Raw genomic sequence first — 131,779 nt, 5'->3', positions numbered from 1 at the left:
TCCGCCAGCTAAATATGGGGGTAGCCACTAAAAACAAATCCTGCTCTCAATTTCACCGCTGAAATCGAGGGTGTTTTGTCGGGTTTCTAATGGAAGCCATAGCTGCCAGCATCGGTTCTGAATAATTTCACTCTAACAATAGGCGAAGATGTGTGATAGTCCGAGGTTTGAGATCATGAGAGTTAGCCCAAGGCTTTTTCTCAGTTTTGCTTTGAGGTAAGCCAGCGATTCAAAGCGAAACCTGGCTAAAACCATGATGGTTACTTACTTTTAAATTTTACCCTACCCAGAAACGTTTGAGGCATGTAAATGAGAGCCCTCCGCCCTCAAAGAGGCTGAGGCCTGAACTTCAGACATGGGTGAAAGCATCCAGCAAAGAAGACGGAGGAAGCTCTGGAAGAAAGATAATTGCCTGACTGTGGGTATTTCCCTCAGGCAAGTTTAACACCTCTCTTGCTTAAATGTCTTCAATTTGTACACACGAAGAAGCAAAGATTTTAAAGCAAAGATTTTGGTGCAGCGGCCCCCGTAAAGCCCAACCATGGCCAAGACCTCATTTCTGCACTCATCCTTGCTGTTGGGTGAAGGTAAGAAAATGTGAAGTTGCACTTGATGGAGGTGCCAGTGTGGGAGACAATTGGCACTGGAGCTTTTGGAAAAAAAAACAGCTCCCAAGAGCTGTGGCAGGGAAGGTTTTGCATAGGATGCTGTGGAAGGTGTCCTTCAAAAGCTGCCTTGAGTTTCAGAAGCTCCAAAAAAAAAAAAAAAAAAAAAAAGGCATTTTCCATCGGAATGCTTTTACATTGTCTAAGTAAGTAGAATTAGATTTTATTAAAATATTTAATTATTATACTAGTGACTAGTAGTAGTATATCAAGTGTAGCAAAGCAAGCCAAGAAGTCCTCGCTCTCAAAGCACAAACCTTTGATTTTTTTTTTCCCCCTCCTTCCTTCTTCCTTTGTATTAATAAGCTGTTTTAACTTCATCCCCTTCAGCACACCTTTCCAGGAGTGCTTGCAAAGGCTGGACTTAGGTAAACACCAGCTAAAACCAGTGTCCGTAGGGGAGCACGTGTACCCGGTGCCGGTACCACTGGTAGCCCCGATGCCCCCGATGCCCCCGGTGCCCCCGGTGCCCCCGGTGCCCCGGGGCCGGTACCTCGTTGAGACGGTGACCTCTAGTGGCACCGCGGAGCTGGCTCTCCCCGCCGGGCTGCTCCATTTCCCGGCACGAACCCCAAAACCTCGCCGAAGGCAGCTGCCGTTCACCTCTGCGAGGTAAGAAAACGAGTGTCCGAGCAGGGTGGACTCTGCATCTCAACTTCGGGGCGTCCAGGTGCACGGGCATGAGTTACCTGTAATTTGTGGTAAGTGCTTTGTGCATGTGTATTTCTCCCTGTTTTCCATATTAAAAAATTGAATTCTTTCCGGAAGTGGCAATGAATGCAGTACTTAATCACTGCCAGCTCGTAATCCCAAGCCGACACCTCTGGTGTATGTGGGAAGGCACGCCTGCTTCCAAGGGATGGTGGGGAGCAGCAGATCTCGCCTCTAGGTATCCTAAAAATAGCACCTGAGGATTAAAATCTATTTTTGCCATCTCTCCCTTTTCCCAATTTGTTGCTGTAAATCAACATTTCTTTGGCATCCCTGACTATGGAGAGGATGTGGGTTGGGGCCACAGCACCCTTGTGCCCCTCCGTGCCCCCTCCCTGCTCCGAATGAGCTCAGAAAGAAAAGGAAATCATCTCCTTCTCCTTCACTTCTACCCGCTTCCTTCCAGCACTCCTCTGGCTCTCTCACACAAGACCAGACCCAGGGCAAAACCAAGTCCTTTGGCCAACGTGGGCTGAGGTACTTGGCTTCATCAGCCCGTCTCCTGTCTGGGCATCCTGGGGTGTGGAGCAAGCCCCAGAGTGTACCAGCCCCACGTGCCCCTGTCCCATCAACATCCTCCCCCCAGAGCAAGGAGGCCCCCCACAGCCCAGGGCAGCTCCCCGCCACCTCGGCAGCCCCTCTGGTCCCAGGGCCAATGGCTGCCATGTGGAGAAGTGCCTGAGCTGGCCTTCACCATGCTCGAGCCACACTGAGCAGGGCCGTGCCAGCGTGTCGCAAACAAGGGATGTGGGATGGCTTTTTTTCCCCCCTTACAGAAATTGCTTTTCTTCCCTTAAATGTTTTCTGTTTTTTTTTTTTTTTTTTTTTTTCTTTTTTTGTTTTTTTCCACTAACTCCCCATCCCTCCTTGCCTACGCAAGGCAAGCTCTACCGTGGGCCTCGTGCAAGGCTTTGCGATTGGTGTGCAGCAGCAGATCATCCGGAGATGACAGCAACCACTTCCTCCCTCCACCACCTCTGCGAATCTGCACCAGGACCTGTTGACTGCTCTGCGCCACCCTCCTCAGCTCAAGCCTAGAGAAATGCCCGCCATCAGACACTCAAAAGTCACTCAACACTTCTTCCTTGCTGCACGTTGCAAACACCGGTGTGTAGCCTCAAGGTGCCTTTCCCCTCATAGACACTGGAACATCTCATAATGGGACCAGCATCACCGTGGCTCTCGTGGGTCCACAGTCCCTTTCTGCTCCTCCCGAAAGCCCCGGAGGTGTTAACAGGCCACCCTCACTGTGCCAGGGCTTGTCCCTGGCATCGCCCTGCTCAGGGCTGAGCACCAAGGCCCCGCAAACACCCTGCACCCTCAGGAGGGCAGAGAAAGTTCAACACCACCTGTGAAAGGAGAGTTTTCCCCTTGGCACGTTCCCTTCCTCCAGTGGGGCCGTCCCACCCCGCTGTGGCATTGCCCCGTACCGCCCGGCTCCTCGCTGGCGGGCAGCACATCGCACCTGGCAGCATGGAGACACGTTAGCAAACGTTTCCTTGGATGAAATGATCTTCAAGCAAACTTTTAGATTGGTCCAAGGATGTGGTTTGCCACCTCTGGGGCTGGGTGGCTTGGGAGATGCACATTTAGCCCCCCTGCAGACCTGGCCTCCACTTGCCCTGCAGAGAGCATGGTGACTCTGCTCAAGGGTATGTCTTTCCACAAAAGCCCACACCCATCCATGAATTTGAATCTAATCAGAATTTGCTCAGTGGGCCTTACCAAGGGCCCCAGCACAGTACCTTCCTTCTACCTCAGACTGGTTTCTGATGAAAAAATGGGTCATCCAAGCAGTAAGTACCTTTTCCCTGTCAAGCTTGGCATGATTTACAAGACCTTCTCCTTTCACAAGAGCCCCATGTGACCGTGCACAAGTCCTTGGACCCAGCCACCCATGGGGAGTCCACCCAGAGATATGCTCTACCTCGGAGAATAGAATTAAGATGTTTGCATCTCAAGAAGAAAACATGCTTCTGAGCATAAAACCATCTTCACCCCCATCCTCACCCCAGTCTGCATCCAATTACAAAGATTAACATCTCAGCATTAACATCATCGACACACATTGCACCCGAAAAAGTGTTTATGCTTTTTAAGTCACAGATCAGCCACGCAAAACAAATATTGGGAATGACTGCCCGCGAAATAAGAACCACGCAAGCATTGAAATTAAGAATTATTTGGGTGCAGGAGCCTGACCCAGCGGCACAAAGCCAGTGGCTGAATGCAGACCTGTGTCAGGGGGCCCGGCGTTGGGTCTGGCTGCCGAGGGTTTGCCGGGTCACCCGCGTGTACAGAGCCTGGGAGTGAAACGCTGCCCCGAGCAGCGGCACGTAGCGAGGCGGCAGGAGCCGGCTGGCGGGAAGCGGCGGGAGGCTCCTGCCCCGAGCCCTGGGCACCCTCGGGAGGGTGGTGGGACCGGCCACCCGTGGGCATCCCACTGGCAGCGGTGGCACGGGTGGCACGGTTGTGACCGGACCTTTTGTTCCCTGTTACGAAAAAGAGCTGAAGGCAGAAACTGCTTTTTCATGGCGAGAAGCATTTGGTCTGGCAGCCATAGCCAGGCTACTAATTTGTGAACCAAGTGTGGGTGGGGAGACGGTGCGTATCCTTATCTACACCTTCCGAGGTGTATCGAAGTCTAGCTATTGAAACTACCCTGTCTTCATTTCTAGTAAATACTAATTTTACCCTTCTTAGGAGCTAACATTTACATCAGATTAGGATGATGACTTTACTGTCCCAGACTACATGAAAGCATTTAAAAAAAGAAAAAAAATAAAAAATAAGACCACAGCAAATAGGTCGTCTAGTGTGAAATTGTGTGTTTAGTAATCAATGGTCAAGGACAACTGAAATCATCAGATGACTACAGCGCTGGAGAGATGGGAAATTACTGGCCACCCTCAAATTTCCCTCAGCTCTTGAAAAAAAATACCCTCTGTTTCTTGTCCTTTGAAAAATATTCTCAGTTATTCCCATTTTCTATCAGCCAAGCTTTGACTCATTCTGACACCAGCCACTTGCAACCCGAGCGGTCACATCCCCTCGTAAGCAGGGACATTCACACACTTGTAGGGAGCGGGTGATTAAAGACCCGTTTAGCAAGAAAGATAAATTCCTGCTCACTTGAGGGTCACCAGTGGTAGATGATGCGATACACGTGTGTGCTATATATGATGGTACTAAAGAACCAGCAGCATGCTGTAATAGCTGTGTAAGGATGGAGACCTGTGCCTGCATTTGAAAATGATTTCAATGTAATCAGGATTTTAGACAACTTTGAGGTCAGACTTTGATCAGGGGGTATGAAGAACAAAACACTTCTCTCTGACTGCACATTTCGAGATTACATATTTTAACAGCTCTGAACTGCATGGGTTGCTGCAGACAATTAACACTGGCAGAAAGCCAAACCAAAAAAAAAAAAAAAAAAAATCAGAAACTTGCTTCCTCAACATGCTAAGCTGCATGGTATTTTGTCACAAATGAACCACGCACTGAATAACAAATTCCTAATTTTAACAGCCTCTAAAAATTTCCAGAATGGCTCACTGGCAAAGTCCCGCTTTAAGATTTCTGGCTCCATGCTGCTAAACCATACAGCTGGGATTTGTAAAGAAAGCAATCTAGAACGCCTCATTCCCTGCCTCTGATCCCTATCGGTGAGATGCGAATCGTTCCTCCGTGACTCATGGCAGAGGTAAGATCTGTGCCGATGCCAGGGCGGGGAGCAGCGGGCAGGCTCGGCGGCAGGCGGAGGGGAGCAATCCCTGCCTCCCCGAGCCACCGCACTGGAAGTGCCGGCGGGCCCCACTTGTGCAAAGCCTTCCCGGGAAGAAGGGGCTTGGGGCAAGCCATGGCCAGTGCTCTCACTCGGGGGGTTAAAAGCTGATTTTTTTCTCCCCCTGCTGAAGCTGGGCAGGGGCATCTGTTGGCCTGGTTAAGCTGTGGCTCCTGGATTTTTTGGGGGGGCTGAACGTGATGCTGAGCGGTTCTATTTTTACGTGTATGGAAGGGGTTTGTTGGTTCTCGGAAGGGTCTTCCCTTACACTAACATCTGATTTTGCTTTTTCCAAAAAATGCTTCATTTTGAGGTCAATTTTCTCTATCTACCATGTACATAGAAAAGTCCCCCAGAGGTGCAAAAGCCTGTACCATTTTTTTTCTAGTTTTTATGGAGTGCTCAGAAGTCTCTCCACTCGCAATTATGCTGTCAGAGCAAACTCTTCATGATCACAAATCACTCAAAGCATTAAGCATCAAACATAGCTACATTAGAGCCCTGAGACTCAAGTGTTTTCAATAAGCCTTAGCAGATAACATGTTGCAGTCTCCATGAATATATTAAAAGTGACCAAAACCCCGGGAAGCAAAATTTCCACTATGAAGAAATAATTTGGTAACTATATTCCCGAGCGTGTAAGGGAGGAGACCAACCACAACTTGGACTCAGGAGACAAGAGTGGAGAAACAAAGGCATGTAATAAACAAATTAAAACAATATTTAGCCAACAGATACTGAAAACTATGAACATTTAAGATGGTTTGGTTTGAGACGTACGTCTGGTCTTACTTGTAAGCCCTAAAAGGTAAAATTTGCTGACTGCAGAATAAATCCTTCAATATAATCCAGGCATTTAAAACATCACCAAAAGTCAATCTGATTAAATGTTTGAGATTTAACTCAATCTGTCATAAGCAGCACATTTGTAGATACACAGGACTGCTGCATAGCCCTCACTGAGAGAAGGAGCAGAAGTTGTGGAGGGGGTTTGGTGAAGCAACCACCACGTGCCGCAAGTGGACTTCAGGGGAAGAGCTCTGGCAGGGAAGGGAGCTGCAGAGAAACACGGAGCTGGGCCCTGCGTAAGACCTGCACAGGGGGGTTGGTACCATTTTGTTGGGGAGGGACGCTGAATTGCGCTCACCAGAATTGCACCATGGAACGGAATGTTGCAAGGAAGTCTCCCTCACCTGCCCCAGTGGCTTCCAACATTTTCAGGGGGTTTATTATCTAACAGCCATTTTATCTCGCAGCCTTGAACAAAATCCTCTTTGCATGAACATTGTCCTTTTTATGGGGAAACCGCAAAGCAAAATGGAGGATTCACCTTGAGATACTGCTCTCTACTTATCATGCAGCACCAAAAATGCCTGGTCGCTATTCCCAGTTTCCCAGCTCCTGGTGAAATCCTCTGGTTCATGGAGATATGTGTTGATGTACATGGACATACACACGCCTTTGCGCCCTGGGCTCTCCGTTCTGTTTTTAAATGGCAAATTCCCTTATGGTTGCAGTACACACGGATGCCCTACATCCATCCCGTGGGCTGCCCTGCTGCATCCCGTGGATGGGAGAGCCCCCAGGTGCTGCCAGCGGGGGCTGAGCCTGGGCTGGCTCCGGGGTGGGAGCAGGCATCGCTTGGGAACTGTGCGGGAGGCTGGGCTGGCAGCGCTCGCTGTGCTCACGCATCCCCAGCACTTGCTATTGTGAAACATCTTTCGGGTCTGTACAGCTTTAGCCAGACAGGTATGGTTTGGGTTTGGGGCTGGTTTTGCTGGAAGACTGCCTTGGGGTGAGCGCCGCTGGAAAATTCCACCTAAAAATGGCTTAACGATTTCTGAAAGTAAAATTCAAGAGAGATATTCCCTTTCATATGTGAAAAAGTAAGGCTGTGGTTTTGCAGAGAGGTGCTCGCCTCCCATGGGAGCCAACCATTACAGAGGGATGTGCTTACAAGGATGTGGCCATCAGCTTCTTTCTCACTGCATGAAATACCCACATCCTCTGGCCCAGCTGCAGGTACCCCCAAAATATCAGCTCAGTCAAAATGTCAGGCTTTGCCCCCACTTCCCCAAGAGTCTTATCCATGTGCTGTTGCACGACACTTGCAAGCAGGACCAGTGGGGTCCCTGGGAGGACCCGGCACTGGCCGGACCCGCGGAGGGAGCGAGATGCTGGCAGCTCCAGGAGGGCAGCCTGCAATCCGTCAAACACGTAACCCGGCAGGAACCGATGTGCACCCACACCTCTGCTTTCCCTGGCTGTCTAAGGGGCGGCTGTGAAGCATCCAGCCCGTGGTGCTCCTCGTCTCCCCAGAGAGACGGTGAGCAGAGGTCTGCGCCGTGGCCGTGCCGGTGGCCAGCACCAGCTCTCTGAGGTGCTGCGACTACCTTCTCCTGCCTGCTCTCAGCATAAAAAGAAGAGGGGAGTAACGAAAGCAACCCCAAAAAGCAACATTTAAGTTGCATTCCCAGTCTTATAAATTAGGAGATGCCAGCGCTAGGACTGTCTGGACCAAGTCAGCCCGGGTCCCGTGCGCACACGCGCCATGCGCAGGGGTGTGCGACAGCTTGTCGCGGGGTGATCGCCGACTGCTTTCTCCCCGAGACCGTGCCGTGCTCGGCACCGCGTGGGCAACGCTCTGCGGGTGAATCACTGTTGTGGTGTGAACGGGTTGCTCTCTTTGTTCTGCCCACACCAAGTCTAGGCAGCGACAGGCACAAAAGCTGGAGCTCGCTCTGACCACCGCTGGGAAGGGAGGCTTTTGTTAAGGAGGGTTTTCATTAAGGAAGGTGTTTATTCCACAGCAAAATGGACACACCTTCTCCCAAAAGCCATCGGACTCTGCAGGATTTGGGGCCAGGCACGTGGAAATGCACAGAAGTGCTGAGCGCTCCGGGCTGACGCTACAGCTGGCTACAGCCATGCTTTGAGCAAGCAGCAATGAACTGCTCTGAAAAAAAAAAACAAAACAATCAGGTGTCAAGGTCTCCAGCTATTCACTGTTCACTGTGACTTCTCTGAGGTTTCCTTTCCCACAATAAAGCAGAGAGCACCCCCACTTGCTTGCACGCAAGTGCTGGGTAGATAAATCATCAGAGGACGCTGAGGTGTTGAGGTGGGTTGAAATCTGGATGAATTGCCAGGCCCAGAGGGTGGTGATCAGCAGCACAAAGCCTAGTTGGAGACCAGTAACAAGTGGTGTACCCCAGGGGTCAATACTGGGTCCAATCCTGTTCATCATCTGCATCTGGGTGGTGGGGCAGAGTGCACCCTCAGCAAGTTTGCAGATGACACCAAACTGGGAGGAGCCGGAGGGTCACGCTGCCAGCTAGAGCAACCTCGACAGTCTGAAGACACGGGCTGGTAGGAACCTCATCAAATTCAACAAGGGAAAGCGCAAAATCCTGCACCTGGAGAAGAACAACCCCAGGCACCGGTACATGTTGGGGGCTGACCAGTTGGAAAGCAGCTTGGCAGGAAAGGACCTGGAGGTCCTGGGGGACACCAGGTTGAATGTGAGCCAGCAACGTGCCCTTGGGGCAAAGAAGGCTGATGGTGTGCTGGGATGCACTGGGAAGAGTGTTGCCAGCAGGCTGAAGGAGGTGATCCTTCCTCCCTGCTCAGCACTGGTGAGGTCACACCTGGAGTGCTGGGTCCAGTTCTGGGCTCCCTGGTGCAGCAGAGCCATGGACATACTACAGAGAGTCCAGGCTGCAGAAATGATGAAGGGGCTGGAGCATCTCTCCTATGAGGAGAGGCTGAGAGAGCTGGGACTGTTCAGCCTCGAGAAGGGAAGGCTCAGGGGGATCTCATCAGTGTATATAAAAACCTGCAGGGAGGGTGCAGAGAGGACGGAGCCAGGCTCTGCTCAGTGGTGCCCAGCGACAGGACCAGAGGTGATGGGCACAACCTGAAACACAGGAGGGTCCCTCTGAACATCAGGAAACACTTTTTTGCTGGGAGGGTGACCGAGCACTGGCACAGGTTGCCCAGGGAGGTGGTAGAGTCTCCATCCTTGCAGCTATTCCAAAGCTGTTGGGCACAGTCCCAGGCAACCAGCCCTAAGTGGTCCTGCTTGAGCAGGGGGGTTGGACTAGATGACCCCCAGAGGTCCCTTCCAACCCCAGCCACCCCGTGTACCTGTGAGGCATTGCTGCACCGCGCTGAGCGCCCCATGGAAATGCTCAAGAGGATGCTAGCTTTTCCACTTGTCGTAGGATTTACCCAATACGTGTTTAACATGGTCAAAACCTGGTTGTAACATGGCCTAAACACTGAATGCAAAGAATAAATGGAAATTAAGATAAAAAAGACTAACAGGTCACAAAATAAGAAGGTGTCCTGCCAAAAGAAATTGTTGCATAAGATCATGGAGATCCAGACCGAATTAAGATGCATTTTTGGCACTTTCTCTATCATGTACACTCATTTCTGCATTTTGTGATCATCCTCTACACCAGTTGCTTTTGTTTGTGTCGGAGCTGCACGTTACAAATGTGTGTGTGTGCGTATAGCATATGTGACCCTGGCATAAGAAAAAACAGATAAAAATAGGACCTCAGTTCTCCAAACTTACCTTATGATTGTGTTTTTTTTTTTTTTAACAAGCGTTTAAACATTGTTTTTAACCACAGAAATCAGATACCCAGAAAACTTTCATCTTATTCCTGCAAAATCAAAATGGAGCTTCTAAGTCACAGCGCAGCGTGGGAACAACTGCCTTTCATGCTCACTGGAGGAAGCAATTTCATAATGTGAATTTAATCGGTATTTCTCCTCCCGAGGTGCCCAGACCTACATGACTAAGAGTTGCCCCCATGAGCATGCCTCCCTCCTCCCTGCAGCCTAGAGAAACCCGGGGCACAGGGAAGCCGTGGCGGTTACGTGGCCCACAGGGGAGGCTTCGTGCCCCCTTTTTGGGACCGAAGGTGAGGGGACGTGGAAGGAAGCAGCTCCCGGAGCCGCCGCGCTGTGTCCCGCCGCGCAGGACGCCGGAGCGAGGTGTGACGCTTCTCTGACTGTGTCATGACTTGGTGCTGTGACCTCATTGCCAGAGCTGGTGCTGCACATGCAGAATAAATCAGGTCATGTCACGCAGAAGCAGATTTCAGCTGCTTCATTATTCAGTGCTCCCCACTTAGATTTAGGGCCAGATAAGATTTCGAAGTGCACTCAAACCCCAGTAATTATTTTATTGGGATTTTTGTCACATATTGGTAAGAATCTCAGTACAGATTTTGCCTTCTCTACAATTCCCATCATCTTGAGTTAAATCCTCTCAAACGTTGTCCTCTCCACACAGCTGTTGCTACTGAGTGGTCAGGTAGATGTTCAAATCAGATGTTCTCCTCCTTTCTGCTCGACCAGATGACTAGTGGTGGCCTGAGATCCAGGGGCTGAGCTGTGGAAAATCCCTGCCTCTTGCATCAAAACTGAAAGCACTTGGATTTGAGCTTTTTGTGTCTAAACCCAAAGCTTCCTGAAAGTGTTTTGCACTAGAAGAGAGAAAACGTAACCGAAGTCAAGGGGAAAGGAAAGAGGGAGAGGTGATGATACAATGGAAAGAGGAGGCGCAAACTTCCTGCCATCTCTCTGTGAAAGGGCTGTTACCTCATTTGTTTTGCCGCCTTGCCTTCAGAAAGTCCAGCTCCAAATCATGTCTCAACTCTGGGAAACTCCACCAGGTGTAAACAACAGCCTCAGCACCCCCGAGCGTGGCTTTGCACCCGAAGACGAAGCTCTGGAGCAAGCCCGGTGCCAGCTCTCCCAGCACGTGCTCTCCCCAGCTCTTTGCAAGCCTTCCTCGCCGGTCGCACTCACCGCCCCGGCCAGGCTCCCGGCCGATGGCCTGAAGGACCTCACCCCGGAGGAGCTGCTGGCTGGTTTTCCTGCTGGGCCACGATGGAAACGTCCCTGTAAAGGCCTCCAGGAGGGAGAGGGGTGCTGTAGGGAGCCTTCACGGGTTGGCACGGAGAGATGCCCTCTGCGATGCTGCTGCTGCTGCTGCTGATGTGAGAGACAGCTGCACTGACTCGGAGGCGCACGTCTACCCCGAAATACCCAACGGCTCTGGGAAGGGCGGCACCGACCCCCAGGCAAGCAGCGTGGGGCGGCCGCCCGGCAGGGCGCATCGTGGATAATGGCCACGGTGCTCGTGTCAGGAAAGAGACCCTCCACGCTGAGAGTTTACACTCCCCAGGGAAGTGTCCTCTGTGCCCTGGCCGGGTCCCGGGCAGCAGGGACACCCCGGGTCAGCAGGGACACCCCGGGTCAGCAGCTCCCGCTCGCCCTGGAATGGGTACCTGGGCTGCAGGACCCTTCCCAAGGAAAAACAGCTTTGTGCAAACCTGGGCACAGCAGGAAAAAACCTGGACCCAGCTTTGAAGTTGAACTTCACGCTCCAAAGCCCACACCACGTTTCACCCAACTGCTGGGTTCGGTAAAAGGCAGTATCTCTTAAATGAGATGTCTGCCCGCTGGGGTCAACGTGGCTTCTGTACACCGCCCTGGGGGGTGCGTGTCCCTGTTCAGCTAACCCAGCGTGGCAGAGACAGGGATCAGGGGCCCACCATCCGGGAAGGGGGTCCCCCCCAGCCCTGTGCCCCCATCCGAAAGGGGCTGTTGCCTGGGGTGCGGTGCGGTGCAGCCGCCCTGGGCTTGGTGGGGCCGCCGGGGCCGTGCAAACGGGTGGAGCTGGGTTGCACTCCTGTAGCACGGCACCTGCTGCACGCAGGGCAGGAGCATGTTTTGCACAAAAGAAGAACCCACTTCCTTTCTTCTGTGTTGCAAAAAGAAAAATAAAATCAGGCAGAGAGCATTGTTGTCCCGCCTCCTTATTCCCAAGTCCCTGGATGTGAATGCCCCCTGGTCCTATGGGGTCCTCCGTCTGTTTTTGAGGCTGGTGATGGCACTTGTGGCATCTCCCTCCTCCAGCTCCCCAGGACCCGCTCTGTGCCTGTCCCCCGGGAAGGACCTCACCCTCCGCTCAGCGGCTGCACCCCCCTAGACCCCCCCTTTATCCAGGCCCCCCGCTTTGGCACAGCGATTCCCTCCTGCTCCCATGGGTTCCCAGGAGAACCCTCCCATCCCCAGGGTTCGTGTTAGCGGCGGGGCTGGCGCTGCTGGGTTATCCACACGTAATTCCCCTTCTGGGATCCGCAGCTCTGCTTCTAGTGCCTGCGTGAGCGCAGAGCCCGGGGGACAGGAGGGATTGTACGGCGAGGCGGGGTGGAGGAGGGCATTTGACTGCACGGAAAAAGTCCCGGGTGTGAATTTGCACGGCGAAACAGCCCATCCGTCATCGCCGAGCGCTGGGGACGGCGACTGGCCCAAGGTGTTGCGGGCGCCTGGCTGGAAGGCGATGGCACTTTGCCCACCTTCATCCCAGATTTATTTCCTTTATGGTGTTAATCTGTGGAGATAAAACTCTCATGTGAGAGAGTGTAACAAGGGCGGGCGGGAGCCTTTTCTGGGCAAAGCATCAGCTCTTGCACCATCAGTGCCCGAGTGACCGCTGCCTGCAGGGTGACCAGTCTTTCTCTCAGCCGCGGCTGTATTTCGTGCAGTGCATTAGGTAGATGAAAGGATAGTCCTGGATCTGCTCACTGATGTGGGTTTGGGATTTCTGCAGGGCTAGCACTTCCGTGATGTTATAGCCATCGGGTATTTTCATGGTCATGATGAAACAGCTCCAGAACATTTGAGCCCCACACAAGTTTGATGAGGTTAACTCCTGACAGATGAGCACATAGAAAATCCCCGTGTCACTAAGGAATATTTCGAGTAATTTACTCAGCAGTTATTTTCACATTAGCAGACCTTTCCCTTTGTGTGATATAAACCCCCGAGTGACAAAATTATCTCCATTAACAGAAGGTTGTTATCAAATTTTCAATATTATTCTTGCTAGGTACCTTCAACTTGTAGTAATTCATGGCAATATCATTCACTGTGCAATTTCTATACAAATGACTCACTGTATATGAGTACATAGATTAGTACCGAGTTTAATGCCACTATGTTATAAAACATTATAAATATTATGCAATTAAAGACTTGGTTGAGCTTTACTGCCTCGGAGGCAAATTTAAGCTTAGCTTTACTGTGATCTTAACCTTGACATCTCTTGGCCTGAGTATTTGTCAGTAGCACCCCGAATGCCCAGTGATGGGAATTTCCTCATTTATTAGGAGTTTTTGGGAGGGGGAAGAAAGAAAACAAGCGTGATCATCACCACCACCACTAAAAAAAAAAAACAACCCAAAAAACCTAAAACCACTAAAAAGAGCATAAAGTCCTCTTGGGATTTGAAAACCCCAGTGGTTTCCAGCAAAGAGCCGCTGTGGGGAAGGCCATCCCTCCGGCTGCAGGGCAGGCTGTGCTTCTGCAAACATTTTGGGAAGTGCTGGGGAGGAAAGTGCTCTCTCCCCGCTGCAAGACACGCTGGTTGCCCACACCCCTTGCCCCATCTCCCACATCACCGTGGCTCCCCGGCCACGTCACGGCCCGGCCAGCCACCCGCACGTGGGACCATGGGGGTAAATCAGAGCTCATGGTATCTCCGTGCGTGTACAAAAGGCAAATCTGGGCTTAACCACAGCGTGGGGAGCCGTGCCCGGCGTGGCTTGTGCTGGCCACGGGCACAATGAGCTCCATGGGAGATTCGTCCTGACTTCATCGGGAAAGGTGCCGTGGTCCGAGCGCGCTGCCACGGCCCCTATGTCTGTGCCCAGGGGTGAACTCTCTGGACTGCACGTGAACCAGAGCTGAGGCTGGTTTTGCTGTTTGGTTGCATTTTGCATCCCTGTAGAAATTTTCAGAGTAAAACCTAAAGTCGGCTCAGATGTCAGGAGCGATCGCTGCACAGGTACAGTCATTTATCTTCTCCAGTGCAGCTGCTGCTGAGAATAAACCCTGCTGCAGCAAAATGCCTCTCACACACCGAAAAAGAAAAAAAAAAAAAAAAAAAAAAGAAAAAAGAAAAACCACCCAGAAAGAACACACGTTTTTACTAAGAGAGAAAAAGAAAAAAACCAACAAAACAAAACCAAAAACCCCAAACCTCACGGTGCTTTTATAATGTGAGCAAACCCCGAGAGGCTCTCAGACGGCCGGGCAGCCGGAGAGCCGAGCGCGGGCAGGGAGGCTCCGCGCCCTCCGCCCCCCCAGCGCCGGGCGGGAGGAGGAGGAGGAGGAGGAGGAGGAGGAGGAGGAGGAGGAGGAGGAGGAGGAGGAGGAGGAGGAGGAGGAGGAGGCACCGCCGCTCCCAGGTTGGAGCCTCTGATTTCTCTCCCGTGCCTCTCAGCGTGCGTGTGAGCATCTCAGCCCCGCGGGGGTCCCCGCCGTCGACGCCCCGTCCCGTCCCGTCCCGTCCCGCCCGGTCCCGCGGCTGCTGCGCGCCCGCGGAGCGGCGGGGGGGCGGCCCCGGGCTGGGGGGGGCGCAGCGTGCGGTGAGCGGCGGGGCCGGGGGGGCCGGGGCGGGCGGGCGGGGGGGGCGCAGCCCGGGAGGTGCCGCAGCCCCGGGGGCGGAGGGGACCCCCCTGTTCCCTGCCCGGAGCGGGGCGCGGACCCGTGGGACGAAGCAGGGGTGAGCGGGGGGGGGGTGGGGGGAGCGTGTTTGGTCCCGGAGTGTTGCCCGCTCCCCGCTTCGGATGCGCACGGGGCGCGGGATTTTGGGAGCGGGAGGGGTGCTGGGATTTTTTCCCCCTCTCTTTGAATTCCTTTGGTTTTGTTTCTGCTCTGGTCGCGGCCCGAGGGTTGCAGAGGTGCTCCTTGTCACCTCCGCCCGCCGGCCCCTTGTCCTGGGGACCGGGACACCCCTCCAGCCCCAGCCCCCCACCCCCCTCCCCAGCCCCACCGCATTTTCTCAATGAAGCTCCCCATTCCCCGCGCGGTGATGAATGACATCGCCGCCACCGGATGAGTTTGGGACCTTGTTTGTGTGACAGGTGATTCCCCCTCCCAGCCCCTCCAACCTTCCTGGTATTGATTGGACTTGCAAAAAAAAAAAAAAAAAAAAAACCAAACAAAAATAAGAGGAGCTGGTGACAAGAAAAAGACAATGAGTCACAGCCTTTGTTGAGATGCTCGCACCGAAATCACAAGAGATGCGTTTTTCCAAATGACTCGAGCAGTGTGCTGCCAGGGGGGTGGCAGGGAGCAGGGGACGGGCTTTTTGCTTCGTGACAGGGGCCGGCCCTACGGGTGCCGCTCCTGTTATCGATCAGCTGCGAGTTTCATGTCTGTTCTTATTCCAAGGGTGAGGGCAGGAGCTCGCGAGGCACCGCGGAAATGGCTGTTGCGGAGGCCGTGTTCCCGCCCGCCAACCTCACCTCCAGCAACCAGAGCAGCTGCAACGTGCACAACCACCACTTCTCCGCCAAAGTCACCTTCTCCCTCTTCTACACCGCCCTGCTGGTGTTCGGCGCCTGCGGGAACATCCTGGCCCTCTGCATCACCTTCCAGCGCAGGAAGAAGAAACTCAACTCCACCGACCTCTACCTGGTGAACCTGGCCCTCTCCGATGCCCTCTTCACCCTGGCATTGCCAGGCAGGATCGCCTACTACATCCTGGAGTTTAACTGGCCCTTCGGGGACTGGTTCTGCCGGGCCACAGCCTTCATTTTCTACATGAACACCTACGTGGGCATCTACTTCATGACCTGTGTCAGCGTGGACCGCTACATCGCCGTGGTGCGCACCAGGCACCCCAGCAGGATCCGGAAAATGAGCCGCGCCAGGGGCATCTGCGTCCTCATCTGGTCCTTGGTGTTCCTGCAGACAGCGCCGCTGCTTCTGTGGCCCATGACGCGGAGGATGGGGGACAAGCTGACGTGCATGGAGTACTTCAACTTCGAGGACATTCCCAAGATGCCTTACTTGCTCCTGGGGGCCTGCGTTCTCGGCTTCTTCCTGCCCGTGGGCATCATCTTGGTGTGCTACGTGAGGATCAACCTCAAGCTCTGCCAGACGGCCAAGGAGAATCCGCTGACGGTGAAGAACGGGCACCACCGCCGGGCCTTCACCGTCATACTGGTGGTGCTGCTGGCCGTCCTGCTCTGCTTCAGTCCCTACCACCTCAACATCGTCCAGTTCATGGTCAGGAAGATCCTCTACCAGCCGTCCTGCCGCGAGCAGCAAGCCTTCAAGATGTCCCTGCAAGTCACCGTGGCGTTCATGAACCTCAACTGCTGCATCGACCCCATCATCTACTTCTTCGCCTTTCGGGGCTACAAACGGAGGCTGCTCCGCATCTTCAGGAACAGCGGCTCGATGGCCACCTCCTCCACTGCCAAGACCCCCTCTGACAGCAACAGCAACAGCCAGCCGCCCGGCTCCGTCTCTGTCTAGCGGCACAACCCCCCTCCCTTTTGCCCTGGCCTGGAGTTTACGGACCATCCCCGACGGCAGGAGCCAGGGCCGGGCTGCGGAGCCGGACCAGCACCTCAGCAGCCTTCCTCGCCCCCCTGCCTGGCGCCGGGGGCTCTCGTGGAGCCAACCCGGCCGGGACACAGCCCTGCCTGCCTCCGCGCGCCCGGCCCCGCGCTCAGCGCTGCCGGCCCCGCCACCCCGGAGCACGGAGAGGCAAGTTTTCATCCCAACCCCAGAGGAGGGCAGCTCGTGTAACCGCCCTGGCTGGAAAACACAGCCGGGGGTTTCCCAGCACTGCACCGCGCCGCCCTCCCACGCCTGTCCCGCATCCCCCGTGGGGCTGCTGGTAACCACCACGGCTGTCCCTGCCTCTCTGCCCCCTTCCCCTGCGCTGCCCCCGGGGCGCTGGGGTGGCATCCCCCCAGGACTCGGGACAGCCGGCCTGGAGCACGGGGACTCAGGGCAGTTCAGGAAAAAGCTGGGATGTTCCTTCCATGCCAAAAGTCTTCCCCGCACCGACAAAACAGCGGCTCCGCTCTCTCCCCCTGCCCGGCGTCCCGCTCTTGCACCCGGGCGCTGCACGGGGCGAGCAGTGAGCGCGGGGCACATGGGAGCTGCTGGAAAAAGCCCTTCCTCAAGGGAGAGGGGTGAGGACGTGAATTCGCAGAGCTCCTGGGAGCGCTGCTGCCTGCGCCCGCCGCTCGGGCGGCTGCTCCTTCCCTCGCGGCCGCCCCGGGACCCGCTGCCGGGGAGGGGGATGCCGGGGCCGCCCCGGCTCGTGGCTCGGCTGTAAGGCTGCAAAGCCACCCCAGGGGTGCTCGCCTGGGAAACCCGCCCACCCCTCTGGAACTCGAAGGGAGCGGAGGAAAGGGGACAAGGGGACGAGGACTGAGGGTGGCCTTACGTGACCTTGGCTGACCTTTGCTTGAACCCGGCGCCCTGACAAGTCGGAGAGCCTGGCTGAGGGCAGGCGAGGTGCGACTATTGGCAGAGCGAGAGGAGGAGCCCCGAGACATGGGGTTCCCATCGACGTTTGAGCCCGTGTCACGAGGAGAAAGGCAGGGGGAGCAGGGACCTCCTCGGCTCTTTGCTGAAGTCACTAGACTACAATAAAAAAACCCACACGTGGGATTTCACAGTTCCTGGGATGGCTGGTCTTCTGTTTGAGGCTGGAAGGGACAGAGGCACGCACAGAGAAATGAAGAGGAAAAAAGAGCAGCTTTATTTTGCTGAAAAGTAAACCGGAAAAAAAAAACCCCAGCCCTCATGAACAGACACTTTTGACTAATGCAAATCATTCTTTAAGGTAATAACCTTTCTTTATGGCTAGAAAGTTAATAATCAAAACTTTATTGTTTCAAATGTGCCCTTTATTGTTTTAAATGTTCATGAATGAGCTTTTGTATGATGGTGGTTTTACTTACGGTAGGGATAACTGTAGCACCCTGAAGGCTGACCAAGATGGATGCCTAAAATAATTCAGGTGGGAAAGGGACTCCAGTAGGTCCTTTCAGGAGGCTGAGTCCTCCTCAAAGCAGGTTTAACCTCAGTGCTGGCCTGCAGAGAGCCTGTGTCCTAAAAAGCATGTTACAACAGACAAGAAAGAGCTGGTATGCAACAATATAAGGATTTCAGTGGTCTGAACACCCCAAAGGAGCTGGCTGGCTAGGCTGATCGTTGCTGTACAGTTATGCTGCCCTATTAACTTGTCAAAGAAGTGTTGGCTGGAAGGGACCTCTCTGCATCTCCTCATCCAACAGCCTACTCAGAGCAAGACCATGGCTGGCACGATGTCAGGCTGGCCACGGCTGCATCTCCCTGAGCCTTGGAAACTCCAGGCGAGGAGGCTCCTCCCGCCGAGGTGACGGTTCCCGTGCTGCATCGCCCTGCAGATGAAAACATCTTCCCCGCTGTCCAGTCCGAACCTCCCCATCCGCAGCTGGTGGCTGTTGCCCTAACATCACCTCCTCGTGCGAAGAAGAGCTTGGCTCTGTCATCTTTGTAGCTCAAATGCCCAGATGACTGTGGCGGGGGCTGCCGGGAGCGTAGTGGTTCGCAGCTCTCGGTCTCAGCGAGCCTCCACATGAACACCGGGGCGCAGGACAGCAGCGGTGGCCAACCTTCCTTCTCGAGACCAAGGCGTTGAGATGTCTTGCCAGGCTGGAGCCTACAGCTGAGGCAAAGGCAAATCTGTGATGAAGCCTTCTCAGGAAAAGGCGGAGTACAAACATTGCCTCGTTTCCTCCTTATCGGGCTCTGTTTTTCTCCTAAGTATTTTATTAGGAAAGGTATCCCCAGCTTTCATCTTCTTGCCACCTGTAAGAGCCTTTGGAGAAGGACACAGGTGCGCAGTTGCATGCAGTGCTGCAGAAAGGCAGCGTGCAGGGGGGGTCCTGCCTCCCTCCCCTGGGCTGACCCCAGCTGGGGCCCTTTGCTTTCGAAAATACCCCCCTGGGGTCAGCGGGCCGTGAGCTGGAGCTGAGGGGACACCCGAGGGGTGGGGAGGGAAGGGACTTGGGCAGAACGGCTCCGAAGGAGCCCGGGGAAAGGAGAACTGCCTAAGGAGTCCCATACTGCCCGAAACCAGCTCGCCCACCTGGGGGAGCTCCCTGGCTGCGTGGAAACGGCGCATTTCACGAACATGGGAAGAGAAGCCAGGCAGCGCGTTTTGTCCACAGGCACCGTAACACTTTTTTCCCCCCCGCTTCGTCCATCCGCCGGATCCGAGCTCCCCGCTCGCTTTAACCAGCCTGCCCGCCAGCCCAGCAGCTCCTGCCCGGCCCCACGCGTGTTCCCCGCTCCCCGCTTTGCCCCGCGGGCGAACCCCCACCCCCCCCTTCCCGAGAACCATCACCCCCCCTTTCGCTCCCGGCTCCGCTCGGCCGCCCCACGGCTCCTGCTCTGCCCCCGGCACACCCCGCCGTCCAAAACCCTCCTGAACCTTCCCCCCCCCCCTCCCCCCCGCGTGCTGCCCGTGGCGGGGAGACACCCGTGGCGTGGGGGAGTGGGAAGCTCCACGCAGCCTCCGCGGTGCTGCTCTGCAGCGAGGAGAGGGGCAACGCCGGTTCCCGCCAAAAGAGGGAGTTGGAACCTTTACTCGAGGTTAAAAATACGCTCACGAATCTTTTTTTTTTTTTTTTTTAAAAAAAAAGGCAACTGGTGTTTTCCCCCCCCCGCGTCTACTGCCAAGTAGGGGGACACGGTATATTTAATAAGCAGGATGGCTGTGAAGTGTGTGGTAAAAACACTGGGATCCCCGATGGAGTTCCACGTAGAGTTACTACTGCCCAGCCTGCAGGGACTTCTTGTTTCTGCAGGGACTTTTTGCTTCTGCAGGGATTTCTTGTTTCTGCAGGGATTTATTGCTTCTGCAGGGATTTCTTGCTTCACCCGACTCCGCAGCCTATCACCAGGCTGTCTTCTAAGAAAGGAAAATTGCATTTTTACCTCAGGGCAGCGAGTACGCTTTCTGCGGTCACACAACACTACCGTGCCTGCGTACAGTTGTACAGATTATACACACCCCATGGTGCAAACGGAGAAATTTTTTGCCGGACTCGGGCTGTGACCCTCGTAGCTGAAAACCCCTGGTGAGCCAAAGCCCTCTAAGACAGCGTACTTCAGGTTTCTCCCGAACTTCTGCGGAAGGGCGGTCAGCTCACGCAGTCGCATGGAGTGCAGAGAGCAGGTAGGGCGGCCGCTGCGACCTGCCTGCCTGCCGAGCCGTCACATCTTGATGGCAAATGAGCAGACGGAGCTGGTCCAGCACCGCCTTCTTCGCTCAGCGGTGGTTCCCAACTTCACGCTTTCAGCTAAAAGCATCGATTTCCAGGAGAGCGCTGGGGGCCAACAGCTCCTGGTTGCAGTTACGCATCACCCGCTGGTAAACTCCCCGCGCCGTAAGACGCGGCTCTTCAGCCCGTGCTTTAACTTGTCCTGAATTGAAGCTATTGCATGGCGACATCCATCCTTGTAAGTCATGTAAAAACACACGTATCTACTTAAAATAAAAACTTCTGCTGGCCAACTAGCAGGCCCCAGTGTGATTTTTCAGGCCAGGTGACATGGGCAGCTGTTTTCCTCTCTGAGGTGCACGCGTGCCTCTCCCCCCGGCAAGCAAAGCAAACGCTCCGAAACGGCAAGGGACAGGCACAAGCTCTCGATCTGCCTCCTTCACGCAGGACACTTGTTCCCCCAGGAAGGTGGTGTGCTTTCATGGCTCAGGGCTTTACAGAAAACCTTCGGTGGGAGGAGCGGGGGGACCTGCGAGGAGCGGTGTCCTCCCCGGAGCAGGTCTCTGCGCAGCAGGGACGGGGTGCCGGGAGAGCTCAGGCTGGCAGGATGAACCGTGCTTTGAAAACCAGAAACGTGGGCTCCCTCCCACCCCGCGGTGGCTCCGGGGGCGTTGCTGGGACCACACCGTTTTCTCTCTTACTACAGGTACCACCTCATGCAAAACCGACCCAATAAAACGGAAGGATTCCCCTGTTGGACGCCCCTGAAGAATGAGTGGATTTTCAGTACAAGATTAGGCCACAGTTTTGTGTGTTTGCATTTTCCACACCGAATCTCTGTGAATTCCTTCAAAAATACACTAAGTGCAACGTGATGTCGTGCCCCCTTTCTCTCAGCGGGTCTTTTCTTTCTGTCCTCTGCAGTCTACCTTCTACTTTGCTCCTTCTCTAAACTGTTTTTGCTCAGTTCCACCTCCCTCATCTCCCTCAAGTCCTCTCCTTTGCTAATCTTAAATGACATCTATGGTCCCTACTTATCTCCGGTCAAAAGGCTAACTCCTGCTTTCAGTTCAGCCACAGTCCCGGAATTTTTCACCCATTTTTAAAGTAGGTATATTCCTGCTTTCTCCAGTGCTACCATTCAGGTTTAGGAACAGTCCCCTGCAAACGCGCAGGAGCCAGATAACTTCTTGTCTCCTCTTAAAACTGTCCTTTGACAAAAATCAAATGACAACGGCTGAACTACCCATTTCTTTAGAGTCTCACCAGTCGCACCCATTCATCAGGCTGTAGCGTGTCTCTGCTCCCACCATCTGTTTCTTGTCTTGTATTTGGACTGAAAACTATTGGTAGCACTCTGAGTTTCAGCTGAGTGGACTGTCTATGGTCAAAGCACCCCTTTATATATGGAAACAGAAGGAATGTAATCCTATTCAAAATTATACCAAACCTGCTATGTTTTAAGTAAACACACACATATATATATATGAATGCATATATATAAACACCTATAGTGTTTCTGTGTTCACGTGACTCTCCTAACAAAATAGCATTTATTGTCATTTATACAAAATACCTATTACTATGGCTACTGAGTTAAAGAAAACTAACCTCATTTAGGTCTTTCTTGTGGAAGAACACACACAAGAAATTAATTGCACTTATGTACCTAAAATCTCTGGTAGTTCAAATGAATACTGTGCATTTATTTATCCTCAAACAGACGCAGCTCCTCTAAAACACGAGAGCTGTAGTTCTGGGTGTTTTCATATTTGGGTGCCTTTGCAAGCGCACATGTACTCCAAATACACACCTGTTTGAGAGATGGGGGGCCTTTCAATACAGACTTTTAATTTTCTTCAACAAACTCTTCACTCCAGTTAATTTCATCAAACCAATACATAAATATTCTCACTCACTCTCTGTGTATATACATATGCATACACACATATATATGCATATACACACAGACACACAAACAGGAGAGCCAAAAATGTTGCCCATTGCCCAGTACCTTGCAGTATGTTCTGCTTGCTTGTTCTTCTGTGTCAGACAGAAATAACGAGCCCTTTTCTCCATCCCATGTCCACAAAGGCACCGAGAAGTGCTAGACAGCACAGGCCGGTACACGAACCAACTGTGACAGTCCATGTGCTCACCTAAGTAGCAGGCAACCTTTAACGCTTGTTTTGAGAGAAGAAAACGGTTTTGGTAGGTATGGAGCCCAATCATTCTGCATCTTAGCAAAAAGTTAAGGCCTGAAAACCTGGTGGCTTATCAGCCAGATTTCCACAAACACCAACCTCACTGTGGGTGTATTTCAAAGTATCACATAACCGTCTAGGAAAGTCCCCAATAAATTACCCTGATGTTGTTTCAAAAGACAACATTCCCAGTCTAGCAGAGAAATTTTAACACCAGCAACTATTTTTATTTCAAAATATCAAATCTTGGCTTTACTAAAACCACCATGAATTTCCTCAGGACTTAAAATCCTCTCTGTAGAAAAGTATGCTGCTTTCTCTCGCTGCCTAAAAAATATTGTTAGGTCACATGCGAAATAGAAACTATGCAATGAGATATTCAGATTGGTATTGGACAAACACTTGTGGAGGCTGTGAAGAACATGCTCCTCACATTCCCAGAAATGGTCCATGAAAGTTTCACCATCAAGACGAAACTGAATTGTTTTCCAGCTCTAACATGTGAATCTTCTATGGTTCTTGCACAAAACAGGAACTGTGTTCAACAGCATCCAAGACCCCTCCTTTTACCACTTCTTTTTTTTTTTTTTTTAATTGGAAATCACAACCCTGGAAGCATTTTGAGCACAAACTGTTCCCACAAACTCAAGGGGAGTTTTCAAGTGACATCACCAAGACCTGAACTTTCCCCCTTATGTTTGACCACGTTTTGTGAAATGCCCAGAAAAATGGGGTTTTCCACACAACTGTGACATCTGGATAACCCTTGTACAGATAATAGTAAGAAAGGATTTAGACTTTGAGAATATCCACTTACATGTCCCAGATGCCACTCAACATGTTTGAAAATTCCAAGGAATAAATGCTCTTTGTGTTTGTCCCTAGGGCAGGGCAATGTCTGGAAAGGCACAGGTCATATTTAATTTATCCTTGGCTAGCTGGACCTTTACTTCCTACAGACAAAATTAGATTTCTGAAGTGATTCACTAGTCTTTATTGCTACTTTTGATAAAAGTATTTGTGAAGGAAGAATCTATATGTTTCAAAATTAAAACCTGTACTTGTTTCAAAACGTTTAACTAGTTTGCATATGCAAACTATTGTAGGGCTTTTTTTCTTACATATGCCCTTTGCTTTCTAAGACAGCAGGTTTCCAGAGTTCTCTGGGTACAGAAATGTCCCTAGCCTACACACACAGAGAACATCTCAGCTCCGCACAAACAAAATCTTTCGATTATAAAGCAGATCCTGCCTAAATAATGTGATCATAGCAGCAAGTGAAACCCTGAAGGAGGTTGATCAAAGCCCAGGAAAAAACACGGTCATTCCAAAGAACCCTTATTTCACCTCCTGGAAAATACTAAAAAATACATACAGGACACTGACTTTATTAAAAATTATGTCATGCGGTGAAAGGTGCACAAATTTGATGTAATTTCTGGCTAAGTACTTGTATGCCCGACAGACTTTTTTCGGTTTTATCAGTCAATTAAAAGAGAAAAAGAAAGGTATCTCTTCCTAAATCTTGTCCTGTAATTTCCCAGTATATTTTTCAGGCCAAGTGAGACTGTGCAGATCTGTACTTCAGTACACATATGTTCATTTGGATTGCCAAAACATCCTTCTCTCTCCTGTATTCTTTCACCTCTTCCCCTTTGCACCTGCTATTGCCTTTGTTATGCTTCTGATGACCTGTATCTTATTCTAAATGTATGTACGTATTAAATATGCCTGTGTGTATATAAACAGACACATAAACACATGATATACAAAGACAAGTACATACAGAAACATACATTAAATGCTTGAGATACATGTGTAGATTGGTTTTACGGAGTCGCAGTTTGGAATCTTGTATTACTTCAGCTTGGTTTTATTGAGATGTTCACCTCTCTCTACCCCACCTTCTGAAACTCCTAAGGTGATAATACTGAGCACTTCTGAGAGTCAAGCCAAGCAAGCTTCTTTATCCATCTAAACTTAATCAATCTAAACACACCCAATGTTGTACTCCCTTGGCATTACCATCCTGTTACCTCCTATGACAGCCTGAATCTCCCTTAAGGTTAATATTCCAGTCTGTGGTCAACAGTAAGCTGCTTCAGACTGTGAGGATTCAGCAAATGCAGGGTCATCCACATCTTTGACAGTAGAAAACTAGAACTATATATAGAAAAGTTAGCTTTTTATCATTTAAGACAATATGTAGCCAGCTCGAAAAATGAAACCAGCACATAGGACACTGAGCATACATCCACCGTTACAGAAGTCTGTCTGAATTAGACGTGGAAGTCATTCAAATCATTTCAGTTCTAATCTTACTGTATCATTTGATTCACCTTTATTGCTTCCAGTGAGTACCTTCATGACCTATACTGGAATAGCAGTTCACTCAGTTTGTAAAAATTTAAATTTACAGTGGTCTCTTTCCATAGCTTGCAATATGCATGTGAATTTTCTCTCATCCTGTCTGTGTATTATGTGCTGAATGGCAACTTTTATTTAAAAAGGAATTCCAGAAATAAAATATTACAGGCATTAATAAAACTTTTGAAAGAATGACGTAATAGTCCCATAACCCTTTACTGAATTGAAAATGAAGTGAACTTCAAACCTCTTATTACTGTAATCAAAAATCAAGTACTGTAAAATAACATGTAAGCTAGAGAAATTAGGCTGGCAAATGAAGAAAATATGATTTTTCTTGATAGGCAAATCTAGTTGTTGCAGTTGTTGGAGCTTCTTTTCCTAGTCATTAGGTCTGATAACATGTCTAACAAGGAATTACAAGAAAAAAATCACCTACTTTATTTTAAAAATAAATTTAGGTGATATCCAGTAATAAGTAGAAACTAAAGTTACTTTGGAAAGAATAACCAGACTAGAAACCACCAAGTATTCTGAGGGTTTGGGAACAGCGCACGTCATTTGTTAACATCGCCTTGAATCACCAGTCACGCGGAGCCAGTTTCTCTTTTCTGATGCTCTTGCGGGGACGACCTTCGAGAGTCTGTCCAGCAGGTGGCTTTGATCCTCTTTCAGACGTGTACAAACCCATCGAGTGAAGTTCCTTCACACAGAAAACCATCAGTGCTGCAGTAGAAAATTAGTGGCTACATTTAAGTCATTATTTGAAGCCCTCAGAGCTTCTAGAGCATCTCCCCTGGAAAATCCCATTTCCATCAGTCGTGCAACCTAGAAGAGAAATAACGTAACACAGCTTTAAAAACAGAGTTTTATTCACACTGTGTGTGCATTAGTCCTGTTAACAGTGTCAGAGATCGCTTTTCCACTGATCAAGCTGCTCAAAAGCTTACCTTTCCAGAGAGCGAGCAAGCATGGCTATGCACCGTCACAAAGGCATATCTGGGACAGGGCGCCTGAAAACACTGCCACCGAGCTGACTGCCTTCTGATACTTCATTCAAAACCAACTGTTTGTTGAAAATGCCACACCTGTGTTTTCCTAGCTGGTCCAGTTTTGAAAGAGGAGTAAAATACAAAGTATGGCACTGCACATGACAGCTACAGTCTGACCTTGGGGCTTGCTGCCCCAACAAGAACAGGACCTCAAGAAGCCAACGCTGACCAAATTACAGGATTTTACAGCGGAAGCAAAAACCTGTCCCGATATCCTTAACTTTACTTTCCCTGAAAAGACCTACTTCTCCAGAGGGGATTAAAAAACTCAAAACTATTCATTCTAGGCGTTTTTCAAAAGAAATCTGAAAGTTAGCCCTAAAACAGAGGCAGTACAATAGATAAATGGGTTCAGTAAAATTCTTGGAAGGTTTCTACATATTCTCAAAACAGCGTACGTCAATGACATTTTCTGGAAGAATTACCTGGAAAAGGGCACATTAAGACAGTGATTTTGATAATCAATAACCACTTGACCATCTCTCTTTGTAATATCATGTACTCGACACCTAATCTTTTTGCTCTGTGCTAAGAAATATTCAAATTCCCACATGTAAAAAGCAGTGTAGGTATAACCAAATTTAACTTACGGTTAAATTCCAATCTAAAGTACATTTAAAATCTACAGTTCTCAATTAGGTATGACTGAAAGTCACGATGTAACTTACTCATTTTTATAATTAATCTTCCAGAGAGGGAAAAAACAAAGTGTGGGGGGGGGGGGGGGCAGGTGGGGAGAAGGGCAGAAAGCGGCACTTAAATTTAACTGTGGCTCCTGGCAGCATAAAGCATTCCCCATCCTGCTCCGAGCAGCCTTGTGACCAGCCACCGCGGCTCCCGCCCCTGGAAGCCCTGGGCTACAGGAGCTGTGTGAGAGCTACTGCTGCTCCTCCTCCGCTTGCCCGGCGCCTGCAGCCCCCGAGGGAAGCTGAGGACGTTTCCATCTCGGAGGAATCTTCCCAGGGTGCAAGAGCAACGTGCACTAGTACTGAAATTACTTTAAATGCCTTTTAAAAGAAAGGTGCCATTAAAAGCAACCTCTCTGCCCTCTAAGACACCTCCAGAACTTTCAGTATTTTTCAACTTCTCTGCCTTGGCAGCTTACTGAGAAATACACACCTGCCAAGTAAGCCCAGAGGTGGGGGTCCTCCTTTTCTTAATCTAAATACACCGTTACAAAACATTTGAAAACGGCTATTTTGGTTGTCAGAATATCAAATACGATAGCGAAAATGTTTGTGCCTTTCCCCTTTTTTCCCCCCCCTTACAACCCAATGTCGGTTTCTCACCTTCTTGTAGAAGAGAAATGAATTGCTACTTTCGACACCTCTGCGACAACAGTGTAACTTCAAACTGCATTTCATAACCTGTAACTTTCTAAAGTTTCCTCCGTCTGATTTTTCATCTAAGATTGTGTTTTTATGAGAAAAGGGGCAGGCAGTAGAATAAAAGCTAACTACAGAAATACATTTCAGAAGAAAGGTTTTTACTGCAGTTGCCATGAAATCTAACCTGAAGAAGTGGGGGATGGAATTGCAACGTTCCCATTTACAGAAATATCCAGAGAACATCATGGGGAATAGATTGCAACAACAAAAAGCTCTTTCATCTGAGTATATTTTAACCACAGAAACTGAATCCAGCTCCAGGAAACAGAGATGTATACTGGTAACGGTAATTTAAGGTGCTAAAGGACCCACAAGAAATGCAGAGATTTTTGTACCAAAAACATTGCAAATGCTTGCAAATTTTATTCTGAAGAACAGAAGAAAACCTTTCACTTCTACCATTCTAAGACAACTTGTGCTGTTATTAGTACAGTCCTGAGAAATCAAAAGGTGCTGAGATTACTTGTTTCTTTGCAGGCTAACTAGACAGCATTGCAAATGACAGCAATCCGGTGAGCTCTACAACTTCAGTGCATGAGAAAATGTAAGTGCATATTGCTTTCATAAATCTGGGCCTAAAGGCTTTGGGAAAGAATCCAGCATAAGTCAGACTAATCACTATTTCATTAGTTCCAGCCCAACAATAAAAGTTCTCATAAGCAGAATTTGTCAATAAAACAAATAAACAAACCAACCCAGCAGGGAACTGTTTTGGTCTACCCCATACCTGGCACTGAGTAGGCTTTCAGGCTGGCCAAAACTAAGTTCCTGGGTTTTGTCTCAGGAGGTATTGTTTGGTGTGGGGTTTTTATTTTTTGCATTTTTGGATATAGCTCAGCAGATTTACAGTTAAAATCACCAGTACAGTTAAAGTTGTGAACATTCTGAACATAATCTAACACTGAAACAAAACTAGAAATCAGATCATAGCAAAGATTTCTGTTTGGGACAAGCTCATTTGAAGCTAACTATAAATGACAGCATAGTGCTAGCAAGTGTTGACTTATCTCCCTAAAAAAAAAGGAAAAAGAGAAAGAAAAACTCACCGTTGAAACCTGCTCTTGTCCAAGGGTGGTAGAGATGCTAGACTATAAAATGGCCAATATAGCTAACTGCAGATAGGCTACACCCTGGAGAACTTGACTGCATGCAGTAAATCCGCAATACAGAAATAAGACTAATCTTAAATTCTTAAATTTCCTAGTGAATCATCCTCTCTTTTGAGAAAAAAACTATCAACAAAAGTCTAAAATTCTAAATCTATACATGACAGAAAAGATACAAACTTTTCTGTGGCATCTGAATGTGAAATCAGTCAGCCATATTATTGAAGGAAACATCCAACTTTTAGACCAAGTGTGTGTTGCAGTCCACAGCAGGCATAACATTTCCAAAAAACTGTGTGACCGAATCAGAAACTTAAGCTGGAGACCTCAGTGAAGGAAAACCTGCATGTCTACAAGACAAATAATGAAATCTATTTCCCATTCTTCCTTCTCTGAAACATTTATTTTATCAGATTTGAATAGCCTCCACTAGTGAAACTGTCTCATCTTTAAATACAAAAGAAAAGCCGTTACACATAAAAGCAGAAGCTCCTGAGCTGATCTGTAAGTCTGGTTTGGATGGTAATGACAATTTGCTGTCTCTGTATTGAGAGCATTATCTGGTATTCTACTTTGTGCTGCTATAGAGAACATTTAAGAAACCGTGTGAACAGATGATAAAAAACTAGTAGAGGTAATTCCTAACCAGTTTTTAAATGCTATTTTAAAACAGAAAAATGTTTACCTGCTCTTCAGAAACCTCCGTAGGTGGAGGTGTGTCTTGTTCAGACGGGTGATGATCTTGATAATTCGCATTATGTCTATGACGTAAAGGAGGAAACAGTCTATTCCAGTTAATCATCCCACCCTGAAACCAGACAGTGCTGTTAGTCTTTGCAAAAAGAACTACAGATATTTTTAAACAAAAAGATCACCCATCCCACATAATATAAAAGGCAAACATTTGAGTAAAATACTTTATTTTAAACAACAAAAACTGCTGCTTACTCTTATGAAGTAAAAATTGGGACTGTTTACCGCTTTACTAGTTATTAGAAGTAATCACTGTAAGTTAAGGAAAAGTTCTAAGAGAAGGAGGAAAGGATGTTTTACATCCATTGTGAAAGATCTGGCTTACTACAGTGCTGGATTTCTGAGGCTGAAGGACTGCTCCTTTTACTGATAGGGATTTGCCTGGCAAGAGATGCAACAGCAGGTCCTGCAAGTGCTTTGCAAGGCTGCTGCTGGAGTTAACCAGGCAAAAAGAGTGCAAGAAGTAAGTGGGGGGAAAAAGCAAAAATGGATTCTCAGTGCATCTGCAAAACCACATCAGGAAACTCAGAACAAGCCCAACCTTCAGGATATCTGTGATTTCCATGCAGGTGATTACTTCTGTGACACCAGCGCAGCTGTTACAGATACACAACCCACCTCACCTAACTTCTGTGCATTTAATACCATTGGAGAATCTGGACATATTCCATTGCCAAAACAGTTTGTAATTACATAGTAATAATACAAATACACAGCAATAATGTACGTACAGTGTAAATCACAGAACTGAAACTTTCTTTTAACATGCAGGCTTCAAGTCGTGTAATAATAAGACGATTAGAATATGAAGTACAAATACTAAAGTACAAACTTTATAATTGTCCAGAAATAATTAATCCTCATTTTGTTATCTTAAACAAACATTTTGAAAGGGATTTTGTATCACACCAAAACCACGGGCCCTGCAAGCAGGGAGTAAGAGCAAACCTCAAATCTCTCTTTTCTATACAATTTGTTAAAACATCTTTTGCAGTTTGTGTTGTTCTTTTCCTCCTCCCCTGCTCCCTCCGTTACTATGGAGAAGATCCTCCTCCCCTTCTGCATATATAGGACATGGACTTCCTTCCTCTAGTTGCTCTATTTTAGTTCCAGAATGTTATTTCTCAGAAGACCTTCTTCTTAAGGGAGTTTTTTCTTTTCTCTCTCTGTGAGGGCACTTCCTGCCTTTATGTACTCCTACAGCATTAAATGCTCTCTGCTCAACCAGATTACCATCAGCTAAACCTGCTCCTAGACCAAAAACCCCACATGTTTCTTTAATTTTTCTGCCCTTTCCTTTGTTTTCTTCCTTTCTCTCCAGAGACCCAGCCAGCCCAGACACCACAGGGGGCAGTGCAATAGCACACTTAAAAGCATTTGGAGAGTCATGAGATTTGAAACTCTAACTTGAAGTGTTCCAGTCCCTTATATACTAGAGCGCATTTTTCCCTGTGAAGATGGGTGATAGCTAGGAGTCATCACGAATTTTCAAGACATAGTTTCCACTGTTAGTGATTCTGAATTTAAAAAATTATTACTTACCTACATTTTTATTTTGCATACTTTATAAAACATTTGCTTAAAAGTAATGAGAGTTTAACCAAATGATTCTGTACAAACCTGGTGTTAGCCAGACAGTGTAGTGTAGTAAAAAGGAGAACTGGTTTGTAGTTTAAACCCAGAGAGGGATCTCAGACCTTCTACTGACACCACTGCACTACTCTGTCGTCTTGGAAAATCACGTCCTGTACTTCCTCATCTATAATTTCACCTAACTGAGAATCCTGTTAAGTTTTAATTGATTAACTTTGAATTTCTGAATGCCTACCAAGCTCTGCAGTTCAGCAAGAACACTGCACTAATGTTGCTGTTCCTGTTTCATATTATTTTGAAAAGACCTCAGGAGAAGAAAACAATGCTTCAATGGGTCATTCACATTAAACTGGTGGATTGATAAATGCCAGCAGGACTATGACACGTTTCTTTGAAGCACCAGAAATCATACAGAACAATGCATATGAAATATAAAATCTACAATAAATGTATTTAGTAGTTTTCCAGTGTATCTGAAGACTGAAATAAACATACTTTTCCAGCTGTGCCCTCAGCTTCAATACTGAGCTGCCTATTCCAGTTCAGTTTTAAATCCTCCCTGTCCTGTGCGCTGCCACCTAAGACTACAGTCTTGTCTCTTTCTTTACCCTAAACTTACAATAGATTTTAAATTAATGTACCCAGAATTCACTACTTCCAATTTAAAAATGCAGATTCCTTACAAAGGTAACTATTTAGTTTTGAAGGTTTACAGAAGATATCGTGATAAACTACAGATGTGGACTGAAGTATTCAGAAGAGTTCCATGCGAAGACTGATAACTCTTTCCCAGAAATAACAGACTAGAAAAATTAGATCAAAATAGTTGTGAAAAATTCTTTTTAAGTTGCTCTCAGAATATTGCAATTACTTTTGGAAATTGTGACAAGCATAACCCATCATTCTCAACTATACTAACAAAGTAAGAATATCCAACATACAACAACAATAAGTAGTAAAGGCTGAAACTCTTGATGGTATGTGAACACTGATGTTCAGGATTAATCCCAACATTATGGTCCACTTCTCATCTGTGTATTACTTTACAAACTGTACCAAAACCAGGCACATTAGGCTGCTTTATCTTAACTGCAAGAAAATTGTTTCTGCTTACAGATTTGCCTCTCATTACATGATGGACGTGCACAGTCAGGCTCAAAAGAGCAGAGATTCAGGGAACTGCAGCAGGAACTACGGGACTGGTACTATGGCAAATCCCATAGAGTAAAGGTAATGAAAAGTTAGGAAGTGCAGCTAATATCTTAGACTCACAGAAGATGGAGATCAAGGTTATGGATTTCCAGTGTAGATGGTGACTGTATAAAGACTTTCACACAACCTTAACTATCACAGCAGAAATACGTGAAGATGTTTTAATTTGACCCAAAGCAAACAGCAAAAAATGTCTTAAGTGAATATTGCAAACTCCAGTTAAAAAATGAACAGATTTCCAGACCAATACTCCACCTTGCCTCATATAAATTCTTTTGCAGACCTCCCCTACACAATTTTATGATGATTTCTGTATTACAGTGACTTCTGACGGTGCTAACACACTCTGTGAGAAGTCAGGAAGATTTCACATGAAGCTATGCAGTCCGATGAATTTATTTATGTGATGCTTCTAAACCATCTGAGAGTAGCCACTGGGGAATTATCAAACAATATTTATGAATTTCACAATATACTTGAATCCTGGCACCAGCACTCAGCAGCACAGATGGGCTCACACCCATCTCCTTACCCTCCACAGAAGCCTTGTCTCAGGGCTCTCTGGAGTGGTCCAAAACAGAAGCAGGAAAGGAGCTAATAATTCAGCAGTGAGGATGATCAACTGTCCAGTATATAAGCTCCTTTCCTGAGCAGCACCTTCAGTGACAAGTGTCTGCCAGTCTAATCCGTTTAATGAAACCCAGGCAGTTCTTCTGTGATTATGGTTTGTCAGTTTGTTATAAAAAGAATTAAGTTTAACACTAAATGGTTTGGGGGCAGGGACTTAACATGACTCACGACTAAGTAAGGAGGATGCATTAAACCTCATACATCCCAAGTCAGTTTCCACAATTGACAGACTCAAGCTATTTCGCACTGAGATTATCTCAGGTGACATCTTTCTTTGTCGTGAATCTTAGGTGTTGGGGAGCAGCAAGTGCAGGTGCTGCTCCAAGAAGAAAGGCAAGCGGAGAGCCAAGGGTGACAATGAGGCAAGCAGAGGCGGTGGCTGAAAAGTGCCATGTTCCCACAGGATCCAAGCCAGAAGAGCAAAGCAGGTCCAGTAACAGTAACTGTGGTCAACCAAAAGTCCAGATTGCCAGGCGGATGTAAGAGCAAGCCTAGAATTCAAGTCAGTGGTTCAGGAGCAGGGAGGGAGATACGCTGATTGGCACATGCTTACACACAAAGCTCAGCAAGGACCAAGGGCAAGGACCTGAACTTAAAAGCAACTCCCAGTCAAAGTGGGTGAGGCCCCAACAAGGCTTCTCACAGGTATTTCTAACCACAGCTCTTGCTCACATAAGCCTGTTCCAAGGCTGAAAAGCATTACTGTACCAGAGCTGGCCACCAGCACAGCTAGCCAAATCCCCTGAGAGCCTGTTGGTACGCTCGGGGACATGACATAAACCAATGCCTTCCCCCACTCAGTGCTCTGGACAGTAGCCACTTGTCATGTTATCTACACAAAGGTAAGATTTCTTGTTCACGTCTGCTTCCTTAGTCCAATTTTCCCATGTCCAACTGTGTGAATGCTGTAAGATTTAATATAGCAACAGCAGGTTGTTTGGTTGTTTTTTTTTTTCATATTTAATTCCTCCATTGCATTGTTTGTGCTGCAGGATGACAGGCTTGAGAAGGTATTCTCGGCTTATGGTGTGAAAACAGCACCAAGCTCACCGTAGTCAAGAGGCTGAAGATTCCCATCAACTTGCATACACTGGTCCCAGTCTCTTCAGTGGGATGCTATGAAGAATTTCTAGTCTCCATTGCCAGCTGTCATACTTGTTTTCATGGTGTTAATCAGAAGCTCTGTTTTGGAAGTCCTGACTGCTGTGCTACTAGAGTAAGACAAGGACTGAAAAATTCAGTCTACAGACTATCATTCATAAAAATACTTTGTACAAACTGGTGACCGGGCCCTTAGTTCTGTCTGCAACATAGTCGTCTTTCATGTGTCATCAGGAAAAACACCTGACAAAAAGACTGCTTCATTAATTATTTGACTAGAGGGGTGGTGGACACACCTAAGAAAAGCCTGTAAGCCTTTCCCCCTTCCTTACTCCTAGGCTGTAATTTTTTAACTAAAGAAAAATTCCATTTCCTTTGGTCTAGCAGTGCAAAGACTGGGTTGAAACAGTTGATTGTGAATTCTTTGTTACTGCCTGATGGGAGACAAATATACTAGGAAGACCATTTTATTGGTCTCTGATAAATCAATCCTAGAAGTGGATTAGGAAAACACCGGTGGTGTTGGAACTTCTGTTACAGGAAGACAACAAACCAGTCACAAGTTTAGATGACCAAAGAATGAGGTTTAAGAACGGACTGGATTGAGAATGGGAAAATAGCAACTCTTCATCACTGAAAAGGTTTTAAGGAAATTCCATATTGATGACTTATTCTTGGATAGCTGCCAGGGCTTTACATACTGAAGTTGTGCCTTATGAGGTCACATCCTTGATGTGTCTCTTTTTTTTTTTTTTTTTTTAAATTTTATTTTTTATGGTGTCTGGGACAATACTGTTTACAAGGAAAGGAGTATCCTCCTTCCCTAAGGATAAGGAAGAGATATCTAGAGCTAGCAAACATGTCTGATTGTACAGCTTGCCAAAAGCCCAGCTATGCTATTTCTTTTCATGTAATCTCTTTCCTCTCTTTTTGAAAAGCTGCTCTACCTGTTTCCCATATACATACCTGTCATGGTGTATTTTGTAAAAGCACTTCTTATCCAAAGCTTGACAATTAAAAATTCTGTATTATGGACAATTAACAAATATCCAGTTAAGTAGCTGTCACATCTGCATGTATTTTAATGAGATTAATTTCAAAGCAAATTAAAGAAATTTTTTTATAAAACTACTCTTGAAAGTGATGCATGTGGTTAAGATATTTTGATAATGTTATCTCATGTATATGGTTAATGCCAACTCGCCATCTGTTTGCACAAACAGGAAGCACCTCCTGATATCTGTCCTGTTCACCTTTTCTTAACATAACAACCGCAGTAAAAAAAAAAAAAAAGGAAATTGCTTTGCATTTCATCCTTTAAAGTAACATTTTTAATGTTTGCTACTCCACATAGGAGACATAAATATTGTCTTACTTTTTTCATATAAATCTTCATTTAAAAAAAGGTACTGAAAGCGAGGAACATTTACTTTGCTTTTCGACAAATTATCATGTCCAAAGCACACATACTGATAACATAAACAAAGAAAAAGCATAGCCATGAATGACACAACGATACCTGCTGCACTGAACACGTCATAAGAAAGATCAATGGCAACGGTGAAATTTCAAGTAGACTTATTCAAATGTCTAGCCTGCCTCTTTTTGTGAGGCTAGAACTCTTCTGTTTTTTTGGCTGGGGTTTTTTGTTTGTTTGTTTGCTTGTTTGTTTTTTACTTTAATAACTTCCTTCTTTTGAAAGGGAGCAGAAATGCAACAGTGTTGGTGTTCTGAGAATCAGTCTTAGTGATAGAAAAAAATTTTCACCAAGGAAAGCGCTCCAACAATTTCTAATGATATTCCAATTTCCTCTGGAAATTCATCCTACAGACAAGTCTCCTTAGCCAAGAGGCCCTGTCTCCAACTCTTAGTTGCTGCATCCTGAACTTTGATGCCTGCATTGTCCCAGAGGAGCTCATGTGTCACAGACATTCAGAAATCCACATGTGGTCTTTTCTGAAGCCTGATCAGCTATTTCCTTTGAAATCTAGGAGGAACACCTTAATCTGGCCTCTGAAGCTGCCTGAGAGACAATGGAAGGGATTTCAGCATAGACATGATGCTTTCATAGTAGCAGAAGCCAGAAATGCCAATGGGCAGGCACATCTGCTCCTTGGAGGCGAGGGGGGAACGGCTGCTTCTGCGACTACATTCAAGGGATGTGCAGAGAGTTGTGAACGCTTCCTCGCATACTCCTGCATGCCCAAGCACTTGGCCTTGCAGACCACTGCTTGTCACATGTGACGGGAGGGGGTGTCGCTATTTGACACACAACTGGCTGGCAGTAAGTGAAGAGCTGCATAGGTACTCCCAAAAACTGGTGGTTAGCTCAGAACACTGAAACAGTCAGACTACTCTGTGCTTAACTTGTTACAGGAAGGGTAAATACCTGTTCTGTACCAAACCACGCGTCACACTAACTTTTCATTACGGCTGTGATGCAGTAATGCAGCCAGAAAGTGATGGAACACTTTGCCAAGAAGAAAGAAAGATATTTCATATCAAGCAGAAGTTGAAAGATGGCATTTTTGAGAACTGGTGTTATTCATTCATCCAACATTAGGCAAGTGTTGAGCAGGACTCTCAGGCTTTGTTTGCAATAATAAATGGGGATTTGGATCTTCTCTAAACAGTAGAGACAGGTCTTCAACCACCTTTTCAAAGCACTTCCTTTTCCAAACTTCCCAGCTTTTCTTGTTTGTGTCAGGTGTTCTTCATCCAAACTGGGTTCTTGCTGGTGCTGTGACATCACAGATATGGTCACCGCTACATCAGTTGAAAACATGCACCCATGTCATACTATTGGCAGTGGGGCTTGTCACTTTTCCCCCCCGAAATCTCAGGTATATACTGAAAAGTAAGTTCCCATTATTAAAAATTAATCTTTGTAAGTGAGTGTCTTGTAAGAGGTGAAGCTGTCAATTATAATCACCAGCTGAATTTTAAAGGAATTACATGATTTTGAGCTGTTGTTATGTTTGGCATTCAACACTTGCTCAGTGAGATAATCGGGTGCGGGGTGGGGGGAAGAGTCCAGTGCGCCAAACGCTGAAAGCAGGTCCACCAACATGAACACAGAGTCTCTACTTGAGGAAATAATGTTAGCTCTGTTTTAGACATTTTACACAAAACAGAGGTACTTCTACTCCTTACTACATGGCTCTCTGGATGTTGACTGGTGACTCTGGACGGTTATTACAGCATGATGATTAGACAGATAATCCTTCATTCAGCTCCTGTGCACAAACCTTTTCAAAGAGTAATATGGAATAAATAGAGGCCAAAACAAAAGTGACAAATCAGAGTTTGAAAATTGTTTTGATTTGACAAGCTGAGATAACAAACACTGGGCAGAAAGAAAACTCAAAAACAAATTCTCCGACATACTAGCAGAAACACATACTTGACTATATAAAGGGCTAGTCTATGATGATGTAGAGAAAAAAACAGATTAGCATCCCATTTCGGGATGCAAATATTCAAGTTCTGTCTTAGGTTGCAACTAGGAAGGGCTTTCATTTGTTGACATCCCAAAGTCAACATACAAGGTGTCATACTTGCAACACTGTTTGGTGAAACTTATGTATCTGTTGTGCCTCTTAAGGTTATTTCCTCATTAAGGAAAAACTGGTGAAATCGCTCTGCAGTCATTATGTGCTAATATCAGAGTTCTAATCAGGAAACCTGAATACTAAGACGGACCACTTACTACCTGAACTACATGCTTCTTGTTTACTATATGCTATGGAAGACGACACTCGGAAGAAGAAATGGCCCATCAAGAGTCTCTCAGTGCTGACTGGAAGAACAACAGAAGCAGCCCTGGAATCCAGTAATCGACTGCCCCTCTAACTGGATGCCTTATTTGTCCCATGTTCAAAGCTAGCAATGAAGGGACAGGTACCTATAAAAAGAAACTTGTCTTCTGTAAATAGGAATTGATCAGACAGCAGAGAATTAAATACTCTGGAAATGCTTGGGGAGGTCTGTATGCCAGGAGCTTTTTTATGGGGAACTGCCTCAAGTTAACTTGTCAGAGGAAGAGAATACAGCATTCACACAGGAAAATAAACATACTGTGTTTCTCAAAAAATTACTTGCTTTGAAATAAGACAGTGTTTTGCTTTAGGAAGTTGTCCAACCACTGTATCAGCAACTACTTGTCTAGGGTAAAGGATTACAAATATTAAACCAAATTCAAAGGCTACAGCTCAAAACCCGTCAAGATAGAATGAGAATTTAATAATTCCAGTCCAAGAAGAAAATGATAGTTCAATGTGTGAGAAAAGGACACTACCTTTTAGGAGTAGGAGTCTGAGACAATTAGCCTTGTGACTGTGACAGCTGGCTGTTAATGAGACACATTCAGCTCACTCTAGTAGTACTACTAGTGTTTGTCAGCTTGTTGAATTGCCAACTTCCATGAAAAAGAAAAGATAAAGTGGTAGTCTGTAGAGGAGATAGTCATAAGCTGTTCATTACCTGGATCAGCACCTTGGAAATTCTACATTTTTAATTTCACACCTAGAACCCATGAAAAACAGTTATTCAGAAAAAGAAAACAGAAATATTTAAATAGCAGTGGGTTATCAACTGCTGCAAATGTGTTATTGAAATGAAACAGTAGAAACCCAAAGAGTCCACACATGCCAACGTCAGCAGTACATGCAGTTTTTATACTCAACAACCTCTAAGAGTTAAGCTCCCCTTTTGAAATAAAAACAGGCATATTCTCAACACAAAGAAAACACTATTAAACAATTACAGAGAATAACCAAAATCTGAAAATGCCAGAAGAGTGCCAAAATGCAAAGGATGAGTTAAAGGTTCACTGAGGTCTGACAAGATACTCTTTTCTCTACAAAAATGGAAGCTGACTGTGATTACAAAAAAGGCTTGGGGTGTGTCCACACATGTACATTGGCATGCAGAGGAAGAGGAGAATGAAGGAATACCAAGTCTAAATTTAGTCACAATGATTATTGCTGCAGCATACGTGCTTCATCGATGGGCTGAAATAAACCCATAATCCACTTATTAGTTAAGAGAATTCTTTAAAAATATGATGTCAAACCTTGTACACACACATCTTAGGAGTCTGAGTTCAAATAACTTTTTTATCCTATTGGCACCCTATGTATAGCTGTCTCTGAAGCTTATGGCAAGGTTGCTAACAGCTGTTTGTATTCAATTATGTCACAAAATCTTAAAGTAGCCTTAGGTAATGCAGACTAGTTGGAATGGAAATCTAATTAGAAGAAAAGACTTTGGGTAACACACAGTTGAAAATCCCACCCATTTATTCAGGTAAAGCAGTTTGGTAGATTCCTTCCTGACAAAGACAACACAAACAAGCTGCTTCCATCCCAAGTCCTGTCTGTGAGAGCAAGAGTTTATATGGACCTGGCAATGTATAAAGGTTGCAGAAGGTCTTCAGGGTTCAAAATGTCTGCAGGACTTGGTGGTGGTACTCAAACTTGTGAAGTTCCTCAAGAAGGCTTTGTCAAAGTGGTATCTCTCAGTGCCAGTGAGAGAGCTAAAAAATATGCTCAGGTCTGGTTCTTACACTTTTTTGAGAAAGCAGAAATACACTGGAAGTATATTCACTGAGGAACTCTTTTCTGTCACCGTGACTGAGGATAACATTCCCGAGGAGGTATTCTTGTGCCAGGAAAGTCTTCGCTCCAATTATCTATTCTTCCCAAGGACAGGAGTTTACTGCTTAGATATAACCAGAAGGTAAATCAGCAAACTAGCCTCACAGTCCTTAGTTGACAAAATGTGAAACTTGCACGTTTCTAAGGATATGAGACTCCCCATAACAATAAAGACACTCAATGTGGCTACCCACAGAACATCTCTCCAGTGTCCCAGGAGAAAGACATCTAACAAGCGAACAATTAGAGGAAGCCACATTGTTATAGAAGAAGTCTGGTCTTTGCAAGTAGTAGAATCTCATAGAAAGATGCCATGGGATATGAATCAGAGTCTGGCCTCACTGAAAAGCAATGGCAGCTGGAATAGAACAAAAAGATGGGAGGGAAAAGAGAAAATAAGCTTAAAATGGAGGATAGGGTGGAAAAGAGGTAGTGAAATGAAGATTTTCATATATGGCTGTAGGCTTATTGCACAGTCTGGAGCAACCTGGTGAAACCCTTTTCTGAGCCAAGAAACTTAAGAGAAACTAAGCAGCAGGCAATACAGTGTCTTTAACATGCTCAGCATGAATGAAGGAATAAATGCTCTGTGGATACAGAAAGCATTTGTTCAGGATGAAGGGACCAGGGTTCATCCAGAGCCCCTCTGGAATGGGCACAGGGATGAGCGCTCAAAGGAGAAGTGGCATTTAGTTGCCAAAAGAAGGCGCTGACCACCCTTCCTGCAACTTTCCACCACCTTCCACATATCTGTCTTTAGTGACAACAGTGCTGTCAATAATAACAAGGCACGGACTCCTTCCTTATCTATCTGCAATTGGGTTATCTGCCAGGCTCCCTCCAAGTTTCTCAATAGGAAGTGAAAGTCAAATTGACTCACTGCTACCACACTAGTGCACAGATGCAGCAAGTTGCTTCCCTTTTCCCACCAGGGCTTTCAATTGGGCTGTAGAAAGATAAACTTTAGAAAAATGCTGGGAAATGAAAGAGAACAAGAAACAAAAAAGTCAGGAGAGGAAAGGCAAAATGTTCATCGATATTACAGTATCAAAAGGATAAAATAGTGCCCAAAGACCTCAACTACATCTTGTCTGACTGAGAGAAAGGCAAGAGGCATCAATCCCTAAAATCCACGATGCATCAGCAAATGATTACTGGTGGTGAGACATAATGGGAGTGAACTTCCCCCAAAGCGAAGAAGGATTTTGTACAGGAGCAAACACAAAGTATGGGAAACAATGGAGATGAAGGGGAAGAGATGATGATGATGTGTGAGGACAATGGCATAGTGGGGAATGAAAATGTAAAAGCGGTATGAAGGGGAGAAAGAGATCAGATAATGCCAGACAATGGGAAAGAAAAATAGGATAAATTATTTAAATTAGAAAAGAGAACACATATAGGAGTGGGAAAGAAAAGAGCTAAGAAACTCAAGTTTTTAAAGCAGTAACAAAATAGGAAGCTGGTATTTTTTGAGGGAATGAATACATATGGCACACATTTTATTCTACTGCCTCAGAAGGTACATGGAGGTGATGCTCAGTAAGTCTCCATTTGTGACAAGTTCAAAATTTCTCAGGACTATCCGTGGAAGAAAAAAAAAAGAACAGAAAGTTTTCAATAAGCACACTACCTACCATCTGTTTAAGGGCTGTATCCACAGCAACTAGAAACCAAGACAAAAATCAGTCACCATGTAACCACACCACCCTGAGAAACTAGCAACGTAAGGTAATCTTTTCAGTTTCTAACAACATATTCAGACACAGTACCACAGAACATTTAAGGGCTAAAATCAGGTAGATCAAATAACGAAGTTGGTGGTTTATGTTCAAATTCTACCACATACTCAACCTACTCCTCAAGGTTATGGGTGTCTGACAACCCAGCACTCTCACACGCACAGCTCTGTGCTTCAGGCTTCTCCAGACCAGAATATTTCAGCTAGAGAAAGACGAGGAAAGGTAAAGCTCAAAGAGTTGCCAGTAAAGAAATTCTGGTGTGGTGGTTTGTTTTGTTTTGTCTTTTTTTTTTTTTTTTTTTTTTTCAAAAAGCATCCAAAGTGAATTCTGCTTTGGATAAAAGAACTCTGAACAGCAGGAAAAAAAAAAAAATTATTTACATCCCAGTATCTTGGAGGTACAGTAAAAACAACTTATGAGAAACTTTTTCCCCCCAGTTTCTTTTCCTGTTTTTTTTGTTTGTTTGTTTTTTTGTTTTCTTTTTAAATTTTTTTAAAACTTTTACTCTTCTTGTGTTGTCTTGTACAACTTATCAAACTCTCATTCTTCAGAATTTCTTGCGAAGGCTTGAAGAATAAGTTTACAACAAAGAGCATCTATTTAAGAAAGGGGTCTCCGTATGGCCAGAACAGTTTGCCACACTGCACAGTCAGTGGAGGACAAGGAAAACCACCTACCAAGTTCTTGTGTTTGCCTTCAATAATGCTAGCAATATACAGGGAAACTGCATTGTCTCTTTTCTGAAACAGATGAACTGAAGAGTAAAGGAGTAGGAGGAATGAGCACAGCACCTTCTCAAGGGGCAACTAAACAAAATTCTTGCACCGTGGTGTACAGAGAAATGTTAACGTTCACTTCCCTCGCCAAACAAAATGAAAAGCAGGAGAGAAAATGTTCATTTATCTCTCACAGATAGCACATTACCTACAGCATATTGGGACTCCAGAAATCTGCACAACATTCTCTTAGAATATAATTCAAAGCCATATTTGATGACTGATACGTATTTTGCAGCTTTTATTATTTTGTTTCGCAAAAAAAAAGGTTCCTATGAAAGGAATCTGCATTCTTTATCAGCTTCACCCCCAAAGGTAAAACTGTCATCTAAATCCCATCTGTAACGTGATCTGCTCAATTCCACTGTCTTCAAATTACACCTTTCCAAGCCTCTAAACGCAAAAGAATTGCCCAAGTACAGCAATCCAGAAAATGGTTTTCAATTTTTAAAATATTATTGAGATTGAAATTAGCCTGCTTTTCATTTTTACCATTACATCTAGACATTTGTGAATGATGCGTTTTGTGATTTAGTTGATGGCCAGTCAATTCCGTGAGTGAGTCATTAAAAGAAAAGCTGGTCAAAAGCTTTCATGACACATCTTTTCTGAAGAGCCTCTCTGAAACATTCATACATTGATCCCATTACCTTCTGATCACTGGTTTCACAGATTAGCACTATCCGTTAACTAAATGCGGTGCTCAAGTTAAAGGCCAAACATGAAGGTAACTTGAAAGTGTTTCGGCAACTTGTAAAGGGAAGTATCTTACTGATGTTCAAACAATGTTCGTTTACTTTACTTAAACCCCTTCACCTTTTTAAAAAACACTATTTGAAGTCAAACATGAAAAGACATTTTTCTACTTTCATTGTTCATAGCCTAAGGAAAAGAGAAGATGAGAAGAAAATGTTATCAACTCTTCTTTTAGAATTTACTGTTCTGAACTTATTTACCACTTTTTGCATTTTAAGACATATTAATAAAGATTGTCCTTCATAAATGGGAATGGCTTCTTCCTCCTATCCAAAGAAACTTGGCTGCATTCTTCCCAGCAGCTTGTAGCCCAACAGACACTTTCATTTTCTATTACAGTGGCAATGTTCAAGAATTGAGTACTTTCTAGTTCAGTTCTTATGTTAAAACTGACGAATGTTCTAATGGGAACAGAGGAAAGTAAATTACAGTCTTTCCACCTGAGGAACAATTTCATCATATCAAAATGTTAAGAAATCAAAGAAAACAGAATTACGTTATCAGGGACTAGAAACAAAGATTCATACTCCAGTTGTTGACCAAAGCTTTATGCCATCATCACACCTCTAATTCTGGCAATATATTAATGGTAACATAGCTATACCTACTTGCGCTACGCTACCTCGAACAAAATGAGAACTTGTGTATCAGTACAGAGCTGTGTTTCAGGCAGAGGAAACTCAGTAAAGACCTCAAATTACTAGGTTGTAATTAAATTATGAAAAATATATGTTTACATAGAGCAATGCAAGGCCTATGTTGTCCACTAGGTTTGATAGAGCAGTAACACATATATCTAAGGTACAGGAAAAAGTTAATTGAGACACCATCTGCCTTATTTTACTGCCCTACAACACAAAGTATGTGAATAGCTGCACTTGCTGGTTTGAGTAAAACAGAGGAAAGAAAAAAGGCTCTGCTATTCTATTCAATAAGGAAATAAATCAAGAGCATTAAATGCAGCAAACATAAAGTCTGTGTGGTTGATCTCTGTAAGAAAGTTAGAGAATTTAATTTCTGCATTTTCTTGAAAGAAATAAGCCTTATTCAAAGTACATCTGCAAACAAAGGAGTTACACAGACAATTTTCAACATCTCTGAAAAGGATGCTAACAATACTCAGAAGAGCCAGGAGCATTTTGACTTCCTAACTTTCCACAATGGCTCTTACTAAAGACCACTGAGAGGCAATCACTTTACCTTTCAGCCGCATTTTTGGTGAAAGAATGCCAGAAGTGCTGATATCCTTACAAGTTTGTCTGACATTCTGCTTACATCTTGTGAAGTAGTTTTAACTTATAAAGGTATATAAAACACTTAAATGGCTATTAGGAGTACAACAGCGTATGAAAGACTGATGGAGAAAAACAAATACATTATTTTTAAGAAAGAGGAATCACAAAAGATATATGACCCAAAATTATACTTTTCCCATAACTTGATATAATCCATACAGAACATGTATCAGTACCTGCTGCTGCCTTTGTCGCCTCATTTGAGCAACCTGAGACATCATGATTTGACGATCCAGTAACTCCATTCTCTGCTGTCTCTGGATATCAACTGTTGCTCCCATTCCCACTCGAACTTCATTCGGTGGTTCCGCAGATGAGAAGATTGGTTCAAGAGTCCAAGAAAATATCTTTGCCACCCAGCTGGGTACACAAAGAATTCGATGAACTTTTAATATATTGCTATTGTAGCAAATCCCAGAAACCTAAAACCAGAAATTAAATGTTAAAAAAACAAACAAAAAAACTTAACTGCACCAAATTTACTTTGTATTTAGCTGCAGACAGCAGTTGGTCTTTCTGTTTTTTAAAGCACTTAATATTATATTTACCCAGAGTTTTCAGGCAAGAATCAAAGAAAGAATAGGGGATTTCTTTACCTCCAACTTCCCCACAACTACAGACTATCACTTTTTAAAATCTGTGTACTGCATTGTCTGTGACTCAGAAAGCTGCTTGGGGTTTTTTGTTCGTTTCAGAATTTGAGCCCAAAACTAGCAACTCTTTCTCAAATAGGTCAAAATTCAAATCAAATTTTAATTTCTAGTAAAGGAACTGGTCGGGGACTGCTGCATGCTGACCTGAAAAGACTAAGGCTGCCCTTGAGGATGCTGAAGCATTGTAAACATTCCTTAAAAAAACCAATCCCCTTAAGGCCTCTGCTCCTACTACCCAAGTCTCTTCTTCTAGTAAAACCAAAAGCAAAGCAGCTGATTTTAAGTTAAATCTAAGAGTATGCACAGACTTATTCCAAAAGCTTCCCATCTACCTTCTAGGAGAAAGAAAAAAAAAAAAAAAAAAAAAAAAAAGATTCAGAACCAGCTCATTAAAACTTGTGATACTGAAAAAGCTGGGTTTTGTGATGCCCTTCTCCCATCTATATGAAAAAATCCCCATTTCCTGCATTCGCACTCATGCTTGCCTTGGGGCTTGATTTAATTTCAGATTCAGGAGAAGCAATAGAAACCCATATGCCCCATAAATGATCTACAGTCACCACTCAGCCATCATTTTAAATCCCACTACGAAGCCCTAGCACTTGAGCCCAAAGCCGTCTAGCAGGAAGGCCAAAGATCTTGCAGAAACTGAGTCTGCATTCTGCTCTATACCACATTTCAATATTTGTGACTATTTATTGTCTGTTGTGCAACAAGAAAGAATTATGCTATGACAACAGAGTGAAATGAACAGAAAGAGCTATGAACCCCCCCCAAAATCCATAAACATACCCAAATAATGCAATTATGCTAGAAGCAATGTGGAAACTCCATATTTGGGCTATTTATTTTATCTGACACTTGTATAAACACATCAAATGCATTGCTGCATATACAAAGGGAGATAGTATAGGAAAATGCAACATTCTTTGGGAAGGGGATCGTTTTCAGATTAGTACAAGGTTATTGTTAATTATCCAGTGAGATAATGAGATTTTAGCAAAAATACATTCTGATTTGGCAAACACTGATTTTTATTTTATTCTACTTTCTTTTTGTGACTGCTCTCAGGGTTGAACGTAATACTAAACACAGGCTACCAATCTAAAACAAGAAAGAACAGTTTTAAACTACCCTTAACCCTTAAATCTTTTTGTGCTATGAGAAAGGAGGTAAATGGGATGGGATACGAGGAAGGCCAAAATGTCAGGCATCATAGTGAAAGCTGTCTTTAACAAAAATATTCTGTATTCAAAAAAGGTCCTCACTGGACTCTAGGTATGACAGGGCATTGGAAAAGAAGCTTCGTTATGACCTCAGAAATTCCTTCTTCAGCTCTAGTGAAACTGTTCCAGGCAACTGTGAGCCCACAACCAAAACTTGTGCACATCAGCTGGAAACTAAGAACTATGATCACCAAAGAGTAAGTGGAGGAAAATTCATATCACTTCTGCAGTTCATCTACTTTTGGTATGCAGCACTTGAGTATGTACCTAGCAAGAAGGTCTCTCAGAAGCTAATCATGTGGTCCCCAAAGAGTTACATAGATAGGCACCTAATTCAAGAAAACCTAGATTGTAGGGCTACCAGGAAGGTCACTTCTTTGGGAGTATGAATTATCAAACCAGGCTGCAAATATTACATATAAATTTAATCTGATGATTTCTTAGACGCAGAATGCATAAGCAGCAGCAGAACCCACATATGATCTTCCTTCCTCCCACCTTGTGTAGTTAGGCTATGGAGCCAGGCCCCCTCTTTGGTCCCAGGGATTCTGCATTCCTGGTTGCATAGGTATAACCAGGCAGGGCAAGCACTCCTGCTCAAAATACTTTGTCAAACATCACATCAGCGTTCCCTCATTTCTTCTAAATGTCCCTCCCAGCTACTGATCTCTGCTCGCTGTTATCACTTACAGTCCTTTTTTAAGGTCTAATGTTTTCAGGGCACTTAATCTTGAGCGGGTTCAAAAAGTCACAAGAACAAAACAAAGCAAGTGGTGATAGGAAAATGTACATCTCCCCGAACATATGACAAATCTTGACACGTGTCTGAACACACTAACCACAAACAGAATCATTCTCTTGTCAACTCAAGATAGAAAATACAGCAAAGAGACAGCAGCAGCATGTCTTCAGTGTCAGTAAGGTGTAGATGTCCCAAGCCCTGGGACTTGTTTTTCTCAGAAGGGAAAGTGTACTCCAAGCACCAACTAGTAGCTGCATCAGCAAAAGCATTCTCATATTTTTCTAAGTAGAAATGGCTAGTCATAGAATCATAGAATCATTTAGGTTGGAAAAGACCCTTAAGATCATCGAGTCCAACCATTAACCTAACACTGCCAAGTCCACTACTAAACCACGTCCCTAAGTGCCACATCTACACGTCTTTTAAATCCCTCCAGGGATGGTGACTGAACCACTTCCCTGGGCAGCCTGTTCCAATGCTTGACAAACCTTTCAGTGAAGAATTTTTTCTAAACCTCCCCTGGTGCAACTTGAAGCTGTTTCCTCTTGTCCTATTTGGGAAGAGAGACCGACACTCACCTCGTTACAAACTCCATTCAGATAGCTGTAGAGAGCAAGTCATTCCAGAGTGTTTAATGAGAAGGAAAGGTTCTATAAGGCTAAAAGTTTATGAACACTGTTAAAACAGAGAATGGCACTTAGCACTGCATGGGAGACTCGTACACATGGCTCCTACATGCCTTCCTAGCCTTACTGAGCTCATTGGAGTAGCATGCCTGCTCTGTAGCCAGTGTACCAGTTGCAGTGTGCTGTCTTCTCTCTCCTTGCTGCTCCTCAACAGTAGACTAGTGTCTCGGCCCCTCCTTGTCCTGCCTTAGACAGAAACTCATTGCATAACCCAAATGTGTGGACTTCTATGCTCACAAAGCAGGAAGTTGAGAAGTCTGACAATATAAAGTTCATAGTAAAATATAAAAGAAAATGCACCTGGTGAAGGAACAAGACAAAACTGTGTGGAACTAGCAGATAAGAAGTGTATCTTCTACATATAGTTGCCAAGAAACTTACTGTGGACCAAAGTAATCATGTCAGACTGCAATTCTTCACAAATACAAACAAATGGAAGGACAGACTCAGTGGTGAAGAGCACCAAGTGTATACTGGCAATCCACCTTGTTACCTCCACATCTGTCAGGATTTCAGTGCCACCCCCCCTCCTCTCTCCTTTGATTTACTACTCCAATTATAAAACTCTCAGATGTAAGGATAAGAAACTTTAAATGCTGTGTTCAGTTTTAGAAAATCTTCCAGAAGTTTCATCTACTGAGGAAGAGGTACCTATTTGCATATTTCCAATAAACCCAGAATGGAGACATTTGTAGTTAAAATAGGTCTGGTGATTCAGTCTGGTTTAGTGTCACACACCCATTTTAATGTCAAGTATTTCCAAAGAACTTCCTCTTTATCCAGTTCATACGCAGAACTTGATATACATCGTTTAAAAAAAAACAAGCTTTGACAAAGTATAAATTAACTTTTTACACCATTTTTGTTACAGACGTGTAGTGAATTTCTGGTGTTTACGGAACTAAACCAACTTTGTTCAAAGAAGATAAGATGATCTCATTATATCCCAACTTCGGCACTGCACATCAGATTAAAGGACTAGTTCCCCCAAACAGATGAGCCTCCAGAGTATTTTAGGCTCTAAAAAGTCACCCTAGTGGTGCAGTTAAGTTCATATTGTTAGAAAAGAGAATTTTTGGCTGGCAACATAAAACACATCTTTGTTGTTTTCTGTTAGTCACACAATCATAACCTACAACTTCATCTACCACATTGTATGAGGCTCAATATTAAGCAGAGGAAATGGAGTATGCTGGAAATTGTCTGGCATGCTGCAGAAAACAAAGTGAGCTTACAGTTTTTCAGTTTCTTAACATCATGGCTGGTCCTTCACATGAAGTTTCCTAACCTCTTCCCGCCCCTGTACAAAGCCCAACTTCCCTTCCCCTTCCCTCACGTCCCTCCAAAGCTGTACACTTTTTAAAAAAAGGAAGTAGTTGTAGTTTCTCTTTTATATTAAATAAACCAAACATGGAAGCTCTCCAATATTTTACATGACAAAGACACATATGTTCCACTACCAACTGAGATATTTAAAATCACCGTACTTGATTAGCACTAAAAAGGGAAATCAAATGGACAAGACAGTAGGCAGATTGGCGTAGAAAATGATGCTGAAATTATTTTGCCTAATGGTTAGAACTTGACATTAAATACTCACTTATTTTATTCTGAACAATTTAAATATATTTATCATATGTATTCAAGACTGCTATTTTCAGATATCAACAAACTGAAAGCAGATAGCTGTATTCTTAAGGTGAAATGACATTTTTATATTTATTTTATCTGCTTTACCCTTCGTATGTTCTGAATTCTATAAAACTACAATCAAAACAAGAGGTTAAAGTCTGTGTCAAGATTCTGTATTTACCTTGATTAGAGAAGCACCTTGATCAAATCAAGAGAGAGCATGTGAAAACCACACAACAAATAACCACTACACATGTATTTTCAACTTGTAGTTACAACCTGCAATGTAATTATAATACAACAGATTACTTTGTTTGGGCTTTCTTTGTGGAAATAGTTACTAAGAGTATAAACAGCCTCTTGCAATAGCTACCTTGACAGAAAAATAAGATAGTAATAACAATAATAAACTAATTCTCTTCAATTTCCTTCCCAGCTGACTTGGCTCATAAATTTCCCAGATACCTTGAATTCTTTTTCTTCAGTGTCCATCAATGTTACCTTCAATGGTCAGGTGCAATCATCAAATCTCAGTCATTCTTCATGTATGTCCAAGCATGATTGTACTGCTATTTCAGCACAGTACATCTATTCTTAACTTGTATTTGTGACCTAAGGATAGGTTCCCTTGGGTCTCTGCTGGAGTTCTGCAGGCGATCGTCATCACATTGTTAATGAAACCTCTTTACATAGAAGACACAGGAAGACTATGGAAAATGTGGGCCCTCTTTGAAAGGAAACAAGAGACCTGGTGACCGGAGATATGATGAAGGCTGAAGTACTCAATGACTTTTTTGCCTCAGTCCTCACCAGCAAGTGCTCCAGCCACACCACCCAAGTCACAGAAGGTAAAGGCAGGGACTGGGAGAACGAAGAAATGCCCACTGTAGAAGATCAGGTTTGAGACCATCTAAGGAACCTGAAGGTGCACAAATCCATGGGAACTGATGAGATGCATCCACAGGTCCTGAGGGAACTGAAGGATGAAGTTGTTAAGCCAGTATCCATCATATTTGAGAAGTTGTGGCTGTCCAATGAAGTTCCCACTGACTGGAAAAGGGGAAACATAACTCCCATTTTTAAAAAGGGAAAAAAGGAAGACCCAGGGAACTACAGGCCAGTCAGTCTCACTTCCGTGCCTGGCAAGATCATGGAGCTGATCCTCCTGAAAACTCTGCTAAGGCACAAGGAAAATAAGGACGTGATTGGTGACAGCCAACATGGCTTCACTAAGGGCAAATTGTATTTGACAAATTTGGTGGCTTTCTACAATGGGGTTGCAGCATTGGTGGGTAAGGAAAGAGCAACTGATGTCATCTATCCAGACTTGCGCAAAGCCTTTGACACTGTCCCACATGACATCCTTATCTTTAAATTGGAGAGACATAGATTTGATGGATGGGCCACCTGGTGGGTAAGGAATTGTCTGGATGGTCACATTTAAAGGGTTGTGGTCAACAGATCAATGTCTAAGTAGAGACCGGTGATGAGTGGCATTCCTCAGGAGTCAGTATTGGGACTGGTGCCATTTAACATTTTTGTTGGCAACATGGACAGTGGGATTGAGTGCACCCTCAGCAAGTTTGCCAACAACATCAAGCTGTGTGGTGCAGTTGACATGCTGGAGGGAAGGGGTGCCATTCAGAGGGAGAGTGACAGGCTTGAGAAGTGGACCCATGCAGACCTCATGAAGTTCAACAAGGCCAAGTGCAAGGTCCTGCACATGGGTTGGGGCAATCCCAAGCGCAGATACAGACTAGACAGAGAATGGATTAAAAGCAGCACTGAGGAGACGGACATGAAAGTGTTTGTTGATAAGCAGCTCAACATGACCTGGCAATGTGTGCTCATACCCCAAAAAGTCAGCTGTATCCTAGGCTGCATCAAAAGAAGCGTGATCAGTAGGTCAATAGAGGTGAGACCTCACCTGGAGTACAGTATTCAGCTCTGGAACCCCCAGCATGGACCTTTTGGAGAAAGTTCAAAGGAGGGTCATGAAGAACATGAGAGGGCTGGGGCACCTCTCCTATCAGGAGAGGCTGGGAGAGTTGGGGTTGTTCAACCTGGAGAAGAGAAGGCTCCAGGGAGACCTTATAGCAGCCTTCCAATACTGAAAGGGGGTCTATAGGAAAGATGGGGAGGGACTTTTAAAAGGGCATGTAGTGACGGGACTAGGGCTAATGGCTTTAAGATGGTAGATTTAGATTAGATATAACAAAGAAATTCTTTACTATGAGGACAGTGAGATGCTGGCACAGGTTCCCAGAGCAGCTGTGGCTGCCCCCTCCCTGGAAGGGTTCCAGGCCAGGTTGGACGGGGCTGGGAGCACCCTGGGCTGGGGGAAGGGGGCCCTGCCCCTGGCAGGGGGGTTGGAACCAGATGATCTTTAAGGTCCCTTCCAACCCAAACCGTTCTATGATTCTATGATCACGAATGGATTTATCTACCCCAACATAGACATCTCTGATTTAAAAAAACCTGCTTATGAGCTGGTTGCTTAAAGTTGTTTTTTCATAGTCAACAGAGAGAAATGGGCACTGATAAGATGCGACTCATCTTATGGCAGATGTTTCTAGAGTACACACACAGATTAATTACTCTCATGGATTTCCTCTCTAAACAATGGTAACATTGCAGCCATGATGGTGTACACGCACAGGCTAGAAAAGCTTGATAGAAGCAATCTAGCTCTTACTGAACCAGCCAGCACAGTTGACCAAGTAGACCATATTTTGGGCACACAAACTCTTTCTCAGATCTGAGATAAAACCTGAAAACTTAGAAGTAAAATGCAAACTGAAAACTAAAATCCATTTTTTTTATAGCATCTCAGAATCCATGGATAAAAAAGAGAAAGTACCTTATGACACATTATTACCTTCTCTCCTTCCCCATTGCCGCTTTCTTCTTTCAGAATTGGAAATATTTGTATCTCCCTCCTCCCCAAACAATTACAACCTTGTTTCCACACTAACATCCCCTGTATGCCAGATGAATCAACTACTTTTCAGATGTTTTAACTGATGCAGGAGTAAGTTTTGTCAGCTTAGACAGCTGTCATGTACTTACACATAGCCATCTAGACATAAGCAAGGTGTCTAAGCTTCCACCACAGAGGAAATTAAGTCAATACAGTCAGCAGAATGTAGAGATGCTCATTTCAAATTAAGTCACCTACAGTCGCTCAACTGAATAATGACCTTTGCCCACATGCAGATAGCTCACATCAGTTCTGAGTGAGATCCAGCAGATCTGTTAGCTTACATATGGATATCTGCACCTGTCCTAAAGTTAGGAGACAGTCAGACAGTGCTGCTTTTTCATACCCTAATCTCTGTTATTCTACTGCTTTTCTGATTCTTATTTCAGGCTATACACTTCACAACCTATGTGGTGAGCTTCCTGACCTGCATTGCTAGCAGGTTGAGGGAAGTGATCCTCTCTTGTCTCCGCATTAGAGTACTGTGTCCAGTTCTGCACACCCAGGCACAGGAAAGACATGGACTTACTGGAGCAAGTCCAGTGCAGGGCCATCAAGATGATCAAGGGACTGGAGCATATTTCACATGATGAGAGGCTGAGAGAAGTGGGACTGTTTGGCTTGGAGAAGAGAAGTTCTCAGGGGGATTTTATCAAAATATATAAATGCCTGAAGGGAGAGAATGAAGAGGGAGTCAGGCTTTTCTCAGTGGTGACCGATGACAGGATCAGAGGCAAGGGACACAAACTGAAACACAGAAGGTTCCTTCTGAACATCAGTAAACATTTCTTCGCTGTGAGGGTGATTGAGCACTAGCATAGGTTGCCCAGGGAGGTGGTAAAGTCTCCATTCTTGGAGATATTCAAAAGACATCTGGACATGGTCCTGGGCAAGCAGCTCTGGCTGGCCCTGTCTGAGCAGGGCAGTTGGACCAGATGTCAACCTCAGTGATTGGGTGAGCTTAGTACTTAGTCTTTGGTGGGCAGTTCTATGAGCAATGGGGAATCACATCAGCTACATGTAAAATATATGTTTTTATTCAGGAAAGTACTTAAGCATAGGCAGAATTTTTCATAAGTGAGTAGTCCCACAGATAGTAGCAATACTATGAATATATAGATTGTAAAACCAATGTAAAATATTCAGAAATCACAACTCAATTCCAAAAAGGTCACTAGCAAGATTGTCTTAAAATCATGAGGGTTTAAAAAAGACCAAAACAAACAAAAAAATCCATAAAACTTTCCTACATGATTTCTAAGTCTTTGGGGCATTCTTTTGGATTTTGAAGAAGTAGTTTGCACAAGGATTAAAAGCTTATTTTACTACTATGAAAGCTGACATTCCCACACAATCCTTTGACTCTTTGAGCTAGGACTTCAAGAAACACTGACAAGAAAAAGAAGAAAAAAGACAAGAAACCAGAAGCATTGATAACACTTTCTACATCTTCACAAACTTCCCTGAAAAAGAGCTGGAGTTATCCATATAATCCAAAAAGACCTTGTAGTACCGGTGCTTTAATTTTGAATATTTCTTGATCATGTGGTCAATGACTCTGGGTAATCAGCTGAAAACGATGTTTTGGTCCAGTGAGCACCACTCACTGGCTCATACATTCGACTTTAGCCTAACAGCCAATGGCAGCTCCAACTCCAACCAGGCACATGGATTTCAAACACAAAGGCTCAAATACCAGTTGCAATTAAAGACAAGACACCAGGAGGAAACCTTTAAATAATCGATGTTCTCAGATTTATTTCATTTTTCTTAGTTATTTCTTCAAAAAATTATGTTTCTTGCTACTGAAAATGATAAAAATATGTTCCCCTGTGATCATCCAATACTTCCACAAAACGGAAGATTTTAAAAAAAAAAAAAATGAGAAAGCCTCAACATACTTACAAAACTATTTAAAGTTCAAAAGATACTGTTAGGGATACCCCCCTTTTTGTGTTAATTTTTCAAGTCAGAAATGCCCTGTGTAGTAGTCTGTTATCTGGCGTTTGGGTAAAAACAAGCTCAAAATGAAAAAACAGCAATGAGTTATTTCAAGTGCTATTAATGGTTCTTGTGAGTGTGCACTAGATTTTACTTTACACAGTAACAATATTCAAAACAGTAACAAATTATTTATTTCATTACATTGTTTTATTTAAATTTCATACTTCTAATATGTTTTGCCTTCACTACAGCTTTTTATAATTTGATTGACAAGAATAAAGTAAAAATGCGATTTTAGCTATTGAAAATAATTAAGTTTTATCTACCCCGAACTCCAGTTCAAATATTGCTTGGCTGTAAATCAACAGCATAAAAACCCAAATAATGCATAACTTCCAGATTTTTTAAAAATTATCCAAACTCAGTCATATTAGACTGACTCTCTCCTTTGTCAACGAAGCACTACCACAAGACTTTTACGTAGATGTAAGTAGATTTAGCTAAATCATTTATAATTAGACAACTACAAAGAATTCAAGGAATATCATACTTTGACATTGACTAAAGATCTACATAAGACTAAACATGGGTGACTGAAGGATGTCCAGAATAACTGGAGTATCAAAAAGGACACAGGACAGAACATGAATGTGAAGGCAACTGCATACTACATTAGCAGGCTCTGATCAAAGATTCTCTTCAAGAAAGTCAGCACATATTTAATACTAATTTTAAGTACATAGAAAGGATGATATTTTAAGTATAAATACTGCACTGTGGGGTAGTACAAATGCTCCTGCATTCCCTTCAAAACTTTTTCTAAAACAACAAAAGAATTCAGTGAGGATTGTTCAAAATCACTTAAGGATGTGGAAGCGGAAGAACAACAACAAGAAAATCAATGACTCTTAGGTCTGATCAGATATTAACTACATAATGCTATTTTTAAGACAAGAACTAAAAAAATGAAAGTCTGGTTTAATATTTTGCTCCCCAGCCCAATCACATCTTATCCTATAAATATTGATCCTAAAGGACAGGAATTCACTATAGAAAAACACCTTAGCTGAATGAACAACAAACGGAAAGGATGAATAAAATTAAAGAACAGAACTCAAAGCAATCCAAAGTATGCTCAGGAGCATTTAACAACAGGTATCTGTAGCCTATGTAAAATCAAGTTATCAACTTCAAAGTTATTCATAAGAAGTAAAGCACTCAAAAATCAGAACTGAAATTAAAACCATGCACAAACACTGTCTGAACTTTCTGTCTTAACCTTAAGCCTTTAAAGCACATGCTCTAAATCACAGATCCTCTACAGTCTCCTAATATCCAAAGTATAAAAAGCGCAACTTTTCATACAACCTGAAAAAAATAAATCAGTGTAGCATGGAAACAATGCAGAAGGTTGTTGCATTTGGCTTAGTGAAATCTGCAAAGTAAACAGGGATTTAGAAACCAGCATTTGTACGGTTAAGAGAATTTTAATTTCCTAAGGCTTGAACTGAACTCCACACAAATTCAAGGCAGCTCACAGAAGACTTGGGGTATTTGAAATTCTGAACTTTAGGCAATGTAGGTCACCTTGCAAACAAGTAAATAAATGACACTAGATAAGAAGAAAGAGGCTACAACTCTAAAATCATAAAGGACCTGAAAGATACCTTTCCCCTATGAAATACAGCTGTAGCTACACGGTTAGCAGAAAACCTGGCATGGGATCTGTATGATGACAATGCTGCACTAATGCGTGGAGGGAACTGCATGTCTCAGCGGGCGTATCTCATTTGCTGGTACCAACCTGAGCTTCTTGAAGCAGGTATGCTGTCACTATAATTGAGCGAGCCTTGACATGCCCCTCAAATTTAAATCCTGCAAGAGTATAGCAATGAGAAATGTAAGCTGAGAACCCAAGAGATTTTAAAAGGGGTGTTGTGGTTTAACCCCAGGTGGTAACGAAGCACCACACAGCTGCTCACTCACTCCTCCCAACAGCAGGACAGAGGAGAGAACTGGGGAGGAAAAAAAAAAAGGAAAAAAAAAATGTAAAACTCATGAGTTGAGATAAAGAAAACTTAATAGAACAGAAAATTAAGAAAATAATAACAACAACAGTAACAATAATATTATGCAAAGCAAGTGATGCACAATGCAATTACTCACCACGCACCAACCGATGCCCAGCCAGTTCCCAAGCAGCAGCCCCCAGCCAGTTTTCCCCCTATTTTATATGCTGAGCATGATGTCATATGGTATGGAATATCCTTCTTTGGGCAGGTTGGATCAGCTGTCCTGGCTGTCCCCTCCCAACTTCTTGTGTCCCTCCAGCCTTACCGCTGGCAGGGCATGAGAAGCTGAAAAGTCCTTGACTTAATATAAACATTACTTAGCACCGACTAAAATCATCCGTGTGGTATCAACATTACTCTCATACTCAATCCAACACACACCACCATATCAGCTAGTAGAAAGAAAACTAACTCTATTCCAGCTGAAACCAGGACAGGGAGGAAAAAAAGGGAGAGCATATGGGTTGATATGTATGTATCCAATGAAATACTCAAATGGATACCATTTTCTAAGGTGTTTGGACTGTTTCAAAGAAAAAGATAGTAGGGAAACTGTTCCTGGCGTTCACTTAACTGAGTGACATGCATTGTATGGAAGCACTTTTGTAAACAGCTATTGAAAGAATTTCTGGCTTAAAGTCAAATGGAAATAGGCTCTATGACTTTCATGACACATCTGCACCTCTAATATGAAGTTTCCTAATTTTATGACATAAAAAAAACCCCTATAATAGGAAACAAATCTGGACTGTATGTACCAAGTATGATATATTCCTGGCAAAACAAATCAAAGGAAACTAAATTAGTTTCATAAATTATAACAGCACTATAGTTTACCAATTAAATCATATTTGTGAATTTGTTCAGAGTCTACTTCTTAAATTCTCCCTTTTTTGTAAGTAAGCATCATATATTTTAACAGCATGTTTCACACAACACATCAGCAACTGAAATTACCAGGCCCATACTGACATACCAAAAGAATGATAGTTAAGAGGTACTCTAAGTTTCACCTGGAGAGTAAAGAAGCTGCCTTTTAGAGTGTATTCCTATGTTGATTCAAAATTAGAGATCTAGGAAGATATAGTTTACAGCAAAGACAGACACAGCAGACCTTTTGTATTCCAATAACAAAACATGTGCTGCAAGCTCTGTAACTGAGAACAATCCAGCATCAAACTACAAATTGTCTAAAATTCCCTACCACCAGGCATATTACACCAATGCCTACCTGCATACATAGACTCATACACACATGCAAACACAATTCTGTAATGATGGCACTGCTCAAACCACTGAAAACAAGAACTCAAGGTGGTTCAATTCCCAGTTGCTCTACACCCTGCCTGGAATTCACAGGGAAGCATTAGCAAGGATGAACACAGAAATTGATCTCCAGTGCCACATCTTGTACCTGGAAAGTCACATCCTGTTTAGTCTAAGAATGCTCAGTACATGTTAAAATATAAATTGTGAGAATTTAAATAACTCTCACATGGTGAAGAGAAAGCGGAAACTGACAACAGTTCAGAAATCGTGCTGGCACCATCCATTTTAATACTCCACATAAGCAGAAGTGCAACAAAAGCTAAATTGCAGAACAGCATCATATACAGTCATGTGAGTGCCTAAATGATCTTTGATGCTAAAAATACAGACAGTGAGGTGTCTGACCGGCAACGAAGAAGTGACTAAATATCACACCTAGCTGACTTGGTGTTCATGCATTTACTTGGCCCTCTTGTACAAATACATAAAAATTTCATTCAACAAAGATATAGTATATTAGAAAATGTGAAGAGAAGTAAGAATTACAAAAACACATAGGTTGCTGGAATGACTCAACATTGATTTGACAACCTACGTGTTTCTGTAATTGTACATATACATACATTAGGCAGTAGCTACACTTGTCGTGCTGAAAGGTGCCTTTACAGTGTTTCATATCCCTCTTCAGATTCCTTAATATACTGTGAAACTTTACTCCTTTATCAAGTTTTCTCAAAAGATGCTGAATTATCATTTCTAATGGAGGAGGAAAAAAGACTTCTTATTCACAGATGTGTGACAGATATGCTGTGCAAAAAATGGCAGAAATTTGTAACATGAACTTCTTTCCAAATTGTAGCGCTTATTACAAAATGGTAGAATGCAGCTCTCTGCTTGCTGCAGAAAAAATTGAGACTGAAAACACGTCATCATTGATGATGACTTAATTCATGCTGACTGAAGCAATATGAAAACTTCACATCAATTTTTTTAAGCCTCCCTGTGACACAGAGAAAGCTCAGTTTATTCCTATGGACTTATACCTATGTAAAACATACTGTCAACCTGAAATTAAAAAAAAGGTCGTTTATGAAAAAGAATCCTAGGAAAGTTGCATTGTACAGCTGAATAAAACGGTACATTAAAAGGGGATTAAAAGAAGAACCCCATAATATATTATGAAAAAAAAAAAAAATTTGAGCTGTTCTTTATAAGTTTGTATAACCAAGTACAGATACAGTTCCTGCCACCAGGAAAGAGGGAGTTTAAATGGCTTTCCTTTTCTTTCCTTCCCCCTCTAATGAACACCTGTTCAAAAGGAAGGGCTATTAAAAGAGCCAGAAGAGCAACAGGAAGGGTAATGCGTTTGGAGGAAGTCACAGATCCTTAGGTGGGCACAGAGGCTTGGGTGGATCTCCAGGAGAGAGAAATTCTGGTTTGTTAGTTGCACTGTTTTCATTGATGCTTATGGTCAGACCAAACTGCTGAGCAGACTTCACTATTTACTGCTCTGTCATCCCTGTTAGTTATTCTGTGAGCTCACAGAGAATTTTAGAACAGTCAGTGCAAATGGTAAGAGACGAAACTACTGAGTTATAGCAGCAATATGTGAAGTGTCCACAGGCATTTCACTCTGAGCTCACCACAAATTTGAATTAGTAAGTTCTAAACAGCAAGGGCTCAGTATAAGTTCTTCTTAAGATTGCGTCAACTTAATAATGAGCTGTTTTGGAAGAGGTGGACCTTTCACTGTTTGAAAAGCAAACAGTATTTTGGACCAAGAACTCAGAGTCTGAGCTCCTAATTTTTAAGTCTGTAAAATTTTAAAAGAAGCTTAGCAATATCTAACAGTCTCGAAGATTTAGTAGAATCTGTTTTAGCACTAAGTGCCTTAGTACTAAGAACAGAGCCGGAAAGGAAAAAGACAGACCACATAGACTTTATCTGACTGGTGTGAAGAAAGTGATTTTGCATCCTTACTGCCATTATCATAGTGAGACACAGCCATACGACAGATGTCCTAGAACAGTAAAACATGAAAAATTCTCACAGCAAAGTTGTTAAAAGCTGATTTTTGGAATCAAAGCTTGAGGCTTGCTGAAAACTGAAAAAAAAAACCACCCAACAATAAGGTAAACATTTCTACCATTTCCTCTATAGTCTTATTTATAGTTGTGGGTCTAAGTCTATATCTATGTCAGTAAAATTAATTTTAGGGGGTCAGAAAGCAGTGTCACCCTGCAAATATTAACTAGCTCGTTTGTGGTCTGTCAGCCAGCCAGCGCCACCTTTGTAAGCTGAAGATGAAAACTTTCTACTTACTGTCACAAATAGAAACACTACTTAGTAATTTCTGTTCTTTTAAGTCCAAATATTCTGCACTGATTGTATACATAACAGTGTTTTAAACAACACATGATTTTTAAAACAGTAAGACTTACCAATCCACTTAAGGCTAAAATCCAGATGTAGGAACCAGAGGTTAAGAGCTAGAAGACAAGAGCAGTGATTTCAAATTCTAATTTCACAAAGCTGTTGTCTGAACTACTATGTTGCAATATTATGTAGGCTATATACTTATAATGAAAACACAAGTCATACATTTATCTCTGTGAAAATTCAGTTTAACATTAAAAAAAGATGTATTCCAGAAGTAGAAGAAGTGGAAAAAACACAGGGATCCAACAATTGCTGTCCTTCTACAGAACAATACATTTTATTTTCATATAGCACACTAAGTATAACAGGATGTCAGTTGTAGGCTGCATAGAAAAACAAGTCTGAAAGATAGACTGAAGCAAAGGAAATGACTCAGCAGCAACAGGAGAAGAGTTCCAAGCAGGGCAGGCAGTGTAAGTGAAGCTCTCAAACATGCAGTCACAGAAAGCCTAAGTATGAGCATCAAAATTAAAGAAATGAAGTTCTCACCCAGTGGTATATTTGTCGACATGAAATCACAGATATAGGTCAGAGTGAAAAAAAAAAATCCTGATAAGCCAACAAGGCAGCCCATCATTTCTAGTGAAGTGTGTGATTAATCACCTGGAGAAGGTTATTACCAGCTAGAAAAATGGGCTGAAAATTAGACTGGTACTGATTACTGAAATAGTTCTGCACGATGCTGACTGAATCATGTGAAGACCTTCCCTCTGACTACAGCAAGAGTAACTTGAAATAAGGGCAGAGTTTACAAATGAGGAAAACGCAAATGATTTTTCCCTCAGCCTCTGTGTGATGGCAGCAACCATTCTGTACACAGCAGGGAAAGATCCAGCGAAGACACAGTGATTAGTAACAGCAGTGATCTGTATCGGAGGTGGTGTGTGTGCTAAAGCAAAAGGCAAAGGACATGATGGAAAAGAGCTCAGACAATATCACGGCTTTCCCAAAGACCGAAATAATAGTGCTATTGATAGGGTCAGAAAAGAAGAAACAAGATTTCTGAAAGATAAAATAAGGTGCTGGAGCAGAAGCTGAAGGAATCCAAAGGCTGAACAAGAAAAGGGATAAGTGAAATGTTCATGTGGAGCACGAGTCAATATTCTGAAACTGACCATTCATTCTACAATACTCCCTACCACACTTCACATGAGTATGGTGCTTTCCACTGCTAGTGCTAGAGCTGGTTGAGTCGCTGGAATATATAAAAATGAGTATAATTTCTCATAAGTTTGCACTTCTGCTGCTTCATAATTCAGGTTGTGACATGAGCATCCATTCATTTCTAGGCTGCTAGGGGTTTTTTGTTGTTGTGGTTTTTTTTTTAACAACTACTGCTTTTCTGTACAAAGTATCTATATTTTTCCACTTATATTTAACATAATACTACATGATATTACTGTGCTCTATGTTACACTACTTTAAATTACCTGTCTCATGGCAATGCTGGGTATACAAATAATGTTAATTTATATAAAAGTGGAATTCAGCCAAAGTCTTGATTATTTACCAACAGTCTTATCATAGAAAAATACTGTATTCTATGGCTTTGTTTGAGCTCTAACGGATAGGGGGGAAAATAAACAAAATCAAGAATATAAGCAAATTAGAAAGATGAAAGATATATATGCCTTAGCATCAGGATCTGTTTTCATCTGTTTTCATCTAGTTCATTTTGTTGGCAAAAAACATGTAATTGTAGAATTGTCTCTTATATCTTCCTGTGCAAGACAATGAAGAACAGATCACTTGCCCACCACTTCAGCATGCAGAAATGCACACTAGCAACACATGTTTTTCAATATTTTAATTGATTGGACAGTCACTAGCTAAGTATATGTGGAATCATATATGTGGAAGCATCAAAATTCATACAATACACAAAAATACTAACTACTACATCAGTAATTCATTAAAAGATGAACAAGCAAGTACATACCATACCTGTAAACCCAGTATGTAGACCAGTGTCTTGTTTGTGATAGAAAAGTGGCCTAATACTTGTGCCACCTGCACTCTTGGAATGGAGGAATAAAATGGTACAAACAGTGCAAACACAGGACCCAAGCTGCAAAAAGAAAGATACAGACGGTTAATAAGAACGATGCTAGCAACAGTAGTATAAAACAATAAAAAGTAATTAATCCTAAGTACATAACAAAATGTAATACCACCTTGCAAACAAAGGTCTTCCTTGTGAACCAACAGTTAGGTAACTTGTGGCATTCAGGATAATAGATTCCTTAGCAAATGAGAAAAACACATGGCAAAAAGTATCTTATTTGCAAATATTTAGGACTGGAGACAGCAGAGAAGGCAACATATTTAGTCTAATAGCAGACCGTTCCTATAATATACGGCACACAAAAAGAACAGTAGTAGTTTCCTGCATCAGAACAAAACCTTTGATTCAAAGAGACAAATGGTAAGGATGATACCTTTCCCACAAGGTTATGGAAACCACTTCACTCATTAAGTTAAACTCCTATTGTTTACCCAGGCTTAAGGTGTTACAGGACTGCCAATAGCCTGCAGTATCTAAGATGGGAATATTGACAGTTTGATTTAACTTCCTTTTGCCAATGACTTCCATGGCCCTACAAATAACTAACTTTAGGGTCCTTACCTTAATCACAGCACAAGATGTTTATTAAGTTTCTAACCTGGAAGCAGTTTTGGAGAATTTAAAGACTCAAGCACCTTTTTACAATGACCAGCTATCTAGATTGAACTCGTGAATATGAACTTGTGAATATAAACAAGTGCATTTCATCCATATACCCAGACATAAAGCCTGTGTTCCTCATGATAAAACACCCAGAAAACTAAACCCTATATTAAAGACAACAGGAGAGGCCACAGCAGAACCAATGCCAAAGGCATGGATATGGGAGATTCTAGAAGAAAAAGACTTCATAGGATGGAGAGAAGTAAAAAAGTCACTTCAGGTGGACACAAGCTGCTCGGCTGGTGGAGCTGTGGTGGCAGTGACCTCCGGGCAGCGAGCTGCAGGCGGGGGGAGGCTATCAGCAAAGCGCACGTCTCTCCCAGCTCAATCCTCGCCCGTGGCTCTGTGTTGTCTTGTGTCCGACAGGTGTGGGATGCTGCACGGGGTAATTTTTCACTGCTCATCAGCTTATCAAAACTATCAAGAGTTGCAGTTTCCACAGGGAAAGTTTTACATTTAAGGGATCTTATTATATTCAGCAGGAATTCTGCAAACAGCACAAACCAGGACAGAAATAACTTGAAGTGTTCACTCAAAAATACATTTCCCTTCCAGAGGAACTACTGATAGGAGTAATACTAGTGTAAAATGATGGTCTGAATATTAAAGCTCACATTTCCTGAATAACTGTCAAATGCAACACCCACAGTTATGAAAAAAAAAAAAAAAAAACCCAAACCTTCAAATATTATTTTTACTCATTTAATGGTCTGTGGCTTAAGAGCATTTTGTTATCATTTTGTTTGTTATATTTGAAGTTCAACTTGCTGAAAAGCTTCCTCTCTGAGAACTTAAATACTGTTTAATTATAGAAACATTTTTAGTACCATCCCCTAAGCACAGTCAGACGCACTTGAATATGTAGAGAATGCTAACTCGGGAATTACTGAAAAATGTTCACTTTTGCATACAATCCTTCTTACATAAACAAAACCCACCTGTATAAACACAGAAAACACATTCTTAAAATAAATTCAAATTATTTAATTTGTAGGAGGTGATAGGCACAGCTATAAAGGTGACACATACAAAAATAATTCTTCATCAGAAGTGCTTCCGTTGTAGATTTACTGAAGTAGATCAGGTTTATAAGAGAAGAAAAACAAAGAAAAAAGATCTTTTCCCTTCTTAGAAAAGTACTTTTAAATTATTTCTTTCTACTCTTAGCAAATGACCTGAGGCAGTACCAAAATTGTGTCACGCTTTTCAGGTTTTATTCCTCCTGTCATAAATAGTGACTCAGGCACAGAGATTTCACACGCAAGAGTGCACTCAATCATAAGATGGGAAAGTACATAAAGGAATTTCCCATTACCGCAAGTGCATTTTAAAAAGAGATTAGAGAATGTTGAAAGGTTCTTTACATGTTAATATTCACCATTAATGTCAGAGACCACAGAAAAGCACCACCCCAGTCCAAGGTAATTTAAAGTCCAGTGTCTGGCACTGCTCAGTACCTGACAATCCAGAGGAGCTAGAGGAAACCTAGTGGTGGACCTTTTTTCCTAAAACAGTAAGTTCATAGGCACCACTGATGTATGCCCCCATCAATTAAAACATCAATTTTTGGTTTTTAGACAGAGTTCACACCTAGCATAAATAAGTACTACACAAATATCCATTCAGGTATCTTTTTTAAAAACTTCAAAACTAGTGCCATTCAAAATAATTTGTGAAACTCATTTGTACAGGTGACTTCACTGCGAAAATTTATTCAGATTAATTTTAAACTTTTGCCCTCAACTTTCATTATATAATGCTATACTTCTACTTTGAAAATTTCAATTAAACTTTTCTGTTGCCTTCAGAATTTTGTATACGTTACTCATGCCTTGTTTTAGAATATCTACATGGAGATGCTGCTTACCTACAGCGGGTCTGTCAGAGAAGTTATCTATGTAACAATACTAGATTATCACTTAGTAAGGGACAACAAAAGGATGGCTAAAGAAAACGTGGACCCACTGCCTGGTGGAAAAAGGGACCTAGTGACAAAGGACATGAAAAAAGCCAAGATACTCAATGCCTTTTTTGCCTCAGTTTTCACTGGTCAGTTTTGCCCCTGGGCCTCCCAGGACCCTGAGCCTCCTGCAGAACTGGAGCAACACCTATTGTAAAGGAAGACAGTAGGGAAGCTCTTGGGCCCACCTGGCCATACAGGAGTCAACAGGACCAGATGGGGCGTACCTCAGGGTGCTGAGGGAGATGGCTGATGTTACGATCACTGAAACATCATGGTGATCAGGGCAGGTTCCTCATGACTGGAAAAATGCAAATGTCAGATTCATCTTCAAGGAGAACAAGAGGAAGATTCAAGTAGCTATAAGCCTCACCTCTGTCCCTGGGAAAGTTATAGAGCAAATCTAGAAGCCACTGCCAGCCACATGACGGACAAGTGATTGCTAATATCCTATATGGATTTACCAAGGGTGATTGGCGCTGTGGACAAGGACGGGGAAGTCATCAAGTGTTGTACACTCTGACTTTAGGATGGCTTTTGACTCGGTCTCCTCTTGGGTCTTTGAAGAAAAACTGGTGAGATACGGACTGCATAAGAAGATCTGAGGGAAACTGGCTGCACTGCCAGACTTGCAGGGTTCTGACCAGCAGTACAAAGTCTAAGCAGCAGGCAGTTATTAGCAGCTTCCCTCAGGGATCCACACTGGGACCAACATTATTTATGGTCTTTATTAATGACCTAGATGATGAGACAGAGCGCACTGTCAGCAAGTTGCTGAATGACATCAAATTGGAGGGAGCAGTCAACATCTTAGAGAGCAGGGCCACAGTCAGATACTTCTTGGTGAGCTGGAGAAATGGGCTGACAGGAACATGTCAGAGTTCAACAAAAGCAACTGTGGAATCTTCCTCCTGGGTTGGAATAACCCCGTGCAGTGGTATAGACTGGCTAGAAAACAGATTTGCAGACATGGAGCTGAAGAATCCTTTGAACATTAACCAGCAGTTCACCCCTGTAGTAAAGGTCACTCATATACAGGGCTGCATTATCAAGCATGCAGTCACCAGGCCAAAAGAAGTGATTGCTCAGCACTTCTGAGCCTGAGTCTGAATCATTATGTCCACTTCTGGGCTCCTCACTTCAAGGAAGGGATTGTTATCTACTGGAGCAAGTCTAGCTGGGGGGTAATGATAGCCCAGTACCATACCAGGTTGCCCAGGGTTAGAATCTCCACCCTCAGGGATACAGCCGGGACACACAGCCCTAAGTAACCTGGTCTTGTTGGGCATGCTTTGAACCCAGGGTTGAACTACATGACTGTCAGAGGTCCAGTCAAACCTAAGCTACCTTATTCTGTGAATAATCAAAGCCTTGTTCCTGAAGCTTGTAATCACTGGAGGGATTTCTGTTCCTGTATTTCACTAGGCAGGTACAAACATCAATCCATGTACTGTAAATAAAAGGACTGGTTCTTAAATCTTTTAACTATGTTAATTAATTGCTTGGTAGCATACAGTGAGATTCAACATCTACAGGCTGAAAATATACTCTTATTGAGGGACTACTTCAATTCTCTCTCTTCCCTCATTTCCCTCTTCTGACTTTTGCTTTCCCCCTCATCCCTTTTAATCTCATTTCCTCTACTTTCTCTCCTTTTCCAGGGACTTTTGTCCCAGCCCTTTATTCACTATACTATGAGAATATCCAGAAAATCCTTTCAAGGGCCATGATTAACTTCTACTAGAGACTCGAGATGTCTGTGTGCAAAGGGCTGTAGACACAAATACATGCTGATGCTCAAGTGAGTTTATGCCCGCTTCATGTTTAGGAAGTTAATTTCAGTCATGTGGGCGAGAAAATAAAATTTTGAAACAGAACTGAAAATTCTAGATAAAATTCTAGAGTTTGAACACTGTATGGACACCATGCCCATCCCAAAGGCATATTGTAATAGCAGGCTCTACAACAATTATATCCTCATTTTGAAGAGCATGTTCAATTTCAACATTTGCAGTGAAAAAGAAACACAGCAGACCAGATGGGAACATCCTACAGCCTACAAAGTGATGAGATTGGTTTTACACAGAGGAAAAAAAAAAAAAACAAAACAAACAACTAAAAGAAACGATAACTTTGAAAAAACTAAGTCAGAGATGTAGAAGCTACTGGCAGAGAAGAAAGAATCAAGGGCACGTACTTCTCTTAAGAGAAACATGCTACTTAAAGTTTAAAAGGGTGAATATTAAATGCAGATTAAAATCAAACATTTTAAAACTAGTAAATAGATGCACAAAATACAGAAAAAAAAAGGTTCTAAAATGTATGAACAAACGGGTAGAAAAAGAAATGTTAGTTCTGCAAAAATATTTGCTGTTGTCAATGGAAGTTTTGTGGGATTAAACTTGCAGAAATAACCTGTTAATTTTATCGAGAATGACTCACTACACTTACTAACTGTGGCACTGTATTTTTCTTCATTTAAGTTCTTCATAAAAACATTAACCTGACATTCACAACCATGGTTGGGTTTTTTTTTGAAACTAAAATTATCAGTTACAAAAGCAGCTGCAGATAAAACAGAACATGTAAACAGTGTGTTTGTAATTCAAGTTAGTAAGTTACTTCAGTGCTCTGTGTTCTGACAGGCTGTCTAGACACTGCCATATCACACTTAAGGTGCCAGCATTTATTCTGAAAATGTTAAATATTCTCAATAACATTCCTTAAAATTAGGTAACTCCCTGGAATATGGCACCCTAGATAGTTGGGATCTTCTGCCTAATGGAGCCCAGGACTCAAAGGAACCATCTACTGCACCTTTCGCTACATGTGAACAGGACACCCCAGTGCCTGAGGTCTCTCAATACCACCAAAAGCATTAGGCTACGTTACCCAATAACCATGTATCTAACTGCCAGTATTTCACAGGCATGCAGGATGAAAGTGGGGGAAAAAAAAAAGCCAAGACAAAACTTCAAGTTGTGTATCTTGAGGGTAAAAGAAAGGTTTCTCCTGTACATGGATATCTCATCAGAATCACTGCAATTCTGAGTCCATTAAAATATGAGACAGATCAACCAACCACTTTACAATCCCCTCACAAAGACAGAAGTCAGACACCTACCTCTCCTAAAAAATGCTTTAGTTTCTAGTGCCAAGACTATCCAATAATTTATTTTGTAAACATCTCAGGTCCATTGTAAACCAGTTTAAAGTTCCTTTCTCTTCCCATTGGTGAGCTAATCTAGACCTTTCCTCTTCTGCTGGATAGAATATTTCATCCAAATTCAGTTTTAATTTATTTATCATTAATAAGATGCTAACATATGTAGTCATTATCCTTTAGCTTGTTCTAAAAAGATCAGTTAATCCTATCTCCCCTCGGCCTTTGTTGTGCAAAGCTGATTTATGGTACCTGACCATTTCTAGTCTACCAGCCTGCTGCAGTATACAATACGGAATTTATTATGTTAGGCATTCACAATATACTGCTCTCAAGCAAGCAGTTACCATAGACCATCAAAGAATTATTCAGCTTGTAGCACTATGAAGCTAATTTTTTTTTTTTTTAAATCAAGGCCCCTGTCCTGTATTTAATATATGAGTAGCATGCTGCCATTCATGTGAAGGCCAAAGTATCATGATATAGATGAAACCAATGGAACGGTACAGGAATGGCTGGCCAAATCCTATGCTAGAAATGAGTACAGTATCACAGGGACAACTATTTATCCTTAACTGATAAGCTGTTAATATCAACTACATGTTACAGAGTTAGTTACCCATGCTTACCCACTGACAGCTGCTGCTCTGCATCAGATGTCTGCAGCAAGCAATTGATGGTAACAGCTTACCAGCCAGCTTTGCTTTCATGACTGATCATGTTAACCAAACCAGAGTTTGAGATCAGCAAGAGAGAGGAGCTTGCACCTTTCTAAAAGGAGGGGGCTCCCAGTGAATCCTATACTCAGCTAAGCAGGCAGAAGTCATATGAAGGCACAAGGAAATGTTGAAGGGATTTAGATGGTGGAGTATTCTGTTGAGGAGGTACAGTTCAACAGCTGTATTGAAATTTTTGGTGTCACAAATTAATCTAAAATTGGGTTCTTAATTTCTTCTTCTTCATCTGGATTAACCTAACACAATTTATTTTGCTTCTGCAGAGTTACTGCAACTCACAGGTGAGTCATCAGTTACTGTTCCTCTAACTCAAGTCTCTTGAGAAATCATGTTTGTCCACAAAAAGAGACAAGACTCGGCTACAGGTTAGTTTTAGACACGTGCTCTGTCTCCCAGAAAAAAAAAAAAAAAAGGAGTTAGTTTTGGAAGTAAAGGCAGTTTTGCAGTTAAGAAACAGGCTGGCTGGATTAATTTTCTGGTTGATCCATAATCACCCTGTGTAATTCAGAAGTAATTTCTTACCTCAGGTAGTAGCTCTCTAGATATGGAATTGTAAAGTAAATCCAGTACCATTTGTAGTCCCTGCTCTATTTGAGTAGTTTAAGTAAGCAGACAGAAAATAAATCATCACAGGCATCATAACATACTGGTCAAAATATTAATTGCACTGCTTTGATGTCACCATCTCCAAAGGTAATGAATTAGTATATTAATTTACATGTGACTCTCCTTGCATGCTGAAAGCAAACCAGTAAGCTTTTGCACACAAATAATAAAACCAAATATATATCACACTTATTGATACATGCCATTTCTTGGTTTAAATGTTCATATCCTTGGACAGCCAAGCAGATATTGTAGAAACAGCAGCTGTGTAAGAACAGAAAAAAGCTAGAAAGATAAACAGTGGGTGAAAGAACATGAACTGTATCGTTTAGCTCAAGCAATTGACATCACATCATGCTAAACTGGATTGGAAATTAATACACCAGTGTGACTCAAAGGGCACAATCTAGTAATGTATCTTAATCAAAGGAAGGCAATATTTTATCAGATCGGAGCAGGAAACACATACTGGCATTACTTTATAATGCTAAGACTATTTTGAAATAAACATTTCCTTTAATATGAAGCTGTGGTGCTAATCCCTTGAGCAAAGACTATTACAAGCCTGTGTATCTCAAAATTTCCAATTTCTACTACATATTTTTGCTGCTGGACAGGGAACCACATTGCAGTATTACTTTGTGTACCTATGAAGAAAGTTCCCTGTGCAATTTCCCTTTAAGCACTTTTTAATTCTCATTGCTTCATTCAAAGAGATTCTGCTTTGTGATGAAGTTGAATAATTAAAAAATAATTTAAAAATAATTTTAAAACAATAAAGGAAAAAATCCAGAATAAGACCAGTAAGTTCTCTCAAAGACTATCTGAAGCTGGTGTTATTAAATAAATGCCCCATAAAACTGAAGAGCCAGATCAAGCCCCTCAGCTCCCTGGCGTCTATGGGGAATCAAGCCATGTCTGCACTGCTTGTTTAGCACCAGAAAAATCAGCATATAGTGCCAACTAAATGCTCCAAGCAGGGACAGAAGTAGCTCACAAAGCTCTACTTGTGATCTGCATTTACTTTACGCTTTCTGATGAGGACATATTAATCAAGATAGTATCTCTGCACACCTCCAACACTGCAACGTCAGCAAACACTTGATCTGAGAACACAGCCCTAACGTTTCCAAAGAGGCATTCCACCCTCTCTGCATGCGTTGGACCAGCCAAAAATAGCATCATCATGCCTACTTGCTGGTTCTTTAAAATCAGGCCACTAAATGAGGCCACTTTATAGACAAATAGTCCTTTGAAGTCATGAACAATCGGTATGAGTTTTGGGGGAAAATCCCAGGTAACTCTCAACCACAGCCTCTAACAGCAAGTGACAGGATTTTCCATCTATCTCTGATCTCCAAAACCCTCTTAACAAACACACTTTTTAACTCTTAGACCAACTTTCTTTAGCCAGAAAGAAAATTATTCCAGGTAACAATGGGTTACCTCACAGTCTGACACCCCATTCCCTTCCTGTTCCCTAGCCACCCATTCTTAACAATGTAATTTTAGGGGAATCAGATTTGTGCTTTATAAGCTTTTGATCTTTAACGTATTTATATTACATGTGTATTATTATGAATATTAATATTAATAGTAATATTAATATCCTTGCTCAAAATGCAATAAACAGATTACAAAGGCACGCATCCTCCTTAATCTCTCAAACCACCAGAGTTCTTCAACTTCCTCATATATTTCTAACAGGCATTTCTGTAAAGCCTTATCATTACAATACTAAAACAGTTCTGGGAATGTACATGGGCTGTTGAGACGTCTGTTTTTACACCGCATTTCAGTATGCCTCAGTCCTGAGGTTTTCTTGTGCTGTGTCAGAGCTGATCAGTAAGCAGCAGTTTTACAGCATGTACTGATCATACAGCTCTGTGCTGCAACCTAAATTCAAGTTTTTAAAACGCAAATGGCATATAAACAAAGTTTTTCACTCAGGGATTTTAGCCAGTCAACAATTAGTCAAGTAAACCTCTGGGTAAAGTCCCCTCTATGAAAGTCAGTAATGCGTAACTTCAGGGTGAGGCAGGAGGGTTGTTTCTAATTACTCTCTTTGAACAGACTAATTGTAAAAGGATTAAAAATAGATGCTTTCACATCCCATAAAACAGTAGGCAGCAAATGAAGACCAGCATACAAACAAGGGCTTTTTTAAGCACTTAAAAAAACCCTACCCCTCCCACAGGAGACTCACGTAATCACTCTTGAAAACAATGTGCAAGGGTAAGCTTTCACAGTCAAGCCATCCTACTAATGCCCGTAACTGCTCAGATCCAAGAAGCTACAGATATGTAAGTACAGAAAATAATTAACTTTTAAAACTTTTTTTTTCCACTGAACAACAGTAAACAATTCCAGAAAGATTATTTATTTTTTGAATTATACTGAATATTTTCATGTGGTAGAAAGGATAAACGATCATTGGATGGGAGAGACAAGGCTTCTGGAAGAAATTCTGTGGTATTTTATATTCACTTATTAATATGCTGCAGGTTAATCTTTATTTAAAGGATCTGTTGACTCACAATATCAACAAGTTATTTCAAGCCCTTTCTTATAATACAGCCTTTTGACAATCACAGGGAAATATTTGATATTGCATTAGCTTAGACAATTTTTGTAACAACAGTAATTTAAACTACACTAATGTAGAAATAGCTACTGTACAATTAATAAGGGAAGCATTGCAGTTCTTAAGTTATCCACTGAACCTCACAGAATACTTCAATAGTAAGAGAGCGCCTTAAAACTAATCCATACTATGGTCGTGGATGCATAGCTTGTTCTATCACATGCGCTTCTTGTCTATGAAACAGCCTTTATTATCAGCCCAAGAACTCCTCAGTCACTCTTTTCACATCTAAATACTGCAACAGAATATTTTAAGAGTTCAAAGTTTTATGAGCTAATTCCTCTTTTACCCTCTGACATGTATTTCTTTCAAAACTTTTAGAAATAACTGGTTTTCTGAATCGCATTCACCAAACATTTTTCTCCTTATTACTGATCTTCATGCCACAAAGCTAAAGAAATATTGCAAGTGATATGATTTCTAGGCATCTTCCCAATTAAAAAGGATCCATTTTTCCTATTATACTGACAAAACAAGATATACTGGTCAACAGACAGTAACTCAACTACCATTTCTCTTAAAAAATAGAAATGGCATGCATGGCTTTGAGCACAGACTACAAAAGGTCTGTCTATCATTTTCATAGCTCCTCCTGAAGAAGCTAGGGAACTGAAAATTTTTAAAATGGCAATTAGTCTTTAAGAGGTCAAATCATCCCCTTCTGTTCAAAAAATTGAGCAATATGTACACATGTAAAGAATAATAAATTTAAGATAGAGTTCTGAAGTTGTAATCCCTAAAATTAAAGACTGTACCTATACAAGTTCCATATCACGCAGGAAGAAAAATCATATTAAAGGGTATGCATGTTTTCTAGTACTGAAATATGCATTGTTATTTGACCCCTTTTTTCTTCTGCTTGCAGGAATGTAATTGTCAGTGGCTGAAGTTTTTATTTTATTTGCTATACTTTAGGCTTTCTCTTTTTTTCATTTAGTATACGTAGGCAAGTAAACTGAAGGGAGGTTAATAATCTCAGCATCAGCACGGCTCTTCACATCAACACACATCTTTGTCTAACATGATTTATGTTAGATACTTCTCACACTTTGCATAGGACGGATCACATTTGGAGAAAGAGATCCAACAGATAAGAGCGAGACATGTACACTTCAAATGACTTCCACTTTTTCTTTAGTTATGCAGCATTTCAACTCAACTTCTTGATTTCCATTTCACTTACTGTAGCTTCTATTATTTTTGAGCGCCAAATATAACTGTCATACAACTTCACAAAATCTATAGATTAAAAACACTGATAAAAGCAGGACCAGAAAGATCCCAGAGTGCGTGCGTCTGCAAATTATGTTACACATTTAAAGAATATTGTAATTCTTCATAGCCATCATTAAGAAACCTTCATTCATGAAATGCATACTTATGATTCTCTGACGTGTGGCTTACAAATTTGGCTTTAGTACTCCACCAAATTTGAGTCTATACCAAGGAGAAATAAAAGCACTAGCCTGGAAACTATCTCACCAAAATTAGCTGTGCATTGTGACCTGAGGATTCAGTCCTCAGGTCATTAGGCCTACTCATTGTCATTTAGGACACGAAAGTCAGCAGCTTTTGAAAAAAGGCAAATTAACATAATGCACCAGAAGTGTATGAGCGTTAATGTATTTGAAACAGGAAGCTTTAGGACACTCCTGTCTCTTGCCTCAGCTTTTATTAAACCACATGTAGTTCCCAAGCTGCCTACATATACACCTAGTTAGATATATGTACCTTAGGTCCACGTTCTTTCTATGTTAACAAAGCATTCTACTGTGCAATTTAGCAGGCACACTTTTAAACATACATAACTTAATTGAATCAAGCCTTTTTCTCAGAGAAAACAGTACAATGAAGATGTATAGTAAATTACTTGTATGGTAAGTTAGAAAGTCAAACAGTAAATATGACTGGTCAACAGAAAACAATTAATTTTAGAGATTAAGGAAAAAATTAAACCTACATAACCACAGCACTGCATGTTTCCCATCTTCTACTGTTTTTAAACTCTAAAACTTACACATCTTACACCTAATAGAGGACTGCAAGCTCAGTAAATGCATTGGAGTGAAACAGAAGACTCACTGACAACCCCTCCTTTTAAATCATTTATACTCTTTATGTGTACATAAACAACATGATTCCCCAATACTGTTTGTTAAAGAAATACTATCCATCTCAAAGTGACTAAACCATACTACGTATAGAGTCAGGAGAGATCTTTCTAATGATATGCCATGCCTTTGTAAGAATTTAATTAGCATCTCTCTTGTATTAGCTACTGGACAGATGGACCAGGGATTCATCTCCAAAGAATGAAAATTATGAAGAGAGACAGACAAATCACACATTAGATTACAAGATACGATTTAAGTCTTCTGCATGTTCCCTGCTCTGCTGAAAAGACAGATGGTGCTCCTTCAGCAAAAGCAGGAGATGAGAACAAGAAGAAAACTCAATTAGCATACAGAAAGAGCTTTGTATCACTGCTTGCATGTAATCCAGACCCATGTAATCTAAAATTGCAACATTGCAATTGCTGGGTCATAGCTTAAATCTATGCCTGTTAATAGTTAAATGTATGTAACGTTACAATACTATATACATGATACATGAACATCTCTATGAACCAGGGCTTTGGATTATATAGTACTTCCAGACTGGTGCCACCATGATCTTCATCAAAAACATTTTGCAGTGGGCACTCGAATCTGAATTGGGCTCTTGCGTCCTGCAGTATAAATATAAAACAAACAATAATGCCCGTCAAATGTTTTCATAGAAAACGAGTCTCCTAAAACATCTTATTTTCCTTCTTTGATGAGATTACAAAATTAATTTAGGCACCTGCACAGATTTCAGACATGCTACATTTTGTAAGCAGCTTGACATGGTACTGTGATTTTTCTTCCCCTGACTGGATACTATTGCTATAAAACATCAAAAAAACACACAGAATAAACTAAAAGCTGGTAGCTAACAAATTGCAAAGTAATTGGCTAAAGAAAAAAAATTTCCATTGTTGGTCAGAAAGCAAATAGAATCTAAGTAAGACTTGACTATGGCAAGTGAGAGAATAATAAAGAACAACCTGCACTGGTTGCAAGCCTGGGCATAATATTAAAATTAATTTTAAACTCTCCCAGGCATAAGGTCCTCCCATGTAGAAGCAATGGCCATGGACACAGCGAATCTGAGAAGTACTCTGAGATCACAGTGAACTAACTTCACAAGCTCCCAGTGCAATGCTACACAACTCTATCTTGGATACCTAATCAACTGAGCAGAAAAAGCAGGGACGTAGTGGTGAGTATGCTTCCAGGTACGCCGATACCAAGAGGCATCTGGACTCCCACCCCCTGCGTGGGACTAAGCTGGGGTTAGAACAAATATCTCAGGACTCTTTTGCCTTGTGGTGAGACAGTTGAGAAGTTCAACTTGTATTGCCAAAACCATGAGATTGTATAAGGGGGAAAGGCTCAAAAAGCCCAGCAAATACAAATTAAATAAATTTAAATAAGACACCCTCATTTTTTAACAGGGAGGTTGATTGACCATAAACTACAATGTAAATGGCTAATTCACTTCAGTTCTCCAAATCAAGACCAAACAACATGTTAGAAAATAGGCTTTAAATGAAAGGTTAGTAGAAACCATACACAAATAACTAAAATAATATGACCTGTATTACACAGGAGGTCACATTAAATGAGTAAGTAGTCTGTGTCACTCACTGAGTATTGCGTGTCTGCAGACCCAGAAAATGTAAAAACTTGAACAACATTCTTTACAATACCTATATAAAGACAGGAGTTTTAAATATGCCTTAAAATTTTGCCTGTACCTCTATGCCAAAAAATTGTAGCAATGTTTTCTAAAATTATAAAATTGGTAAGGTTATTTTTTTCAAGTATATACTTCAAAACATTATCATTGATAAACTCAGAAATCCACTGGGGATGGGTATTTAATACAACCTAGAAGTGCAAACATTTGGTAGTGATTCTAAAGTGTAGCTTCAATGGTGCACAGGGATCCAGGACAGTAAATGCCCATGTTCTCATAAGGTATTCAGGCACACAGCTCCTTAAAATCAGTAAGAAATTAAGTCCAGCTAGTCTGAGGTTTGAAGCAGTGAGGTGATATTCTCCATTTTTGCTCCAAGAATGCAAATCACACTAAAAGTATGCAAAATTGCCCTGCTGTTGTTTTTTCAGATATGTTCTGTGGAGGATATTACATGCTCTGTGTATATATATATATGTGTGTGTATATATATATATGTGTGTGTGTATATATATATATATATATATGCGCGCTCTGTAGTGGATCACTAAGGATTGCTGCCAAGAAATAAACAACAACTTGACACAAGGAATAAGATTTTAAAAAGAAAAATTCTTGTCTTTCTTAATAGTCTAGACACCATTTAGGAAGAAAGTTGTTTGTTTTTTTTTTTTTTTTATGTGTCCCTGTTCAAGATTGACAAAAAAAAGGTGAAATACCTGCTGAGGTGAATGGAGTTCGCCCAACAACAAGAGCTCAGACATACAAAGAAGTTATCATAGCTCAGGTGATGCACATTAAGTTGTCAGATGGTAGCACCTTTATCTATTTGGGCCCTAAACCAGATACAGTATCTCATGGGGTTTTTTTTTAAATGAAATATATTCAGGTAATACAGCACCTAGAGACCATGGTGACTGCTCAAAAACGCCCATACATACAGAGAAAATACTAATGCTCATCTAGAGAATGTCTCTGCTATGGAACTGCTCCCCCATGTATATCCATGCCAGTATCATAGATAGACACAAACTCTCTCTCAGCTAGGACTGCTTCTCAATACAGCCATGGTTTTATGTGAGGCTGAACATCCTATTTTGAGCAACAAAAAGTTCTAGGTTAATTTATTATATTAAAAATCCAACTTCATAGCACAAAATTAGGTGGTATGGATTTTATGAAATTTTACTCTTGATATAAAAATAAAATTCACTGAAATGCTGGAAATTTTCCTAAACCATAGCTAAGTGTTTTTGTATAATAGATATTCTACAGTTTACAAACATTTATAGAAAGACAAATTAATGGATGTGACAAATACATTATTTATGAACAAAAACTATTGTTACTTTACAGTGAAAATAAAATTATGCAGTTGTTAAGCTGTAGCTAGTTACTGCAGTAGAACTGTTTATCACAAACCTTAGATTATTCTTCCTTACATACGTTTAAGAAATCTTATTACCTAAATTTCAAGAAAGAGATGAATAAAAGATATATGTCATGCTGGGAGTGTGAACAAGTAATCAGAAGCATTTAAATAAGAGAAACAAAACAAAATACCTCACTGACTCTTACCCAGGTGCCTACACAAACCCACACCATCATCTGCAAAAAGCAGTCTGTTGCACTTATGTACAACGAGCCATCCTACACGCTTCTATAAGGGAAAAGATGAAACAGGAGGAAAGTATACCAGAGCTATCCTCAGGGTAGTAACTACTGTATTAATCAATCATCAAACACACAAACACCAGGATACTGTGAACAATATGGAATCAACTAATATAAAATTACAGACATTCTTAAATCTGCACTACAGCCAGAGTTGCTATTTACCAGTTTAATTTCCTTATTCAAACCACAAAACTCCCACTTCAGATTTGACCTCCAACCCTGAGCGCAGTTTTCTCACCTCCTGACACTGCTGTTTTCATCCATAGATGGTGCTTCTAAAAGGAGTAACATTAGATGCCCCATCCCTTCTGACACTTACACTATGCAACTGTCAGGTAACAACACAACTAAAATATTTTGCACTGGAAGCAATATCAACAGGATGGGATCCTCTCCACTTCAGAAATTCTGCTGGATCAGTTTTTATATTTTTAAGTCCCCCAAATCACTGCCACTTTGCAGCTCTTCCATTCTACTTCTGACTGTGTAGGTCAAAATTTCTAAAATCTATTAAATTGACAACATATACAGTAGTTCACCTGTGTTCTCTCCCTTTTGCAGGACCACTAAAAAGTGACTAAACTAGTAGTCTTAACAATATTTGAATTAGATTCCAAAAGCCACTTCTTAAAACTAGTATTAAACAATCTGAATTATTACAATGCCAATAATGTAGGAACACTGAAAAAATTTAGTTTCTCTAAACAAGTTAAACCATCACAACATGAATTGTTAGAAACAAAAACTCCCTAAAAACTAACCGAAACACATTTAAAATATTTTTGTCTGCTCGTCTGACGCTCGGGTACTTCATATGATCCTTTTTCATGTAGTTTCTTCAGACTCCTTTTCCCCCTTGGATTGCTTTAAACATGATCCCACCTCCTGACCACCTATAAACTTCACTTTCCAAACACACTACATCCCTGGTTTATTATTTTGCCCCTGTCTGATTTTTTGCAGGAGAGAAGGAATTGGGATCAAAACATAAAAGCCAAAATGAGTCACCTTTTTGAAGAAGGCTTGAAAAGTAATTCACCATAATGAAGTTTCATTTCAGTTTTTTACCATCTAGCTTTTTGCAATAGAGGTTGGCCGTTGTTATGCAGAAGCAGTTTATCTACATGTATTACATAATGTTCCCTTTTGTGTTTTTTTTTTTTGTTTTGTTTTGTTTTTTCCCATGTTAGGTCCACTGAGCTTCCTGCAACAACAGCGGTTGCAGAAATGGACACTTTCACAGCTTCTGAGACAAACAGTTCCACCTGTGACTTATACGAGCACAAAGATACAGCACGGATTCTACTGTCTGTCTTCTACAGCTCCATCTTAATTCTTGGGGTGCTTGGAAACACCATTGCCCTCACTGTCATTTTTAGAAACAGAAAGAAGATCAACTCCACTACCCTCTATTCAACAAATCTTGTCCTCTCCGATCTCCTGTTCTGTATCGCCTTGCCTACAAGGATAGCCTACTACGCCCTGGGATTTCACTGGCCATTTGGAGAAGCATTATGTCGAATAACTGCTCTCTTGTTCTATATCAACACCTACGCAGGTGTAAACTTCATGACGTGCTTGAGCATTGACAGGTTTTTTGCTGTTGTCCACCCCTTCCGATACAAGATCAGAAGGATTAAATATGCCAAGGGCATTTGTGTTTTTATCTGGTTTCTTGTATTTAGTCAAACTTTCCCATTACTTATACAACCCATGTCACAGGAAGAAAAAGAAAGGACTACGTGTATGGAATACCCAAACTTTGAAAAAATTGCACATCTACCACTTATACTTCTTGCTGCATGTTTAGTAGGGTACCTTATTCCCCTGGGGATCATACTGTTTTGCTACTCTCAAATTAGCTGCAAACTTTTTCAAACAGCCAAGGAGAATCCACTGACTGAAAAATCAGGGATAAACAAAAAAGCCATCAATACAATCATATTTGTAATTATAGTGTTCATCATCTGCTTTACTCCTTATCATGTTGCAATCATACAACATATGATTAAGAAGCTTCAGAATGAACCCTTGTGCACGGAAAATAAAATTTTCCAGAAGTCACTCCATTATACTGTGTTTCTGATGAATTTTAACTGTTGTCTAGATCCTTTCATCTATTTCTTTGCATGCAAAGGATACAAGAGAACTGTAATGAAAATATTGAGACGACAAGTGAGTGTATCAATTTCAAGCGCTGCCAGGTCACACCACGAAGAAAGCTCACGTGATGTGGGAGAAACACAAATGATGGTACTTGCAAAATCTTCCAATGGAAACCTACCTGAAAAATAAAATCTGTAGTACACCACAGTGGAGCAAGCATAAAAATCCAGTGTCCACAGTAAAAACTCAGTGCTCCCTATACAGCAGCTTAAGTAAGATTCTGTTTTTTGGGATGTCAGGAAATCAAGGAGTGATGCTGGACTGAAAAAGAATCGTCCCAGGACAGCAAGAAAACTCAGCATTATAATTTCCTAACTGCATCATTTTGACTGATTTCATTATTTTTTCCAGGAAATATGCACCATTCTGAATGTTCAAATTCCATAGTGCACATACGTATGCCTGGATGTTATTAACTCAAGCAAAGACTCAATTCACAGTTTGGGTGTCTGAGAAAGGATTAAACACAACTATCTTACAATTCAGACTGACCACAGACAGAACATCTGAAAAGTGCACGACCTCCAGCTGAGCTCCAATTCCAGCAACGGTTTTGTTAGTCAAGTCACACAAGCAAAAGAAACCAAACTTTGAGATAAAATGGACAAATTTTGTGCACGTTTGACTACCACAAGTGCTTAGTTTATAGCACTTTGCAGGTGAAACTGCATTTTATAGTATTTGGAGCATGAATGTCTTATTGGACAATTCACACAGATAACATTGTCAAACGTAACAGATGAAAAGTTAATGAACTGTTTGGTTCTCCTCAAAACTGAGTATCTCCCATATGTTAAATTGCTCATCTCTGCAAGGTGTATTATCTATTTACTCCTTTTCTTGAAGGAGAACTTACCTTGCTAGTTTGTACTGTAGTTGTACATAAATTATTTATAAACACAAAAAATAAGTTGAAGCAAGAGACTGTAATATGAAAACCACACCGCTTCACTTAAAAGAGCAGTGATACAGGGTTCTTCAGAACTTCTGCTGAAGTCAGACATGAACACATGACAAACGTTTAAAAACAGGAATAAATGTTCACAGTTATAGCCACCAATTAATGGGTTAATTCTGATGGTGTGAGATGGCCACCTCTTTTTAAGCCCTGCTTACCTGAGAGATCGATAAATGAGAACAGCAGGATTGCATAGGAAATAACAAGCTTTCCCACCACGCCTTCATACAGCGTATCTGGGATCCCTTTGGACGCACTGAAATTGGGCCAGCAAAGAGACCAAATGACTTAAACACATCCTGAAGGAATTGGCACAATACCAGTTAAGTATCCAGGATGCAAGCCCGGGGCTCCTGCTGGCGTGCCCTTCCGTCATGTATCAGTTTCCTTCCCTACTTCATTCCTGGCCCTCCTGCCTTTTCTTTTGTCTTCCAGGTTATTAATATGCCCTCACTTGCCCACGCAACTTGGTAATTGCATCATGAGGTAGTGATGGAAAATTTAAAGACTGCCTGATAATTACTGCTAAAAGCTATGCCAGATGTCAGAATAAACGTTATTTATTGCAGCTGCATCTCTCTGGCACTGAGGTTTTACTGGAAGTCAAACATACATAGTTACATTTGTCATCTCTGCAATTCCTTCCTTCCTCACGTCTTGACCTCCACCTACCTATAAACATGGAAGGGTCGTAGCTGAATAGCAGTGCGGAAACATTAAATTAACAATTACTTTGTTATGGGAAAGAAAATGTAAAAGACCCTATACTCCATACTACTTACATTGTCAAACTTGAGTTTCTAATTACAAAAGACACTATGCAACTACAGGAAAATGGAATAAGAAAAATATTTTTTAACAGAAGTTCTACTTAATTCTGTATGCTATAGCAGTTCTGCTCTTGTCAGCTTTTTTTTAATAAACAATTTAAAAATATTATTTAATAATTTGTTCCTCTTGGAGTAAGCAAATGATAACCTGATAAAACTACAGACAGACCACTCATTAATACCTAGAAGCTGTAGAAATAAAATATACGTATTATTAACATCACACCAGTACAAGCTCATGTTATTCTACTAATGTCTGTTCTTTTATTCTGATATGCATTTCATCTAACTGTGATTATAAAACCTTAAAGGCAAGAAGTCTTTTTTATATTTGTCTGTAAAATATTACTTAAATGTGTATTACAGCACCACATAACACAGGTATCTCTTCTAAGTGGAAACAAAGTGAAGATCTGCATTGAAAACCTTTATCCCTATTTTCTCATGTCACCAATTCTATTATTTACAAATGCAGGCTTTGTTTTTAAATCACATCAACATTCTCAAACACCTATCTTTACATGAAAATACCACTTTTGCTCTAATAAGCCTTGGAGTGTTGGTCCAGTTAGATATGGGTTTGAGAAAAGCTATGTTTTTCTCATTTTAATATTTCTCAAATGCTGAAGAAAGCAATAAAATAAAAACCTGTAACACCTAAAATAAGCTCAGCTTCCTGACAAGAGTCCTAAAGATACACACAGACAGACAGACAGTGACAATTTACAGCTGTGGCAGCTGATGCCACTGCTTCCCCTCACTACTTGTCAGCACGTACTCACAGCTCATGCACGCTCCCATTAATGACAAGCCTCTTTTCTGTGCTTATCTGAAACTGCCAAAAGTAGTGGTGGTGGTTTCAGTTGGCCTGGGACATCACACTGAAGTTGCTTAAAGAGCATCTGTCCCATTTCTGCCAGCTGTGCTGTGGGGCTAGTAGCCATCTTCAGAGAGATAGTAACAAGCTGCTGCGTGGAAGCAAGGGAGAGCAGTAATATTGAAAACTTACAGCTGTTCTCAAACAAATGGTTTTCTTCAAGATACCCTTATCCATTTATCCTGCTGATACTCTCCCTCCAGTACTGTTTGTTGGAGTATTTTTACAATAGCAGTTGCCTGTAGTGGCACACCTCAGGTCCCTCTGCTCCCACGTGCCACACAGACATGAATAAAGGGGGTAAAGCCATACCTGGTAGCTCTTTTCCTCTCCGACACTGAATATGTAACAGATGGGTCTGTCTTAAAAGACCTGAGCATGCCACGTCATGCAACATGTGGCTGAAGCAGTACGAGTTTTGCAAAAGAAAATGAGATTTTGCTTTGGCAAAAGTTTCTGATAAATTCTATGAAATGTCCCATTGTATGTGAAAGGCTGGGAAATAGTCATACAGATCTGGAACTCACTCACCCTTTTCACATATAAACAAAGCAGCTGACAAGCAGCAGCAGGTTTAAATGGCTTGCTCATTGTGAAGATCTGACTGAAGTTCTTTGGAGAAACTGGGTCACTATTTGGAGAGTGAAGTCCAGTCAGGATCTTAAAACCTATGTTCATGACAAAACAATAGAATATCTTTTAACTCTACACTTGGGATGGTAGGGCTAGGACAGTTGATAAGAGGACTCCAACTAGACTATGTGTCCACTGCTGACATCTCTCTCAAATCTTAACTGGTAGGGAATGTGAAAGACCATGTAGAAACAAAAATTATGATGGGGACCCAATGGTACATTTTTGCTGTCTCTGTCCAAGTCCACAAAATAAAGTTGTATAGACACCTGCTGTTGAACACATGACCAAGTGAAGGTGCACCATGTGAAAAATCCCAAAACATGTGCATTTTCAGCAAAAGAGCATTTAGTGCCTTTACCTTTTCCTTCGCTGAGAATTCAAAACCAAGGACTACTACTGCAAGTGCTCAGACATGTTCCCTCAGCCGCCTTGGCCTTCAAGATATTGTGAAGCCTAACTGAAAGTGTGGAGATAAAGAACACAATCTCCTGTGGCTTACAGACCCAGCAGGAGAGGGCAAGTGCTCCCCAAGGTATCACTGCCTGACTCTTTTGGCTGTGGCCCTGAAAGCTATGCAGATGAGGAACCTGTTAGCAAGATGGTCGTAGCAAAAGACAGTAACAGCAACCATCAAAAGCGGTAAACATGCTACCACAAATAACATGATTCCTGAAGGTGGTTAATGACCCCTCTTAAACCAGCAAGTTCAACAGTATAAAGAAAAAAAATGGAGGGTTTTGGGTTCGGGGTTTTTTTAAACAGGTGTTGCCTTAAAGATTAGCATTGTTCTGAAACTCAGAAGTTTTCAGGTAAGCAAGGAGTGAGTAGACTCCAAGAAAACAATGAGGCAGCCTATAACAGCAGAATAAACAGGGTGCAGCTGAAGAGAAGGAGAGAAGCTTTGCCTTACATTACTAGCTTTGCAGGAACTGAAAAGCAGCAATGTACTCTGCCTCTTCTATCTCCACATTTGTGGTACAGAGATGGGGAAGAACTCAAGACAAACTAAAGTTTGTATCTTAGCAGTATCCCACTGTGTTGACTTAATACAGACAAGGTCAACAGACACCAAGAATCACTAGAAAAACATCAAATTCACCTGAGTGAAATATTTCCTAATAGAGTCTAGGCTAAGCTGCAGCCTGTAGGCTAAGGCTATAGTACAAAATGAACTCAGCGAAGCTGCAACCCTTTTCTGAATAAAAACAGGGGGATTGCTGTTTGTGTAGTAAATGCTCAGACATATTTCCTTATTTTTTTTTTCCCCTCGGAATACTCTCTTGGCTTTCTGAAATGTCTAACTTCAGAACTCCTGAGGCAGATGTCTCATCTATGCACATGATAGTCCTCAGTCAATTTTTATTCCATCAGCCCGTCTGGTCCATTTTTGAACTTAAATAAAATGTCTGTGCCTACAGCATCTTGCAGCAAGAAGTTCCACAGACTAACTACCCATGGTGTTTGGAGCCATTTTCTTTTGCTTGTGACACCTGTTGGTTTCATTTGAAGTCCCCTGCTTCTTGTTCTAGAAATGAGTGAAAACAATGACTCCCTATTTACCCTGTCCACATTACTCATGATTTCACAGACCCGCATCAAATCCCCCTCCTTCAAGTTATCCAGTCTCTTCTCCTCTGAACAGTCAGATTGAAGCTGTTCACCATTTCACCCAAATTATAGCGGAAGGAAAGAAGGCAAGTGCAAAGAAAGAATGGAAATCCAGCTGTGTTTGAGTTGGGTGGCAGAAGGGAACAGGACATCTCTATACACAGGGAGATCAACAGTGTACTAGTCTACTTTTCCTACCACAGTAGCATACAGGTAAGTCTCAAAACTAGGATCTTGACCCACAACTGTCAAATTTGGATAACCTTGCTCAGATGCATTAAATAAAGAACAGGACCTCGGTGGGCTGGGAAAACGGGCTCCCAGCCACCTCATGAAGTTCAGCAAGTTAAATGTAAAGTCCTGCATCCAAGATGGAACAACCCCACACAACAGTACAGGCTGGGCATCACATTGTTAGAAAGCACATCGGCAAAAAAGGTCTGGGCTCCTAGTGAATAAGAAGAGTCAGTAGTGTGACTTCGCGGCCAGACGCGTACGGGACTGTTTTCAAAAGAACATCGAGGGAAGAGATCTTTCTCCTCCATTCAGTACTTGTGAGATCACACCTGGAGTCCTGTACCCAGTTTTGGGCTTCCCAGTACAAGATACTGACAAACTGGAACAAGTCCAGCAGAGGGCCACCAAAAATGATGAAGGGGCTTGCAGCACATGCTACAGGAGGAGAGGCTGAGAGAGCTGAGATTGTTCAGCCTGGAGAGGGAAAACTGAGAGGAGATGTTATTGCTGTTTTCAACTGCCTAATGGTGAGGGGTACAGAAAAGATGGCAACACCCAGTAACAGGCACAAGTTGCAGCAAGGGACAATTAAACATTAGGAAGCATTTTTTCATCATGAGCTCAGTCAGACTTTGGGAAAAGTTGCACAGAAAGCCTGTGAAATCTCTGTCCTTAGAGATACTAAAAACTTGACTGGACACAGCCTCAAATAAATTGGCACTAACAGGGTTGGACAACATGATATCCAGAGACTGCTTTCAATCTGCATCCTTCTATGACTAACAAATTTGGTCAAAACTTTGAGTTAGACAATAAAGCAACACGAAACTCAATGGCCTTGCAGTAAAACTAGCAAATGATGTAACTTTAAAATGTTCTGTTGTTGTCCTCTATTTAAGCCCTTATCAAAATGCTGTCATTAGCATCCTCCTAAAATAAAAAAGGTCAAGAGACAGACTAATTTCCTTCCAAAAAGCTGCATTCATTTTCCCTCAGTGCAAAAATATGAGTTTCTCTTCTTCCTCTTTTCCTCAGTTGTGACAGATGTTGTGCAAAGGACTAAACTAAAAAAGCAAGTTTTGCACCTGTTCTGAAGGCAGAAACATTTGTGGTTATCCCATCCCCTCCAGAAAAGTATACATTGTCTTATACCATGCAGAAGGAGAGCTATGTTCCCCCCTTTAACAAGCTAGACTTAGCAGTTTCATCCTTCCTGTGGCATGTAACTTTCGAGGGAAGTTGTGGTTAGTTAACAGAAGGCACTCCGAGGCACCCTACTTTAAATATAGAGACGCTGAAAACTGATTATTCTCAACTTACTAGCCTACAAAGCAGCCAGATAGTGTTTTATCAGCAGCTGATACTAAGGGGCTAAGAACTCAATGAAACCTTAACATCACAACTTCTAAGTATGGAGAGTTACAGCAATTCTGTCTAGAAGTAACAGTGTCATTGGCCACAGTTGGACAGGAAAAGATGAGGCACACCTGCCAGCTGCACGCGTGAGGCATTTTTGACAAAGAGAGACAACTGAAGACTCCTGACAAGACATCAGACCATAAGGGCAACTCTGGAACAATTTTTTTTTTTTTTTTTTTTTTGGGGGGGTGGGGAAGGAGAGGGCATTTAAAAAATAAATAATGTATTCACAATACCAGCTATTCAAAACAGCCCAAACAACCATCAAAACCTTACTCCTTCATTCGCTCAGCTGCGGGCAAACCAACTATTTTAAATGTGCAAGGGCTAGCTACTAGGATAGATACATAATAATGTTATTTACGCTCAAAGAATGATAGAGGGAAAAGCTTTGCATTCATATCCCCAACACTTAACAACATCTCATGATCTCGCCTAGTGGCTTTGTTCTAGACAAAAAGCAACATAATTGATCAGACAGAACATCTAGAAAGAAGCCTGCAAGAAGATAACACATTGTATGTGACTATTAAAAATGGGACCTGGAAGAAAGTATCTCAGTTCTGTGGAGAGAAAAAAAAGTAAAATAATCAAGCCATCTGAAATTACCGATGTAACAGATTACATTGTATTAATTTCATTAAATGCAGGATCTTTCCTCTTTAACTCCTCTCAACCCACAAGCTAGAGCAGAAGCTCTAAAACTAGCATGCTTGGATACCACCACTGGCAAGCCGAACTAGAGCCCAACAAATGCCAGGGATGAGCTTACAACTCTGGTGCAGCCAGGGCATTTCTCTGCCCCTCCTTGCTTTTCTCCTGCACTGTTCCAGCCACTCAGCTTAGCACCCCCATCTCCTGCCCTTGGCCACGAGTACCTGGGAGTGCAAGGAAAACAGTTCACAGCTAGGCAAACCTACAGAGGCCAAGCTCATGGCTGAGAGCAACTAGCTGAGGACCACCTTAGATGGAAAGCCTAGGGTCAGGGAAATGCCTCCTGCTGTCTGCGCTAATTCTACTGCCATGAAAGGTCTCTTGACATCTCCTCTACTGCATGTGGAAGCTGTACTTGGAAAAATTAATTCCCCTGGCTGCAGCCCTGTCTTCCTAATAGCGTGGTTGCTGGAGCTGTGGAGGCACTTACTGTACAGCTCAGCATCTCTAGTCAAGCAGTCAAGCACCATATATCCATTTGCAGCGCTTCTTGTGCTGCAACTTGCAAATTCCTGCTGAAATTAAATGATGAATGATCAGAATAGTAATTTTTAAATGTCCATAAAAAAAGATTTTTGGAACAGATATCAGTAAATAGTAACATAATGTATTTTAACTACAGATGAAGTCTCATTGTCATATGGCCTAGATAAGGTTTCCACAACTTAAAAAGATAGTATTTGTCTTCCATGTTTTAATCAGTTTTTCTAAGACTCGGCAAACTTTATTGGTTAATTTACATCCTCTGTCAAAATAGCCATGATTAGCAAGACATAGAGATGGAACGTGAATTCTGAAATTACTTCTCAGAAATCTGATTCTAATGCTCTTTCACAAGGTGCCACTTTCTAGTCACAAACAAAAACAGGAAACAAGTGCACCTCACTGGCCACAGACGTCTTGGTGGAAGAAGTTTTTGCTACTCTCTTTTCACAGTTTTACTCAACTTTGTCAGCACCTCAAAAAAGGTCAAAGCAAATAGAGACTATGATTTACACTCCATCTAATCTGACAACATAACTCAACTGCTCACCACAGAACTCTTCTACATACAGGATGATGACAGCAGTGGACAAGTGGGAGGGGTAGAATGTCAGGGCATACTGGCAAGACCCACCAAGAACTGCAGAGCATCTCATAACTATAAAAGAAATTTTACTTTAGTGAAGTGGCCTCTGCTTAGAACAGCAACACTTCTTTGATCCATAAGAAATCAGAAAACCAGGAGTACTTTGAACCAAAATGTCTACAATTGCAGAAGTCACCTCATCAATAATCATCAGTTTATGTACTGTAGTAGCCAGAGGTGGATGACTATTCTGTGAAGAGTGAGAGATCCACCTAACCACTAACTGAGGTGTATGCCTCTGTATCATGGATACTATGTGACCACTACTTAATCAAGGCGTTAGTATAATTAATCAATGTATGCACAGTCAATACATAATTACTCAATATGAAGTCAATGAACATTTAATCTTAAGCATACATAGAGTGTATTGTCTCATTCATGTGAGTTATTATATGCAACAGTTCTGGGACTGCAGCTTTATTAATGAGATAAGAATAAGAGAGTATATTGTCCAAGGTTCAAGGGAGTCTTAAAAGCTAAGTCCTCACTCTGAGAAAAACTGTAATCAAGCAGTGGCTGTAAGAAAACAAGGAATTCAAATACAAATTTGAAAAAAATCCCACTTTTTAGGGTGTTTAGGATGGCATCAAACCAATTAATGCTACATGAACTTGGGAAAAACGTCTAAACATTTGTAGTGATTTCTGTGCTTCATAGATAAAAGCTTAAATACCTGTGTCAACAAAACCACAAATACCACAGAAACTAAATAAAATTGTGTTTTATTTGTTCAAAACAAGTAAAATTAAAATACTCCTTAATTTGAAAACTTAGATTTTACTATTTAAGTACTCTTATCTGTGCTTCCCAAAAAACACTTGATGGCCTTTGGTAACACCATCAAGCAAATGAAATACTGTGAGCAACATCACAATTTGCTCTCTCCATTTGCCTTCAGTTTTAACTTTTTAATATTTTGCAACAGGCATGAAGAAAAGATTACTGACAGAGTGGTTAAAATTCTATTGAAACAAACAAACTTTCCATTCTTAAACATCTTTCTCCCTCCCTAAGAAACTGGCTGTACGGAGAAGCAATTTCTGACTGAAATTTTAAATAATGTTATGTTTTAAAAGTATATTATTGCAGACAAAAACAGTGTCTGTTTTTATTTTTAAAAGTTTTGTAGAAATACAAAAACCAGTAATCAATTTACCTTTCCTCTTCTTTCAATTTAATTTTTAAAAGTTCACAATGTTGGGACAAAACCTCAGCAGCATCACCATCTTCCACCCCCCCGCCAACTTAACCCAAACTTCATTACCATTTCTGTTTCCTCACACATAATAAGAATAATGGGAATTGCCACATCAAAATACGTTTCTCTAATCTGCCACCCTGATTCCGATAGACAAATACTAAATCATTCAGAGAGATGCAACGTCTCATAATAATATGCCTATTGTGCAGTTTCACCATAACAATTACTGCTTCTTCTAATAGCCCTTGTTTAAAATTATCCAGTACACAAATCCAATTACTGCTCATTTATCTTTAAAAAGGGTTAAAATAGCTGGCAATGTTTAGCCAAGTTGGCAAAGACACATGTAATGTTTACCTCCATAAACTGCTTAAAGAATACTGATTACAGAGATTAATCCTGCTGCAGGGCAGACGAGCTTCTCTCCCCTTCAGTAAAACAACTTTTCCAATCTGAATAATTACACATAGTTCACAGATCTCTAATAATGACATACTTGGTACTTTCCACTTAATAGAACCAATTAAAAACTCTAAGTGTGAGAGTGGTGACAGACTGCAATTACAAATTCCACTTAGCTCTCTCTGAATTTGAAAGGGGCAGCTCACCTCAGGAAAAGCCTTCCAAAGGTGTACCACCTTGCTTCCAGATATGTTCAGCCACTGGCAACACTTTTTGTTAAATTACCTCCCACTGCTTTGTCTTAAACAGTGTTACCCACCTGTGTATTTTGCATGCACACACACGTGTGTATCTGAGAGGTGCAGTAGCAAATAGACTTCACATCCCAACTGCCGTGCAGAGGTAAGTATCCTAATTACTGTGAAAATAGAGCACTGCCCCATTCCAAAAACACCCTTAAAATCCTCAGCAAATCCTGACACCAGTTCAGAAACAGCTGATGACTCATTTGTTACTATAATCTGGTATTTCAGATGGCACAGTTTTGTGTAGGGCAGAGCTTCCATCTGACAATGACTTCTCAGTCTCTTACAGTTATTAAAATCAGGGCTTGGTGTGATAAACTGTGGAGAACCCCAGTTCAGAGGTTATGGCCTTCTCCCCCATCTCTGTCCCCCTACTCTGGCAAAGGTTACTGCCTCTGCAGCAACACATGCCTTAACCTCAAGCACCCAAACCTGGACTGAAGCGATCAACTGTGTATCTTGTGGTACAGAGTAACGGAAGGAGAAAGTCCCTGTTCTGCCTTCCAGCTACACATTCCCATTGCTTTCCTTGCTCTGGTGCTGGCATTCACTCACCCAGAAGCCAGCAGGTTTAGAACCTTAAGCCCGTGGCAAATCATCTCTGCAAAAAATATGTATGTATACATGTTTTATTTTTAAACATTATTTTATCTCCCTACAGCCACTGCCTGTAGGAAGTCAGATGGCCTGCACTGCAAGTGGCAGATAGGAAAGTCCAGGCTGGGGCCAAGCGTTTGCCCGTAAGTAGCAGCCTATGCTTCCACGGGCTCTGCCCTGCTGTAAAAACTGCACCTTTAGCAAGTGAAACAAAGCCACGTGCACTTTTTCTTGCTGCCTCCTTCGTGAGGCTCTGGTAGAGGAGTGGAGAACACAGCTGGGGAAGCCACGTCTATGTTTTGAACCAGCATCGCTCTTTCCACTAGTTGAGCACAAGTCAGAGCCCTCAGTTCAGGGTATGGATGACTCAAGCTCCCTTATGCTGATCAAGTGTCACTTTTCATTTGTTAAGAGTACTTTTTGTCTACCATTATTCTGTTTCTTCTGACCCACACATTAAGATCTTCATAGTTCCCTCAAGGTTCTAAATACACTATGTCTCATCTTCTGATCCTGTCTCCTTACTCTTTAATCTCTTTTCACAGTTGCTACTATATTAAAGAGAAATTACTTTGAGTTTACTGGTGCACATATTTGATCAAAGATTTTCAGGGGATGGGATAAATCATTCATAGTCTGGAAGTCCATAACTTAAGCACTTTGGGGCAAAGATTTTTAGCTTAAAAATACCAGTAAGGTGGACTCCTGACCATCTGCTCCCCTTGTTGGTTGAACATATTATAGGAGTGAAGCACACCCTGTCTTTCCCATTCACCCATCTCACAATTCTAACACAAAGATGGGATTCAGAAGGAGGCGAGAAGATGGAGGTATGCATATAGGTGACACATCCCAATCTCCAGTTATAAGCAAGTAGTCCTTTTCCTTTTAATGAATATTTGTATTAACATTCACTGGGATTATTGCACCTCTTAACCGCAACCCAAAGAAGTTACTTGAAGAAGGAACATAGTGCTCAAGATAAGGAGAGATTAGACTGCACAACAGCTACTGCAAGTGCTGCCTCAGACCTGTGGTCAAAGCACCACTTTCACTAAGGTATAAATAAAACTCCAATTTTTATTTCTGGAATGGAAATATTTCTTAATGATTCCACTGTGGACACTGGGGCTCATGCCTGGTGTCTACCTCTCACTCCCTCGTCTTCTCACAGTCTGTTGTTCAGTAAGACAGTCTGTACAGTTATTGCACTGAAGAAGCAAGAAATACTCCTGAGCAACCTTTATAAAAAGAGAAAAGTGTTTGATGTCCAGGAGGTACAGAGATATCCCAATTCTAGAAATATGAGGTTTTAGATGAAACACCAGCAGGCTGATTTTCTGACAAGTAATATAGGAATCTGGGATTAATTCTGAGGAGGATCTTAAAAAGAGAGAAAACACGGGATGTTATACTGCTTCAGCCACACAGGTTTGAATCTTCTTTCATACTTCTGGCAGAGCATATAGCTACCAAAACACTACCTTCATCGGAAGGTTAGAAGAGCTGGTGACCACAGGCTCAAAGAGCCACAGTCTGAGGAAAGACAGCATCAAGTTAACATCTCATTATGGAAAAAGATAATTAAGCAAAGGCAAAGCAAATCAACAAAACCACCTCTCTCATCAAGCCCTTGATAAAACTCATGGTGACAAGTGACAGAAAAGCTCTCCACAGAAAAGCAAAGAGATTACTGCCAAGTATCCCCTTATGGAACCGATTTTATCTTCGTAAGTGTACAAGACATATAAGTAAAAACCTTAAAAAAATTAATAAAAGTTTTAAAACACAGAAAGGTATTTTGTCTCACATCACAGTGAATATCAGTTCATTTAAGAACCTCAGAGTAAGTGCTGCCTCTTGATTCGACTGTTTCTTACCAGGGTTTATGACACGTGCTTTACTAATCCCAAAAGCTATCCCCAGGACAGAAAGCAATGGCGAAAAGCAAAGAAGCAGACATGGAGTGACTGCATTGTTAGCTGAAGTAGTCTTGAACAAAAGTGGTCTCTCAGATGGAGTGGTGTCATCACAGCTAACTCATCCGCATCCTGACCAATCTCTCTATATTGTCAGAAAACTGGAAAAGGTGGCCTCATGTCTGACTGGCTCCAGAACAGAGGAAAACATTTTTTAAAATAGCTCTGATAAATCATCTCAGATTTCCTGCTTGTGACACACGTGACTTCAGCACTCAAAATCCCACTCAGTAACTTGCCAATACATAAAATAAGCTCACCTAGCCCACCTAGTCCAAAACTGTTGCATGTCTGGTAAGCAGACAGGAAAACTCAAGACACAAGGTGTCTGTCCCTCCAAAAGTATCAGAGAAGGTTTAGGTAACAGAAATTTGTGACCAAATACCTGATAACGGTTGAGCACAAAAGGCTATAATCCTCTGGGAATGTGTCTTACCACCACTGTACACTCTCTCAAACTATGTCTATGCGCAAGGTGAGCAACAGGCAAAGCATTATGTATGTACATACTGCCAGGTGGCTCTCAAGCTAAACAGGTCCAGAGGGACATGGGGATATATGTCCCAGCCCGAGTGAAGTGCCCTCCAAGTCCGGACAGGTATTGCCTGAAAGCAATCAAACTCATGTTTCTACAAGGGTCAGCTGAGCCTTTTACAATCTTTATGATTCTGAAGAGCAGAGAGTTGTCTAGCAGTTGTTAAGGATCTGGACACTTATTCGGGTAAGCCGCCATTTGTGAGCCATTCTACTGAACCAAGAAGAGTGGGCATCTTCATTTAAGAAAACACTTCTTTAAGAGACCCCCGAGACACATATAACCTCAGAAGTAAAACTTGATACTGGGAATGGTCCAACTTGTAATGGGGATTGGTTTTTAACTCTGTATCTAGAATACACATTTTCATTCTGCAAACTTCTTGCCTTTGAGAAAATACAGTCGATCAGTAGCGATCCAGGACCCTGGTATGTTACATGCCTGAATTCAAAGACTTACGATTTCATTTGCTTTTGAACATGATTAGTTTCGTAGCCATTCTTACCTCACGGGAGAAGTATTTTCTATTCAAAGTGTGCAAGTCCTATCTGAACTTACAACTCCCATAACTTCACCTGTCTTGTGCTTCTTGTGTAAAGGAAGTGCAGGAAGAGGCACGGGGTAGCATCAGCCTCCCAGAACCATTTGCACAGACAAGTTTGCCTACCTCACAACTTGTCTGTGCTGGGGAGGAAGAGGTGGGCACCACTGGTGAATGTGAGCTTCAGCCTTTCCTACCAGCTTCCGACACCTGATCCCCCCACCGTTACGAGTTCCCACGTTCCAGCACAGGAACCCCGCTTCTCTCCACCCCCCTGGTCCCACATATGGAGCACATCACCCAACGTACACCTAAGCAACCCAAGGGCACGCCTCATTATGTGATGGGCTGAAGAGGATCTTCACTGCTAGCTCCCCGCTGATTTAAGCAATAAATTATGATCTTTCATCAGAGTCTGTATTTAACGTAAAGCTTGGGCAGAATGGAGCCAAATGATGGCAATTTATGATGACCTATGTTGCAAAGCACATAAGCTCCTTCTGTCTTGTTTATTATGACCTATTTTCACGGTAGAGACAAGAATCTGGAATTAACTACTGAAATGTGACTCATATATGTTCAAGAACAGTCTGTAGAGCAGATGCTGTTGTACAGAACAATTCTGTAGAACAGCCTAGTAATTGGCTACCCCTCAGTCCTCTTCTACAGTAAATATTATATTTTGGCTGAGCCATTTTTAAACTACTTTTGAATTCTTGGTAAAAAAAAAAAAGATCTGAAAAAAATTAAATCTCTTCTCATAATTTACCACATTATAATTAGTACATTGTAACAGACATCATAACATATCTTCAAAGGCTAAAGCCTAGTAAAGAGAGGTTTTAATGTTCATCTTATTCACACAATTTGGCTTACTTCACAGTGCTTGAAAATTAAAATGCTTCCCACAGTTTTGGGGGTTTTTTGTCAAAACACAATTCACCTTCTTTTGATTCATGGCTGTAACACGTATTTTCTTTTTCTGTAAGTATTCTAAGGCCCAAATTGCTGGCAGGAAATTGTTTAGCTTGTTCATGACAAAACAGAAACAAAATAGAAAAGCTGTAGCAGAGAAGTGATTTCTTTGCAAAAAATACTTCCCCATTAAGACCACCATATTACCCTTTTTCACAACTACAGACCAAGGTATCTAAAGCAAAGTGATGACTAAACAAAAGGAGAGTATTCGGTAAGCATAAAATAAAAGCAAAGAGGAAATTTTAAAAGTTAGTCATGCCAAAAAATCTTGTTACTTATACAGAAAGTCTGCAGAGTCCTTGAACTCTGAAAAAGAGCTTTCTTAATTTCTTAATTCTTTAGTGAAGTAACCATGTTAGGTTTTTTACTAACTATATGCACTGGCTTCTGTCTTATGCATAATTGTTTTTTAACATCTCAATCATACAACTGTGCCTTCTCAGAAAAACACTGAATTTACTGAATCAACTTTTGTCTGTCACCTTGGTAAATCAAGAGGAGTTTCTTTAAAGCATCAGTCAATGCAAGACCTCCTTTATGAAGTTACTCCTTTGTCCTAACAGAGCAATCACACACTCTTTAATTTGCAGAAAGACATGACAGACACGGTATCCCCTGATACTAATAACATCAACTGCTTCGAAGAATTATTCACCCATTTTTCTTCCTTTTTCCTCCACCTCAATCAAATAATTAGCTATCCTACAAATATAAGGAGGAGGAAGAGGGGCAAGAAAGTTACATAGACTATCACTGGAATGGAGGCAGTTCATTCTGTGATAGAGGGGGACATTTTATCCCTTATATGAAAGGATGCCAGACCATTAAAACAAAAATGTTGTAGTAATCCATGCTCACAGAAGAACTTCTACAGATGTGAGACAACTGATGTTTCTAGGATGTAAGGACTACTTTGACATTGGTTTCCTTCAGACCAAGTAACATGGGGCACCTATGGACAGTAAGCCAATTTGCAAACAATAGCCAAAATTATAATTTGTACAAAATTGTTTGGCACAGATATCTACAATTAGATGCAGGATTTCCTTTTAAATTCCAAAGGGACTTCCACATCCCTGTCTTCCTTTACTATGGTTGAACATGAGGAACAAACAAGGTGTTCCTACTTCCTGAAAGAGGAAGAGAAGGGGCAGGGGGAAAAAACACACACTGCCAGTACAGAAAAAAAGATGATTTTCTTACAGTTGATCATCCCCACATAGATTGAAAATAACCTTCAAAAGTCAACTGCTAAGCTAAATAGGAGGCCTCCTATTCCCAAATGGAAAAGAAGCCATTGTTTATTTTCATGAAATAATTTAATCATAAGCTTCTACAACACAAATACCCACTTCTTCACAAAAAGTGCTGTGATAAGAAAGTTGTTGTTTTTGTATCTTATTTTGATAGAGATAAATCAGACAAATAAAACACAACAGAATTGGAAGGTGGGTGGCTTTAAAAAACACAGGATTGCAGAATTTTTAATTTCAGTTTTTATATTCCCGTGTTATATAGTAAAGCCAGAAGAAGAATGGTAAATGTTGCCTCCAGTCCTTCTTCTCCTTCCTCCGCTAGGTGCCTTCTAATTCTTCACTTTTTCAGGGTAAATTCAGACTATACACAGTAAGGAAGTCTTCACTAACAACTCATTCTTAGAAATGTATCTTATTGTTCAAAAGTAAATGCAGAGAGGAAACCTGTATGAAATGTAACTCTTTGAGCAACAACAGACTTTCCAACTACAAAAACGATCCAAGCTTCCACACCATGGTGTACCTCACTTCCATGGGGGAGTCAAAGTAGTTTTCACTCTTCATAACCAGTTTTCCTGCACAACTGGCTAAGTAGTTCATGTGTATAAAGGAATGACCCCATTATACCTGTTTTCTGCTGTTCCAAAGATCTATTGTTATGCTAGCTAAAGATCCATAGATGGCAGCATTGATGCAGTAATTAATCTTCACCACAGCAGAGGCATTTTATAAAACTGTTTCTTACTGAGGCTAAGCCCCATTTTCATATGTCAGAGATCTTAGCACCAGGCAGTGTAAGCACTGGGCCAGAAACTGTCAGTAAAGAGAAGCCAGATCCAGGATCACTACTAAACGATACTATGCCAAGCACTCACTCAGTAACTGTGACAGTTTAGGCCCCATCATCTTGGAAATAAACTACACCATCTAGACTGTAATGAGCACTGTGAGCCATGGGCTGCTGGTATAGTTTCTATGGTTACCTCCATATGTTGTGAAATTAGAAAGAAGAGGAATATAAAGGTGTCCCACATCCTGCCAACTTTACTGCCCTTTCTTCCTCTACTGCACCTTGTTCAAAACAAGCTTTGCACTCCCTCTCCTTTCTGCTATTTGGTTAAGTGCTATGAATTTGCTGGCCCATACCACCACTGAACACAGAGCTCTGCTACAAGCAAATGAAGGCAATGTTCCACATGTTCTAAGACAAAAATAAAAATGTATTGATGGGCAGTATGATTTGAAGGCAAAGGCTGAAAGTGGCATAGAATAAGAAAAACACAATTCCCAGTTCAGCTTCACTGGCTCATCCTTCTCTTAATGACATTTTACCAACACAATGTCTACATAAGGAGGACTGTTGCTTAAATTATTGAACTTCAAATCTATGCCCTGCCTTATTCTGCTATGCTTCTTGTCATGATAAAGCTCAGGATTTTCAGCTCATTCCCTTTAAAGTGCATGTGCGTGTGTAAAATACATATATTTTTTTGTAGTTGAACAGTTGATCAGAAAGTACAGAGTCCTCTGACAGGATCCAGCTCTGTACCTGAAAAGCCAGTGACTTCTCTGAAATCATCTGCTCACAGCCAGCTCTGCTGCCTTCCTGTGCTAGCTCACAGCATCAGCTGGCCCTGTCCCAGCATTCAGGTGCCCTGAACGTACTCACACTCACCTTCTCCATTTCTCTGAGGATAGTGCTGAGCCTACACACGAAGCAACCCTGCCCTGCAGAGATCCTGACTAACAGGATCACTGCTTTGTGGCAGAAATCTTGCTGCTTTGTCCCAGTCTGGATTATGCCAGCCCCTTCACCATCTTGAATGCTCCCTCTCATGACAGCTTAACTCCACCGCAGCACCTGAAGCTTCACCACCTCAACACACTGTGTTTGTTAATCCGTGCCAGAGACAGGTGGCACAGACAGAACAACATTAGAAGACTGTGACTTCAAAGCAAGCTACCTGCCCGGGCTGGGCACCACGCACAGCAATGCAATGCACTGACAGGTGCCCTTAAGTTTAAAGGACAGTGCTTAATCTAATTCAAATATTTGCACAGCTTGCCCTAACTTCAGGTACTTTGGATTACATGCTTCACTGGCATGCTAAAGCATATGTAGGAATTTTTAATTATTTAATTTCTGATTGCTTAGGCTAGTAACTGAGCAGAGGTTGTCCAAGCTCCTGAAATGTGGAGGAGTCAAAACGATTTTCCCTACTTCTGTGCTAGACTTCATCAGAAGAATCTGAGTATAAGCAGCTTCCAATAAGGACATTTCTCTTGAGACATTAACTCTATCCCTGGGAGGCATATCAAGTTTCAGAACAGTACTCCTATGCACCTGAGACTTTTAAGAGTAGTTTAATAGTAAAAATATCACATACCACATAGTAAGGAGAGAATATTTGAAGAACTCTCCTAGACACTTTCAAAATGGAACAACTAACTCATCGTATAGCTCCTGACAATGCATACTTATTTTTAAAAGCCAAATATTTATGCAGGTTTTAAACAACTATCAAATACTTGTAATGAGAAACCTGTACTTTTGTGGAAAAAAAAAAAATCTGCTTCCCAACACAACATAGGTGGAAAGAAGAAGAGACACACATCATTTTAAGAAATCTGCCAAAGGTAACGTGGGTTCATCAAGAAGCATGGAGCTGTGCTGGTATTTGCTATGAGATAATATTAGACTACATACATTCTGAGATTGCTGCTGCATAACAAACCACTGCCTCTAGTCCACTACTCCACTCGCAGACATCTTAGATATGCAACCTTCATTTCGATTAATTTTTGAAGTATTACTTCTTTCAAAGGCTGATGCTGCTGAACAGATGAGCTGCAGGCCAGATGAACTGTATATTTTTCGAGTATTTAGTGACACAGGGTGTGTCCTCGCTGTATAAGAGAAGGAGGGCAGTGGGAAAAAAAAAAAAAACAAAACAACCCAGGAGAAACACGGAATGTCAATTTCATTATTTTGTTTAAAAAAGAAAAAATCAGGAACTCCCTTCTCAAATCATACCGAATTCTAGAAAAACACAGAAGAGGAAGCAAAATGTGACAGTAATTAGGACATGTCAGGTACAGCTAACTAGGCTGCAGTCCTCTTAAGCTGATCCATTTCCCATTCCTTCAGCCCTGCTGCACACAGCATTTAAACTCACTCACAGGTTGAGTGGGAGAGGAGGGACAGCTATGCCATGATGCAGCCTCTAACACACATACAGCAAAACTGTAAAGAATTGCAATAAGTTTATGCATTCACTGTCATGACAACTTTTAACCAGAAGCCTATTCTTAAACCTTCACTACGCTACAACGCAATACAGGAATAAAAAATGAAGCAGAATTTCATCAAGGTTAAGAACAGTAACCCAAAACTGCATGTGAACTCACCCACAACAGCTAGTTGGTAGGTTAACAGACACGTGGGAGGGTTGTTTCCTGTACCACTGGTGCACTGGACTGTGCAAGAAGCTTCAGTTCTTTCTTTTCAATAGGTCCAAAAGATGGAAAGTTTGGAAGGAGAAGAACACAAGCTCAAGCCTGCTCCTTACCAAACTGAAGTGGAAGGTGATCCTTCTGCCCCTCCGTGGGCAGAACTTCTCTGGATCAGCTGGACAAAGTTTACATTATATGGTAAGTGGACAGGCAAAACATACTTTTCTGTACTATGACTAAACCACTGAAAGAGAAAGACCCAGCAGTACATTAGTCCTGCAAAAGCAACAGCATGCAGACAATCCCTTCAGTGCTGCACTTTCACACTGTTGCAAGTGATTAAGCTCATTTCTTCTGAGGCCTACTGCCAGTTAGTGATTGCATGCTAATAGACCACATGAACTCTGCCTTATCCTCAGACATGAGGTACAGTGGTTTAGCTTTTAACTACTCAATAACAGCTTCAACCCTACATAACACATCTAAAATTATCTTTACTCCCTGAACTTCAGAATAGCAAAAAAAAAGACCCTGGAGGGAACCGAGCATTTATTTCAGTAAAAGTTGGAGCGGTGGAAGTACTCACCCGTCTGAGGGAAACCAACGCAAGACACTCTTCTCTAACTGATAAAACAGTATAGAAGGAGAAGAAAACAAAAATAGAGTCAGGTGCTTCCTTCAACAGAAACTGAAGCACCAGAGGAATGCGGCACAGCGGAGCAGCCCACTGCCTCTTGCAAACCACAATTAATGCAACTTTTCAGTTGAGTGTTCACATCCAAATGTTTATCACCCTGCAGCTGCAGCCAGCCTGAGCACCTAGGCAAGAATGAGTACAGGCTTACTGGTAACAAACACCTCTTTCCAGCACACCACTGCCAGACAGAGCTGCCCCTATGCTCAGGGGAAGGCCTTCCAGCCTGCCAGCAGCGGAGCAGTTTGTCTGCCTCTTCTCCACCAGGCAGACTCTGAAAAGCCCAAGTGAAAGCAGAACATAGACAGACTGATGTGTATATGCTATGGCAAACCAGACAGATGGTTAACCTGCCAGTAAACTCAGCTGGGCTCCTGTTACCCACCTCTGTAAACTGCTCAGTGAAAAGTGGGCCTTGATTCAAGCTGTCCTTGCAAGTCATGACCTCCCCTCTAGGGCTCAACAGATAAAATGAGACATAGCTATAAAACCTCACCCTTCTGACCCTCCCCAGAGGAGACAGCAAGCCAAGAGGCAGTTCGCAGCATACAGCTTTTCTGATCCCAGCCTTAACATATGACTTGTTTCCATCCAAATCCAGCATGACTTTAGCACTCCCTCTTTAGCTAAGGGGGGCACTCTCCATCCACTTGCTCGTTATGGTACATTCACAGCACAGTTCAGGTGGGAAGGGACCTCTGGACTTCTGTACATTAATTTTCCCAAAATAAAGCATTCTTTCCTAGGAGAGTCCAAAAGCACAGTTATTCTTTTCTAGGAGCCACACACTTTTTTTGAACCTTCTAAAAATACCTATGTCACTGAATCTCAATGAGCTTTCACTGAACTTGAAAACAGTATGAGTGACTCATCCTGCTGAAGCAGGCTCCAGAGTTGTTTTGCTAATGATAAAGCCACTGAAGTTTTCAACACTGGTTAGTCCTTTTAAGGTACTCCTTAATCCTAAAATATTAACCATTTTTTCACTGATTTATATTTCTAAAGGATGGTCTAGGTAGGATTTGCAGCTCATTGCACTTAAGAGGTCTTTAGAATAATCAGAAAAATTAAGCTTGGTATTAGTTCACCTGAACAGGAAAGACCAAATATCTCATAGAATCATAGAATGGTTGGAGTTAGAAGGGACCTTGAAGACCATCCAGTTCCAACCCCCCTGCCCCGGGCAGGGCCCCCTTCCCCCAGCCCAGGGTGCTCCCAGCCCCGTCCAACCCTGGCCTGGAACCCTTCCAGGGAGGGGGCAGCCACAGCTGCTCTGGGCAACCTGTGCCAGTGTCCCACCACCCTCATAGTGAAGAATTTCTTCCTAACATCTCATATTTAAAGATATTATTAATCTACACACTGAAAACCACACCCAAGTCCCTCCCTGTGATTACTTCACCCATTACACTTAACCTATGCAAATATCTACCCACTACCGCAAACACATTCACTGGAGATAAAACATGACTCCAGTAGAGAGGGTATTTTTCACAGAAGTTATCTTTAGCACTGAGTGAGGACCACCTACCTACATTACTTTTACAGACAGTAAAGAAAGATATCCTCACAAACAAACCTGATTATGGCCACACCTGAACTGCAGGACTTTGTTGCTTCTGGCACCCATCCTGGCAAATTCTTGACTGCATGCCAGGAAGAGACTGATTCACTTGATGTTCCTTTCCTCAACTTAGGTTTCTCTGCTTCGTTTGCTGAGGAAAAAAAAAAAAAGGAGGCCGCAAGATGTACTAAACTCTCTGTAGTGTGCTTCAACATCCCAGAGACTGTCGGTCAGAGACCTGGAGCTAGCGAGCACTCTACAGAGAATTTGGAATGATCTCCTTCTATGAATGGCTCTTTCAAAAGGTCAGATCTTTTTTTTTGCACTAAGAAAAAAAAAAAAAAAACAACAAACATAGGATCTTAGTCTTCTTTACTTATTAGCCTTTGTGAACAGTATCATACCACCAAAGATGTCTGCTGTAGTGACACAGTGCAGAGATTTTACTCCATTTTAACAAAGGCTAAAGGCTTCCCTCGTACAGCATTTTTCTGCAAAGCTTTTCAGTAGGCATGGTATTATTTTAGACAGCAAATAAAATATAGAAACATTGCTATTGTGTTAGTAAAATATGGTAAGTACAGGCATAAACGAAGCTGTGTATTCAAGTGAATCAAACTTCTCATTTCAAATGTAGCAAGTTTCTGTCACTTTCAGACTGACTACTATCCAAGGCAATATAAATAAAATGGGGATTTCCACAAAGAACAGACTATGCTCTACAGAAAACACATTTACATTGTGCTTATTAGAAACTTCTGCATAACCACGATGCATATTCTTGCAGATATCTTTGCATGTAAACATTAACCAAAAATATGCTTTCATTATACCACAAACATTAAAAAAATGTATTTTAAAAAGATACATAGTACAACAGTGCAGGTTGACCACACTGGAAACATTATAAAAGCTTGCCTGTTAAAAGGTACTAGACATGTCAGTTCACACACACCACACGTATGTATGCGAAATACTACCTTTTAAGCATGACCAATAAAAGATCTCAGAACTAGGCAGAGTACGTCACTGCTTCCTGCCTGTGAAGAGGAGCTATTTTAGCTAAGTGAAGCTGAGCAGAGAAGAGGAAGTCTAAACCTTCTACAGATTTGGGGCTAAGAAGCATCTCTGAAGTAACTTTGTAGTGCACAAAAGGTGAGTAATAAACCATTATGCTGTGCTAACCAAGTAACATGGATGTTTATGTATGCTCCTAAGACTTCTTCCTTCAGAAGCTGAACGTGGGCATTAATTCTAGAACTAATGAAAAGATATTTAATTCTTTAATGCACTTTCAAAGTATCAGTAGCATTCTATAAATAATATTTAAAGCAAAATTACCGCATTTGGAAAAGCATAGTGCCATAAGTACTGCTGTTTATGATTTTAATAATAAATTTTAAAATATGCAATAACTAAAAGCATTGGTAAGTTTTCACTAAAGGAAAAATGTTTGCTTTCATTAAACTAAAACCAGGAGAAGATCTTGTTGCTTGGTCTCTCTGTGCTTCGCTGAAAGACATGTCCTCCTCAGGGAAATGTGAGCAAAGGTAAGGGACAGCCAAAGGAAAAAAAAAGGGGACTGGGAAGAGACATATATGCATAATCCTTTAAATTAAGTAATTGTTTCCTAACACATAGTATGAATCTGGGGAAAATATTTAATTCTTGTTTTGTTCTGAAAGTCTTTGTTCTTGTACACAGCACCTAGATAGACTTCACAGTTCAACATTAGCCATTCAGGACCTCAGCTATCATTACAAAATTAAAGCAGATTGATAAAACATACAGACCACCATCAGAGTAATCATTCAGAGTTAACACAAGCAGACAGCCACAAATCAGTGACTCCAGGGGCTCTTCAGCAAGCGTTTTAATCAATATGAGTAAGTGTTCCCATTATGAGAAACGGCAACTAGGGCAAAACCATCCACTCAGAGGCACCCAAAGATCTACTTGGGCTGACCTGGGAGATATTAACCTGAACTCACGCAGACAAGTACTGATGGAAAAAGTAGAACATCTGCATTCATGTATAAATGCAGATAGGTAACTAAACACTTTTTAAAAAAATCTCATTATTTTTTACCTACAAAAATGTTAAATTTTAGATTCTTAAAAATTAAATTTAGGACAAATACCTAATTATAACGCTGATGTGCATTTAAACACCCAAAGTTTGGAAACAATGTCTTCAACAACAACAAAAAAAAACCCAAAACTTCTTGTTATAGTAAGTCCATTCTTTGATACATCTCAAAACTAGCACAAACTTGAAATAACCAGCAAACAAGGCATGGAACCACAGGTTTTCCTGATAGAAGCTCACCCCAGATTCAGCTTCCTCTCTTCCCATCAACATCAGCCTACTGGTTATTTCGGAAACAGGACTTGACCAGAAACTATTACAGTCACTGCAAGTCAAAAGGAGAGAAGATCAAAACCAAAACCAAACCTCATGCTGTTTATTAACATTAATCTATAAAAAGTGAATTCTTCTACCTACCCTATACATTACTACTAAATTCACCTGCTAAATCAGTCAGGATCTTGAGATAAGTAGTCATGTGCTGTGTCATACACAATCAGTAGCAAGAGAAGAAAAAATAGAACAAAAGAGAAAAAAGACACTTAAAACCTGTGGGAGTGTGCGGGGGTGTGTGTGTGTGTTAATCAGTATTTGGACAATTTTATGCATAAGTAATGAAAGTGGGGCAGTATGCCAGATAATATTTCAACTGTGCTACAAGCACATGCTACAAAAATTTTCTTTCAAGCATATATTATCTATCTTTCAATAAGGTCTGCTATCACTATTTACAGTTTTTATTTTTAGTGTTCTTCACACAATGAGGTATTTCAGAGGCATTCTTACAGATGCCCTCCAAACCTGTTTTTTGTCAGTATTATACACATAGCTTTTCCCACACAAAACAAATTCTGTTACATGTTCTAATGACCTCATCTGATCAGAAAACACACCTTTTTGTTTTGTACAGCTGAAAAAAAAAATTCTTTGTGACAGAAGTTTAGAGCTAGATACCTGTATGCAGTTTTGGTGGGTTGTTTGTTTTTTTTGTTTTTTTTTTTGTTTGTTTGTTTTTTTGTTGTTGTTGGTTTTGTTTGTTTGTTTGTTTTGGGTTTTTTTTTTTTTGTTTGGTTTTTTTTGTTTGTTTGTTTGTTTGTTTTTTTTTTAATAGCTGTAAAGTGGGGAATTGTAAGAAAATCAGAAGTCCAAACTTCATATTTCAAGGCAGAAACCAACTTGAAGAAAGATTTAATAGGTCATACCTAAGATAGTTGCCCCATGGATACTCTTCTCAAAACCAGCTGATATTTATCAGTGTCGAACAAGGATGCTACATTAATAAACACTGGTTCAACTCCCTGTGTATTCCTATACCACTGAAAAAAGCACCTGGTAACATTACAGTGAAAGCACAAACCAGATGAGCAGTAACAATAAGCCTTTTTTTAATGCATTGTCCACTTTTGGAGATAAACACACAGGAGCTGTGCACTCTTGCGCTCTTGAGGATAGTTTTGGTGCCTAACTGATACTGTGGAAGTTAGGTGGCTCTCTGTCACAAGTGGGAAGATCACACAAACAACTAACTCCTTCCTCTTCCTCCTCTTCACAAAGCTGCCCCAGAGCTGGGTAAAAGGCCAAACAAGAGGAACCTTCCCATGCAAAGTCATGAAACTGTGACCACAGCAAGAGCCAGGAAAGCAGGTGGGGTGTGGGACAACCAACGCGCCCACGCGAGCACCAGGTAAGGTCTGCCACCCACAAGTGGCTCCCAAGTAAACCGGGGGACAAACTCTTTCATGCTCTCATCATCTGAGCCTACATAATGACGTGTCAAATGACCAACTCCTATGACCAAGAAACTGAGAGGAGCAACACAACTGCGCTCTGGAGCAGCTGGCTACCAGCCAGCAACTTTCCCCCGCCAACAAATACTGTTCACACAGCGCCTGGTTGGACACTGCGCTGCTTCCCATCTTTTTACTTTTTTAAATAGGAAGTCTATCAATCTATTCACCTCATTCATATGTCAAGTGGTTGTTTCTAATGCCCTGGGATTAAATACTGTATTAGATGTTACATAGCTATTAAGATAGTTTTTTAGAGTCTTTTATGACAACAGCATGCAGCTATTGTTTGGGGCACTCAGTTGTTCCTACAGAGATAAAACACAAAATCAATACTTCATTTTGCATATCCAAATGTCACTACATGCCATGCTCACTTACTTCTTTTCATAATTTGCTTCAGTCATTAGTTTTTCAACAGGAGCAACTTGAAGAAATATTTTCTTTAGAAAATAGCTCTCTTACCTCAATTACAGCTGTTTCAATCTAATTATCAGCTACTGGAGCACACTCAAAGCAGCTGGTCAATCTTGACTTTTTGATTCCTTATATAAGAAATCTCTTAAGTAATTAAAAGCATGTAATTAAAACCAGCTTATAAATACTATTTCTCACAACTCTAGCAGTACACATATTTCTTTCAGAGCACAATAATGTATTTGTCGTCAGAGAAAGCAACAAAGCTAGGACATTTTCACAGCTAAACAATACAATCTCATCACTAAACTCCATCTTACAACCACCTTCTTGTTTGTTTTTAAAGGAAGTTTTTATTTGACTGAGAAGAACTTTTCACATTTTATTTATTTTTAGGGTATTAATGGAGTGCAACAACTATTCCTAAATTCAATTAAACTATGATGTCTGGAAATAAAAACCACCCTGAAGAATACAGGATCGCATCACTGGTCTTCTACAGTTTTGTATTCACAGTGGGATTGTTGGTAAATGCTACTGCACTATGGGTTTTCAGCTGCACTACCAAGAAGAGAACAACTATAACTGTATACATGATGAATGTGGCATTACTGGACATAATTTTTATATTTTCCTTGCCTTTTCGGATAATCTACTACGGGAAAGAAATGTGGCCTTTCGGAGACACATTCTGTCGGATTATCAGCGCTTTCACTATATTTTATCCAGCCATTGCTCTGTGGTTGCTCACTTTTATAAGTGTAGACAGATTTATGGCTATTGTCCAGCCCAAACATGTCAAAGAGCTTAAAAATACAAAAAAAGCTGTGCTGGCTTGCACTGGAATCTGGGTAATGACCCTCGCAACAACGTCCCCACTGCTGTTTTTACAGTCTGATCCAGACAAAGCCCTGAATTTTACTACCTGCATCAAAATGCTTGATATCATCCATTTAAAGGAAGTAAATACACTGAACTTTTCTCGCTTGATTTTTTTCTTTTTGATTCCCTTGTTTATCATGATGGGGTGTTATCTAGTCATTATTTACAATTTTATCCATGGCAAGACTTCCAAACTGAAGCCTAAGGCCAAGGAGAGATCCATAAGAATTATAGTTACTCTGATTGCTCAAGTACTTATCTGCTTTGTACCCTTTCACATTTGCTTCGCCTTCCTGATGTTGCAAAATGAAGATACAACTTACAATCCCTGGGCAGCCTTTACCACCTTTCTCATGAATCTCAGTACGTGCTTGGATGTTATACTATATTATATTGTTTCTAAACAATTTCAGGCAAGAGTCATCAGTGTAATCCTTTATCGTAATTACCTTCGAAGTGTGCGCAGGAAAAGTTTTCGAACTGAAAGTGTAAGATCACTCAGTAACATGAACAATGAAATGGTATAAAAAGAGAAAAAAAAAAAAAGTCAGGGGACTTTTATAATGTAAACAAGTGATCATTTTCCCAAATTCTAGCCTTCTGACTACACTGAAGAGTATTCTATAGCCAGAGGTAACAGACAGATTTGTTGAACTGTAAATATGAGAGAAGCAGAGTAATAATTGCACTTGTTTATATTTGCTCAAAAGTTTTTGTAAATCTGAAATGGACTAAAACCTAGTACCAGTGTTAAACTTTCCATTGCTTTTGTCACCTCAAAAGACTGTGAATGTTGTCAGATATGAAAAAGTGACTATTAGTATAATAAAACAGACAACACTGAAGAATTCTTATGCGATGTATAGTTTTTTTTTTATATTTGCACAATCAAATGCTCCTGGAACTACTGTATATCCCACACTTCTAAAATTAGCTTCATTCTCTCAAGATCAATGTTAGCATGACTTAAAGAGAAAGCATATGTAGGCAACCTTTTTCATTCAAGTAAAAATTTCTTTGATGTAGCTTTCTTTGTAACTGACAACATTCTGCAGACACAGATAAAAAGACCATCAAAAGGTATAATAATAGTTCATTAGTTCCCTGTGGGTACGATGTGTACATTTATTATACCCTACTCCTGCACAAAGTATCTTTTTACACAGATGAAAATACTGCATTTGTCCAGACACAGTAGCAGCCTATGTCCCAGCAAAAAACTTCAAGGTAGCAAATATGAGTAACTGCTACTATTCAAACTTTCAACTCCTTTTGAATACTCACACGCTACAAAAAAATGTATCTTTATAACGTCAAACACATGCTTTTTCTTCCTTATTAAATCAGCCTTCAGCTACTTTCAAGAGACACAGTAAAACAGTAGAAATAAAAAAAAAGCCTAGTATAGTATTTAATAATAAAAATCTCACTCCAAGAGCTTTTCTTATTACCTCAGAGTGTGTGACACATGGAAACTCAAGTCTGTCTGAGGCTGATCTCACTTGTCAGAAGCTTAACCACAAAGGCTCTGCAAGCTCTGTGGCTCTACTGTAACATACATCTCTTAAGTGCTGAAATCAAAAATACAGGCTATGTAAAACTGAACCACAAAATTCCTTAAAGTTTTAAGAACTTCAGGTGCAAGCCCTAAATGGAATAACATACTCTAGCACTCAGTTTTTGAAACACAAACATATGAAATACCAGCATGAATTGCTTATAACTGCATATGCCTTTAAAAGTGAACATAAAGATGAGAATTACAGTTGTGCTGTCTTTGTGATTTAAGAAAGAAATCAGCACCAGCCTGATTTCAGTTCTCAGATTTACTGGTTTGAACAAAACCAAATACAGCAATTGTTTGTACACTGCAAGTTGTGTTTCAGTCATGCTGACAGTGGAAATGGAAGTAACAGAATAGAACATAATCATTATATGGATAAAATATAAATTAAGCACAGATCTCAACTACGAAGTTAATGCTTGAAAATATAATAGTTGTGCCAAGAACCTTTAACTGTATTTCAGAAGAGGATTAAATTTAATATGAAGGGTTACATGAAGAAAGTATTTTTTTAAATTAAAATCTGTACAAAATAATCCCTTGAAACTGTATCTAAAATAAGCAATCCATTAGGAGCTACTTACAAACCAGAAGGCAAGCTGTTGATAGTGATGCCAAATACATACTCAGTGATTTCTACAAGGAGAAGATCAAACAAAGCTGAGAGCATCCAAGCACCCAGTAAAAAGGACTGGAAATAAAAAGTTTAATTTTCATTAATTGAACAGTTCAAAAGTAAGTTTTCAATGTATCTCTAAATAAAAGAAAAAACAAGGCAACCACTATACTAGTTCAATTAAACAATGTTATGTCACTGGCACAACATAATTCCAGATCTAAATGTCTAGATACTGAAGAATGAAGTGTTAGACTTGTTACCAAAATTAAATTCTATGGGTCTGATAACTTTCAGCTGCAAACTTTAATTAGAATAATCCACTGACTGCAAGATATTATCAATATAAATTTATATTTATGGAAACCAAATTACCTTTAAAATTCTTTAACATATGTTTCTATACAAAATGTTAGTAAAAACACTGCAATATTAATCCAAGACTACAAGATTCTAAACAGTGTAGAAAACAGTTTCTGTTAAAAATACATAACTGGAACTTACCGAAAATTTTCTGCTGCCATATCTTCTTTCAAATATTCTAAAGTTGTAAATGAGTAGACTGCTGCAGAATGTGTCTTTCAAATCAAGACATATTGTTCTCCCACATAAAAGTCTCCAAATCTAGAAGGTTAAAGATCATCATGTCAAGTCTCTCTTCAAGAAAATTCTTTACAGAATTTGTCCTCAGACTGAACATAATAGTGAGGCCAGATAACAAAAATGCAGTACATTTAGGGAGGGAAATAAAGTAGCATCTTATGGAGCGCTCAAGGGGTCTGTTTAAAAATAAAATGTTTTCAAGGAAGAGGTCTACCTGTTAAAGTAAATCAACAATTGAAATGAAGTCAAATACATTTCTATGTCCCCAGGTCACATTTATATATAAAAATGGAAATCACAACCCTAGTAAATTGTAGAATTATATTAAAAAAAAATTTTAAGTGACCTCCAGAAACCAACCAGTCCCATGTACTGCTCTAAGCAGGTCTAATCAGATCAGCTTGCTCAGGAACATGTCGAGTCTTGAATACATCCAAGTATAGAGATTCCACAACATTTCTGGGAAACCTGTGTCAGCGTTTGGCCACTCCCATGGTTTAAAAACTAAATCAAATCCTTACATCTAGGCAGAATTTCCCATGTTCCACCTTGTGTCCACTACCTCTTGCACTACCTCAGTGCACCTTCAAGCAGAGTCTGGCTCCAGCCTCTCTATAGCTTCTGATCAGGTACTTGTAGACAGCAATAAAGTGTCTCCTCTTTGCCTTCTCTTGAGGCTGGGCACACCCAATTCTTTCAGCCATTCTTTATAAATCGCATGCTCCAACCCTCTGACTGTCTTGATGGACTCACTCCAGCTTATTTACATCTTTCTTGTACTGAGGATCCCAGAACTTGGCACTTGTGAGACCACATCTAGAGCACCATGTCAACTAGAGGAGGAGGGTCACTTGCCTTGCCCTACTGGCCACACTCACTAATACAGTCCAGGAGATGGCTGGCCACCTTGGCTACAAGAACACACTGTTGACTCCTGTTGTCCACCAAGATCCACAGTTCCTTCTCTGCAGAGCTAATTCCCAAGCACTCTCCCCTCCAGCCCGCACTGTGGCAGCCTGAGGTTATTTCATCCTAGAAACAGGACTTTCCAATTCATGAAGATCCTGTCAGCCCATTTCTTGGGCTTGCCAAAGTCTCTCTGAATAGCAGCCCTGCCTTGCAACACATTGGCCATTTCCACCAATTTTGGATCACCCACAAACTTGCTGTGTGCACTCCATTCCATCGTCGAGGTCACTAACGAAAACATTAAATAGTACCAGTCCCAATACTGATCTCTGAGGGACCAATCCCGAATTTCTAGGAGAATTTGTTTCATCACTTTCTCAGAGATCCAGATGATTCTGACTGGCCTGTAGTTCCCCAGTATCCTTTCTTGCCTTTCCTGAAGATAGGAATGACATCTTTCTTGCAGTCCTCAGGAATCTTCCTTGATCGCAATGACTTGTCAGAGATAACCCAGAGTGGCCTCACAGTGACACAAGCCAACTCCTCCAAAACTTGTGGGTGTATACCATCATGTCACATGAAATTATGTATGTCCAGTTAATTTAAATGTTCCCTAGCCTGATCCTCTTTCACTGAGTGTAAGCCTTTGTTACTCCAGACTTCTGCACTGATCTCAGCAGCTTGGGACTGTTGAAAACAAGTCTTACTACTAAAGAACCACAGCAATGCAAGCACGGGATACCTTGGCCTTTTCCATCTTCTTCTGTCTCTAGGTCTCCATTCCCATGCAGCAGGAGGCTCACATTTTCTTTAGTCTTCCTGTTGCTGATACTCCTGTAGAAGCCCTTCTTGTTGTCCTTCATGTCCTTTGTCAGATCCAACTCCATGTAGCCTTTAGCCTTCCTAGTCCATTCCCATGCTCAGACAGCATCTCCATTATTTTTCCCAGGTCACCTGATCTGCTTCCACCTCCTGTGCTTCATTTTTATGTCTGAGTGTAGTCAGGAGCTTCTTGTTCATCCTTACAGGCCTCCCAACACCTTTGCTTTACTTTCTGTACGCTGGATGAACCATTCTCAAGCTTGAAGGACAGGCTCCTTGAAAACCAACCAGATATGCTGGTACACTCTTTTTTCATTAACTATATCGCATAGTAGTCTTCCAAGCAGATCCCTGAATAGGCTGGAGTCCACTCTCCTGAAGTCCAGGGTTGCAATCCTGCAATTTGCCTTGTCTCCTCCTCTCAGGCCTGTTGCAGCATTCCTATCATGTGAGCTAACCCACCACATCTCCATGACCTCAGTGACATTGTAGCCCTGTAATGACATATGACCTTTAATTCCTCTTATTTGTTCCCTATGTAGCACACACTAATGTGCAGACACTTGAGGCACCCAGTCACGCTCATTTCCCAGAAAACAGATGGGAGTGTTCCACATAATGCTGTCCCACAGGCACTTCTTTATTTATGTGCATACACTTGAAGTAGGTCCTTTTCAGTCCTGTTTTGTTGGTTACAGGATCCCTTCTGTTCACATCATCCTGTACCCTTCGCTGGCTAACCCAGTCCACTGCCTCCTCACTTGACTGTGGGTTGTCATCTCCCTCCTGTGTTGTTCCTGTCTTAAAGTTCTCTTCAGCAGGCTGGCCTGCCTGTTTGCAAAGATGCTTTTGTCCCACTTGGCCAGGTGGATCCCATCTCTTCCAAGTAGTCCTCAATTCTCAGAGAAGGTCCCATGGGCACAAAAACTGACTGTTGCCAACACCAGCTGTGCAACCTGTTGTGACCCACAGGATTTGCCCACTTCACCTTCGTTGGGTGCTCCCAGTTACCTTTGTGTCCAGCACATGTTGAGAAATGGCTTGTAAAAAGATTTGCTCCATGGCCTGCCTAGGGACCAAGGTAAGGCTGAGTGGCCTAATGTTACCTGGATCCTCATTCCTGCCCTTCAAAGATGGTTTCTTTGAATAAGACACATTTACTACTGTTTTTCAGCAGATCAAACACATGTAAAGAGAGGATTCTTCTAAAGACAAACTGCAAAACAAATGAATAAGCAAACAAACCCCAAACCCACTAAATTTCCATTTAAAACTTGGTTAGTTTCTCAGACTTCCTCCTCCCCCTACCCAAACACTTGGTCTTAACACTTTTAAAAGGCAGATATTAATTTATGTATTTTTGCTGCACAGCATTAGCAAGACACTTGGAAAATATCAGCAGTTGAAGTCTGCATCATTACAGTAAAGCTCTTGTCCTTGACAAAAAAGATCACAGAGAGTGCAACAGCACAGAGTATCACGAGCTAGGTCGAATAATCTTTTAAAGTTTATAGACTACAGTTGGCATCCTCAAAAACATTAAGTTGACAGCATACTTTTTTTTTTTGATCTAACTGTAAAACATGTAGGGTAAAAGAATTAGAGGCATTTGCTGATCCTTCTCTCTTGAGCAGCAGTTTGCAATTTCAAAAAATAAAAAAAAAAAAAAACCAAACCAAAAAACAAATCCTCACAAAACCTATGTAATCACTTCTAAGTGCATTATTACAGCAATTACAACTGATACTAAGCTGAGAACAAAACCTTACAAGAAGCAACACCTAGAAGATAGAGTATCTCAGTTTGACCTGGGAATAAGCAAGAAATGTCCGGTAAAATAATTAACCAATCCAGCAGATTACTGAGGTGCATGACAAACTCCCCCATCACTTGGAATCTTCAGATCAGAAGCAGCAGTTCTATTCAACAGGTGAATTCTAGTTTCTCACAACTAACTACAATAGAAGTTACAGAGTGAAAGTTATGGCCTCCATTGTTAAAATAAACCATATATAATCAGGGTATCCAACCACAGTACCACTCTTCAGCTCAAAACCTAAGCACAATAAGATATTGACAATCATACCAAAATACTTACATTATTACACAGGTTAAATCACATTTAATTCACAGCAAGTTTCCAAATGCCAGTGACTGGAAAAGTTATACAAGCCAGTCATTTCCCAGACAAAAGAAAGAGGTGAAACGCCATGTTGATCATTTCAGATCAGTTTTTCTCACTTTTTCCAAAAAGTAGTATACTGGAGTAACATTTAAAAAGGTAGAAACAAGCTGGTCTACAACAGTCAACAAAGAAAAAGAACCAGAGGAGAAACAGACTGGGAAAATAAAAAAAAATCTCATAGAAGAGCATCATTTGCAGTCTTTTTGCACACAAAATGAACCATGTCTTACCTGAAAATCCTCTTTTATAGCTTGTAGGTTATAGGCAAAGAACTTCTGATAATGTTGGAAGAGCACAGTCAATAGAATTGAGATGGCACTTGGGACTAGTAACAGACTCTTAGACAAAGGTGCTTTATCTTAAAGATAAAAAAAAAAAGAAAAGAGCCATTTTAGGGAAAAGTCTCTCACATTTGAAAAGTGACATATTTAAATAGGTGATTGAAAAACATAATAGCAAAGGTAGCACTCTGACTATCTCAACAACTTCCCAAGTTCTCAGTAACTTGCAAACAGATAGGAAACCACACCAACCAAAACAAGCCTTTAGAGATATTAATGACAGTTAAATATTAATCAGACATTTTACTTCCAATATTCTCTCATGAAATTAATTGCTTGGCTATAATGAAACCTACATGCTCTGCACCTATAGAGGTCATGTCCTCGTAAACCATCCTAAGGCTCAATCATGTTTCAGGAAATAAAACAATCACTCTTTTTCACTAGCAAAATATACAAATTAAAACAAGTAACTTTGTTTCTTTTGCATTAGGGATTAAGATTAGCTTTTTTTCTAGAAGCTATGAAGCAGAAACCACCTAAATAAATGTCCTGAATAAACTGACTTTCTCTTCGCCGCACCTAGATCCACCATTTAAGGAAACATATCTAAGTTAATTTACATGACATTTACCTTCCTTCCATTCAATCATTATAATTATTAATAAAAATAGTAATTAAATGAAAATGTGTGAAATCAGAACTTCTTTCCCCCTAGTAGCATGACTTTCAGAAAGGACACTTAGAAGAAAGCAAGCATAGAACTGAAAAATCTGCAATACACATTTACTAAAAACTGCCAAGTGGAACATCCAGCAGGAGTATACCCAGCACCCCACCCTAAGTTGTTGGTGTCGTGGACACAACAAAACACAAACTCTTGCCCAACAAGTCAAGCCAATACAGAAACTCTGAAATATTGTTTCTTCTATGACTTTTCTCCTTTCCATATGTGCAACCTGAATCACATTTACTTCCTTGCCAAACATCCCAGTTATAGCACGGAATCTACTGATCTTCAGACAACTACTTTTTTGCAGGGTGTTATGAAATCCATAACTCTTTTGTCATTGTTCCTACATAACAAAACGAGCAATAAGAATATTTTAAAAGTACTAACGGGAAGTAAAGAACAGGAGCACAGGAGGAACAAAACTGCATTAAAGAAGTATAATACAGGAAACGTTTAGTACCTATCCAGATAAACTGACTACCATGAATGATTCCATCAACATCTGCTGCACACTAGAAAACTGCTAGAAAAGGAAGATGGTAATCGGTACCAAAGCCAAGATTTTAATCATGGCACATTCCCGCTGACATTGAAAATACAGTTCTTAGTACAAAATTTAAGCATGATCCTCATGCAAGTATTAACTGCTGACATCAAGAACAACTTTGATGAGCACTGCTAGCTGTTCTCAGCTCACACCACCTGAAGTCTGCAGTCTCCTGATGTTCACCATGTGAAGAAAACATCTCTTCCTATGTGTATCATAACAAACTTGCACTTAAAACTCTTCTTTCAGTCCACAACCATACCTTTAAGTTCATTATTTGCAGACTCACTTTCCTTACTCATTTAAGCAATTAATGTCTGGAAGAACTATCTTTTTATAGAAATTAGGCAGTGACTCGGATTGACTCAAATTGACATTGCTCTGCTAACCATAAGGTCTACTTTTATGATTAGATTTTTTGTGTAAAACACATCAGGAAGGCAGAAAGCCTGGCTGTTTTGTTTTGGTTTTAATGCAATAAACCTATCCACCTTTCAATTTAGTATCTTTCTTTGGATTTTTTTATTTTCTAAAAATAAGGGCTATAGTCTTTTTACATCTATTTTTTAAATTATTAATTCCTCTGATTTAGTTGGATGCTTCAAAAATGTTTGAAGCCAGAGTACTGTAAAACACTGGGGGGAAAAAAGAAGCTGGAGCTATCTGAAAGTTACTGTGCACACAACACACACACATATTCACTTGAAACCTCAGACAATGCTCCCTTAGTTAAATTAACATTTCTTAATGTGAAAAGGCCAGTTTTATAACCAGAATACAACACATATTTGAAAGTGTAGTCTAAATCAGAACAACAGTAGTAGTCGCAACAGTAGACATTTCTGAACCAAAATTTCATAAAGCTTGCTACTTTATTATCAAATACATTTACATTATTTCATTAGTTTCAATAATTTTTTCAAGAACTCATTAATCCTTTAATACTTTTCACATAAGGATCACATCACCACAAAAAAGGTGACAAGCAAATCACTAGAATTCCCACCATGACGATGTATCTCTATACAGGTTTAATATTTATATTTAGATTTTACTGTAGACTTCATACAATCAGATCAGTTTTCCATTACAGGTAATAGACACTTGAAATACTTTATCCTGTCAAGTTCATTCCTAATTTGAATGCATTCAAAAATAACCAACCAACAGAACCTTATCTATTTTCTCCAAAAGTGTGAACACACATCTTTTTTATGAGCCTCCTTTTAGCTTTCAGCCTAGACACTTTAAACCTTGTTATAGAAGAAAGTACTCATTTTTAAGCATGTCATCAAGTGAAAAACGACAGAAATAACTAACCCATTAATGTGACAGTCACCCACAGGGAACATCACCTGAGTAACGGAAACTTCTACTCTTAAGCTTCTCAAAACGTCATCATGGTTGGTAAGTTTATTCTTGCCCAGTAAACTTGAGAAAGATAAATTATTCCATATAAATAACGTATCTCCTGAAATATTTTTTCCAAGTGTTTCACTGTACAATGTAGTAATTTGACTTACCCCTCAACAGCATATAGATCCTTACCACGGATTGCTGCGAGGTCACCACTGAAGGAGCAACCCTCCCACTGCTCTGATATGTCTCAACCAGTAAGACCAAAAATTACTAACAATCCCAAATCCTGCACAATCAAGCATTCTGATATACAAGTCAAATTCCTTACTTAGAATGTAAAGGCAAAATTTAGAAAGCAAAATTCTAGTCCAATGGATCTGCAACCACATACAGGATGGAAACATGTACTACCAACCTACCGGGGTACCAGAAGCTACTGGCAGCACCAATGTGCACAAGGAAGGGAAAAACACAGTGTCTCTGTACCACATAAAGAAAGTAGAATGAAACAATAAACTCTTATTTTGACCCTGAAGAGTTAAAATACATCAAATACTATCTTCAAAGATCTTGGAATAAATTTGCAACCCCAAAGCACTCCTTAAATGCCAATTCTTTCTAACAACAGGCAGTAATAGCATCAATGTGGCAACAGCATACTGAGCTTCCTTCTAAGTGAAGAGAGAAATTTTGTAACAACCAGCAAAACGTGCCCATGCTATGATGAAGAGCAAACTACAGGTCTTTGCTTCCCCGCCGTGCAATGGAGAAGTCCTCCCCAAAACTCCTCATAATCTCACAGCCAAGTATCCCAAACCTTGTGCTATCACTGCACAATGTGAAGCTGATCCTAAAACATGATATGAATGAGAAAACCACATCTAATTCTCCACATTTCACCCCTGCACTCATTACAGAGCCCACAAATCCTCTTCTTCCAGAACCTACTACCTTCCTGGCCGCCAGTACCACTTTCAAAGTACTGAGAGTTAAGGAATAGATGTGTCCGTCTGTCACACCGGGGGGAGGTTTATGGCACAACTGCTCAGGTAGTTGTAACTTCAGAAGCCACTACTACTCTAACAAATAGAATATGAACATTGCAGCAGCAACAACAGCTATTTTCTGAAATTATTTCCTCTTCCTTGCCTGTTCACCGTTCACAGGTGAAGAAAGATAGCTGATGAGCATGTCAAAACAGGCAGCCAGATCAAGCTACTGTTCCAAAAGGGCTTTTCAGGTAACAACTTCACCCTCTGGACTGCTATTCTGGGTCTGGGACTCAAGCGTTGATGTGGGGGAGGACCTCATTGCCAACACCAGCTGATGAGCAGTAGCTGCAGAAACTCAAATTAGCTCAGGACATTTTTTGTGGAGATCCCTACTGAGCTTACATCACAGCTGCAGACAAAACATGCTAACAGCGTTTTTTTTTCCACTATCATCTGCAAACTTCCCAAATCCAGCTGCTATGAGGCAGGGAGGCTGCTTTCATACAGACAACTGCTGAGGACTGCTACAATGGCACAAAACAGACACAAACCATTTTTTAATGCTGAAACACAAGATCTGAGTCTTTTAAACCACAACTGATACACATCTGAATATGCAGTACTTCCCAAATGCATCGATGGAATCTATATTTTGGGTGGTTGTTTTTTCTGCATTAAGCCACCACGCAGATATTCATCTATCATATTCCAACATCTGCCCAAGAAGCTGCAGCAGGTTCACCAACTGACAGTGACATTTTAAAATGGTCAGAGTTTGCAATGACTCTTGCCTACTATTTTCCCTTCAGATGCAAGTTTGCTACGCATCAAACAGCAGCATGAACACCTCTACCTGAACGCTTGGAAACCTTGTAATTTATTGTAACGGTTGATGAAATTCACTGTCAGATATGCAAATCTGAATAGTAATTTTTAAGTGCTTCCTAGATACCACTGTGTTCTTTTGGGAGACCGAAGCAATCTTAGTAGATCTGAGGAGTAAAAGCTTTTCTTTATTATAACCACACACTGAGTCCAGAACAGTAACTGAGAACAAATGAGAGCATGTCATGGAGGGAGGATGAGAAGAGAGACAGACACATGTAATACTGCTTGAGGAATCTATAAGACACCAGGAGACTGCGAGCTGACTGCCAGGATGGAATTTAACCATATGATGATTTTTTTTTTTTTTTTTTAGAGTTTGTTCAATCCAGTATACATATTTTTCTAATATTTCATCTTTGGGGGGAAAAAAAAAAAAAAAAAAGCGCAATACCAGAGGACCCTGCAAAAGCAGTGAAGTTTCTGCTTCCTGAAATTATTACATGACTGGATGAAGTATTCTGGGTCAGGGAAGCAGCTCTTGCCCCTGGTCTGGGCTCAGAGCACAGACACAAGAAGGGGACCCTCTGTTCAGACTGTCACTTCACAGCATACTCTGGTGGTTAATCATTGTGGTGCCTGCAAGTGAACGCAGTAAGAGAAGCATCTCTGCAGGAAATTTTTCACCAGATGCTTATAAACATAATGCAGAAACTGAGTGGTAAATAATACTAATATATATTAAGAAAGTCAATCAAGAAACCAACTGTGATCCTGCTTTAAATCTATTTTTTAAAGGTACTGATAAGATTGTAATCAAACCAGTTACCTGTAAATCCACTGTTCAGAAAACTGCTGGTTTTAGCCTAGGTCACAAACTATAAAAGAATGAGGAGCTACAAAAAGAAGAAAAACTTTCTTCTTTTCTGTTTCTAAAAGGAACATTTGAAAAGAAATAGAAAGTGTAACAGATTGAAGTTAACAAAAACGCTCATCCTGTTGAGTAGACTACTCCTCCTCCCAACCACACAGCATATTACCATGCTACTATTAGTATACGCCATCAGAAATATAAGGTATGGCTACACCACAAGACCAAATAGAGATCCCCAAGATAGCTCAAAATGATCTATCTCTGCAGCAGCAGCAGAATAGCTACATTTTTGTGGCATCCAACGCATGGCTAATTGCACTGATGTGCTCCTAAGACTCAAGTTAATATTCTGAACCAGGTTGCACTGTGGCATGCTGATGTACAAGCTAATTTGTTTTCCCATATAGTACTGTACTGCATAACATTGTTATGCACAGAAGTCTGATATATTCAATACATACTTCATTTTGCCTTCAGTTATACCACAAAGCATCAACTTACACAACTTCATTATTTTCCTGACGCCTGCACACACTGCAGTTCAGTCCTGCAGGCTATGCAAGCAGAGAAGCACAGCATTCACTTCTTGCCTTGGGGATTTTTAACAAATTGTTAACACTGCACTACAAGGTTCACAGAGAGGTAAATGCTTAAGTTGCATTAGTGGAAATGCCTGCATGCAAGTTCAAAGAACTCTACTCCCTACTACTACAAGAAGTAGCTTGTAGGTAGTACACAAAGTAGTCAAATATTCTTCAGATGTAGCAGATGGATAGGCTTTAAAACATAGACTCAGATTTTACCTTAATAAAGACTAGCTCTAACAGGCTTTCCTACTATACTCACGTGCAGTATTATACATAACATGAAGAATATTGTGAGGGGATATTACAATGTCTGCAGAAAAGCTGGTGTTGGTCTTACAGGTTTAAGCTGTTGGAAAGGCCTTGCTGTCTTATAATGGAAAGCCTTCTGCGTATCACACTTTGCTCCTGGGACACAGCATGTTGGTGAACAGGCAGCAAATACAGCTAAGCCACATCAAACAGCCAGCCCAGTGTCAATCTTCATGCTAGCCTTTGCAGAGCCACTTGAAGTGTTTCAGCAGCACTCTTCACAGGACTCAAGTTGCTGACAGACTGCAGCACAAGAAACCAGCATGGGTCCAGCATGACCACCCACCTCTCAAGCCCTGCTTAAAGCCAGGTGCTGCAGCATGCTTCCTGAACACACTGCAAAATTGTTTTACAAATCAACTGGGTTAGTGTCTTACAAAGTCATTCTAGTATGCCTGTGCTGTGCTACCAGAGTAATTGGCTTTTTTTTTTTTCCCCAGTACATAGCAGCTCCTCCAACACTCCAGATAACAGAAACAGCTTCCCTCTAACAAGGGCAAACTGTCTTCGTCCTTTTAAATGGTGTTCTTCCTTGTTTCCTGACTTCAATATCTCATGGTTGTAACATGTACCAGCTATGTTTATTTTTACATCTCCTCATCCAAAATTGTGTGTCATGCACTGAGTAGGTGTATTATCAGCTCCCAACACAATCATCATCTGCTACACCTGATAGTGCCTGTCTGGAATTCAGAATATCACTCTTAGCAAAGGGCCTACTTGTCTGAACTGGCTCACATGCACCCAGCATTGGACTGTTTGTTTGCTGGAGGGGTTTGCTTTTATACATGTCTCTTATAACATCACTTTTCGAGATCCTTTCTGCCTACGCATGGGGTTTTAAAAAGAGTGCTGAACAGGAGTAGGATGGAGGATTTATACCAGGAAACTCTTAAACTAGGATAAGAAATACTAGAGAAATGCTTTATGTAAGAAGTCAGCTGTAGTGCTCAGAGTCATGAGACATGTCCTTAAAAGGCACATGGACAAGGTCAAGGACTTCACTACGCAGGCCCAGTTATTCAAGCATTATTTACAAGAAAGTCCAAATTCAATACAAGTGGTCAAATTACGAGGAATTCCTGAAGCTGTATCTGTGGTAAAGAACTCACAAGTTTTGAATATTTCTTGGATGAAGATAGTATCATTCACCTCACTGAACCACAGAGCCAGGATGTGAAATGAAAATTTCTGTGTAGCCACACAAACTGTAGCATCCACTGGCACCCACAGTACAGAGATGATCCATAAAGTTAGCTCAAGTTAAGTAATGCAGAAATAGTTTGTACTTGCTTTCAAAAATACTGATTGTTCAGCATAGTAGCAGTGTATTAGCAGAAATAAAACTTAGCCATCAACCAACCAAAGACCCATGAAACAAAAACAGACAAAGGGTCTATCTATGGCTACATCTAGATGATATTTTTTAGGAGCGTTTTAATCAACCAACTGTAAATAATGCAACAACCACCTTGAACCTTGCCTGGAATGAAGAACGATAACAATCAGGACAGCCACGGTAGATAAGTGAACTTCAGGAAAGCTCAGATGAGCTAAACTTACTCCATTAAGTCAGCAGTAGTATGTCAGGGCCACCTTATAATACAAAAGCAAAATGCATTCAGACTAAACAAACCTGACTGTATCCTTGGTCTAGAAATCTGGAAAGGTAGCTACTCAGTAATCTGCATAGATACACAGCTGAACACCTTTTATTGATGAAATCAAAATACTCAAGTTTTTAATTTATTCACTCCAGATTTTGTTCATGCATGCAGCCAAAGATTTTCCCAAATGAATGTTATAAATAAATTGTGCTAAAAGGAAGCTACAGGGTTTTCCTCCCATGTTTCCTAGAAACAGTACATCAGTACACTGCTCAGTGGCATCTGTCTACCAAAGTTCAGTCATCTCTTCTGCCACATTCTGTCACAGTAAATGTTTTGAATATTAAACAGTAACTTAATTCTAACAAGCACACAGACTTTTTAATAGGAATTACAAGCTATCTTCTCCTGAGCATATACAGTTATCATGTCTAGGATATAACAAAAGATAATTGACTATTGGCCAATCAAAGTTCCACGAGTTTTTATGGCAAGAAGAATAACATATGATGAAACATGTCGAAAACGTAATATCCTAATTAAATTATTCTACAGTATGAAGGTCAAAGACCAGTTTGAAATGCATACTTAGCAAGCAGCTTGAAAATATCATAAATCATGTCAGCCTCCCTGTATTTTAAAATAAGTTTGTTTTCATCAAAACAGCAAGAGATGAGAGGCAACCTAGAAACACTGATAAGACAGGATGCAAGAAGGGGAAAAGGGACTAATGTAGTATCAGTCAAGAGGAGACAGGCCTCTTAGGACATGAATTACAAATTTGATTCATGTACTGCATCAAATAAAACATAAGGATAATTGAGTTATTTCTCCCATTTAGACCTCTAATGAAAACACAGACTATTAAATTTATCTTTATATTGTTTCCACAATCTCCTGGAATTATATGATATAGTCCATTGTTATTTATTTTGTTTATTCTAAAATTAGCAAAAGACATAAAACACAGAGAATTTAAAGAGTAAGGACAATAATATCCTCATCCAAGATTCTATCATTAGATCAATTTTACCAGATGGAGCAAAAAGTTTATAACCAGCTGCAACTGCTGGCCTTACCAGACACTGGTTACTCTCCTATCTCTCTCAGAAAAGCATTAAACACAATTTCAAGAATGAACTAACTAAAAGAATTTACAAGAACCAAAATAGTTCAGATGAGTTAAATAATTATTTAGGTTCTGATAAGAAGTTTCACAATCAAAAAGTTTTAAAAAAAGATGAGTGGGCCAAACCCAGACTTGCTTCTATAAAACTAGGTACAAAGGGGTCTCTGACATTCTTGTTAAAACACTTTGCATAAGAAGCCCAGTAAGAATCACATTACCAAAATGTAGTAGAGCTCTGGGGTCATTTGTTGTTTGCTTGTTTGTTTTCCCATTGCTAACGAGTGGAACAAGTGACAAGGCAAGGATGAAAACAAGGCAAAAAGAATACAGTAACATCTGACATTTTTGCCACCACATCTGTGTCTGAAGATGCTAATGCCCTTAATCTACTAGAAACATGATCAACAAATGGGTCACTTTTTAAAATGAGCTAAGATACACATGGCTAAAAAGAGCTTAATATTAGTAAGTTTTACCAAATGGTATTATGATAAGGCTTTAAACAAACGTTATAGACGTTAAGATGTCAGTCAGAGATGGCACACCAGGCTACAAGAGCCTTCAGTCTGACCTGGCACAATCATTCTTATTGCTGTTGAACCAGGCTTCTGCTAATTTTACCTAGGGTCTCTGATACAGGTCCACTTACCCACCAACTGTGCCCCAATAATTGTTCATCACTGCTCTTCTGCCAGAACTTACTGCTCCTGACACTCAGGGGCATAAGAGAACATGGATGCACACATACACTTCCCTGGTGCAATATCAGGCACTGATTCATTTACTGCCTAAACCATCAGGTTCTGCACATCGGTGACTGAATCCTACATACCTGCTGCTACTGCAGCAGTTACGTCTGCTACAAAGGCAAAAACAAAAGCCTGAGGTCACAGGGATATCTTAAACTGCCACAGTTGGTCACTAGGTGAGTATATGCCACTGCCACCTAAATCTGTGACTCTAGTAGAGTTTGTCAGTGCATCTGTACCAGCCAAACCGTACTGTGAAAAATCACTTTAGGTCAACAGGTCAGTTCAGGAAGAGTGTATGCTGTACCAGTTTTCCAAAAGAAAACAATGTAAAAAAGGTAAAACCTTTACTTTTTGCAGAGCAGCATCTTGTCTAGGTTTTTCTCCTGGCACAAATATGTTCTTTATGACTATAGTTTTCCACTCATCTTTCTGATGGACCTATCTTGGAAAAACTTTTAAATACTGACCATGACTTTCCACCAGTTCAGCCAAACAAGTATACTTTTCACCCCACCTTCTTTCTCAGAGAATTACATACAGACACATGCCACCAAATAGCTGTTCTTCTACAGTATCTATTACTGGAAGAAAAAAAGAATAAAAATCAGGAGCTGCGAATCAAGTAGCATGTTACCATATCCATCTGCAAAAATACTTGCCCCCCTCATACGGGTGCCTCGAACAGAATATAGCTACAATGAATGCTCTTTCTTAAATGCCGGAATTATTGCCCCCTAGTCAGAGGGTGCTTTCACACTCAGATGTGGATTTTGCATGAAGCACGCTGTTAGTCAGCAAAGTTCTGACTTATCATTTATCCCAGCCCGCCCCAAGGGCTGTAGTGCCAAACCCCGCACCGCAGCCGCTTCAGTCCTTCGTCGCCGTTTCTAAACGCAGCCGGTTCTTTGTCCTGTAAACAAGCTCAGAAGCAAACCCCAGTGCCTGCGGAGTTCGTTCAGGGAACGCTGGGGATATGACACGATTTGCACAGGCTGCGGGTAAAAATAAAGTTAAACAGAGCTGGAAACGTATTCGCCCCCAAAGCTGCCTTCCCAATTAAGCGGTTTGAACAATCACCTTCTTCGCGCGTTAAAAAAAGAGCTCCTTCTCTGCTCTGATATACATCTCTACATATATATACACACACACAGACGCAGAGGGAGAGCGGGGGACTCGGCCGCGGCGGCAGAGCCCCCCCCCCCCCCCCCCCAGCACTGCCGGACGCACCGCCGCGACTCGGCTTTGAACAGTCGAGCCGAGGCCAGGCCGCCTCTGCGGGGAAGGCGGCGGGAGCGGCTCCGCGGCGCTCAGGCCGCGGCCGCCCCGCCACGTCCCTCACGCCGACACACCCCCGCCCTTGGCCGCCGCCCCCCCCCCCCCCCCCCCCCCCCAGCCGCGGCGGGGGCCGGTTACTCACAGAGCCCGTTGGAGCCGGTACTGGTGAACATGGCGGCGGCCCAGCCGCGGCGGACGCCGCTGGCGGAACCCGGGCCCCCCCCGTCCCTCCCCCCCTCGCCCCCCCCCTCCCCCGAGGCCCGGCAGACCCTGAGGAACGGCGGCGGGCCGGGAACGGGGACGGCGCCGCTAAGGCGGCCGCGATGGGCCAAACGCCGCCGTCAACCGAGCGGCCAGCGCCCCCTGCCGGGCCCGGCCTGTACCCGCACCCGTACCCGCCCCCCCGGCCGGCGGCCGCCCTGTCAGGGAGCGGGATCGCCCCCGCGCCGACCCCCGCGGGACGCGGCGAAGCCTCGACGAGCCCCTATGGGCGGAATAATATACTCGTAATTAACCGGCGGTAAGGCGGGGGCAGCTCCCGAGGGCTGGTTCTGTCAGAGGGCGGCATCGGCCCTCAGGCGAAGGGAAGGGCGCTTCAAAGCTGGGGCGTGGCCAGGCCGGGATAAAACATAAATTAGGCGACGTAGATTGTAGGTAATTACTTCTGTCTTTATAACGATGATTTACATTTCAAATTTTGTAGGTGCCTTGGGGAAGCCTGACTCCTCGCGCTTTGGAAAACTGCGACACCCGAGGCTGGCCCCGGCTTTGGAGCCCACAGGAGCCCTGTGAGCCCTCATTACAGCTACGGGAGACGCAGCCGGTACGTCCAGTGGAGTCTGGAGAGCTGCTCGGGTGACCGAAGGAAGGTGTCTGCTTCAGGGTGAAGCTACTTGCTCCCTAGGCTCCGCCGGCTGTGTTGAACTGGCTCGCTGTAACGGTTAAGTGCGACACCTAACTCTACCAGCATGCCAAACACCTAATATACAGTGAGCCAAATTCCTGATTCCATTCAGATGCGGTACAATCGGGCTGAAATTATTCAGGCACCAAATTCCACTGATATTTTCAAGTCCACGCAGAAATCAGAGTTTACTGAAATAAGTCATGTGAGGTGTTCAAAAGGTGGTTCTGCTCTGCATCACAGGTGTGCATGTCAGGAAGAAACAGAACAAGGGGGGGGTGTGCGTGTGTGTACACTCGACAGAACTGTGGGCCTCAAAGTCACATTGAGCTTACTGTGGTACGAGATGGAAAACAAATGCCTCTCTGGAACCAGAAAATGTAGCTCATCAGGTAGGTAACAATTTTTAAATAGGGAACCAATATTAAAAACTTTGTAGGCAAGTCATAAATTTGTTATATTCCGTGAAGTTTTATTGTATAACAACAGATACGAATATGCCTTTTAATAATTACATTCAAATGCAGCTATTAAATAGAACTTGTAAATGTGAAGATCCTGAATCTCTGTCAACAAAATCTCTTAACGCTGCCAAAGGGACATAAAAAAACATTATGCTTGGGTCCACAAAGACTTAAGCAAAGTTCAGCATATCAGTATGTAATTTTTAAGATGTCCAGCTCCCAGCACTAATTTCAGATTTCTGTGGCTCACTTGTCCTCTTTGTCCAGGGCCGGCAGTCAGACAGGTAGCAGTGGGATTCAGAGTCAGCTCACAGAGCAGGAGGAATGTCTAAACTACCCAGAAGGAAGAACCAAAACAATGGTGCATTGAAAATGCTGACTCTCAGGCTGATTCTTTCCTCAGCAAAGAATCTAAATTGACTTCACAGCACGAAACCATCATGTATCTTGTGTCTTTGGTTACAGACAACTGGCTTACTCTTTGCTGTTAAAGCACATCTGGAAGAAGTGATTTGCTACAGAAATTCTCCTTTCTTTCAAATGCAAATGGATTTGGCTGCTGTATGTTGCATATGCAAACTGTCTTGCCAGTATACTGCTGAATGCGCATAATCATACTTAAGTCACTGGCAGCTCTCATTCCTAAGGAAAGGGAAGGTAAATAATGAGGTGCAAAGCTTGCATTAGTTCAGTGTGAAACCTCATTGGGAAAAGCTTGGGTGTTTCCTGAAGCTTAAGGGATCTAATGAGGTACTCATGGATTAATTAATCACCATTTTGGACTTTTTTGACTAACCTCCACTTAAAGTAATTAAGCCTTCTTGTGGATCTGGCTTTCATATAGGTGAGGATAAAACCTGAAAGCTTTTCCATCATTGCCTGTGTAATAGGCTTAGGATTGCTGTTTTAATGCTGAAGATAAAGCTTTATTTTAGTTCTTTTCACAGTCACATAGAATGGAGTGACAGAACAACCATTCATTTAGAGGGTTACAGTCATGATATCCAAGAACTAGTGTTCTACTCTTTTTACAAACTCAGTTTTGAAGATTTCCCTACATTGATGTCCTACAAGGTAAATATTGAAGGGATTCTTCTCTGCAACGTTGAGTACTGGAATTGGATTGAAGTCAGAATCATTAAACGTATTGGAGACTTATGCATGTATTTTGCTGAATAAGGATGCATTTGGGCAAATAATTAACTATTTTGGAAGCAGCTCTGTGGAATTTGTTATCACCGACAGATACAGCAAAACTGAATGAGTAGCAAGAGTTGGCAAGCTTCTCCTGACAATATATGAAAATACTCGCAAATTTGTCGATACAGCTGGGATACAGGGACCTGGCTCTGAATTTACTTGCCACTATCTTATTTAAGTCTATAAATATATTACTGAGTCTTTGAAACATCTAATGATATTCCTTGTTTCAAAAAATATTTATTAGGTCACTTTTTCTGGGATTAGATCAGAATAGTTTTTGCCCTCAGATACAGTTCCAAGCAGAGAGGTTTTTTTTTTATCCCAGCACCGTCAGTGTTGACTGCTAGCTTGTCATAAGAATTACACAAATTATTTGCATCATTTAAATATACAGTGTTGTCCACTTTGGAGTTAACTAAAATCATCAGTCCTCACGCTCGCCTTGGAATGTATCCCAGAATAGGAAAGCTAGCACTTATCTACTAATCTACTCAGAACAAGTTTAGGAGGCTTTGACACTGCTCAAATGTCAGCTTAAATATCTCCATTTGTTTATTACCTCGAGTTAGTGGGGTCAATTCGGTATGTTCAGAATAAAGTTATTTAAATTTCCTGCTCAAAAGACAATCCTAGAAGACTGGAATTTGTATTTCACACTGTTTTCTAACATCATTAGGTTGCTTTCTTCTCTGAACTGGTGACGTTATTGAACCAACTCTTAATTACTAATTAATCTCTTAAGTCAGATGTTCCCCTGCCATATAGAATGAAGGATACCAGCAGAGTAAAACAGGGTGGAAATGTAACACCTTGCTCAGGAATTTTCTGTCTTAACTCAGTGCAGGTTAATGATTCTGCAGGTTAATGGCAGGTGGTCTGTGTCTCTGATGTCCAGGGTTTCCATGACATTTATAGTAGCACCTGCAGTTATTACAATTACCTGAAATATTAGCAGATACCTGAAGAGAGGTTAGCAGCAAACTTAATGATTTCAGTATCTTCTCCCAGCAGTTTCCAACCCTTGTCTTCAGTTACAAAAGACACTAAAGAAGAAAGCTGTGCACCATACAGACCCTACAGAGGAGACTTCTGTGGCAGTGTATCTTGCTGACAGCATCTTGCAGGGGAACAGGAGGAAGGGCAGAAGGCAGAGATTCACTGGGCTGAAATCAGACTGATTGGGTCCTGTACCTTTCTAAAATTAGAGAATTTCTCTCGCTCTCTCAGAAGTGAATAGAGCTCTGTACTGTAGCAGACCTACTGTCCTCTTAAACTGCAGTGGGTTCATTTTATTACACAGATTTTTATTTTTTTACTATAGCTAGAAGACACAGAACATTTTCTAGATTAGTTCTTTCTATGTAGAGCTGGTAGGCTTACAGTTAATGTGAGGAGCAAGAGTGGCCAAAGGAGAAACTTCTATGTGTTTCTTAAGTTCTAAAGAAGTGTACCAGGGCAGGCAATCTAATGGAAAAAATGGCAAGAGCACTGGGCTTTATCTGTATTTTGCATCACACTTTACATTTTTTCTAATAGAGTGATCAAAGGTTTTCCATTTGTTATGGTTCTATCCATTTCAATGAGATGTTTTGCAAAACTTTAAATACCATGTTAAACCTGAGCTCCCAATCAGTGTCTAGTAGTACGAATATGTGGGTAACTAGTGCCGTTTGACCTCTGTTTGAGTCGCTGAAGCAATATCTTGTTTTTCAGCTAGAAGCCCAGAATGGGAGGTGATTACATTACATCTGGAGCTGAGCCAGGTCACCAGCTGGTGGCCACCGGCAGCCACAAGCACCAGCTCTTTGCATTTGCTCACCTCCATCCCCAGCAAGGGCCTTTTCATGCCTCTTTCACTGCCGGGCCTGGGTCCCTCTTAGCCTTAACCACCGTCCAACAACAGTCTCTGTTTTGTCCCAGCAAGTCACCAGGAATGTGCTGCATCTGCCACCTTCTGGATTCATGCCATGCCCTTCAAATGTGGGTGAGAGGAGAACAATGGCACAGTACATCTTGCAGAGCTGCATGGAGGAAGCCCAAGAAGAAAAGTGCTTGCTTGGACATACGGAGGCATGCTTGCTTTCTTCACATTGTATCTTCGTGTGAACATACACACTGACAGTTTTACACTGAAAGTCTTAACTATCGCTTCCCTTCTAACAATCGACCACGGGATCCTAAGCACTGACACCACATGCACCCAGATGTTGGCATCTCTGTGTTCAGGGGCAGCACCAAGCACTTTATCAGAAGCTTTGTCTCTAAATACTTGTAAAACACTCCCTTAAATTTGTTGTCCTTAAATTCTCTGTCACAGGAACCGGGCTTTTTATTTCAATGAAGGTTGGGATGCTGTGAAAAACAAGAACATATGGTGGCATAATCAGGAACTAGATCCTAATGCAAACATATCAGGAAAATAAGTTTGAGAGAGGCAAATTGATTCTGTTGTTTCTTTATTGTTGATGCTGATGTCAGTTTTTACGTTTACTATTCTACGTTCGTGTTCTATTTGACTTAGGTGAGGCCCCATTCTTGTGAGAATTAAAAATCACATTGGCGCAGCTGCCCTTGGCTGAGCAGCTGTCACTAGTTTTTAGACTGACCATCTGAAGGGCATTAATTTGCTATAAGGTAAATTGTGAAACATCAGTAAGTGTCAATAAAATGACAAGATTTAAGCATAGTGCTCAGAAGACCCGATTAAGGAATCCATTAGGAAGGCAAAATATTATGTATAACACTGCATAATGCAACATACTTGCATCTCTGTACTCTTTTATGCATACTAGAGATCAAGGACTATCCATCCATTTCAGACTGAATTTATGTCAAAAAGTACCTTTGTGATCTGGAGTATATGCTAAATAACCCAAGATAACTATCAGCGATAGCAAAAAATTCAAGCCTTTAAGATGCAGCACGTGAGTTGCATTGTTCCATATAGGTATGGCTGTGCTGAAATTGCCTATTCTGAAAATTAGATTTTAGAAGATATTTATAGGGGCGTTTGAAGGTGGGGTTTTTTCCTCTGTAACACCTATTCGTATTTCTCAGATACCCGCCTCCTCTTGCTTCACATCCATATTGTAGTCCTATCTTTGTATTTCCACACAGTGCAAAGGTTATTAAATGCTGATATTTACACTCAGAGGCAAATCTGTGTTTAAGGGAATATGTGGTGACCCACATCATGATATCAGGCCTGTAACATAACACTGCTAAGAGATAAAATTATAACGCTTCAAGCAGTTCTCCCCAGCTGTGCATCTTACTTGTATTTGATTTATTTAAATGTGAGCATGAAGGAGTAGTCTTGTCTTTTTTCCCCCTAACTCTAATTAGCCATACCAGAAGAAGTTTGTGTTTGTATGATATTATTGAAATACAATGATCCCTTAGAATAACTTGCAAAAAGTTGAAAGATATTCACCCCAGAAATGTACTTGAATGCTAATTGCAGTAGAAGCATGTCCTCCTCCAGGAAATAAACATTCCCTGGGTTTCTTTTTCTCTCTAAAAATGTTAGTAATGGAAAAGTTAGGTGACAAAAATCTATATCATACAAACGTGTAAAATTTTTCCAAGATGGTGCTTTTAATTTGCCATCAGAAAACTAAACTGGTCTTCATTATCAGAAAGAGGAACTATTGTAAAAAACAATTAACTGTGTTGGTAAATCATATTTAAATACTACAGAGCTATTAGAAACACAAAAAATGTGGCTTATTACAATTATTCTTGATCCTATGCTATACTTTTTCCAATGTGGGCAATTTTCTGTGTGTTGCCACAAGCGCTGTTATGCTAGGGAGATTTCTAAAACTGAGGATTAGATCTAGGCTAAAACTGAAATATAAAACTAATTAAATGCAAAAGCCAGGATTCTTAATGTTCTATTAGCTCCCTTCTCTGCACGTAGGAAAATTTTCTTGTTCTTGCTGAGTGCAATTTAATATACTTCAAGATTTTTTAAAAACACCTCGAGTACTTTATAAATTGGGGTCAGGGGCACTACAAAAATCCGTGTTTGTGGGGCCGGTTGTAGCAGAAAGAAATCTCTGTTGGTGTGAAGACGATGTTCTGGGCCGGCTCTCGGCTGCCGTTCTGGGCTCTCGCTCTCCTCACCCAGGAGGCAGGATGGTGCCGTTTTCCAGTCAGCTGGCACAACAGTGAGGGTGGTTTTCCACTGAGCTCCCAGGACAGACTTGACCGGGGTGTTAAACCAGAGAAACAAGCACCGACATTTTGTGCCACTGTAATTTTTGAAGTAAACCCCAAAATGTCTGGATGCTGAAGCTTCTGTGGGATTTTTGAGCACTCCCTTCCGCCCACCTGAGCTTGGTGCCTCCATGCTCTTGGGCAGCTCGGTGGCTCCTCCCCAGCAAATGCACCTGCACCCAGGGGAAATGAGACAGCAAGCAGGAATTCGTCGGTAGGGAAGGAACTGGAAAGCCTTAGCTGAAGGGGGTGTCTAAACCACAACATTAATCTTTTCCATTTTAACAGGTGTATGCTGGAGCTCTTGGGGCATGGGCAACCAGCTGCGCTGGGCAGCTGGAGTCTAGCGATGTCTTACCTGCTCACATCCTCATCTGGCAGTTGCACTGAAGGTTAGGTTAATGCCATTTTTGGCATGTTAATAATGTCAAGAAGTAATGATCAAATGCTAAATCAGCTCATACTAAAACTCAAGTTTATTGTTTTGTCCCTACTGTAAACTAATTTGGCAAGCTTTTCCAGTAGGAGAAAAATAAACTAGACAAGTCGATAAGCTCCTTTGTGCATACAAGAAATGCATTCGCTGCAACGTTTGTTCCATAAGTACACATTTGGTCTCTGAGTACATATGCTGGTAACTATATATAAGTCATGTTACACAGGTGACAAAAAATGACTAATACAAATACTGGATTCATTTAAGAATACTGGGCAGGACATTACTTTTGATTAATTTGATATGTGCAAGTATCTTGAGAAGAAAGTATTTTCAGTCATTTTCCTACAGCTGTGATTCCAGATTTTAGTGTGGTTAGTCTTTCTACAACAGCATGGTTGGGGTTCTCAATAACAAATGATTGAAACATATTATCCATCAATATGAGCAAGAACTGGTATGTTTGTACGTACAGGAGA

General features: G+C 41.6%; 4 protein-coding genes and 1 long non-coding RNA gene across 11 annotated transcripts; 4 read left to right on the top strand and 1 right to left on the bottom strand.

Moving 5' to 3' along the window:
* The first annotated feature begins 15,440 nt into the window (after positions 1-15,440).
* Positions 15,441-17,061, top strand: LOC116962656 (G-protein coupled receptor 183-like). The gene has a single exon (XM_032997156.2). The coding sequence runs from the start codon at positions 15,460-15,462 to the stop codon at positions 16,516-16,518; it is 1,059 nt and encodes a 352-aa protein (XP_032853047.1). The 5' UTR covers positions 15,441-15,459; the 3' UTR covers positions 16,519-17,061.
* Positions 17,062-22,678: 5,617 nt separating this feature from the next.
* Positions 22,679-124,322, bottom strand: UBAC2 (UBA domain containing 2). Of its 4 annotated transcripts, none has more exons than XM_042805855.1 (9): positions 124,215-124,322; positions 113,033-113,160; positions 108,788-108,907; positions 108,252-108,358; positions 61,493-61,616; positions 59,551-59,598; positions 44,082-44,327; positions 29,076-29,198; positions 22,679-25,672 (listed from the first exon to the last, which is right to left on the bottom strand). In XM_042805855.1, exons 1-9 carry the CDS (start codon positions 124,243-124,245, stop codon positions 25,565-25,567), a joined length of 1,035 nt encoding a protein of 344 aa, XP_042661789.1. In that variant the 5' UTR covers positions 124,246-124,322; the 3' UTR covers positions 22,679-25,564. The 4 variants fall into 4 exon arrangements, with proteins under 4 accessions (XP_042661789.1, XP_042661790.1, XP_042661791.1 ...); XM_042805856.1 differs by having other exon boundaries at positions 108,294-108,358; XM_042805857.1 differs by lacking the exons at positions 113,033-113,160; positions 124,215-124,322 and adding an exon at positions 110,538-110,567.
* On the top strand, positions 70,939-81,128 carry LOC104359670 (G-protein coupled receptor 183). 2 transcript variants are annotated; one of them, XM_032997029.2, is made up of 3 exons: positions 71,003-71,045; positions 74,530-74,689; positions 78,037-81,128. In XM_032997029.2, the coding sequence occupies exon 3, from the start codon at positions 78,074-78,076 to the stop codon at positions 79,139-79,141; it is 1,068 nt and encodes a 355-aa protein (XP_032852920.1). In that variant the 5' UTR covers positions 71,003-71,045; positions 74,530-74,689; positions 78,037-78,073; the 3' UTR covers positions 79,142-81,128. The 2 variants fall into 2 exon arrangements, with proteins under 2 accessions (XP_009963775.1, XP_032852920.1); XM_009965473.3 differs by lacking the exon at positions 74,530-74,689 and having other exon boundaries at positions 70,939-71,045.
* Positions 101,932-106,951, top strand: GPR18 (G protein-coupled receptor 18). 2 transcript variants are annotated; one of them, XM_032997030.2, is made up of 4 exons: positions 101,932-102,083; positions 102,406-102,478; positions 104,572-104,701; positions 105,618-106,951. In XM_032997030.2, exon 4 carries the CDS (start codon positions 105,662-105,664, stop codon positions 106,628-106,630), a length of 969 nt encoding a protein of 322 aa, XP_032852921.1. In that variant the 5' UTR covers positions 101,932-102,083; positions 102,406-102,478; positions 104,572-104,701; positions 105,618-105,661; the 3' UTR covers positions 106,631-106,951. The 2 variants fall into 2 exon arrangements, with proteins under 2 accessions (XP_032852921.1, XP_042661793.1); XM_042805859.1 differs by lacking the exons at positions 101,932-102,083; positions 102,406-102,478 and having other exon boundaries at positions 103,263-104,701.
* A 12-nt stretch (positions 124,323-124,334) lies between the features above and the next one.
* On the top strand, positions 124,335-131,411 carry LOC116962654. 2 transcript variants are annotated; one of them, XR_004407716.2, is made up of 3 exons: positions 124,335-124,592; positions 124,776-125,368; positions 128,564-131,411. It is a non-coding gene; the product is annotated as an uncharacterized LOC116962654 (long non-coding RNA). The 2 variants fall into 2 exon arrangements; XR_004407715.2 differs by having other exon boundaries at positions 128,357-131,411.
* Positions 131,412-131,779: the final 368 nt, after the last annotated feature.

The sequence above is a fragment of the Tyto alba genome, unplaced genomic scaffold (assembly GCF_018691265.1).
Source record: "Tyto alba isolate M040663 unplaced genomic scaffold, T.alba_DEE_v4.0 Super-Scaffold_45, whole genome shotgun sequence".
Lineage (NCBI taxonomy): Eukaryota > Metazoa > Chordata > Aves > Strigiformes > Tytonidae > Tyto > Tyto alba.
Note: the sequence above shows the minus strand (reverse complement) of the source record. Positions and strands in the feature narration are given on the sequence as shown.

What these genes read in the sequence shown, in the direction of transcription:
- UBAC2 (XM_042805855.1), bottom strand. Translation starts at nt 124,245, where the DNA reads ATGTTCACCAGTACCGGCTCCAACGGGCTCT. An exon ending in TACCGGCTCCAACGGGCTCT is followed by an intron (nt 113,161 to 124,214) that starts GTGAGTAACCGG and finishes TTTATCTTTAAG; the next exon opens with ATAAAGCACCTTTGTCTAAG. An exon ending in CTATAAAAGAGGATTTTCAG is followed by an intron (nt 108,908 to 113,032) that starts GTAAGACATGGT and finishes TTAACCTTCTAG; the next exon opens with ATTTGGAGACTTTTATGTGG.
- LOC116962656 (XM_032997156.2), top strand. Translation starts at nt 15,460, where the DNA reads ATGGCTGTTGCGGAGGCCGTGTTCCCGCCCGCCAACCTCACCTCCAGC.
- GPR18 (XM_032997030.2), top strand. Translation starts at nt 105,662, where the DNA reads ATGATGTCTGGAAATAAAAACCACCCTGAAGAATACAGGATCGCATCA.
- LOC104359670 (XM_009965473.3), top strand. Translation starts at nt 71,008, where the DNA reads ATGCCCGTAACTGCTCAGATCCAAGAAGCTACAGATAT. An exon ending in ATCCAAGAAGCTACAGATAT is followed by an intron (nt 71,046 to 78,036) that starts GTAAGTACAGAA and finishes TTCCCATGTTAG; the next exon opens with GTCCACTGAGCTTCCTGCAA.